The sequence below is a fragment of the Nesoenas mayeri genome, assembly GCF_963082525.1.
Source record: "Nesoenas mayeri genome assembly, chromosome: Z".
Taxonomy (NCBI): Eukaryota; Metazoa; Chordata; class Aves; order Columbiformes; family Columbidae; genus Nesoenas; species Nesoenas mayeri.
The window spans coordinates 49,790,512-49,910,579 of record NC_137542.1 but is presented as its reverse complement, the minus strand read 5'-3'; the positions used below and the strand labels follow the sequence as shown (position 1 = coordinate 49,910,579).

The window sequence follows — 120,068 nt, the reverse complement described above, 5'->3', positions numbered from 1 at the left end:
TGATTAGGCTGGGGATGAGGAGGAGGACCTTAAGCTTTTGTATTTGCTTCATGCTCCTGTTGGAATTGTTAAAATTATAACAGGTGAAGAAATTCCAGGGCCTTTGAAAGTGCCTCTTAATAAGATCACTGGGTTTGGCCAAAAGTGGTATGTAGAAATACAATAATGCATTGAGCAATACTGTATGCCTCACCTAGGAGGGGAAAATCATAAAATTAAATTAAAACACCCTACTGCCCCACCCCCTTAATTTTCAGAAGCTGGACCCTTTTCTCTGAGTTCTTCATTCAAAACCATTGTTATAAGACATTAGCTGAGAAAAACTACAAATAGACCTTAGGAACCAGCACATCCCTGCTCAGACAGAGCCCTTGGGAGCCTTAAAAATAATAAGTCTTGACTTGTCCAGAGGGATGTGCCTATGTGGCTCAGCAAGCAACTAATATTCCTCATGTGTTGTAATATCTATTTTGCCATGCCTGATAGGGCTGCTTTGGCTGAGACAAAATGGGACACTGTGGTGCATAACAATAAAAAGTAAGTAGGTCATCTGTAGACCTCAAAATGCAAGGCTGTTGTCATTAATGGAAAAAAATAACAACAATTACAAGATGCAAGCTAGCACATTTCACGCCAACAGTGTTAGCAAGAGCTACTCCTTCTCTCTTTGGAGCCCCAAAAAGAGTACGTGGACTAAACTTCCATGCATTTTGGGAGCAAAGGTAATTTGAACCATCAAGCAAGTCTGTGATGGCTGGGAGAGGACAGAAAATGGTTGACCTGCTCATGGCAGGTAAATTATTAACATGCAGCAGAGGAAAGGCAGCATGAAGGAGACAGCTGTAACCTGCATACACAAAGAAAGCAGAGACACACAGGAAGTCAGAAGCATTTAAATTGTAAAAGAGGGAGTTAGCAGCAAACTGGTTTTCTGGGAGCTTAGCACGCCAAAGCTGCACATGAGATTTCCTGTAAAATTAAGTAATATTTTAGGTTGTCTACATTCACTACCCAAGAACAGCACAAGAGGGGAATGAATGTAGACACTGGAGACAGCTCTCCAGATTATACAAGATGCTGAAGACTTAACTCGTGGTCTACACTGGAGAACTGAAGAACTGTGCTCGCCATGAATACTGCTAACCAACGCTTTTCCTTATTCTGTAGCCTTACTGGAATCCAAATAGCTCAGATGCTACTCTCCTACTGACTAAAGGATGTTTAGACTGTTGTTCCATTGATGAGACTGTTTTAAGACCGCTTTAGGTGTCTTTGAAGCCTGAAAGGCTTATCAGCAGAATGACAGGAGCCACTCCCCAGTGCACCAACAGTGTTGGGAACTTTAGCTGAAATAGTAATAGTTGTAACCAAACATGGTAGTGATTCAAAGAACACCAGCAGATTATCTATGCCTGTCTTGACGAGATGCAAACATACCCAAAACCTGTTTGCACGCTTTGCTTCCTGGAAAATGTCTGGTTTGCATGTGCACCTGTACAGGTGTTCTGAGTCACAAGTGTAAAACTTGTCCCAGGCCAGCTCAGTTGAAAATGGCCTATATTCCACAGCTGTAAGAGCACAGCGTGTTTGGCATCTGGACTGGAGACAAAAGGGCCCTCCGTAGCACTTCTCATTTTCCGGTTGGAGTTACTTTCAGACTTTTGCTTACCGCTTATTGCAGAAAAAAGATTTATTTTTTTCTGCCTAATCATCTGCGCCAGAACAGTGTCTTCTGTGCAACTGAGGCATTCGTGAAAATTTCTCTGTCTAGGTCTCTTCTGGAGATCCATGCATGGGTCCTTGTGTAATGCTGGCAGTGACCTTCCAGGAGCAGTTTCCAAACAGAAGAGAAATTCACAGAATTGCAGAATGGTTGGAGTTGGAAGGGACCTCTGGAGATCATCTAGTCCAGCCTACCTGCTCAAGCAGGTTCACCTAGAATACTTCCTCAGGTATGTATCATCACTTTTGCCATGGCACAAGGCAAGGACAGAGTCTCACTCATCTGCCTATGCATGACCCGAGTTGTGTAAAGAGGTTTTCCTCTTCTTTCTCTGTGGACATGCAATGCAGGTAACTGTACAGAAACAAGTAGCTGTTTCTGGTTTTGCATGGTTTCTTGACAGCATAGACCGACTACAAGCTACTGCAGTATTGTCAAGTCAGCTCTGTTTCAACAGTTGCATGTTTACCTACATTTTGAGCTCCAGTTTTGCTGTTTGAACAGCAGTGAATTTGATAAATTTTTGCAAATGTGACAAAGCTATTCAGACAGAAAACTTTCCATATAAACCCACCTATCTCAGGCAACAGTATTAAAATCATTAGGTCTTTACCATAAAAAATTGTTTTACCATCATATAGCTGAGACTAGTGATAGGCAGGAGTGAAGAAAAGTGCTCTAAAAGTAGGGTGAGAAATCGCTCCTGCAAAAGTAGCAGCAATAATCATTAAGTGTATGAAAAAGGTTTTTAAAGAGAATGTTGAACAGAGGTAGTGTCATGGTGTCAGATGTATGATATACATACAAGATACATATATACATTCTATTATATATTTATATACTTCAACAACAAAAAATTCTTCACTTATGTATTTGTTTTTCTAGAAATGTTTGCTAAAAATCTTTCATTATCATACTTCTGTATATAGAAATGTGGACACCCAATGGCTTTCCTTCATTAAAGGATGCACGGTGCCAGTCTGCAGTTACATCCGTAACCTATTAGAGTCACAGGAACCTATCTTGCCCACAGCCTCACAGTGTATGTTCAGATGGCGCAGATGTCCTGCAAAGTAGTGATGACAGTCATGAAGAAAACATTGTAGAGTTCTATTTTAATCTAAAGAGTGATGCCACCATCAGTAAAAAGGCCATTTATGTTCCTCTTTAGAGTGACAGTGGAGGTAGGCACCAACCAAAGCAGTTAAATCACGTAGCTGCATGGTAAGATTTTAGAAGGACTAACCTGAAGCATTTTACTTTTTTTTTCCCTAGGACAGGCTACAGTCTTCCAGTCCTTACAAATAATGAGCTGAAACTGTGCAGGAGAGATAGCAAAAAAGGCATACGTGTTCTAACAAAACTTTTGGAGTAAGCTGAGAAAAAATTTCTTATAGAGATACTATCCTTATGGAAATCTGACTTGGACTGCAGGTGGCTCCCAGCTTGATCTTTTTTCTTGTATTCCTTTGGGGAAACATTGTTTTTAAGGAAACAGAGTTCTACCAGAAAATATACCCAGTTGTCTCAAGAGTTTCATTTCTAAAGAAAACTGATATCATTAAGGCCCTAAATGCAGGCTATATGCTGTACCCCAAAGAAGAAGAATGGTCACAGACAAAAGTAGCTGAACAAGCCTCAGTTTTTTCTGACTTTGGAGCAAGTCCATTGGTTCAGACAATTTTCATAAACTTTGTAATAATGATCAGCAAAAATTTGCCAAGAGTTGGAGTTATTGTATATTTTGATCCAGAAGAATGGCTGAAAATAATATTAAGTGATACACCTTCATCCTGTGTAAGAAAGATCAATAAGAGTTTAATGAAAAAACAGTTCTGGCACTTCTTAAACACCTAACTCTACAGCTGCAGCAAATCACACTTCCCTGGCAAGAAGTGCAGCAGTGGATGCGCTGAGTCTCTCTAGTCAGTTATGCATCGTCCCAGTGCAAAAGCTGGGAAGATGACAGCTCTATTACACACTAGGCTGGTCCTTTCAGTGCTCTGCCCAGAGGGGATGATGCATATTCCACCTCATGGTGTTGTTACCCAAACAACTTTACCCCGAACTTTAACTTCCTGCTCCGTTCTTCCCATGGTCTTTCCCTTCCTCTTGGCTGACAAGTTCATGGCATGGAAACAGGCATCAAGAATATGATCCTTTCTTGCATCTTCTCTCTTTGGTACCTTCTACATTCTCTCCAAGGGGTAGCAGAGACCCTACAGTTTGAGTTTTAGGACTTCAACAAAACAAAATGAAAATAAAATTCCACGTGCAAATAGCTAACCTATGCTCGGCAGTTCTTATTCAGTTACAAAAGTCTATCCCTAGCCCTTTCCAAACAAAAAATTCCAATCCTTTCTACACACTCCTGACCACCTAGTACAGACATGCTTACACATCAGTAATCTTTCCTCCATAAGGAAGAAGGCAAACAGTCTTAGAATATAGCAGAAACTTTTATTCAAAGCATTATTCATTGTATCTCTCCTTTTTTTACCTGTACGACCAATTCTGTCACTGTCACAGGAAGCACCTGAGCCACCAGCAAGACAACACATGCTTTCCCATTGTGACTAAAGTTCTCCTTCGAAAGCAGGACACAAGCTTACAATACTATCACAATAGTTCAAATGAACATATTTAAACTCCTTTTATTCTTCCCAGCTCTAGTATCTGTAGTAGCACAACCACAGCAACAGCAAACTCAGAGCAAGAAACTAAAGCTTCCTTGAGGGCTGAGCAAACACTGTTCAGACTGGCAGGCCTGACAAAGCTGGGCTGTACTTAATTGGCACCATGGCAAGAGTGGAGGAAAGATGAGAGGAGCTGACCCCATGAGGTTATTGAACAGTTGCTTGGGCTGTTATTGGGCTATGCCTCACCTCCTTTCCGGGATTTTACAAGCCTGGTTTTATTAGCGCGTCATGGAAAAAGCCATGGCTCTTGCAGGCCAACACAGAGGTGTTTTTGTTGCCATACTACCCTTGACCTCCCAAACAGCCATGAGGGTGTCTTTTAAGCAGGTGCTACTAACAGGAAGCACTACTGCTGACACAGATGTGACATGTTTACAGAGATGGGCTAAGTAGTTTAATTTTTTTACAATGTGCTTGAAATTCCTTTATTACTACTTACCACAAATGTCTTTTGCAACAGTTGAAAACAATGAGTTTTTTACGGATAAAGATGTCTTCTTTATGTTTTTAAAGGAGGGCAGCAGAGCTATCAGTGGTGCTCAAGGCAAGGCTTAAATATATGAATAGTAATGTGACTGGATAAACACATTCTGTCTCGGAGAATCTGCTCTGAAGCCTAAAACGTTCCGTGAAGGAGTCTAAGGTTAGTATGCATGGAAGGTGGGGAAAACCCCACCGAACAAACTAGTGAAACTTGCAGTCTGAACTCAGTGAACAAAACGATTTCTTCCAAAAACGATCACTACCTTCCTATTGCAGTTGAGAAATTAGAATTGCCAGTGAGGGACTTTAAATGCAACATGGCACGTTGTTGCTACTCGGTATATCCTGGGTCTATATTCCCACTGAGGACACTCTCTCAGGCAGAGTGCTGTCATCTTCAACAGCTGCATCTGGTGACATGTTAGGCACTGCATGGAACAGCTTTATGTATTACACTGTGCCTTGTAGTACGTGCTGTCATTCTTCCCTCCTGCTATTTCTTCACTGTTGGGGCTGAAAATTTAAATAGGTCAAGAGTAAAAGGTGGAAGTGGGAATGTGGCTTCACATTAGATGGCAGAGTGTTATTTGACTCTTATGTGTAGGTGGGAGCTGAGAAAAAAGATCCTTTGAAGTGTACTTGTTTTCATATCTCCACCCATTTTGACATGCCTTTACACTCACTCTAGGATAGCCACAGGCAAAGTAATGAGTTATAGGAACAGCTTGAACAGAGATTGGCTGAGATTAATGCAATTCTTTACAGTATGTTGAATCTTATTTAAAAATCCCAGAGTTTAAGCTTACACTTACTTGGTTGTTACTGTTCAATGAATTGTTACTTCTGTGTTAGTCTACAGGATGTTACTGTGGAATAATACATAGTCTGATGTTCTTTAGCTGGAGAAATTTTTGGGTCTAAATCTTCAGTGAAGTTTGCAAGACTCATAGATTGCAAGATTTGCAAGATTCATATATCAGCTTTGGATCTGAGGTACTGTTTTCTCTGTGCATGTGACACCCACAAACACACCAACTGTTGATTTTAGACAGAGCATAGGAAGAATTCTATATTCTTAGAAGCCAATAGCTCATCTTCAAAGCTTAACCACTGGAAAGAAGAAAACTACTAACTGGAAGTTACTGGGTCTTTTTTGTGATTCTAACATGGGTTCTCAAGTATTTCTAAAGAACATTCTGACACTTGCTCACCACTCTTTTTCCTTCCTGAAAACTATTGCCTTATCCGTAAATTTATCATGGTTGAGGTAAACCGTTAATGTATTTATTGTGCTCACCTTTTCTACTGGGAGATGCAGTAAGAGGACAGAATGGAAATTTTAAACTTATATCAAGGTTTTCAGATATATTCTTCTCTTCTAGGCTGCTCTTTGGTTGATCTTGGTCCTTATTGTTTCTAGTGAGTTCTACACACACAAAAAATCTCAAAAGCTATAAAAGCTCATACATACGAATGCAGCTGAAATCCCTCTTGGCATATATCGTGTCATTGTGACACAAAGAAAGGACTAAATTTCTTACTATTGCTTACTGTTCTCTCTTACCATTTTTAAGGCAGCTTGTCTCTTTATCATGTACTCAAGATGAGGAAAAAGAAGTTACCCCCAAGCATCTTTGTTTCATCTGGTGGCAGTATTTACTTATATCAAGCCATACAGGAATTAGTGCTGTCAGGACATGCCCCCTAATCCTTCTGGCCTAAGATTCTGTGAATCACAGAGAATACTGAAGTAAATAATCTTACATACTACCAGTCAATGTAATAACAAAAACAACAGAAACCCAACTGAAAATAAAATAATTGAGAAAAGCCAACATCATTCCCTTTCTCCCACTCTTTTTTATGCTTGTGAGCTGGGTTAGTTCTTGTCCCAGGATGTTTGGTCTTTGGTTCGGCTAGAGGATCTAGACACTTTCAAATCACAAATGAATTTATAATAAAACTAATTATTTCTATTTTTAAGGCAGAAGTTGAAAAGCCATTTGAAATTTCACTTGAATTCCTAAAAGCAAAGGAATTTCATGTTCTAGTCTGCTTTATACTTTTTCTTTAAGAAGTTTAGCTAATTCCATCTAAATGGTGAAATAGCTTCTACTGTGATTTTATGGTGAGATAGAAACAAATATTTCAATATCGCCACAAATGGACTAAGCAAAATGCTGTGTAGGAAACCTCTCACTGACATTGGAAACTGCTTTTGATCCCCTTGTATAAAGGAAAGCTCCAAATTCTGTTAATCTTATAAGGATACCCAGGTAAAGTTGTGAAGTTTTGAGCATTTAGACCATGTCTGGCCCCCAAATTCAACATGAGTTTAGATACCTTATGGAAAACTACCAGTGCTATACCATTGAGTTTTCTTATCCGAAGCATATTGTGTGCTCTGAAGCAGTAATTTCAGAGCTTTGCTCTTCCAGCTGCATGTGTGCACCATTCTCTCTAAAAAGCCTTGTTTTGTTTGATGTTCCCCTCCTGGGACTGATCTTCTGTATTCATCATTTTTTCCTCTGTGCACAAGCACATGTGCAACCCTCCTCTCTTCCACTCTTAATATGCCCAAGCCCCTCTGAAAGCTCCCCAGAAAGCTTCATCAAAATAAAAATCTCCAAGAAATAGTGCCACTGAAAGACAGGTTCTTACACTTGCTTGCTCACAGTTACAGGAATTGGTGGCTCCCCATGCAGGCATACAATATTAGCTTGTATTTATATTTTCCACGTAGGATCTGAGCTTGTCTTCCTGTCACCCTGTTAAACATGAACAAGCTATTGAAGCACTAATAGGTAAGTTTCAGAATGCAGCAGACTGGAGTCAAGTGTCAAGGAAAGGCATGCGTTTCCACAGATGCTTTAATGGTTAATCTTTAACAGTTAAAAGGCTTTTACATTATTGTTCCTAAGAAAACACCTTGTCTTTCTGAACAGGATACAAAGAAAGGTGGAGTGGATGAGAATGGTCTAAGTAATATTAAAGAGACAGAAAAACAGGAGAGAAATAACCTGACTAGACAAAGCAGGGGAGTTTCTCTACAAACTTCTTCCATTGTGCTAGACTTGTTTGTAAGACTCTGCCACAACACACCAGGATTTTCATGCCTGGAAAGTAAAGAAGCAATCCAGTTCTGCACCAGGGCTTTCCTTCTTGCCACCTGAGGAGTGGCGAGGCAAAGTTAATTTGAACAGTTTTGAACCATCTCACCTGATTGCCAAGGACATCCCTGTGCCTGTTCGGCTTGTCTTTAACTTTAGATCCATGAGGGTTTCTGACACTGCAGATGCTGGTGGCTGCCGTGGTGCAGCCCAGGCAGGCAGGGATGGTAGAGACACACACAAGGCTCCTTCTCCTCACTGTCCCTGACTTTGTTATCTCTGGTAACATTTTTGTCTTCTTGAATAGATAATAGCTCTAAGTGGGATAACATTGGGTGGTTTTAGAATAATGCAGCATGCCTACTTACTTGCAGATTTCCGCAGAGTCCAATCAATGAAAAGTTCTCTGCTTTGTGTACCATGAGCTCAGATTTTATCAGACTTGGGAGAACTGTTATTTTCCTCAAAGCAGTTTTGACAACAGGTTTTAATAAAGTTAATAATCTCTATCAAGGCACCGTATTGCAAGGTACCTTAGATATCACCTGTATTTCTTGATTAATTCTTCTGTAATAATTTAGAATACACACATGGATGAAATAAAACACCATGGTTTTTTTTGCTAATGTTAGTCAAAGGTTTACATCCTATACTACAACATTCATATGTTTAATATATCTATGTTATAGTATGGAGTGACGTGAGTCCTGATGCAATGAAGGGATTAAAGCTCTAGGATAGTAGAAAGGAGGAGAAGTGGATGATGTGAAGGTGTAATCTTTGTCAGCTATGGTCAGTTGTCCATTTTCTGGGTTAATGATGGCATGAGACACCCAGGACGATGGGACAGCATGAGATGTAGCTGAATGCAGAATGCAGAAACGTCTCATTAATATTTAAGAGATAATAATAAATAAATGTCTGACTCATTTCCTAAAGACATAGTGACAGAAGTGAGTCTTGAAATCTGATAAGAGTGAAAAGTTATAATCTGCATAGACCATCTTGGAATAAGATAGCAAAAAGGGTGGAGATAATTGCTGGAACAGTAAACGAAACAAGTTTATGTAGGCAGGCTAGGTAAGAATTATGAAATGTACCGAAGAGAAAAAAAAGTCCTTTAAAGAGCAGGTGATATGTTGGGAGAATAAAAGTGAAGGTAAAAAGGTAAAAAAGTGAAGTTAAAAAGAAGGTAAAAAAGCAAAGGTAAGAAAATAGCTAGATCTTGGCACAAGAGCTGCCTCAAAATTTGTGGCACATTTCACTGAATAGGCAGAATAGAAATGCGGGAGTAAGTAAAGAGGAAACTATCAAGATGGGAGGTGAGGGAAAATTATTGGACTCTGTACACAAGAGAAGAAAAAGCTAAACCAGATTTTATGAAGTGTTAAAGTGTTATACAGGAAAAAGTGGTAAAATCTCAACACTGGGTGGAGCAGAGCTTGCAACTCTGTATCATGGAGGCTGCTGGTCTTAGCTAATGGTGACAAGATGCAAGGCAGTGAGAAAATTTTAGGAGAAATTAAGTACTTCAGCTTGGATTAATGAAATAGAATTTAAGAAGTGATGAGGGGAAAGGCAGAAATGTGAATTTGAGTAAAGAAAGATGATCTACAAATGAGGATAAACAACGGAGGTGGCAGCCATTTTATATTGCATAAAGTTATAAAACTAAGAAATACAGCAGTTATTAATAGTACTATATTAATAGTACTGCTGCTGATTTTCAAAAGTTTCTGCAATACTTCGGCTACACATTTATTTAACCAAGTCTCTTTTTAGATAAACCAGAACTTGAACAGTTGTATGATCACTTTTTCTAATGACTGTAAGATTTTAAGAAGCTGAAGGTGACTAGGAAAAAATATGATTAACATGTGTCAATTGTAAAATGAAAACAAAATTTAAATGCCAGGCTTTCAAAACAATTCTTTTCTACTGACTTAAATGAACAAATGCTGCAAGTGTGGGAAATAATGAGCTGCTTCTTCATAAAAAATATTGCACTGAGTCCAAGTGAGTTAATAAGCAGCTAATGTTATTCCAGAAACTGGATAAGGTTATGAAAAAGCTAACGAAGCCTCATGCTCTTTTTCCTTATTCTGTGGGTATAGTTCTGTTCTCACATAGCCAAATGACTTTCAGATCAAAACTCTCATGACTTGCTCAAAACACCGTCTGAACTGAGAAACCACTGTTTGCACCTATGTATAGCCATGCCAGCCAAATGGAAACGGAGAAAAAAGGGGAGGACAGGCCAAAGAACTGCCCAGCACTGCTGGGTGATATTTCAAAATGAAACAGAACCACCAAATTTAAGCAGAAGAGCTTGATGAATAATACTGGCTGAGTAAAACATTGAGGACTTCAGTGTGGAGACAGGCCATGATTAAGTTCTGGCTTGGAGAGCTGTGTGTGGGTGTGGCTCTGTGCAGCAGAGAAAGGAGATGCAAATTAACAGCAATGATTACAAACAGCCTGCTGGGGAGAGAGGAAGAGGAGGCAGGAGCTGGGGACCATGAAAGATTTGTATTTAGTTAAGCCTGGGTAAAGCAATGGAGATAGAGGGTTGATGGAGCAGTGGGAAAGCCTTTGCTTTCACACCTCCTGCGCACTGGCCCATGTGGAGCAGGACCTTCACCTCAGGGTTTAGCAGATCAAGGTGCCACAGAAGTGAGCACTTGCCTTGCTGATGCACCATGGAGGATTGTCAAACATGTGCACTCTGCACTTCTCAGGGCACAAGCAGGGCTCTGCCTTCCCTTCTGTAAACTAGAATGGCTCCTTTGTTTCCTCTATCTTCATTTTTCCTGTGCCTGTCAAACTTCATGCTTGAGCAGTCTTGTGAACTACTGGATCACTTTCCACCCTTTGATTTGCATCACTTTTCTTCTCTATCAGGAAAAAAAAACATTGCTGGCACAGTTTTGAAGGCCCTTGGAATGCATAATAAGCCTTCCTACTGACACAAGATGTACCAACAAGACCTTGTATATGTTTACTGCACACAGAGCAAGTCTCCTGAAGGACTAAAACCTACAATCCAACACAGGGGAATTCTGGTAAGCAGTAATATAATTCTTATATCCAAGAGTTCTGCAGATCTCACAGGTATCTTCATTTAATATAGTAACCCATCACTGAGTCTTATTTAAATTACTTTGATATACTTCATTAGTCAACCTAAACTTTAGTAGTTATCCATAGTGGCAGAATAGGATGAAGCAGCTGTTTCAAACGTTAATTTAGGCCCACAGGTATATTAGCTGTCTGCAAAACAATTAAATGTTCTGGAAGCTTTCTTTACAAGCAATGACGAATTGCATTCAGATGGCAAAGTTCCATGCAACTCTAGAGATGAACTTTTTTTCCTCGGGAAACAATTTATGAACTACTCTGAGACTGTGCAATACACTCCAAGTAAGTGCCAAATGTGACCATTTCCCACAGAAGATGTGCAGAACAACTGCTTGGTCTAAGGTTCTTGTTGCACTAGTAGCAGTGCAAAACCACTGAACAGCATCAGAACATTTGGATACTGAAAATGCTTAGCTTCAATTCACACAGGCCCCAATGCATGATTCAGGTACAAACACATGTTGTTTGGGCCATATGCTCCACCTGAAAGCACAGACAATGGGCTAAAGAAAGGAGCTTCATTCAAATCTACTGAAGTCCCAAAAAATATTTTTTGTGTTTGCTAGCACAAGAACCATAATCAGCTGATTTTCAGAGGTGCTACAGAACAGTGTAGGAGGTGATAGCAACAGTAATTAACTGTTGAGCAACACAAGACACTCCCTACAGACTGCCACATAACATGAGAACTTGATATTCTTACCATACACCTACTGTTTGCTTTATCTTTTATCACAGCAAACATGGGCTCCCCAAACTGCTGCATTCACTGTGCCCTGTTGACACAGCATATCTACGGAAAATAGGAAAGAAGCGCATTAACACACTAACAAGGTATTCTTGCCGTGGCAGCACTAAGCTCCCTGTAGGTGAATGGATGCAGCATCCCAGCAAGGTCCATCAGCCTGTGGTGAGGTTGCTCACGTAAGAGAGAGTTAACATCTCTGTATTTTGCTGCTGCCTTGCAGAACAGATGTATCCCAAGTCAGAGGAAAAGATTATATTTTTTTCTCTTGCTTTTTCAAAGGTTACCCTCCCTTTCTTAAAATGGTGCTAGCAGATTGAAATCCACTATACAGAGCAAGATATATTCATGTAGATGAAAGTAAAACATTGCAGGTAGGCATTACTATAATAGCTACAGTTCTTTCAGAGGCCATCCTGAACTACCAACGCAGAGGATTAAGAGTCAGCTTTAAATTTTAAATACAAATGGAACTGGCTGGCTACCAAATGTAAGTCTATTCTTGCCAATGATCTCCAGCAAGAGCATAATATCTTTCTTCATTTATTATGAATGTTTTTTGAACTTTTCTAAAAATATTATTCCAAATTTTCTATAGGATGCTTTAACAATTCTAAGACCTGTAACTAATATGAAGCAAGTATCCTGTTAAATAAATAAATGCTTTGCAGTCAATAGAAAAGGAAAATGTTCAGTACCTTTCAAAAGTGGCTGCTGACAACAGCAAAAAAATGTTTTAACAACCTCTCACATTAATCTATTTTGTATAAAACAAAGGCAAATTATTTTTGTTGTTGAATAAATTATCCCACTCTTGCTTAAACATGTTACTCTAGATTACAAACATATGGTTGTAAAAATAACTGTTTGGACTGATTTAAATGGATTTTAATCTCCAATGTGGCATGAGGAAAATTACTGTAAAACCTGTTGGGGATCACAAATGCATCTGTGTCCCACAGCTGTGAGAAAAGGGTGGCTTTGTAATCTTCCAAGTGTACACACTGAAAGTCTCCTTCTTAGCACAAAGCTAAAATGCATAACTAAAAGCGTCCTCATTTCTTTCTGCCTTAATTTGAAAGCAAATGGTGATAAAATGAAAATAAAGAACAAAGCTGTATGACTGTGCAAATAAAAAATTCTTTCATATGTAAACAGAAAGCTTCCTTAATAGCCTAAAATATTTTTTTCCAGTCTCTTGGGCTTGGTGGAATTTGGCAGGACTGGAGGTGGTTAAGAGTTGCCAGCATGGTGGATGACATCAGTTAGCTGTCATCTGTGCAGAACGTGTGGGCTGGTGGGTAAAGCTGGCTGCACAGCACACAGATACAATTAGAAGGGATGAAGCTGTGGGGAGTAGATGTGCACCTGCCTGAATTCCTGGCCACTCAGTCATCCCTTTTTATCCTTCATCCCACTTTTTAAATAAAATAGAATATAACAAAACCGAGAGGAAGATGGAAGTAATTATGTTCTTTTCATAACTCCGTTTTAACTACACAAAATAACTTTATTTATATGTTTGACATACTTTTATTTAGTCGGGTATTATAAACACTAACTGCTGTCCACTGAAACAAATATACTGTCTTTAAGAATGTCTCTCAGGTGTCAAAACCTCAGCACACATGGCTGAGGCTAAGCACATGGCCAATGCTCAAGCTCTTTTTCTTTATAGACTACTTTAACCATGTCAATTCCTACATTTTACATGCCAAAAATATGCAGCTGGACACTTCCCACAGTTTAACTGGTATGCCCATAACTTCACTATGTATCTCTTACTTTACTTGTACTAAGCTAACAGTAGGATTATCTGGTCATTGTGGCAGATCCTAGGCTGATGTGCACCAAAGAGCTTACCATTCTCAACTGTATGCACTAGAGCTCCACTTACATTAAAAATGAGGTAGGAATAAAACCAAGAACTACCTTCCAATGGTGCCAAAGCACTGGCATTTTAAATTTATTTTTATGTTCTATGTACCTATATATATGTGTCTGTTTATATGTAGCTCTGTAACTCCATTCAAGGTAGGATAAGGACTATAACACAAGGGTAAAGGAAAAAATGTAATAGTCAGTTCTTCTAATGTTCCCAAATGTAAGAATTTTTCAGCTTTACAATGGCAGGAGTCTTAAACTCTGAGCCCTAAGGTGTCTGAGCATATGAGGAACTGATTTTTGATTAAAGAAACCCAGATGTTTTATGCAGTGAGAAGCATGGCCTGACTATAAATCCGAACAGTGCAAAAAAAGAAAAAAAAATAGCGGCAAACAAATCCCTACATTTTCAGTCTTGCCAGCCTGTGTCTAAGAATGAGTTTCTTGGGGACAGAGAAAAGGGCAAAGCGAGGTAGGCACATGGTGTTAACTTTTTTGTCCCAATACTTCAGAGTTAACCATACTTATATTCCTCCAGGTCTGTGTATAGGAGGAAAACCAGGCTATTGCCTGGATGTCTCAACACCAGATGCTTTCTGAGCATCATAACCTAGACATAAATAATCAAAGTCCTATTTTACTGTCCCTACAGAACTCAACTTTCACTCAGCTGAAGGAAGCTTGTCTTAGGCTCTCTGGATTTCTTCAGCTGGGCTGGCTTAGACTGACTCCCACCTCCATTGTTTCCTTAGGCCAGAATGGAAAGGAAATTCTTTGATCTCCTGTAAGAACAAAGGCATTCTTTTCCATCTTTTGGTACTTGCTGTATCAAGCTCAAATAAAAATCTCTCTCTTGGTAGGAAAAGCAAGCCTTCTAAGCAATAGTCAGCTCCTGGAACAGCCTGAAAAGATGAAAGCACTTCTCTATGTATTCTGATAGAGGATGACTCCTAAATCCCAGTACCACTACGTGATCAGTGCAGTCCCTTCCAGCTTAACTCCTCTCTTTAAACTCAACTTTGTTACTGTTTTTAACAGGAACTTAGTATCCAGCTATCGGCCACGTACCTCTCAAGTGAATAACATTATTTCAACATGAATACAGAACCCCTTTTGACACCTGACCAGATTTTCAGATGTGATGTGGGTTTGTTGTTTTCTGTGAGTTTGTTTGTTTGTTTTTTTCTGACAAAAGGATGGGAACTGCAATTAAGTCTATACTAACCTACTTACTGCTTTTCTGTCTTTAAAAGAGCTCTGACACTAAGAAAATAAATGCTATAAGTATAGAAGCAGAATAAGTGTAAGTGAAGGGGAAGACTCAGATTTAATTATCTCATTTAACTTACTCATAGGCAAGAGATGCATAGTTGTAACTGTCACCATTGGCTTAGTACTTGGTCCTTTCTATCGAAAAAATAATATACAGTATATCTTCACTGTCCTTTAAAATCTTTCATTTTGAAGATAACAACACTTTGCTTAGTAATTAAGTACAGCCACTATAAGAATGCAGCAGAAATAAAAATAATCTGGCTAGAAAAAAAAAATAGATTACCACATCTACAGAAAACTTGAGGTACTGAAGGAAATGACAACACATACGCCATTATTTAAAGTAGAACTTTCACATGAATTAGTGTTTGAGATGCTGGCTACTACCACGAGGTTTCAAACCTTGCAAACTAAACATCACTTGTCAGCTGCTGCCATTATATGGAAGATTTGCAGGTGCTGGACTGTACAGTATGACTGGATTCTTGCTTAGATGAGATGCAGAAGTTGGTAATTTCCCTCAGCAGAAACACCTCTCCTTCCAGCAGAGGACAAGTCAAGAGGGAGAACAATGGCACAAAATTATACCAGAAGAGAAACTGGAAAGATTCCTGTGCAGAAGACACTAGCTGTTCGTACGAGCAATAAGCTCCCAAGGCAACTAATTTCTGTTTTCAACTGACTGGCACAGCTTCAGACACTAAACCAACTGGTGCCTGGGTAGACAAATACTTGTGCAAATAACTCCCTGCCCACCTCTTCCTGAGATGAATCCCAAGCTGCATTCATGGAAAAGAAAAATCTCAGGAGGATCTCACCAATGTGTAGAAATATCTAATGGAGCCAGGGAAGGGCACAGTAAAGAAGGGGAAGTCAGACTCTTCTCACAGAATCACAGAATGGTTGAGGTTGGAAGGGATCTCTTGAGATCATGTAGTCCTACTCACCTGTTAAAGCAGGTTCACCTAGAGCAGTTTACACAGGAATGTGTCCAGGCAGGTTTTGAATGTCTCCAGAGAAGGAGACTCCACGAGGTCTCTGGACAGCCTGTTCCAGTGCTCTGGCTCCCTCAAAGTAAAGAAGTTTCTCCTCATATTCAGATAGAAACTCCTTTCTTTCAGTTTATGCCCATTGACCCTCATCCTATCGTCGGGCACCACTGAAAGGAGTCTGGTTCCATCCTTTTGACACCCATCCTTCAGCTATTTATATTGATGAGATACCCTCTCAGCCTTCTCTTCTCCAGGCTGAACAGACCCAGCTCTCTCAAGTCTCCCCCCATAAGAAAGGTGCTTCAGACCCCTCATCATCTTTGCAGCTCTCTGTTGGACTCTCTCCAGTAACTCCTTGTCCTTCTTAAACTGGGGAGCCCAGAACTGGACACAGAACTGCAGATGCAGCCTCACCAGAGCAGAGGGGGAGAATAGCCTCCCTTGACCTGCTGGTCACACTTTTCCTAACGCACCCCAGGATACCATTGGCCTTCTTGTCCACAAGGTCACATTGCTGACTCATGGTCAGCCTGTTGTTAACCAGAACTCCCAGGTCCCTCTCCACAACGCTGCTTTCCAGCAGGTCAACACCCAACCTGCATTGGTGCCTGGGGTTATTCCTCCCCAGGTGCAGGACCCTACACTTGCCTTTGCTGAATGTCATTAGTTTCCTCCTTGTCCAGCTCTCCAGCCTGTCCAGGTCTCACTGAATGGCAGCACAGCCTTCTGCTGTATCCACCACTCCTCACAGTTTGGTATCATAAGCAAACTTGCTATCCCACTTCATCCAGATACTGATGAACAGATTGAACAACACTGGACTGAGTACTGACCCCTGGAGAACCTCCCTAACGACACACCTCCAGCCAGACTGTGCCACTGATCACAACCCTCTTGAGGTCTGCCATCCAGTCAGTTCTTTCAGTCTCTCAGTGGCATCCACAAATGGGGCAAGACACAATGGGTGTAAATTGAAATACAGAAAACTCCACTTAAATCTAAGAAGAAAGTTTTACTTTAAGAATACTCAAATAATGGAAAGAGTTTGTAGGTTGTAGAGATACCTAATAGGACACAAGCCTGAGCAACCAGCTTAGGTGACCACGTTTTAAGCAGGGAGGTTGCGCTAGATTATCTCTGTTGGTCCACTCCAATCTCAATAATTGTGTACTGAAAGCACACGAAAAGAAACTAAGCTAAGAAAGACCATTCCAGAAACCAGGAGAATTAATAGAACATTCTTATTTATGGGTTTAGTTTTTATGATTTCTTACCTTTTGTTAGTAAATGTAATTCTTCCACCTCTCCCATTTTATATACCGTTCCCAATCTACCACAGAGCTCATGGGTTTGTTTGTTTGTTTGTTTGTTTTAAAATCAGCACCATTTATAGTCCCGTTACAGATCAATGACAAATTATTGAAAAAATAATGCATGTATTCTCTCATAACTACCTGTGTAACTTACTGAGCACATTTTTAGAAGTTCAAATACCAAATACATGCACTGCAATTGGCACATACAAATGCTATGCACAATTATAACACACAAAAGGTCCATCCCCTACGAGACAAAAAATGTGAAATCCTTCTCCAAATTTATTTGCCAGTTTTAGAGGGAACAGCCACCATTGGTAAGGAAAATTATTACTTTAAAAGAATAGAAAGCCCTCTTCTCTATTTCTGTAAAGTGAAAGAGTCAGGCTGGTCCTTAACTTCAGAGAAAACTTCTGGAATTCTTCCACCTGCAGCCATCCACTTAAAAGAGCATCTGAAATTTTAGGTCTCGCCCAGCAAATATGCATTACATGTGAAGATTGTTTGATTACAATATTCTTCTAAAATGCCCTTTCCTTACTTTGTATCATATTACAATGCTAGATACTAGATTGATATGGAAACTGACAGCCCATATCTTGGTACAGATATTAGAATATGGAAGCACAACGAATTAATTCCAAAATGCATAATCATAGAATACACACTATGCAAAGATTAAATTATTATATTTCGTTTATTTGCACAATATTTTTTTCCTCTTGTCTGAATTTGTGGTCCTAATATCTGCTCTGTTTTGGAAGGAATTTTTCCTTTATAGAGCTGCACCTATATTTGATGGGCACCTCTAACTCTGCTCTCTGCTGGGTGACTATACTATTTCTGAATCACACACTAGTGATTGAAATGAGACAAAAACCCCACAAAGCTCCTCCATTTCAAAACAGAAAAGTCATTATGACCACAAATTCTGATTAAAACAGTTTTTAAGAGCTATGTGTGATATTTTTAACTTGAAATGTGATACAGTTTCTGCCTTGTACTGTGCTTCAAGCCTGTTTCTGTCCAGGAATTCTTCATGCTGTCTAGGGAAGTGCAGGAGATTCATAAATCGAACATGCTAACAAAAGCTCTAAACTAGCTTCCTATTATTAACTTTCTGGGACAGACTCAGATAGCAGTTGATGGGGTCACCATATAAGAACTTTAATAGATGATCCCAGCTATACCTCTTTCTGAACTTAATACTGCATTTATGAAGAAAGTTATGCAAAACTGAAAATGCAAAGAATAGGTAAAAAAAATCCTGTTGTCTCCCATACCACATAAGCACTTGAAAATGGATGCAGTCTGCTCCATCTAGACATTGATAAAAATAAGCTGGAAGTATCCCTGAGTTAGTCCTCCTTTAGGCAAAATTCTCTGTATCATGAAATGAAGATATTATCTCCTTACATATTAATTATACCAGAAACAATGCAATATTATTGGTCCCAAGGGCTTTTATTTTTCCTTTAACAGCTGTTCAACACTGAATAAAGTATACCAATGCATAAGTGTAAGTATAAAAAGTCAGTGAGTCTGAAAAAGTAATCCTGTAGATTTAACTGCAACAGTGAAGAAAGAACACAGGGAATAGTGGACACTTATTTCCGAAGGATCTTGCTCTCATAGAACTTTACCAAAAATCCAGTTGCAATAAATCCAACAATATCCAATTCTGTAGACAAAGTCCATGAACACAGTGTCTGAATGTCAATTTTATATCAGCACATAATTGAAATTCAGCTTTCCTCATCACTGCTGCTCCATGCATCTTCATATGCTGGATTTAAATGCTGTTGAGGCAGAGACTAAAGAAAATAAAAATTCTCTCAGTGGTTTGCTTAATTAAAAATACTAAAAACAAATAAGAGCAATGCTAAAGACATTTCTTAAACTACTATATGTGGACAAACTATTGTTTGTCTCACTGGTGCTGCATTTTTTTAATCATTTCTTGGGCCATTTCACTGATTACAGACAGGATAAATTATAAAAAGAAATAGTACTTTAAATAAAATTTAACAAAAAAAATATCTGGAGCAGTGACCAGAAGTTTCACAAATGTCTGGTGTAACATGTAACAGTTAGATACTACTATGTATGTTTTGTATCACTGGTTTTAAACCATAATTTCCATAATTTCCCTAGCCTGGCACTGCCTCAAAAAGTAGTCCTGGCTTCTAGCTGCATCCAACAACTATTTCTCACCTCAGCCCCCTAGGGTCAAGCTACAGGGTCTGTGCTGCTATGCAGTACACTGAATCACAGTTTTTGACTTGGGGTAAAATTATTTTCTTGTTTACTTCTATCCTAAGTTCAGATTCTAGTCATTAAGGCACTCAAATGGCTGTTCCACCACATGAGAGGGAGCAGGAACTGGTGGGCTGTGGACAGCAGAACCCCTTCTTTCAGAAGCAGTGCTCATCTACAGTGTTTGTAAAAAGCAGCTGTAGCTTAACAGATTTTGGAACAATGGTACATGTTACATACCTCCACCATGTCAAATTTAAAGGGGTGGTCCTATTCAGAGCTGGGTAAATGACCCTGTTGCTGTGGGTTTGTTTTTCAGACTAAGAAAAATCAATTCACACATCAAAATTCTCAGTTACATTAAAAATATTAATTTCAGGTAAACTGAACACATTTTGGATTTAGAGTATTTAATGTTTGAAATTATTTTCTGCTTTGCTTAAGTGTATGATAGTTTTCAAATAAGCTGTCTTACCACGAAAATGTTACAAAAATTTTATGCTTCTTATCATTTCCCCATCCAAAATGCAATATTTCAGAAATTTTTAAAATGGAATTTTTGCATGCCACGAGCCAAAACATTAACATATCCTGATTTTTTTTAACATTAAGACAGTTTGGCAGACTCTGATTCTGTGAATGGTTTCATAAAATAATTTTGGCTGGAAGAGACTCTCAGGATCATCAAGTCCAACCATAACCTAACTCTAGCACTAAACCATGTCCCTAAGAGCCTCATCTAAATGCCTTTTGAACATTCCCAGCAATAGTTGTAGACAGTGATAAGGTCTCCCCTCAGCCTCCTTTTCTCCAGGCTAAACAGCCCCAGTTCCCTCAGCTGCTCCTCATCAGACTTGTGCTCCAGACCCCTCACCAGCTTTGTCACCCTCTCAATATTGGGGCCAGTTCTGTTTAACATTTTTATCAATGATCTGGATGAGTGGCTTGAGTGCACCCTTAGCAAGTTTGCAGATGACACCAAGTTGGGTGGGAGTGTTCATCTGCTGGAGGGTAGGAAGGCCATACAGAGGGATCTGGACTGGCTGGATCCCTGGGCTGAGACCAATTGTATGAGGTTCAACAAGGCCAAGTGCCGGGTCCTGCACTTGGGTCCCAACAACCCCAGGCAGCGCTACAGGCTCAGGGAAGAGTGGCTGGAAACTGCCTGGCAGAGAGGGATCTGGGGGTGTTAACTGACAGCGGCTGAACACGAGCCAGTGGTGTGCCCAGGTTAAAATCTAGAATTTTTACCCCCCTCAAGCTGTTCATTGATTTTGTCTTTCTTTTTTTTTTTCCTTCTTTTTTTTTTTTTCTTTTTTTTTTTTACTCAGCTCTAATACCAAGAAAAAAGAAATTACTTTATTGGAAAACAATGTTACATATGATCTTCCCTGTAACAGCCTGAATATTTTGCCTCAGACACTAAAATAAGATGGATTAAAATAGTCTTTATTATATTTCTGCATCAAAAATATTTGGGTATGAAACGTGGCATCCCTCATCTTACTGTTTAATACAGAGTACCTTTTAAACAATTTAAAATACCATCTTTGGTATCCTTCCTACTCTAAAATAGCATAAACTACAGAAAACAGTACAGAAATTAAGGGAAATGAAATAAAAGTTTAAAGACTGATAGCCAAATGACAATTTTAATTGAAAAGCTACAAGTCTGCAAAAGATTTTACAAGACTATGAGAAAAAACGTCCTCTTGAAACCCCACAACAATCAAAAGATTGCACAGAAACAATAGATTATTCTCCTTTTAATCAGGAAGTTACAAATTTTGATGGTGAAACACATACTTAATATTTAATTCCTATGACACTCCCTCAAGCATTACAGCCATAAAAAGTATAGTTCAAACTTCTAAGTTCATTACCTTTTCAGAAATGTCATCAGGAACTGACTCTCGAAGAGATGGTATCCATGCAAGGATATTGCAGTCTTTGCTACCACTATAAAGTTCCTTTAAAAGAGCAAGCAAAAATTACTTTTACATAAATATCCTGAATACAGTGTTGGAAAAAACCCTGTATTAAATAATTATTTTAAAATGAAGGGGAATATACAATTTCTAATTTATACTATAATCTTGATAATCAGTACTTCAAATGACATGCCAAAACAAAAGAAGTTTTTATATTTTTCCCAGATTGCTCACCAAAACAGCACCACCCACTTTTAAATCAACTTTATTACTTAAATGAGATTTTTTTCTCATGTCTCTTGAAACTATGTGTATTGTGACAGTTAGGAAGCTTAAGAGATTAATTACATCCAAGGGAGAAGAAAAAAGGGGGAAAAAAAAGAAAAATATTTTGACTAAAAAATACAAATCAACTCAAAAGCACCTAGTTACACATGTTAGAAGAGTGCATAAGTATGGAGCAAAGACATATTAGGTCAATGTAGTTTCAGTATGCCTAGGGAGGGAAAAGAACAAAGAAAGAACAATTTGAAGCCTGCATCCTGTTGGGAAGGCAGAGATCAGAAAGCAAATTTGTTATTTTTAATAAAAATAACTCTGTTTATTATGGTAATGACCAAGGACTGAGATCCTATTGTGCAAGGCACCCTGCAAACACATGGAAGCAAACGCCTCTACACCAAATAGCTAACAGTCATATACAGCTTAGTTTTCTTAGTTCTTTATTAAAGGAAACACAGAGTTCTCTGCCACTTTAAACTAAGGAAATTTTAGTAATAAGAAACACTGCACCATCTTTGCAGTAAATTTTGCACTAATACTTCTGTCTTCCAGAGTTCCACTTACATGAACATTCATGAAAATACTCACATATGCTTTCAATCTTGAATCATACTTCTGCATATTATATGCCATGTCTCACAACACTTGAATTTTGCTGTGTGTTTAAACTTCTTGAGTGAAACACAAAGTACTTTTCTGTATTCTGGCTGACAGTATGAAAGCCTTGCTTTAAGTACATTGGCTTTTACACTAAACTAGCAACTCCATGCACATTATTAATATGCTGATTTAATATAAGATAAATAAATTATAGTTCTGTCTTTGCAGAAAGTCTCCTATATTACGTATCTTTAATTCTAGAACTGCATGAGTTATGCTGACAATGCAGGAACTTAATGCCTAATTCCTATAAATACTCATTTATGTGGGTAATCTTATTCAAGAGAGTTGACATATTTTTGTAGAACTGGTCCCATGCATGAAGTTATTCAGGCATAAAACACACACAACGTTAGAGTTCATATCCTTATGAGAGAGGAAACACCCTTCTCATCTTGCTTAAAAGAAGACAGGTCAAAGTTACATCAAGGTATAGGTCCCACTTCATCCTGTCAGCAGTACTCTACTCAGGCCTCCTGCCTTTGACAGGATAAAGACTATCACTAGAACTTTAAAACCTCCCATGCTTGCCAAAGAGTGGCTGGAAAGCTGTCTGGCAGAAAAGGACCTGGGGGTGTTGATCAACAGGTGGCTGAACATGAGCCAGCAGTGTGCCCAGGTGGCCAGAAATGCCAACAGCATCCTGACTTGTATCAGGAATAGTGCAGCCAGCAGGACCAGGGAAGTGACCGATCCCTGTACTCAGCACTAGTGAGGCTGCACCTCAAATCCTGTGTTCAGTTTTAGGCCCCTCACTACAAGAACTACATTGAGGTGCTGGAGAGAGTGCAGAGAAGGGCAACAAAACTGGTGAAGGGTCTGGAGCACAAGTCTGATGAGGAGCAGTTGAGGGAACTGGGGCTGTTTAGCCTGGAGAAAAGGAGGCTGAGGGGAGACCTTATCACTGTCTACAACTACCTGAAAGGAGGTTGTGGCATAAAGCGTGTTGGTTTCTTCTCCCAAGTAACAAAGGATTGGACAAATGGAAAGTCCTGAAGTTGTGCCAGGGGATGTTTAGATTGGATATTAGGAAAAAAATCATTCACAGAGAGGGTTGTCAAGCATTAGAACAGGCTGTCCAGGGAAGTGTTTGAGTCATCATCCCTGGAGGTGTTTAGAAGATGTGTACATGTGCTGCTTATGGACATGGTTTAGTGGCAGACTTGGTAGTGTTAGGTTACTGATTGGACTTGACGATCTTAAAGGTCTTTTTCAACGTCAATGATTCTATGATTGTGTGAAAATCTGTCCTTGTGAGCAATATCATGGTGACATCAGTATACTTCCACTTAATCTTTATTATCACTTGTCTCACTTTCTGATCCTGGCATTGCAAGATCTCCAGTTCATATCCACTGCATTGAGTAATACTTACAATTAATTATTACAATCTGAAATGGCGACTCATACCTTAAGTCAGTCAAAAGAACAGCCAGTGTGCTCCATGTCTGTTTATGCAACAGTATAGGACATACACATACACTGTACTACAAACATACTCCATGCATGTTTATGGTACAATATATGGAAATATTATGCTTTAAGACTCTGAGGACAGATTGCAAATATAACCTAATTTAACTTTCAGTTATCTTTACTTATTATCCTGTCACTGGATTTGCCAAATACATTTGCAAATGTCACTGTCATTTCTTGAACAACAGAAGTAGGTATAATTTAAAGCAAAATTGCCTCCTGATGCATACCTAATATTTATTACATGTTATTTGTGCATGGTGCTTTACTCCATTTCTTTTACTGAAAGAGAAGTGCAGCTCTCATTTGTTTACTTAAATTATTTTAAGCAGCTAATAGGGCACAATGGTATCTAGCATATTAAATCCAACAGTAAACATCATCTAAGACATTGCACAATGAAGATTTCCCCTTTCACACCACCCTTGAAATCACTGACCTCCTATGAAATCAATAGCTCTTAACAAAGGATCAAATTCCGCAGTTCTTACTACTCAGGCAGACTAACATCTTATTAATAAGTTTACATATATATAATGGATACATAATATAGTGGATTTTTTGGGTCTAGTCTCGGGACCTCAAAAGGCATATATACACAAATTAATGAAATCTCACACCACTCTGTGGAGACAGCTCCACAAAATATCTCAAACACAAAAAGTATTCCACACAAACTTGCTCATTAATTTGGGGCTCATAAGAACAAAGACTAATATAATTGGACTGCAAATAGCTAGTTGCTTGGGTATCAGTAATCATACTTGATTACATGGTTCTGAGCAAACAGAAGACACTTCTCACCTCAAATATTAATATATAATTGGTACAAAGCTAAAGTTCCTTTTAGAGCCTATTTCAGCTATGAGGTGAAACAAAGATAGTGGTTAAAATACAGTTAATGAACAGAAACAATGTGAGGGACTGGCAGCAACCAAAATCAATCAGAAGTTTCAAACACAGAAAAAAATAGTAGGAAATTCTAATGACCAGATTTGGAGATAGGTAGGACAAAAATCACTCAGTGGGGTTAAAGACAGCAGAAAGTTAAGACCATTAACATGAAAAAACTCTTAACAACAGAGACTCACTACTAGATGGAAATGGTATAAACTATGAAAAAAAGATGTAGACCTTTTTTCATATGAAGATAGTGTATTAATTCCAAATGCCCTAATAAGTAAGAAAAATGTTAGAAAGCCATCTGCTACACATTTCACCAGTAGACCCATACCTACACATCAGAGAGACTTCAAAGAGTTGTCTAAGAAAACTTCCAGCTTGCTTGAGTTAATGATGTTTTAATACATATTGACATACTACAAAGTTGAAAGTGAGCTAATATGCCACTCATTCAGGAAAAACAAAAATGTGGAGTGATACAGATTCAAATGAACTAACTGACAAGGGAAACAAGGTGATTAAATGATTAAGTGATTAAATGATTCAGGTACTGTAGAGTCAAGATGTAGGAATATAAAAAAAATGTCAACACAGTTTGCAATAAAGCAGGTTTGGCAAGCAAAACTGATTTTATTTACAACTAGTAACTGAAAATATAAAAGCATGGCTCTGAATAATTTTTTAACATATGGATTTAATATTGATTGCAAGAGCAAAATAAAACAGATTTTACAGATAACTGCATTCTCAGAAAAGGAGTTTTAACTGGGAAATCATCACTTCTACTGGTAATATATGAAGACTAATGAATGTAATGTACTTAATTGTTTCAAGCCAGAAGGAACAATTTGGAAATACAGGTATGAATACAGTCAAAATAACACTACCACTACCTTTGATGTTGACACACTAACTATAGTAATGTTATTCCAGAGTAACAATTTAATGCAACTAAACACAAAACATTTAAAGAAAAAACTAATCCAGTCACACTTCTAGAATACAGAACTGAACTGTGGAAGAGGATGATTCTGGAAGAGAATCAGAAATTGCAACAGATAAACAAATGAAGTTGTTGCCAACATAAACCTATAGCTACAGTGACTGATGCAGTTATTATGTGCATGCTCACACAAGTGATCCTTTTCTAAGGATCTTAAAAGTCAAGACAGAGACATTCTAAAGAGGTATGCATTTCCAGGGCTGGAAAACATGTTTTACAATGAAATGCAATGAGACTCACCTCTTCAGCTTTTCAAAAAGAACACCAAAAATAACTTAATATAAACACACTAGCATTTTTGTTTGGAAACTATTCTTAAAAACATCATAGCTTTTTAAGCTAGTAAAGAATAGCCCAGAAAAGATGTGCCTTAGTTATAATGCGAATATTCCACCTTTCAGCGGATCTCGTATCTCACTGCCTATTCATGCCATAACTGCTTTCCAGGTCTAGCAAGGCATATTAGCTTGGGCTCTAATTGCCTCATCCCTAATGTGACAAAAAATTCAGTGAAGTCCATCTCAGTGATAGGGAAACATTGTTTCAGAAAAAGTTACTGGACTCAAAGCAAGAGCTACCGGATTAACTTCTATGATGTATTGTATGAGAAGACATGAAAGATATCCACATGCCCCTTTTGCATCAAATACTTCTCCCTGAAATTTCAGAAACAAAAGATGAGAAAGGATGAGCTGGAACACGAAGTACAACCCTCAACACCTGAGGGCAACTCTGTTATAGCTTTAAAATCCACACTAACATCCACTGTGCTCTTGCCACACCACAAGCTGTAAGAACAATCTGTTGTAAAGTACCTCATAACAAATTAAGCTTTGTTATCCTTAAGTCCTTTATTGCAAGAGAAAAACATACCATAGGGGGAGAAAAAAAAAGGTATTAAAAAGGCAGAGGAAAAGTAAAAAAGACTGTCAATATCCTGAGTCCTTGTAATGCTATGGTATTTCTTAGGTGAAATGTTCTCAAAATAATTTTAAAAAGCTCATTATGTTCTCAACCCTTCATATAAACTGTTCATACATCCAGTGATTGCTTTAACTACAGGCATTTGAACAAGATCACCTTAGCAAAGTACTTGAGAGGTTTCTCAGTACCAATAGAAACACTAATGCACTTTGCCTAAATGCACTTCACATTCTTTCTTACTGTGATTAGTCTCTGGTATCTCAGAGAAGGACAAATGCCTCCTCTTCAGTCTTACAGAAAACATGCAAAAGCCTTAATGCACAAAATTTATTAATGACAATATAAACCAAAAACTTACTGTAGGTATATCGAAACGTTACCTATGTAAGATGAAATGAATAGTGGAAGGCACCCAATATAGAAGGAGCCATCCCAAGAACGTGAGCAAAATTATCTTGCTTGACACATGGGCCACAAAATTCCCCTCTTACAACAAGACCTTTGATTAAAGCACATCCCTGAAAAGTTAATAGTTTTTCTGCAAACAGTTTGACAATCTGTATAAATATTCCAGGTTGTCTGGAATATTGTTTGTACATTGCTTACCTGAAAATTAGGTTGAAATACACAGCAGTAGACAGTACTATAATGCCCTCGAAGCATAGTGATCAGTTCTCCTGTGAAAACTGTATAAACAGCAATGGTGCTACCATACGGTACAAAGGCAAACTCTGGATTACAGCCACAGGAGATGGTGAATTTGAGTCCTTTTCTGCTTTCATTACAGACTTTCCCATAATTCACCTGTAAAATGAAGGATTATGCAGTTAACAGCTAACTAAAACTACAGGAAATAATTTTATCTAAAAAGATCAATTTCATTTCTTCTTTAATATCTAGTAAAATTAATTGTAAGCTTCCCAATGTGAATACAACTTTTGAGATTTCCAGTTACAGATGCCTATCAAGGAATAAATTTTTCTGTTCATTTAAGTTCAGTCTCCTTAATATCAACTTTAGGAAAGGAAAATAAAGGCATGCCTAGAAATCAGCAGTTCCACACAGGAATAGAATCTGCACAGGCTGTTGTTCCATGCCAGATTTACAGTGAGCACCTAAGTTATCTCTGAAATCAGAACTTAAGAATTATCACCTTAAACATTTTCCTAGATGATCCAACATAATATTTTTAATACTTGAAGGGAAAATTATTAAAAGAACTCCTTAGACACAACAGTATACAGCTATAAATCACAGAATCATTCAGGCTGGAAGGGACCTCCAAAGCTCATCTAGTCCAACCCAGCTGCAATGAGCAGGGACATCTTCAGCTGGATCAGTTTGCTCAGAGACCCGTCCAGCCTGGCCTTGAATGTCTCCAGGGATGGGGCATCTACCACCTCTCTCAGAAACCTGTGCCAGTGTTTCATCACCCTCATTGTAAAAAAATTCTTCCTTATCTCTAGCCTAAATCTACTGTCTTTTAGTTTAAAAAGGTTAGCCTTTGTCATATTGCAACAGGCTCTACTAAAAAGTCTGTCCCCATCTTTGATATAGGCCTCTTTTAAGCACTGAACAGCTGCAGTAAGGTCTTCCCAGAGCCTTCTCCAGGCTGAAAAACCCCAGCTCTCCCAAACTGTCCTCACAGGAGAGGTGTTTCAGACCTCTGATCATTTTTGTGGCCTCCTCTGTGCCCTCTTCAACAGGTCCATGTCTTTCCTGTACTGAGGGTTCCAGAGATGGACACAGAACGCCAGGTGGGGTCTCACCAGAGCGGAGCAGAGGGGCAGAGTCACCTCCCTTGACCTGCTGGCCATGGTCCTTTTGATGCAGCCCAAGATATGACTGACTTTCTGGGCTGCAAGCTCATATTGCCAGTTCATGTCCAGCTTTCAATTTACCAGTGCCCCCAAGTCCTTCCCCACAGGGCTGCTCTCAGTCCCTTCATCTCCCAGCCTGTATTGATACTGGGCATTGCCCTGGCCCAGGTGTAGGATCTTGCACTTGGCTTTATAGAACCTGGTGAGTCCGAAGTTTGAGGCAAATATAAGTATCAGTCAGCATAAGCCAGGCAAGGAAGAAGACTACTTGTTGCTCTATTTTTGAAGTATGATGTTTCATAACAAAGAGCACTTATGTAAGAAAAGTACAATATAAAGTAGAAAATCTCTCTCAATCATCATCAAAATGTATGCAAAGAGCTTGATTAGCATACAAGTAGGTTGATATTTTTCATATTGAAAGGATATTTTCATGATATGTGGAGTTCATGTAATGTCCTTTGTGGATACACTGCTCATTTTAGAAAGACAGTGTTTGTAAACATTGACTGTTATAAGTCCTATTAACGCTAGTTGTTTTAAGAAGCATATTTCTGTGCTGATAAAGAGCAATTAAACTACTTCCCAGAGTATGTGAGCTGTAACAGCAACAATTCCCAAGCCACAACACTACTCATAACAACGGCATGCACAATGAAAAGGAGGAATGAAAGCTGGGAAAATTATATGGATATACTCCGTAAAAATGTTCCTGCTTGACAGAGGAACAATGAAAAGGAAAGGATGCTGCCAAATCAAGAACTAAATAAAGGTCTTAAAAACTGACTTTGTCCTTTAAGCACACAGACAAACAAAAAACTGGCTTCCCTGTTTGATTCTTCTTATACTCCGGACTTTCTACTCCTCTTTGTGATATATGTGCACAACTCCAACATTCATTTCTCTTACTAACTCAAACAATCCACTAGGCCTCAAATTTGTCTAATTGCTCAAAAAGATTCACATGCATAGCTTAGTTTCTCTACCTTTGGAGAGCCACAGAAAGAAATTATGGAGATCAAAAGGACTGGCCAGTTGGGGAAATGAACAGACTATGGTGTGAACTTGTATTACCTGTACATGTGTTTGTCTGCTGGTGCCTTAAAATTACTTTAAGCAATACCTCTGGGCAACCTGTGAAAATACAGTACTCTGGACAATATAATTCTGGACTTGAAAAAGCACAGCAGGACCAAGCTATTCCACACCAAATACAAAGAACTGTAAAATAGCCTACGAAACAAGTCAATGAACTAACAGGCACAGAAAAACAAATAACAGTGATCCAGCTGGTGGTAGTAGAGTGAACAAACTGTATTATCTACTTTGGTGATGGTGATACAAAGACAGAAAGATGTCTGTATATAAGTTCTGAGAACAAGCTGGCAAATATGAGTAGTGTGGAGACAGCAAAGTCCTTTCATTTATATGTCTATAAGTAATTGGTTTTGCTGTGTTTTGAAACTAAGTAGCCAAAGGAAAATACTTCTAAGGTAGACTAAAATGTCTTCCTTTCCTGATAGCAATAACAGACCATAATCACCACTATCTAAATTTTCATGGAAAATGACTGACTTAGTATGCCCCTCTTTCAAAAACAACATAGGAAACATTTTCTTTACTGAGCAGAAAATTAAAACAGGAACCTTCAGAAAAAAAAAAAGGCATAGAAAGGACTGGAGCAGCAGTAGAGATTTAATTCCCTCATTTGCCCCCAACACCCCAATTTGATTGCAAGGTAAATGTCAGGGGATTGATATATTTTTTAACACTGTTGTACAACTCCACAAGAGAGATTTCACAAAAACACAAAAAAAGTTGTAAGAAAGCCAGGACGTCCATCAGTGAAACTCTCAGGTAGGGAAAAGTACTCTGTAGATAGCACACAGACAGCTAATAGTTAAAAAAGAATTCTACCAAAAGTCACTGCATATTAAGGTTTTCATTACCGTCTGCAATGTTTTCAGCCATGGTCACAAATTAATGAATTTAAAGTCACCATATCCAATCTTTAGATACAGGCTACTTCATACTGTCCTTTATAACAAGTAGAAACATGAAGAGAAATCTGGAAAAAAATGCTCACAAAATCTTAAATGATGAGATGAAGCAGCTATATCCTTTATAAAAATGAATAAATATCCAAAGTCCTAGTGACAATTACACGAATTATAACCCTTCTAAAAGTATGCACAATAAAAACATAACCAAATATCCCTGAGAACTTACTAACGTGTTTTCTCCAGTGGAGCTGTTCCAGAGTCGCATCCGATCATCTGTGCCAACGGTCAACAGATGAAGTCCATCATGTGTGTAGCATAGACCATTAACTCTCCCATTGTGAGCAGTGTTTGCTATCAGGAAAAAGAGCTTTTTCAGATTTCTACAGAATAATCACTGTTTTGTATACATATTTTTATTTCAAGGTATAGCACTGAAACTGCTGTTTACATGGTAACATATCTGTAAATCAATGATTTAACTCTCAGTTTATAAAAGCATCTGGCTGGCAACTGGTCACCAGCACTGTTCCTCATGGCTCAATTCTAGGGCCAGTCCCATTCGACATATTTACCAACGATCTAGATGCAGGAATCGAATGCACCATTAGCAAGTTTGCGGATGATACCAAACTGGGAGGTGCTGTAGACCCTCTTGGGGGACAAGGTGGGATAGATGGGAGCACCGGGCAATGATTAATGGGATGAAATTTGACAAGTTGTGTTCCTCAGGTGTAGATATTGGGACTGGCACTGTTTAATATCTTCATTGGACACATGGACAGTGGGATTGAGTGCACTTTCAGCAAGTCTACTGACGACAACAAGCTGAGTTGTTGACACACCTGAGGGATGGGATACCATCCAGAGGGACCTGGACAATTTCAAAAGGTGGGCTCATGTGAACCTCAGGAGTTCAGCAAGGCCAAGTGCAAGGTTCTGCATCTGGTTCAGGGCAATTCAAAGCATAAATACCGGCTGGCTAGAAAATGGGCTGAGAGCAGCCCTGAGGAGAAGGCCTCAGGGGTGTTGGTTGATGAAAAGCTCAATGAGACCTGGCAACGTTGACATCACTAGAAAACTTCCTAGCCCAGTATTGCCCTCAGACTACTATCCATTCCTGGTCTTCCAAGTGGGTGGTGATGAAGCTGCAACCCATAGTCCAAGGGCAATCAAAAGAGACTTCAGGGCTTTGGGATGGTTGGTAAGAGAATCGGGAGCACAGGTTATTCTCTCCTCTCTTCTTCCAGTTGTGGACAGTGACATTAGAAGAAAGAGATGGATGCAGTCAATTAATACATGGCTCTGTGGCTGGTGTCACTGTCACAATTTGCGGTATTTTTGATAATGGGATGGTCTACACAGCACCAGGTTTGCTGGTGTTGGATGGGACTCATCTTTCTCAAACAGGAAGAGGGTCTTTGCTCATGAGCTAGTGGGGCTCATTGACAGGGCCTTAAACTACACATGCTGGGGGAGGGGGGGATGATATCAGGCTTGCCCATGACAACCTGTGGGACAAGATGTGAGGACAGATGAGTGGGGTGCTAGTGAGTACCCTCAGCTGGTGGCTCTGAGACATGCTGGCCACACTGAAACACACTTGAAGTCTTATGCTCCTGAGATAATACAAGCCAACAGGAAACCAGCAGCAAAATACTTCAAAATAATTAAGGGGTGTTCCTCTGAGAACGAGACACAGCCAACAGCCCAGCTGAAGTGCCTCTACACGAATGCACACAGCATGGGCAACAAACAGGAGGAGCTGGAAGACACCCTGTGGCTAGAAGTCTACGACCTCATGGCCATTGCTGAAACTTTGTGGGACAGATGCCATGACTGGAGTGCAGTGATCGATGGCTACAGGCTGTTCAGAAGGGACAGGCAGCCCAATTCGGGGAGGCTACTGATGAAGCCTTCTTACTCCAGCTACAGGAGGCATCACACTTGCAGGCTCTTGTCCTGCTGGGGGACTTCAACCACCCTGACATCTGCTGGAAAAGTGGCATTGTGAGCTGCAGGCAATCCAGGATACTCCTGGAATGCACTGAGGATAACTTCTAGGCCAGGTAAGAGACAGCCCTACCAGGGGGGATGTGACACTGCACCTGATGGTCACCAGTGCAAGTAAGCTAATCAGTGATCTGCATTTTAGGAAAGTCAACTTCCAGCTCTTCAAGGAGTTAGTGAACAGAAACCCTGGGAAACTGCCCTCAGGGACAAGGAAGCAGAACATGGCTGGCAGAGCTTTAAGGACACATTGCATAGAGTGCAAGAGCTCCCAATCCCTGAGGCCGGCATGGCTGAGTCGAGACCTGCTGAACAAACTAAAGGGCAAGAAGGAGATGCACACACAGTGGCAGCAGGGACAGGGACCCTGGAAAAAGCACAGGAACACTGCCTGGTTGTGCAGAGATGCGGTCAGGAGGCCAAGGCACAGCTGGAGCTGAACTCGGCAAGGAATGCAAACAATAACAAGGGCTGCTACAGGTAGGTCAGCCAGAATAGGAAGGTGAGAGGTAGTGTAGCCCCCCTGATGAGCAAGACTGGTGAACTGGTAACAATGGATGAGGAGAAGGCTGAGTACTCAGCAACTTCTTTGCCTCAGTCTTCATGGGCAAGCCCTCTTCCCACACCTCTCAAGTGGATGAACTGCATGAAGGGACTGTGGGAGCAAAGTCCCTTCCACATTAGCGAGGATCAGGTCTGTGACCACTCATGGAGCCTGAACATACATAAATCTATGGGACCTGTGGAGATGCATCCAGGAGTCCTGAGGGAATTGGCTGACGTAGTTGCCAAGCCACTCTCCATGATATTTGAGAAATTGTAACTGGAAAAATGGAAACATTGCACCTATTTTTAAAAAGGGTAGAAAGGAGGACCCCAGGAACTACCAGCCTGTCAGCCTCACCTCTGTGAGCCAAGATGATTAGAGGTCTGCAGTATCTTTCTTGTGAGGAAGGAGCTGGGTCTGCTCAGCCTGGAGAGGAGAAGACTGAGAGGTGACCTTATTTATGTTTAAAAATACTTCAAGGGTTGGTGTCAAGAGGGTGGAACCAGACTCTTCTCAGTGGTGCCCAATGACAGGATGACAGTCAGTGGGCACAGACTGAAGCATAGGAGGTTCCATCTGAATATGAGGAGAAACTTCTTTACTTTGAGATAACAGGCTGCCCAGAGAGGCTGTGGAGTCTCCTTCTCTGGAGATATTTAAAACACACCTGGACACATTCCTCTGTGATCTGCTGTAGGTGAACCTGCTTCAGCAGGTGGGTTGGACTAGACGATCTCTAGAGGTCCCTGCCAACACTAATCATTCTGTGATTCTGTGCCTGAAAAGATGATGGAACAGATCATCCTAGAAACTATGCTAAGGCACATGGAGGACAGGAGGTGTTCCAAGACAGCCAGCATGGCTTCACCAAGGGCAAGTCCTGCCTGACCAACAGAGTGACCATCTATGATGGAGTAACTACATCAGTGAACAAAGGTAAGGCTACGGATGTTGTGTATCTGGACTTCCACAAAGCCTTTGACACAGTCCCCAACAACATCCTTCTCTCTAAATTGGAGAGATATGGATTTGATTGGTGGACTGTTCAGCGGATGAGGAACTGGCTGGATGGTCGCACCCAGAGAGTAGTGGTGAATGACCCAATGTCTGGATGGACCCTGGTAACAAGTGGTGTCCCTCAGGGGTCCATATTGTGACCAGCACTATCTTCATCAATGATACAGACATTGGGGTTGAGTGCACCCTCAGCAAGTTCATGAATGACATCAAACTGAATGGTGCAGCTGATGCACCTCAGGGATGGGATGCCATCCAGAGGGACATTGACAAGTTCAGGAAGTGGGCCCATGTGACCTTCACCAGGTTCAAAAAGGCCAAGTGCAAGGTCCTGCACCTGGGCTGGGGCAACCCCCAGTATCAATAAAAGCTGGGGGATGAAGGGATTGAGAGCAGCCCTGTGGAGAAGGACTTGGGGGTACTGGTGGACTGAAAGCTGAACATGAGCTGGCAATGTGAGCTTGCAGCCCAGAAAGCCAGTCGTATCTTGGGCTGCATCAAAAGGAGTGTGGCCGGCAGGTCAAGAGAGGTGATTCTGCCCCTCTACTCTGCTCCGGTGAGACACCACCTGGAGTTCTGTGTCCAGCTCTGGAGCCCTCAGTACAGGAAAGACATGGACCTGTTGGAGAGGATCCAGAGGGAGCCACAAAAATGATCAGAGGGCTGCAACACCTCTCCTGTGACGACAGGCTGAGTGAGTTTGGGCTGTTCAGCCTGGAAAAGAGACGGCTCTGGCCTTTCAGTACTTAAAAAGAGACTATAACAAAGATGGAGACAGACCTTGTAGCAGGGCCAGTTATGAGAGGACAAGGTAAAATGGTTTTAAACTAAAAGAGGGGAAGTTCAGGCTAGACATCAGGAAAAAACTTTTTACAATGAAGGTGGTGTAAAACTGGCACAGGTTGCCCAGAGAGGTGGTAAATGCCCCATCCCTGGAGACATTCAGGGCCAGGCAGGATGGGGCTCTGAGCAACCTGACCTAGTTGAACATGTCCCTGCTCATTGCAGCTGGATTGGACTAGATGTCCTTTGAAGATCCCTTCCAACCCAAACTGTTCTATGATTTTATGATTAAAACAGATAGTTACTGCTACTTCACATCTGCTAACTGTACATTTTGGAAAATTAGTTTGTCTTTAGAGAGATTTGCATGTATTTTTCTACATGCAATTTAAGTTGCACATAACAAGTCAGTCTGACACACATGTAGCTTCAATCACTATGATTTATGCTATGCAAATCCTTTTGTTCAGAGCCATGAGACATGGTTTATAACTTGTGACTGAATTCCAAATATTATATATTCCTACCTCAGAGCAGTGACTGTTCAATTATTTTTGACCCAGTAAAATTTAATATCTTTTGCCCAGAATTGACCAAAATTCATGAGCCATAATTTAAAGTTCAGAAGCTTCCCTTTAAATTATTGGTTTGTTGTTGTTGTTGTCATCATCTTTTTTTGTGTGGATTTTTTTTTGGTATGGAAATGTGACCTGGAGATACATTAAAATGTTAATGTTTTCACTAATAACAACCGATACAAGGCAGCATTAATGCATTCGACTGTAGTGAAACATATATTTAAATTCAGAGGAAGCTAAATTACACATAATCATAAACTTATACTCTATTGTATACTTTATGCAGTATAAAAGCAATATAATTGATTTTATGGCACCATGTATGTGAAAATATTCTAGAGGCTTGAACTGGAAGCACGACTAATTTAAACAGGCAAACAAATGCTCTTTTGTGCGTTTTGTTTGTGTTGCCTTTGTTTTTAAAGGAGGGTAGTTAACTACTGGAATAGCTTATGAAGTGATTGCTTCTTATACGAAGCCTGATCTACATTTTTGGGGGAAAACATTTAGAACAGATACAACGCTGCTGCCAAGGAGATCTCTCTAATTGAGATCCCAAACCACAAACACTGTGTCTACAACAGAAATAACTGAATAAACTCAATGGCCTATGTTATGCAGCTGGTAACAACTGGATTATCGCTACTCTCCTTGCTCATGTTATTAATAGTATTCAACACATTCATGAACTATAGGAATGCTTTTGATTATGTATAGATTACCAACAGTTATATTCTGTATTACCTGCCTCAGAAGATGCTTTGGACTTTTCTCCATTGTGCTGATCAAGCGTAGTCAGACATCCAGATGCTCTCCTCACATCCCATAATTTTACTCTGTTGTCAGCACTAAGAAAAACAGATTTGCATACATTGGGGAAATTGTGTGCACCCTGGTTCAATAACTGTCTTTAGCCAACCCCCCACGAACTCACCCTGGTCCAGCCACCATTCAGAACTACTCGTCATGCAGTTACATTCAAGCCAACAGAATTTCATGAAAAGATTTTTCAGACAGACTTCAGACATTCAATTACATGAATCAATAAATATAACTGGTAGACAAAAAAGAATGAATCTTTGTCTACAATAAAATACACTTGCCTCTTTGACTACAACATAACACTCTTGCATACATACACAGACTAGAAATAAACTTGCTAGTTCTTCTGTTGATTAAACTGTAACTACAGAGTCCAGCATTGTCTAATGGTTGCCTGGGAACTTAAGCTCTTGCTATCACAGATCTGCAGTATGACTGGTACACAAATTGGCTACGTGCACATAGGCTGGATAGGTCTATACGCTCAGTTGTCATACAGTGCTATGGCAGAAACATGGAGAGCTTGCTTCTTCTGTAGGAACTCACTGGCTTTGCCTACATTACCGGGGTGGCACAAGGAGGGAAATACCAAGGTTCAGGCTGCTGTCATTCATTCTGGTTCCCAGGCTGCATGCTCATGCTTCGCTCACACTGTGCCTTTGCCAGCAACAAAAGCAATGGTAACTGTTGGTACTAGGTATGCGCTGCACATGCTTAGAAGGCAACATCACAGGCAGCGCATTTTGTATAGCACCTTGATGTGCAGCTTGATTTGAGCATTCCAGTAGTATACTTCTGTGTGCACCACAAGACTCTCAGGTATAGACGGCAGGTAAATTCATAGAAAAGACCACTTCCCACGCACTAAGTCACCACAAAAAAACCTCCCCAAAATAAATCACTTTTCACCCCAGCTAAGCAAAACCAACTGTATCTCTTTGTTCTACAGCTGGAACATATACCCAAACTGATTCTTAGAAAAGCAGTCTTCTAACTGAAGTACTACATGCTTTTTCCTGTGTGTTCTCAAGTTAGATCAGTGCATTAATATCAGAAATACAGATAGTATACACATACCAACTGACCAAAGCAAAACCAACTATTATTCCTTATGTCCTGGTTTTGTTAAAAACAAGAACAGATTCTCTTTTAGTGAATTTTCCTTTCAGCTAAGTTCTTCCAAGTAACTGCACTTTTCTGAGTTTGGCTGCTTGTTTTTGCAGACGGCAGCTGATAACATAGCAACGGTATGCAAAATATTGATAAAAATGCACATCCTGTAAGTAAGAGGGGCGTATTTGGAAGGAGGCGAACAGAACAGGTGACCAAAACTGACCAACTAAGTATTTCATCCCATATATATCATACACCCTATAAAAGTGGGAGATCATGAGTGTCTCCCTCTCTTCGATCATGGCTGGCATCTGATGGGGACCCTGCCTGTCGTGCCTGCAACCTGAGACCTGTTTCCAGACCCTGAATCCAGTTCCAGTTTGCTTCAGAGTCCAGCCCAGGAGTTCCAGGTGCCTGCTCCGAATCACTGAGCTGTGCCAGGAAATTCAAGATTGGTTTTGTATATTTTGTATTATTTTCTCTACTTTATTAGTGGCATTAGTAAAGCATTTTTAACTTTTTTCCAACTTGCAAGTCTCTCTATCTCTTTGCCTCTCTTTTCCTTGTATTGCCTTTTCCTTGGTGGGGAGGGCTGGGGGTGGCGGAAGAGGGGGTTAACAGAGAGCATCTGACACAGTTTATTGTCACCCTGCATTAAATGATGACACCTTATCTATTCTGCACCTGACAAAACTAATGACTAATTTGTTCTTCTGTGCTCCCCTCCACTACAGATTGATTCTGTTAACCTCCAAGTGGTACTCCACCCGAGTATGCTGACAACATATTACTTTGGTGCAAACAAATATTCTAAGACTGTGAACAGAGATATTGTGAGGTTTGAGCTGACTATAAAGTAAGCAACAAACTGCAAATAGTTCACTGAAACATTCTTAACAAAGGCATAGAAAGAGCCTATAGTTGTCCATTTTTGATGATTCAGTTTCTATTGGCTAAACTTTTCTAGCCAGCTCTAATGAGCAAAAATAGTTTATAAGCTTCTCTAGTGCCTAAAACTGAAGTGTGTGAAGGACCCTCAGAAAACATTACTTCTCTGACTGTTCCAATCTCCTGCCAAAAATATGGAAGAGCCAAGCATCATACAGAGAAACTCAAAATAATATGTTTCATAGGCAAGCCACACAAAACTCAAAAAATATATTTTTCCCTCCCCTGAAATGAACACAAGCAAACACACAGTTGTCTTAGAAAACAGTCACATCTCCTGATACACAAGATTAGTCCAGATTCTCTTTTTAGCAGTACCCATCAGTTTCTCCTCACTACCACTTAATTATCTCAGTATTGCCAGTTCTTGTACATATTTGTCTTAGCAGATGGCAAAACTGAATTACGTTATTAGGAACTATTCATTCATCTATAGCACTGAATTAAGTAATGAAGCAGTTTTGACATGCAATTATTGTAAGACAACATGACAACATAGGTAGACACATGTTTATACTTATATGACTTTGAAGAAAAATGTTTATGGAGACACGGTAAGTCAATATTTAATAAAATTTGCTGCTACTTCTTTGATAGAAAACAAGGGAACAATTTTTCATTTGCTAAAACAAGTCACACTTTGAAAATTTCAAAAGTATGTTGATACTTTCAGAAGCTTGGTATCAGAAATCAAGGGTATGCAATTCTGATATCAACTTACTCAAATTTCACTCTCAACTTAGGAAACGGACAATCCTCTCTGCAATTCAAATGAAAAAATCTGCTAACCATGAAACTAAAAAGATAAATAGCACACTATGATCAAAAGCTAACATAGGCAAAAGTTATAGGAAAGCCAAGAGGATTTTTTAGACTGAAAGTGATTGGAAGGAAGAAAAAAAAAAAAAAAAAAGGAGGCCTGAGAATATCAATATATTAATACAATCCATACTCACCAAATCACTGTAGCTTGGAAAGTTATTACTGTTAGCTAAGCTACCAGAATTATACTCTCTGGCATGAATAAGCATGATTAATCAGGATGGTACTTCGTGGTAAAAGTATTTTACTTTGTTATAAAACAGATCAGCAACACGCACACTAATAAACAGTAAGAAATTAGTATCTCTATAATGCTGTATCACTTTCCTATACCTTTAAATGCAACTGCTATTTCAAAATTCTGTACAATCTTCCTATAAAATAAGCATCACTTGGACAGCTTTCCAGGCTTAGTTTTTCAAGGCAAAATGTAAAAAAAACTGTGAAGAGGTTAAAGTAAATTATGATTAACTTCAAAACTGCATTTGAATTGTAAAAAAATATGCATAATGAATGTATTCAATTTTACCATCAGACATTTTTAGTGCATATAACTGTCCACGAACATCTCTACCTTGCTGTTGCCAGAATATACTCGTGACGCGGAGACCAAGATACTGCCAGTACTTCTTGCCTGTGACCTAAAAATTTTATGAAAAAACTTATATGATTTTCTAGGAAAATATTTATATGCACCATCAGATGTAAAAAACTAAAAGTAAAAGCAAGACTTAATTCTATAGGATCCACCAATCCACAACAATTATCTAAATTGTAATATGAATTTGAATTATGTGAAAATGTATTATTTTGGACTAGAGGTTAACTGTCTTTCTTCTGCTTGCTTGAGTGGAATTGCAGTGAGCTGAAAGTGAAATAGAGTATTACATGTCTATACCTTCTGATAACAAAGATAGTTTTATCAATGCAAAACACATTATATAATAGTACAGCTACAGCTACTGAGTTTAAGTACTGTTATTAGATTTTGTGTTAGCACTGGTGTTCCCACACACAGAAGGCACTTTCCATTTCTTTTTTTCAAATCCTTTCAAAATGTTTGAGATGTCCATTGTAGCTGATTCAGTTCAGAAGAACTTACTGGCTTAAGCTCTGCATCTCACGAAAGCACAGAGGCTGCTTTTAGACTTGAGCTGGCCAGTGAAGAAACAGAGCTGCGTCTCTACATTGCTATGTATCAGGTAACTCTACAGTTTCTAGATCAGATCTGGCTCTTGCCTTGCTGGTTTGAAGCCTAAAGATTTACCGTGTAATTGCCTTCGCTTGAGCACATGTATATAGAGTCATACTCCAAAAGTAAATAGTAAAAAGACATTATGGGCAAATTCTCATTAAATGCAAAAAATAATCTATTATGCAACAATAGACCCCTGTGTTTACTGAATTAGGTAAATGCAAAGGACTCGAAACCACCCTTCTACAGCAAGTAGTACATTACATGTTATATAGAAACTTCTAAACAAATCCATGCAAGCACCCCCACACAATATTTTGTTGAAAATAGCCAAAGTTGCTTTTTTTTTTTTTTTTTAAGAAAAAAGGCAGCATCCCATATTCAATTTCCATGAACACAAAAACATCTACACTCTACTATGTAATAAATAGTAATCACTATTGATTAGGTCATGAAAATGCTCAAACATCTGTAATAACTGTTCATTAATTAATATTTGTATTCTCCAATTCATTAGCACTGGACTAACACTCCGAAGAATCTTTTGCCACTGTGTAACTTCCACAATGGCAATAAATAAATTAGTCATGATACTTACAAAGAACACATTGTATACAGTGTTTCTTTACAGGACTTGTTTTACTCAAAGTAGTTATTGTTTAACATTTATGTTTCAGACTAAAAAGTACCCTGCAGAATGTGAGAACAGGATCCAGACTTCAAGTCACAGAGCTGTACTTGGGGGCTTTTGGTACCAACTGTAACAAGAGAAACAAAAGACAGTTAAAAAAAAAACCCTGAGCATTCGAGAGAACAACAACAACAAAAAAATCTTGGCGATGACAAAGAAATAGAAGTGTTAGCTGCATAACAGTTCATTTAGTCAAAGCAATGCATTCTATTAACAGATTTCCATTTTTAGTCCAAGTAAATTTGCCATATAACAAACAAAATTTAGAAACTGAGGTAAACAGGACAGTACTTAAGAAATTTAAATATCTCCTCTTGAAATATTTTTTTCTAAACATAGTTAAATTGTTTACATGTAAGTATCACGCATTTCCTCCCCTCAATTTACACAATTTACTACGTTTGGATCTAATAACCTTCAAACGATAATTTATGTAATGAAAGATAACCTAATTATAGATAAGAATTTTTATCTAGAAGAACTGATTGATGCATTATTTCAGAAGAACAAGTGTGATATTCTTATTGACATCATCTGACTAATCCATCATACCAATGAGCTTCTACCTTACGAAGAATCAAAGTATGTAAAATTAAAACAGGTGAGGGAAAAATCTCCTACTGATTATTACTTGCCTTTTACTATAACCCTAAAATGCATTGGAATTTCTCAAAAACACATACACACCTGCTATTAAACAATGCTTTGTGGCAACTGGAGACATGTGATGGCTATAGACTGTTCCCTCAAAGTGAAATACATCTGCAGCCTGACAATAAGAAGATAAAATAAATCACAGCACCAAGTATGTTGTCAGAATGCAAATATCATTAAGTATTTTTTCAAGTAACCACTACAAATGAGACTAATACAAATATTGCTATTTGCATATTCACAATAACTCTCCTGCTTAGAAACCAGATCATGAAAACATCACAAACTAAATGTCTGTTTCCAACACTAGAAAAACTACTCCAGAGCTCAAAGATAACACAAAAGAAAGACCAATAGACCAATGGCTAATCTGAATAATGAATGGAAATTATTTACAAATTATAAAAAATTTGAAAAGCCACCGAGAAAAAACAGCAAACGAGAATGTTGTAATTTGGAAATAGAAGTCAACAGGAGACACCTAGACTAAATTTAGAAGCCTCTCGTCATTCACAAATATCACATAACTATCTGCAATTCCTCAAAAACAAAACAACCCACCAGACAATATTATTAGCTCTCTTGTGAGTGATAAAAATTAATGAAATATAATATTGACTAATCAATGCAATTACTTTCAGGAACAATTGCTCTTGTTGTCTTATTCTAAAATATTCTATAAATAAAAAACCCCAAACTTAAAACTAAGTTGTCTGTATTTTCAAATACACCATTTGGTGACAGAACAGGTCAAACAATAACCTTCATATGAACACAGTGTCTTTTAAGTGATGCTTACAGAACAACCTGCAAAAGGAACTGAGCTTTGCATTTACGAGATCTAGTAACTGCAAACACAACTTCATGTCTCACACACACACACACACACAAAAAAAAGTCAAAATTTATTTTTTATTTTGTCCCTAGGATGGGAAACCTCTTATTTTTTTTTAATTCTTTCACTATGCATGAAACAACATTCAAATAGCATCAGTGTAAATCCTTTAATACATGTGTGCTGGAGACAAGATAAATGCAGTCCAGAATTCATAGTTCAACAATTGGATGCAAGGATTAGTGAGTCAAAGCAACATTAAATCTTACAGAATCTTTTTACTTTAATCAAGCTAGTTACATTGGTTAGCATTTTCTCAATGGTTTTTCTCATTCTCCGAGAATTTTTAGAAATGGTGTCTATAGTGCTTATGATACCAGAATTTTGGACCTAATGATGCTGAACGTCAAGAAGCAGTGTTTAGGCCTTGGTTACTAAAAATAATTAGCCCTCCTGTACACTGCCATTACAGCCAACAATCCCCAGGAACAAACTTCAGACTACTCCTTGGTAGACAAGTTTACACAGCATAAATTCAAACAACTCTATTCTTGTTCACTGCAAAAGCACAAAGGAATTGTCCCAAGGGTTTCAAGCTCTCATACAGTTTAGATATTCACATCTTCAGAAACAGACAGGTACAAACCAAGGTATACATGAATGCCAGAACCACGGCACCCTCTTCTGCACCCACAGTTCTAGCCATCAGCTGTTTTTCATCCTTCTGGATGCTTGGTCCTGTTGAGCTCTGGGTGAACTGCCTATGTGGAATGAATAATACATATACAAAGAAGCCTGCAAGCTGTAGAAGTTCTCTCTTACTTGTAAAGTTTGTGTGTCCCATATTTTCAAGGTTTTATCAAATGAGCTCGATGTAAACATGCCAGTGTCATGAGGATACCACTGGACTGTCTCCACACTAAATCTATGTACATCAGGATGGCTCCTGAAATCAAGGGAAAGATTCCAGTGGTTAGCATCTTTATGATCTTCTTATAATTGTCTTGATATTCAACAACAAGCCAAAAACAGAGTTTAAACATTTTTTCTTTTAATTTGTAATGAAGTTTTCAAGAAGAACTAGGTGTTTTGGTATCTCAGTTCTCAATCAATCAACAATTACTGTGAAGAGCTGTCATTTCAAGAAACTATGGGTTAAGACACTCAAACTGAGGCATAAAAGGCACTAAAGGCTTTTGAAATGTTTAAAGTCTAATGTTTAAAGATCTAATGTTTAAAGTAAGCGTCTAACACTACAAACCATTCACGCTTGTGGAATCACACTGTCTTACAAATGTATCCACTGAACAATACAATCACATATACAGGTCAAAAAAACCCCATTATTATTAGCTAATAATTACAGCTGCATAGTCACTGGAAATTCATGTATACTGAAGTGACCAGGTAGCAGTGGACTGAGTTACTGAGTTAATTACTTTCACATTCAGAAATGAAAGAGGAAGAGCAATATGAAACTTTTAACTCAGTTATGCATAGTAAAAGAATGCAATATAGTTAATAATACATTAACAGTGGTTGGAAGACAGAACACAAGAGCCAATCTTGACAGTTCCAGGACACAACTCAACCAACCAGGCTCTGAACTAATACCTAAAATCAGTAATTAGATATAAAATAAGTCTATATGAATATGGCTTATAGATTTTAGGCATTTACTAAGTTAATAAGGTTCACAGATGTTAGGTGTTAGGCACTTGTAAGGCACATTAAGTAACAAGAAAGGTATTTAAGATAAGCAGGAGAAGGTTAGGAGACAATGAGCTTGTTCCTGGAAGATAAGGTGGTAAGACCAGTGTAGAGTCCAGCTTGAGATGAGTTACTACTATCTCTGCAATTTCAAGCTGAAAAACAAAGGGACTGTGCTTCCCAGAACCTGGGGTCAAGCAGCAGACAGCTTGAGAAAGACTTCTTACTTCATCCCAGGACCCTCGAAAGACCACCAACATATTGAACTACATATGTGCAAGGGACGTTTACATATGCTAAGTATTTCCAAGAAGTGCAATGAATATGTATGATCAGTGTGGATATAACATGTGCCTGGGAATTGTTCAGGGCCCTCCCTTGGCGAAAATTATTCTCGTGGGAACCAACAGGTCAATAAAAGGCGCCTGCTTCTAAAGTTGATTTGGTTTTAGAAGTTTCTTCAACTAGCTGATTTATGGTATCAGAACAATACAAGTCATTTCACGTGCCTGCTAGTCCACTCATACCTGAGCTGAATCCACATGGATCCAGCTTCAGGGACCAAACCCATGCTCCCAGACTCAGAAACACTATGCTGTTGTTGGTTAACCTTAGACAGCTACACACGACCACAGCCACTCACTTCCTCCGTCCCTGCAGTGTGATGGGGAAGAGAATCCAAATGGCAAATGCAAGATGAAAAAACTTGTTGGTTGAGATAAAGACATTTTAAAAAGTAAAAAGAAACAAAATAACACAACCCACATAAAAAGGAAAAACAAGTGATGCGAAAGCAATCCCTCATCACAGGCAGACTGATGCCCAGCTAGATCCAAACAATGGCAACCCCTGAAATCCCCCTGGCCCCCAATTTTATTGCTGCACATGATATTGTATGGTATGGAATATCAATATTCATTTGGTCAATTCAGGTCAGGTGTCCCAGCTGTGTTCCATCAGAGCTTCTTGTGGATCCCCAGCCTACAGGGGCAGAGGGAGGAATGGAAAGTGGCCTGACACTATGCAAATTCTGTTCAGCAACAGCTAGTACATCAGTGTGTTATGAAGACTGATCACAAATTCAAAACATATTACCATACAAGCTACTTTGAAGAAAATTAACTCCATCCCAGCCAGATGCAGTATATGTGGCTCCAACTGCAGCTAGTGAAGGGCTCACAAGCTTTCTTCACTTTAGCTCTTATCTTTGCATTGTTTTCTCAAGTGTCCTGGCTTCCAAACCATAACTATTGCAGGGGTATAATTGTGTAGCTCTGAAGGAATCACCTTTGATTCGTATAGGCTTAGCAGGGGTCACATGCCATTCCGCCTGCCATCAGGTTTTGGGGATATATGTTATTCTCAGTTCATTCTATATGCAGTAGTTTCCCCCATTACCCAGAATATCCTAATCTCTTCTACCAAAGAAAAATGCAGAATTAATTCTATGGATAGTAAGGTTACTACCATTCATTCTTCCTAGACAGGTTTTGAGTAGAGGAGACTACCTTACACACAGCATCAGTTATATATTATCTAGAAGGTGATATTGTTCAGTTACTCTCAAATGGCAGTTTTTGCCACAAGACACCGTGGACCTTATGAAACCATAAGTGGAACAAGTTCTTGGTTTTTGTAATAGTTGCCCTAAATTCTAGATAAGAAACACTGGGTAAATGACAGACTATCACCAGCAATTATCTCCTCTAATGTTTTGAACTACTGGACCCTCAGGAGTCCCAGTTCAGTCAATTCAGAAACAGCCTTAAAGGTTTTCTACCAAACACCTACCCTTCAAGCAGCTTTGAGAGCAGAATTGTTTCTGCCCTGCAAACCTGGAACACAGGCAAACTTTCTCAAGGCACTCAAAGACATGAGCCAGATAGTCACATGGGAAGTGTTTCTTACTGGTAATTACAAAATTAATTTATGATGTCAGGAACTCTGCATGAATAATATTCCAATAGCTGAAGCTATATCTGTAGCTATTAGCTACAATAAGTATTTAAAACATACTAGGAAGCTACAGGAATACTGAGAATAAATAACTGAGGCAAAAAACCTATGTTTACTTTAAGTGATAATAAGGCTAAAATTTAGAAAACTGTTTTACACAAAATCAGATTCTACTAGTATGATTTATGTCTCTAATCAACTGATAAGAAATAAAATATGCATCTACACAAATTAACACCTACTCAAGAAAAATACCTATCAACTAACTACACTCATAAACAAAATTTTCAAGTATGAAATACTTCTACTGACCTAAGTGAAGTTAACAATGGCATGATTTTAGCACAGATTTGCCAGTTTTTATGTGTCTTTGCAGTACGTATTTCTTCAGTTTGCTATATCTGTTCCAGAATTAATTTTGTTTTTGAAATTTGGGGATGTACAGTCATTACTTGTTCTTAGTTACGATTTTAATTAGTTTTGTTAAAGAAGTCCTATCCATCAACACTTACCAAATGTAGATTACTTGCAGTAGATTCTGTTCCTACGCGTTTGTTTTGATGCATGGTATATCACTCTTTCACTTTCTTGTGGTCCAAGATACCATTTAAGACTTTTATTGTTAAAAAACTTTTCTGTTATTGTGAATCTTACTTATGAAGGCCTTGGACCTCAAATAATTTGAAGACTGGGGAAAAACTAAGGGGAAAATGTAACTACTAATCTTTTATATAGTAGGATGTATGTTGGTACATGCCTCAGATTAAGTCCTAGTCTACTAGATAACCTTACCATGTAAATACAAGGAAAAAAACAGTTGTTGCTAGAAGACCTAATACCCATAACAGACAAATCTATACTGCGTGCAAGAAAAACCTGACAAATCAAAACAGGCTTTTAGTTGTTGTGTAGATTACACACAGTAAATACGCTGTTCTTCAGAAAAATATGACACAATTTTGTCAGTAACATATCTGTTTTCATTCAAACATGTTCTTAAGAAGTTTTGTATTACCTCAGAACCTGCTGAGTTACTTGGTTAACTTAAACCAGCAATTAGTAAAACTAGGAGAAGGGAGAAGGAAAATAAAACCAACAACTTCAAATCTATATTATTTTTTTTTTCCAATCAGATGAACAGGATTATGCAAACATTATTTTCCTTTTGCTTAAACACATAATTATTCAAAGATATATATATATCATATATATTTGTGGGATACATGGAATATTTCTACAACAGTCCCAAAATTACTTTTCCATAGTTACTGGCACAGAGTTTGCAAAATTTAACACAAAAAAATAACAAAATTCACAGGTGAGGAACTGTGACCTAGAAGAGGGTTGGAGGTCTTTTTGTCTTCTTGTTGTGTTAAAAAATGAAATTGGAGTACTAAGTCTGACTTTTTTGTGTGGTCTACAGCAACAAAAGCTGTTATGTATATCGTAACTGTTAGACAATCAAGAAAAAACAATTAGGTCCTGCTACTTAGTAAATTGCAGAAATCCTCACAAAGTTTTTGTTTGTTTGATTGATTTTTTCATAAAGCCAAATACCATAATGAATCATGCTAGCCTTCAATGATTTCTGGCACTATTTTCTACAGACTTTTTACCCTAGAAATAAGAATGCACATTAATTTGTGAGTTTAATGCTAGTCACATAAGAGATACCAATGTGAACTTCTAATAGAATTTTTAGTACCTACCTTCCCACAGAACAAAGTGCTTTACATGTGTAACTTGGTTTTCTGCTCAAGTTTTCAAGGTCATAAAGCACAATAACACCATCTGACCCACCGGATAACATGCTGAAAGTGTTAATAAAGCACACAAGTTACAACACTCATTATCTCAACATTCCTGATATAACTGACTGTTCAGCAAGAAAATAAACCCATAATACCAAAACACAGTGAAGTTCTCATATACATTTTTACCAAATAAAGTATATACTTACTATCTTCCCTCAACAGGCTCAATATCAAGGGTGTTGACACCACTTCCATGTATCCTTTCAACATCTCTATCTTTATTTAATTCCAAACTTAGAACCCTAAAAACAGTAACAGCACAAACAAAAAAAAGAAAAACAGATACATGAACAACAAGAACAGAACTGCAGAATGTTACTATGTAGCTCTAAGTAACTCAAGCTGCAGTTTCACTCTCCATCAACACATTTAACCCACTCCTGTTACTTTTTGCAAAACTAGACTTGCAGACATGATACAGGGCTGGAAATAACTCCTGTGAAGCTGGCAGAAAAAAAATATTTCACTCTTTAAGTTGTTTGGAAAGTAAGAGAGAAATAAATAAGTAAAATTAGCTCAAAGAAATACCAAAACTGCATTTGGGAGTCAACATGTGAAACAAAAAGCAGAATGTATTAGACAACATCAATTAAAAGAAACATTAAAAAGCAGTTGTCGTAGCTGCAACTTAGAAGCTCCATCATGTACCATCCTTCCAAGCTTCATCTTACTTGGAACTACAGACACCTTGTGGACAGATTAATGTAGTTTAACAAATTACAGTGTTTCCTTTAAAGAAATGATACTGTGTTGTCTGTAACATTAAATAAAAACCAGATTAACCAACTGACGAGGGCTCCAAGGTAAAATTTTCTGAGCTGCAGTCAGTGTCTTGTACTAGTTATCAGTAGCATGTATCTTTAAAAATGTTAATACTACGTAGTAAAAAAAAAGAAAAAAAGAAACAAATTCTGCTTCCTTAAACCATACTACCTGATACAAAATCAGTCTTACAAGATGATCAGTACTTTCTACAGCACTATTTTGTAAAAACCACTATCAACAAAAATATAGCTAGGTAGATGACTAAAAAAATGTATGGCAAGAGAGCTCCTACTCAGCTTCAGTGGCAAAAATCTCAATGTGAGACTGCTACAGGCAGAACCCCGACAGTATGCTTGCGGGCATGCTTCAAAAGTAGACAAGTCATTTAAGCTCTTTTAAAAGATATTAACTATAATTACGCAAGAAGTCACCTAGAATAAGAATTTTGACATTTACAAGATATCTAGTTCAAAACTTTCGGAGTTGAGATTGAAATCTAGTGAAGAAATATACTGCCTTAGGAAATATTTTAAAACATATGATTTGAACATGTAGTTACAAATACCATCTACTAAAGACAATAGATTATTTATTTTTAAAGTAAAAATTATAGTTTATGAAGGGAAGTTTTAGGTAGACAGTCTTCCAAGTAATGTAAATTCTGCTCACTGTGCTTCCATTGTTAACACTGAACACTGCATGATTGCTGAGGACACAGAAAGGATGTAACTGTGTTGCCAAAACGCACACAGAAAGGAGCTCCCTGAATCACCAAAATTCATTTCAGTTTCAAACAAATTCTTTTTACAATGATACAGCCACAAAAGCTGCATCATTGTATGGGTAAATCACCAACACAAATGCTTTGGAGGGACTGAAGTGAGGTTAGCTTTATTGGATATGTCTTAAAATACAGCAGCAAAACTGATTATGTGATAATGAAAAAAATATTATCACATTATAACCTTTAGTGGAAATATTAACAAGCCTTTCTATGCAGTCATCACTTTCCAAAAAAGCTGTTGTGAAGTTAATACAACTCCCTCATCTGATTCTTCTGCAACCTGCCAACAGGCCAAGCTTTGGAAAGAGGCAGGACGAACTGAGGCAGGCACACAAGCAGCACAGAACTCCGGTTTCCTCACAAAGCGGAGCATGGCCGCACGCAAACTGAAGCACCTGGTGAAGCCGCCCGGACGGCAAGGGCAGTAACACTGCCCAGCCCACCGGCCCAGCCTTGCTCAGCCCGCCCCAGGCTGCTCATCCACACACATCAACAAAAACAAACACGGGAAACTCCGAGACGAGGCACGGCAGGGAGGGGGGAGCCTCTGCCGGGGAGCCCAGGCGTTCCCAGCTCCTACACTGCGGCTCCCCGCGCCCGGAGCGCACAGCGGGGCAGCGGCAGGGCTGCTCGGCTCTCCGGGCCGGAGCGGCAGCGAGGGCGGTCCCGGGCTCCACCTCAGGCCGGCCCGGTCTGGGTCTGGAGCGGGCTCCCCGCAGCCCGGGGCTGCAGCGACCGCCTCAGGCCAGCCTGCGGTGGCCCCCCCAGGGCCTTCCCGCGCCGCAAGACCCCGCGCTGGGCCCGGCTCCCCATCGGCCCCCGCTACCTCCGGGTGGACTCGGCCCGGCGCAGCCGCACTGGATCGTCGATCCCGGCCTGACGGGCCGAAATGAAGCTCAGCATGTCTGCCCCACGGACCCACCGGCCGCCTCTCCGCCATCTTAGGCCGGGATTGGCTCGGGGCTGCCCGACCGCCACCAATGGCGAGTGGCGTTGCTGGCATGCCGGTGGCCCGTGGGCGGGGTCGGGCACACGCCGGGGCGCAGGTGCGCGCGGGGCGGGGCGGGGCCGGGCCGGTTGGCGGCGACCTTGTCCGCGGGATGAGCGCGGCCTGGCGGGCCCTGCGCGCGCTGCGCCTGCGGCTCCTCGGGCCCGGCAAGGAGCTGGTGGGCACCGACCAGTTCGGCAACAAGTACTTCCGGGTGCCGCAGCACGAGACCCGCGCAGGTAGGCCGGGCCGGGCCGGGCGGGGCGGCGGCAGCGGGAGCCGAGCGCGCGGGGCAGTGTCTGCCTGCCGCTGCGGGACCCCCGGGGGCGCGGTTGGTGCCCGCGTTGCTGCTGCCCGCGGTCAGCCGGGCGGTTTGGCGGTGGCGGCGGCTGTCCGGTGGCGAAGATGGGAGGCTTGCAAGCGGAGGAAGGGTCGCGGCTGCCGGGGGTCGCTGGGTGGGCCCGTTCTGTGCGACTCGTTTGTTCCTCATGAGGCCGGTGCTCTAGCGCGAGGGAAAACCTACGGCTGTCATCGGCAGACTTCAGAGCGGAGACATCACTCTGCAGTAGGAAGGCAGCAGTAAGCAAACTGACTCTTCTTAATAATTTAGAGCACTTTTGGACATGTTTTTAAATTATTTCCTGTGTGTATGTTTGCTCACTGCTGAGGAAGAGCAGCCTTCTAGGTTACTGCCTTGTGTTCCAGGAGCCTGGATGCTATTATAGCATGTCCTCACATCATTCTTTGCGGATGCTGCTGTTACTCTGCGTATTTATGTATAATTTATGGAAGGTAGCTTCCCTGGAGGAGTCTGAGTGCACATGGTACAGTATGTTGCAGTACTGTTTCCTCGCCCCGCTAAGGCTTGTTTCTCTGCTGTGCTCCACGTGTTTTGTGTGACCACATCAGCTAGAGCACCCCCAGATTTGGAGACTTTCTACCCGAGTACAATGAGAAACAGAAAGTTTGAGTCTGTGCAGCCGCCTAAGTCAGTGCCATTCCTAAAAGGAAAGAGGGGCAGGAAGGGGCACACACCTTCCATTCAGAAACGTGATGTCTTCTGGAGTTGTTTTGCCTTAAGAGCTGTTCTCTTGACCGGTTTTGTGCAACTTCACAAATACCTGCCAGTGACTTAAAGCAGGTCTGCTCAAACAAGTGTCCAGAAGGGTGATGTGCATGCCCTTTCATCAGCAGCATCTTTTTCCTTTGAGTTAATATCACAGTGTAACATTTCCAGGCTTTCTGCATCTTGCTTTCATCTTTTCGTCTTCTCACTGTTGTGGTTCATGGTGACTTTGAGGAGTGTACAAAAGGCTGTGTCTTCCAGCATACAGGAAGCAGCAAAAACTACAGTCAGGTTTCTTGTGTGTCACTACTTCAGTGTCATTCCGTATTTACCAGTGAAAATGACTTTTTTTATCAGAAATGCTCTCAGAGTTTTTCTTGATATTTAAATGATCTAAAGAAACCTAATCCGTTAGCAGAATGAAAGAACTCTGAATGAAGTAGGCAAGACTTCCCCACAGGAAAAAGAAATCAATGGTGATTTTTTTTTTTCATTAAAGTGTTCAAACATTGCATTTTATTCTGTTGATTTGGTCTTTATTACATTAATTGATGGAACTCTAGTGGTAAAATCGGACACCCTTGACTGTGAGTTGCGGAATGTAATAATCATTAAAGAGGGAGGGCCCTGCCTTGTCCTTGACAAGGGTTTAGAATAGAAATACATGGAGCCTATGGTGCAAAGAATTAATGTTCATTTCTGTCAGATGTGAGTTGCTCTCTCCTACACTCAGTCCACAGTCCAGGATGCTCTTGGATCCTGGGCCTTTGGCCACATTACTAAGGAGTGGTAGGAGCAGGTCAGTGGATCCAAGTGGCTGATGCTGAGTCTTCTCATACCTCCATCACATGTGATTCAGAAAGTTTACTTCAGACTAAATTTAACCTGTTTCCCAAGATTGAATGTCTACAATACATGTAGTTGGAAGGTCTCAAAAAGGTAAATGCTGGAGGAGTGGCCTTCACATTTCCTTAGCACCTAATATTCTGTTAGTTTTGAAATGTTTTGTGAGGATTGCTTCTTAAAAAAATCAAGTTGTGCACACAGAAAATGTTTTGACATCCAAATCAGCACATGGTAAATAGAGGCAGCACAGGATTCACTGCAAAACCACACATGCTCTGAATTGCATCACTGCTGCATCACTCACAAATATTCTAAAATGTAGGCTGTCCAGGTCAAACTCAAGATGTAGCAACCATTACCTGTTTGTAGTCATAGAAAAGTTGTCTTGCATTCCTGATTTTGACTGTCTCTGAATAACTAGCTTAGTAAAAGAAGAACTGGTGACTCGAATATATTTCATTGTGGTGTAGGGAATTATGGTAGAGATGAGTTAGATAAACAACAGTATTGACTGTCAGGGGCATGCAAAGGTGCTAATTTTAACAAGTGTTTTGCCTTATTTTAAAAAGGCCTAATGATTAATGACAAAAAGATGAGCTTGCAAGTGTGACATAGTTCTGCTGGGTGAATATGGTTTGGAGACGAAGGGAAGGAAAATGTAAAACTGGAACTCTTTCAATCTGATGGTGTTAATTCTCTTGAAAGGGAGAAAGTGAATGTTGATCAAGCTGGAATACAAGAGGTTCCACTTAAATTTGAGAAAAAACTTCTTCTCAGTAAGGGTGACAGAACACTGGAACAGGCTGCCCAGGGGGGTTGTGGAGTCTCCTTCTCTGGAGACATTCAAAACCCGCCTGGACTTGTTCCTGTGTGATCGCACTTAGGCGTTCCTGCTCCAGCAGGGGGATTGGACTAGATGATCTTTTGAGGTCCCTTCCAATCCCAAACATACTGTGATACTGTGTGAAAGGCCCTACACTGTAAGAATAAGAAGTTAGTAGATTCAGTAGAGAAAGTAATTGCTAGAAATAGGAATTAAGAAGAATTTAAGTGTCAAGACAGAGGGGAAAGACCCTGAAAGAGGAACCATTCTGCCCATAGGAATACAAAAGAATTCAGAATTAGAGTAATGGTGGGACTGAAGGTACACTGTGTAATGTTTGTCAGGGACTTTTATTTTCAAGTAAGAAGAAACTATAATCCCCAAGTCAAGTCAAACCTTCAGCACTATGGTGAAGTTTCCTCATTTGTGAGAAAAGATAACTGTATTTAATGACATTCTGCAAGTGTTATGTTTAAAAGATTATCTTAAAGGGTTGGTGCAGATTTAAATATTACAACTGCACCGTGCTTGTCATGAGAGGTCCACCTGGATGGAACATGGAAGATGGGAATAGACAGTCGGGTAGTGGTGATTGATGACTCATTTCAGTATCTCAGATGATTATTTTGCTAAGCAGACTAGATTTACCAATGTAATGCATTTATTTTTCTCGTATAACATGCTGTCAGGACATTGCCATAGCTTTGCTGTGTGATGAATTGTTCTTGCTGCAGAATGTGGAGTGATACTTAAAATGTTCATATTTTTTTAATTACAAAACAAATTCCTCACACAATTTATGCATTTATTGCAACAAACCATATCTTACAGGAAATGGCTTATTCCATTTTCCTTTGAAAATACTTTATAAGGACTCTTAATAACCAATTTATTAAAAAAAATGCAGGAAGATAAGAAGCACTAAACATTAAGATCTGGTATATATTTTTTTCTAAAGGCTGATTAATGGGCAGCTTATATTTAAGCTTTTTCAGTATCGTCATTTGTACTGTCATCTATTGTAGTGATTAAGAGTTAAAACGAGCACTCCATGGAATACAAGCATATGCAAGCTTTTATAAGAACAGTAAGTCAACAGCAAAAGGTTAGTTTCTTTAAAAGATGATGTATCAGTGCCAAAACCATGGTTCAAGTTTTAAACTTCCCTTTGGCAAAGCAGCAGACTCAGATTTGACTTGTTTTGGAGTTGCAGCCTACCAGGAGCATCTGGAAAAAGCCCAAAGTATTCTGTATCTATAGGTTTTTATGTGTTGAATTAACTCTGTGTTCAGGGGTGTATGTGGCCTCAGCCTCTGATAAGAGCTTTGAGCAGGAAACTGCCAAGCTAAACACCTTTCTCAGTATTCTTGTAAATATAATCTGAAACAAAAGTGGCATTACCAAGTCTCAGTTGTAAATTTTGTTGCTAATAACTGAATGTAAGCACTGACTTCTGTGGAAAACCTCTTGTTCATGTGAAATGCCTACTTGGGTTCACATAAAAGGCCCGTTTCTTGTGGACTCTTTTTCTCCAGAAACCTGAAGTGTGCAAATAAGAAAGAATCTACATGAAGATACTAATTGCTCAATTGCCTGAGACATGTAGGATGTCGGAAATCTTACTGAATCCAGACTTCAATAGAAATAGATAGATTTTAGTGGAAGTTAGAAAAAATTACAATTCTGTTGAGATAAAGGAATCCTCTGGGATTTTAGCTACTTGTTTTCTGTTTTAGATAGTGGCATATTCCCTTTCTGTGCATCAGAAGTGAGGAATGGAATTTCAGTTTTTCCCACAGTTTGCTATAAAATAGAATTTTATGGCAAAGACTAGACTGAAACATTCCTGTAATGCTTTGTGGTGAACAGGATAGAGTGGAAGGAACACCACCTTATCTGCACTTCTGAGGTGGAGCTCCGTTTTTCTTTCGGCTTAGAATATTACTTTTCTCACTAGCAGGAATGAAGTCTGAGGAAGAGGCAGAAGCTGATTCCGATTGTATGAAGCATTCATAAACTGATTATCAGGTGTTGCACATAATTCTCCAGAAAATTGGTGAACACACACACACACAAGTTTTACAAGCTAGTTTTTCAAGTGTTGGTGGAAAACTACTAAACTTGTCTTAGTTTACATGTCTAGCTTTAAGATACTTAGGGAACACAGAATTTGAATTTTGGTTAATTAATATGGAACCAAATTTTAAAAGATTCTGTTATTTCAGATATGGAAATAAGTGTAATGAGAAAGCGTTCCTTTTCACATAGGGAGTTTTTATCCAGATACACACTTGCATCCAGTGATAGCTGGTGGTTACAAGTTTGTTCGGATGGGGGCACCATTGTTTCAGAAACAGCGCATGATTGCAGCTTGCCTAATATTCCTTTTGGGTGAGACTGCAGAACAGAGAAACTTAGCTCTAAAATAATTGTGTTTGTACAAAAATAAAACTTTCATTGCAGACTGCCAACTTCTAGGACAATAATTCTGGATTGACAAAATAGGTCCTCAGTCTGGGTGATGTGTTATGCAACAAAGCAATTACACTGCAGATTATAAAAGCATTAATATTTGAAAAACAGTGTTTAGGTGCAGTTACAAGTTTTTCCTTCAGCTGCCAAAAGTGAATTGACAACAGGCATGGTATATTAATCTTGCTGACTTGAAAACTTGGAATAGCAGTAAGTAGTCATATGGACAGGAAGTAACTTGCATGTTATCTGTTGACATGGCCAGGTTTGATCTTCAGTGTGTGTATTGATATTAAAGTGGAATGCTAATCTTGTTGAATTTTTACCTACCAGTGTTAAGTTTTACATGCTGTACATTTTTTGCTTTTAATTATTGTGGTTTTGGTTTGAGAACCTGCTTTGACTCTTTCAGTAGAGGTGGGGGGGAGGTGTGATGATTTTGGTTTTTTTGAGGTCTGTTTGATAGCCAAAAATCAAATAGTAAAAAATATATCTTCTTAGTTTCCTTGTGTTAATAGCTTTCTTTTTACTGTATATAGAGAATGGAGCAATAAATTGCTGGCTAGATGTGTGTTTTTAATAGCTGGAAGAATCTTACTTGATTTTGTAAATCCTGCTGACTTAAACTGCTGCCAGCTGTGGAGTGCAGAGTATCAGCCCTTTTGGTAGTTATTGCAATCATGTTTCTTTAGGCATGGCTTTTCTAGGAGTTAATATAACTTCAGGGTACCTGGGCTGTCTTGTTGAAGTTGCTTGCACTTTGTTTTCTTGCCTGTATCTCCAAAAGTGGTGTGACTCACCACTGCCTTGTAAGTTGTCACAGGTGAGCCTGTTATGGGTTCTCGGTGACAGGAGAAGGACAGCTGCCCCAGAAATAGAGCTTATGAAACTGTGAGCAGATTTGCCCATATTTCATCCTTGGAACATAAGAGTTATGAGTCTTGCAAACACGATCATTATATCAATCAGGATTGTTTGCCTATCATCATACCTGCTCTATGGCTAAATTCTGTCGCTTTTAGTTTCATTATCCTGAAATACAAGGAGAATTTAACTTATTTTTCTGGTTCAAAATGAGAGAAAAAAATGGTCATTAATATATATAAGTACAGGTCACCTCCTCTATATAAAGCTTTAGGATTTGAAATTATAGTGGCAAACTAAAGAACAGTAATAGCCTTGAAGTATGTCTGTAGCTGGTACAGGAAACATTTTCTAGTATGTCTTTGTAATTAATTTGAACTCATTATTTGGATGAATTTGAATTAACAAGTTTATAAATACTGTCCAAATGCTTTGTTAACTGTGATTGTCATATGAAAATTTTCAATGTCTGCTTTTGTTGGTACCTTATTTGGTGTATCTTTTTAGAATTGGTTTATTGCTGTAAAATAAGACTAGAAAGACAAAGCACTTAAATAAAAGCGGAGGGCCTACATTATTATTTTTTAAAATAAGATAGAATAGAAGGGTAAAGAGCTGAACAAAAGAGTGCAGTTGAGAAACTATAGTAAAAGAGAGGTTAAATAAAAGGAACTGAAGAAGGCTGGCATGCTACCCTGTGGGCCACTGTAACCTTTTCAGTTTCTCCTGAAGAACAGACAAGGTGGTAAGGAATTAGGTTTGACTTCTGCTTTGTACAATAATATTTTTGTGTTCTTTACAGATCTTTCAAATACCAAATAAAGTTTCTGTCCTAAGAGGCTTGGTAGTTTTAAGGTCAGATGTACAGAGATAAGAACTTCTTTGCTTTGAGGACAGGGAATAATCAGTTTCATGCTCTGCCTCTGGGTACAAGAATGACACAGAAAGGAGGAACGCTTAAAAATGAGTGTGACAAGTTGAGGAAATGGAAATGATGACATAGGAAGGTAAGATCTTAGCTTCTAGGTATTCATATTTGTAGCTATGTGCATATGAAACTGAAGGTGTTATCATTTCACCCTTGAAGTGAAGGATAAATTTGGCTAAACTTTTCTGTCTAGGTCATCTCGAGGCACCACCAGGGGGAATTATTGTCTGTATGAAATCTGTTTCTGATCAGGAGAGGCCAAAGAAAGGATGCATTCTGGCAGACTTCTGCAGGTGGTAGTCAGTGCTGTAGGAGCTGATAGGGTCACAAGCTTTGGAACTTACGAAGCACGTGGACTGATTGATGTTTTATACCTGTAAGAGGGATGTTGAACTCAGGGATGGGGAAAAGTTGGTCCATACTGGGAAGTTTGAATGGAAATATATATAGTGCTATGCAGCAGCATGACCCCTGCAATGTCTGGGGAGTACCCTGAAGATTTGAGCTACATCTTACTTTATATCTGGCAGAATTAATGCCCTTGAAAAGGGCTTAAATCCTGTCACCGATATCCAGTCGGAAAGTGAAAATGGATGTCAGTGAGAATGGCATTGCATCAGCCAAAAATGTTATCGATTGTTACAGTTAATAGAGAGAATGGGAGAGAACAGTTATATAAGGGCCCATTGCTCGCATGTCATCAGTATTTCTACAGGGATGTTGTTTGGAAGCATATTGGAAGAAAATGCCTGTTTGGTAAATACATGCTTCTACATTAGTAGCCTGTATACATTGACCTGAGTCCAATTTCAGGCTTGCAGCGGAACTTCCTAGAATGCAGAATTTCCAAACACCATATTTTTTAAAGCAGCTTAGACTTCCCACACCCACAAAAGTGGGAATATATATTCCTGTCAGTCATTTCATCTCTGTAAGAAGGTGGCAAAAAGGTCCAGGACATAAATTGAGGCTTTTCTTCCAGTGCTATGGAGTAATTGTTTATTTTCTACTGAGGAATCTTAAATTAAGATGATCTAACAAGGTAGCTTAGAATGGCAGAACACTACAGGTATTTTCTAGCCTCACAGTCTTGCCCACTTCTTTTTTTGGTTTTATCCATAAACATGATTTGTATTTTTTTCTACTTTTTGCTTAGTGTATAGCAGTGGCTCATTACTGTCATCAATAATACTAAAATTTAACAGTTGTAACAGGAAGATACTATGTAGTGAAGAAATTAAAATAAAGTAGTTGCGCTCAGTTGCTCCTTCATATTTTGTTATGTAGAAAATTTAATGTATCTCACACTTCCATTTGGTCAGAAGTACTCCTTGTCATGTTTTGCTGTCTGTGTCGGGATGTACTACTGCAAAGGCTGACAGCAGCCAGGGTGAGGTTCCACCTGAAACGGGAGGAATTCATTCAGGAGCATAGTTCATGTTTGATTAGTATAAAGATTAATCATGTAGGTGGATAATGAAATCTCCCACTGCAGTGTTCAAACTTAAGTGAGCTGAATTGTTGGTGGTGTTAATTTCGAAGCATGGAGCATAAGAGAGGAACTGAACATTTTTTAAATTCAGTACCATCATTACAATAAAATAGTGCTCAGAGAAGACTTCCTTTTGTAACCTGCCTGCTGCTTCTGGACACTGTGTGGTTAGGAATTGAGCAGGGGGGTAGTAATGTTCCCAGTCATGCAGAGTGGCAAAATCTATGGCTTCCAGTGGGATTGCAGGCAGTTTCCTGAAGCAGATCCATCCAGCAACAGGGTAGTGAAAGAACACTTGTTTTGCTTCTGTAACCAAACTAATAACAAAAGATTTATTTTTCTTTTTTTCTTAGGAAATGACAAGAAATTTGGAAGACAGAGCTTACAGTGTGTGTGGAAAGAACATGAGCAAATTATTAATAAAAAGACCTTGTAATTTAAAAAAACTTCAAAGATAATTGCTTGAGATAAGCCACGTTTTTGGTGGTTCTTGTGAGGATTTTATGCCATGTTTCTGTTTGCTTGGTTCCTGGATCACTACTTCACTTTAGGTCATCTTGCGTCAGGTATTGTCTCATTGGTGGTCCTGTGCCCTCACTCAAGGTAGTCCTTCCTGCTAGTTTTTCTGACCAGCATGAGGCCAGGGCACAGTGAGTTCAGTGTTAGTTTAATTTACTTGTGTCTAAAAGGTTTTATCATTTCCCTATCAACAAGCATTCATTCTGTGTTTAAAGAAAAGAAAAGAAAAAAAAAATTAGTGACAAAGAGCTTCATGCTACATGAGCTGTGAAATGTTCAGGTCAAGCAAGTGAGATGTGGTTATTACAAGGAAACTCCACAAAGACTGCTTCAAAACTTTGGCTGAAAGAGGTGTTACTGATTAGTCATCAGATTTCGTGTACTTGTACTGGAGAGGTGGTGATTTTTTTTTTTTATATACTGGTTAGAAATTGAAATATTGAATGCTGGTGGGTATAGTCATCATGATATTGAACCAACTGAAAATTACTTTAAACTTCAAATGAACTGATCTTGTAGAATCTTTAAAAAAATTTGTTCTGATGTAAACAGCCTCTAATTGTGAGACTATTAATGTTTCAGTTAGTGGTATGACTTTCATAAGAATATGTAATATATCTTTTTCTGGTTTTAGTGAGTCAAGAAATGCCAGTTAATAAATGATAACTTGAGTGTGGCCAACCCATCTGTTATGCTTTCTTTTTTACTGTATCAGACTTTGAAAATGTGGACTTGGACTGTTTTTCCTTAAGAAATGAGAAGAAACTGATTCTATTGAAGTAAATGACAGAACATCTGTTGCCTTCCAGAATTCCACCTCTCTTTTTGCCATTCTTGCAAGAATACTTACTGAGAGTTCCGTATGTAAATGTCTATTTCATTTAATGCATGTGGCATGTGTTGGATTTTGAAATTTCAGTCATCTCAAGTCAAAAAGACACATCGTGTAAGCCCTTTTCTGAGCCAGACCTGGAAAACAGACATCTCCATGATTTGGGTCTGACCCAGATATATAATGACATGGGATAAATTCCAGTAAACTGGAGCCAGGATCTCCTGTGAAAGTGAAGGTGAAGTGGGTTGACTCAGTTGATTCATGCAAGTTTGCCATTGCTGAAAGATCTTGTTCTTTCTTTACCTTCTCTCCCTCAAGCTGGCGGTGGCACTCATGAGACCTATTGCTGCACTGGTTTAACTCAACACTGTAGAAAAAAGTCAGCAAGTCGTCCCATGAGCTATAAAGCCAAGGCAAAGGTGGAATGTGGAACCTTTGAGCTAACAGTGGGGTTTGAAGGTTGGTGACTATGGGTGGGGTAACCTGAGAGATGTGCCAGGGGAACACATCCCACCTTCTACAAGCAGTGTTTTTATAGGATTACCTATGAGATTCTGATGGTTTTTTGTGTGTGTTAGAACAAAACACGGATCTTTTATATGAGAAAGAAATGGTGGTATTTGCTGAAATACAACATTTAGTGTCATTTGTTGTTATGATCACAGGTTTTTGACAGATACATTAAACATTTTTCCAGTCCTGGAATAAGCTGTTTTAACCCTGTCACCAGAAGAGAAGATTGCCAAATTGAGGTTTTTAGCAGATTTTATAGGAAGTTTCTCCCACTGGAATCTCTGCTAATATTTGACTTACTTTCAGCTGGAACAAAGGTCTGTATGGTCTGTGAGACTTCTGAAAAGCTCCTAGTCAGTGCCAGGCCAGGGTGTTCCTCTGGAAGGAGGAAATAGGTATGAAGCCCCAGTTTCTTTGGGGGTCATATTAATTTTTAGACTTTTGCAACAGCCACAGTATTCCCCAATGTGATTAAGTCTGTCTCCTCTGAAAGGGGAATATAGGCAGACTCTCAAAGGGATATGATTGACTCTCTGGTTTCTGCTGTTCCAGTGTGCAACAAGGCAGTTCAGTGCAGTCCATATCTCTGACCCTTGTCTCTTCTGTGTCTTCTGGTTGTTCATATCTTTGTCTCAGTAAAAGAAAGGTGGCTATTCCAAATCAGAGTTAGAGGCCTTGAATGCCTAACCATAACAGCCTACTGGAATAGTCTCAGTGTATCAGAAATCCAGCAAGAAAAGTGCTAGTTGCATAACTCACATAGTTGCATGGCCAGTTGTAGTATATTTGGTATTTTGCTTTAATAACGTTGAGTCAGCTGGTGAGCAGGCAATTCAAATAAGACACAAACATGGGTCACTCAAGCAGCCTGGAGCCAGTTGCAGTCACACTTTGAAAAGAAAGAGAGCTTCAACCAGTAACACATCCTGACCTCCTGAGTGAGTGACAGCTGTGCACAGTCTGGCAATCTGGTTTTTATGAATTGTAACTCTGTCTGTGTGTCTCAAAGCTTGTAGTAAGACTATGTGTAGTAACCTTTTGTTAGAAGGATAGTCATAAAAGTATCTTCTAGTCATGCATTTGTAGATTATTAAAGTATATAAGAAATTAGGACTTTTAATATTTGTAATACAAATTACTATCTCATGACCCAAAAAAGACTAAGCATTGAATTATATCACATGGTTGCATAGCTATAAATATTCTTAGTTTGCCATGGGAGTACCTCATCACAAGTGTAATTCTGGGGGAGGGATGGAGAAGCATCAAATACCCATGTTGTACTACCTGAGGGAAGATGAAGCTGTGTAAGATACTATTATGTTGGTTGTCCACATCTAAAGAATGATCTAAGTTTTCGCTCTAGATGTCTGCTGCTATGAAGATGTTGCTGCAGTGGATAGTGGGCTTTACCATGAAGAACAGTAGGAAGACGCAGGTGTGCTTTCCTGAATTTCCCACCTTACCAGCCTCTCAGATAAGAAGAATGAATCGGGCAGTGTATGAAGATGGAAGCTGATCGTCAAGGATTTGTGTTAGCTATTCCTTGCTAAAATTTATTAATCTGTTCTGATGGAAAACCTGTTACATTGAATGCTTTATTTTCACTCAAAACATTTATAAAATCTTCTGCAACTTGAAAAAGTTTATTTCAGTTGTCCTTACTTAAAAGTTTGAAATAGCAAGGCATTTATATAGTAATTGATAGTTTCAGATGGCTTACCAACATGCACATAATTTTACTTAGGCAAGTTGAATACATTTGGTCGTCTGGCTTGGCGCAAATTTTTATAGCTTGGTCACTATTCCTTAGAAAGGAATGTAATAGAAATCCTGGTACAGTCAAGACAAGCTCCTTTGTCTTGGTTGTCAGAGGCAGTGATTAAAATACACCAACTTGCAGATTCTGTCCTCTTTTGAGCTGAAAGGGATTGTGTTCTCTCCCTCGGGTCTTCTTGGATCACTGTAGATGTATTACCCTGGGTGCAGAGTTCACGAAAGAAATCTTTCTATGGTAGGAAGATATGGCATAATGTGAAGCAGAAGTACAGCTAGCTAAATGTAAATTAAGAATTACGTGGGAGTAAATCATGTGAACTAGAAGAAACTGATAATCTGTGATAGTTGTACAGTGGAAGCCAAAGGCAATTAAATGTGATGCTTTGCTCTGTTCAGGTGTATAAAGTGTAAATGCAGGCCTTCGTTATAGGTGTGTGCATGAAGGAAATAAATTTTATATACATTTCTTTAAAAAAGTTTTTATTTGTCATTTTTCTGTTGGCAGGCATGTCTTGAGAGCAGTATGGCTTCAGTGGCTGGCTTCCTGGGTGGCCAGGCAGAACAGATGTATTAAACAGTCTAAAGAAAATACTGTTAGGCATTATTTGACACTAAATTACAGCTAGGAGGTCATATGTTCTGCATATTGATCAGGTGTGGATTTATATAGGCTGCTAAGTGAATTATAAGCATCTTTACTCTTGTGCTGACATCGCTCAGTGTAATGCAAGAGCAGTGATGATTCCTGGTCATTGTTTCTGGCAGCCCCCTTTGCTGTATATCTCTACCCTTCAAGTGCTTTAAAAAGAAGTCAGGAAATATTGAATACTTAATTTCTTCCTTACTACAGTTTCATTATTTGCAGAGACCTGTTTTCTTTCTCCCATGTTCTACAAAACAAATCTTAAGAAGAAGCACTTCTTTCTGAAACTGGAAAAATGCAGAAGAATTACATGAGGAGAAGAATGAAGTTCAGTTGCTGTGTGGTGAAATATGTTTGTTTATAGATGGTTATTTCAAATTATTGACTTTACAGGAGGAAAATACCCTGCTGTAAAGCTATTCCAGAATTTCCTTTAATACTGGTTAAAGAGCACCACCCATCTCCATACTTTTATGTTATCTTTCTGGCTATTGCAGCAGCATTTCTCCCATCCATGTAGTTTAAATTTATTTTCAGGTATTGCTTTTTTTTTTTTTTTTTTTTTTGGTAAGTGTATTATGCTTATGAGTTACAAGACATTGCATTTCTGAATACCTCCTGTCTAGCCAAGTGTCCTGGTTTTGTTACAAATAAGACAAGTTTCTCTTTTAGTGAATTTTCCTTTCAGCTAAAGTCTTCTTAGTAACTGCACTTTTCTAAAGTAGGATGCATGTTTTGGTAGACATAGCAATGGAATGCAAGGTCGCTGATAAGGATGCAGGTCCCGTAAGCAAGAGAGGCGGAGAGAGTGGAGAGTGGCGGCTAAGGGAGGTTGCGGGGAGAGGAGGTTAATAAAGCATCTGCCATGGTTTATTGTTGCCCTGCAATCAAACCTTGACACCAAGGCAGCAGAAAAGAAGTTTAGGTTAATTGATACAGACCATATGTGATAGGAGTCAATCTGTTTCAGGCTATAGAAAGACAGAGGAATTATAGAATAATTTTGGTTGGAAGAGACCCTCAGGATCATCAAGTCCTACCATAACCTAACTCTAGCACTAAGCTGTGTCCCTAAGAACCTCATCTCTGTGTCTGTTGAACATCTCCAGGATGGTGACTCCACCACTTCCCTGGGCAGCCCATTCCAATGCCTGACAACCCTTTCTGTGAATCAATTTTTCCTAATATTCAATCTGAACCTTCCCTGGGTGCAACTTGAGGCCATTTCCTCTTGTCCTATCAGAGAAGGGGACAGTTTGCAGAGGAGTTTGGAAATGAAGTAGCTTGTAGCCAGAGTGAAAAATAAAAATTATGTGGAGGATCTAAAGACAGAATGGGGATGCATATGTCATGTCAAGAGACAGTGATGTCATAGTAACTGAGCCTGGATGCGAGATTTAGCAGTGTGGAAAACCAGGAAAGTTTTATTGAAAAAATCATAAGTAGAAAGAACCTGTACATTTGAGAGAGATCCTGAGTATAGAGACAAGAGAGGTCTAATTCTAAATATCAGAAAGAAAGGAGAAGCGTGATGGCATTCTTCATCATGATTGTGGAGAAAGGAAGGAGAATAAGATCTGATTTAGACATGCTGATTTTAATATAAAGTTCAGGCATCTATTTGGAGGTGTCAGTCTTGAAATTCTTAGAAGAATTTGGTCTTGTATGTGATGGGTGAACCCTGACAGTAGCCTTGAAACACTTGTGGAGGCTCTTTAGTAGTAATTTGTATCATAAACAAGCAGGGAGAGATTGGTATTATGCTATGGCATTCTGCACTACAAAATACTTGTCTGAAGGGTGTTGTGTTGCAATGACTGCAGTGTTTCCAGAGGTGAAATACAGAAAAAGAAGAGGGGATCAAGGACAGCCAGTGCCAGGAGGCAGTGGCCTTGTAAGATAATTATTAGTTACATATTTCTGAGAGCAGCTGTTAGAACAATTGCTGCAAATCCTGTGCACTGGAGTTTTCTAGCTCATCTTGCTGTTCAAACTGCTGACGCATCAGAAGAGGCTGGAAGCCAATGAAGTGGCGTAAAAGAGAAAATATAACTATAGCAAGAAGGGGTATGGTGGGCGTGTTTTGAAAGCAGTATTGTTGACAGATTATATAGAGGAAGAAATATCATGAAAGACGAAACAAGTGTACATTGGAGATAAGGTGATAGGATCAAATCAGCGATTTTCCATTGTAATGACTATAATTAGAAAGAAATGGGTTTAGAGAGACTGAAAAGCTAAAAAAGCACTTATCAGTGGGACATTAAATGTTGGATGGTGATAGTTTTTTAGGGTTTAGTACATTTATAACTGCTGTTTGAAGGAATAAAATAGTTTAGAGAAGGGGAAGAGAAGAAAAATGTGTAATGTGCATTTGAGATTTAGGAGAGTCTTACTCTGCAGAGATTTTTGGTTTTTTTCCTCCACCAGATATGGAACGCATATTTTTTCCTCACATTAATACACTGTGCATTAATGCTTGCTGTTTCTTCAACATTTAGTTTGAAGTATTGCATAAATATATAATGTGATGTAATAATGTCAATTTAATCTCTGCAGCATTCAATGCATTGTTTTTTGGGATGTGCACCTGCTGCTTAGAAGGGAGTAGCTTTCAGCTTAATTTGAATTATTTTAAGTATTGGTCCAGTTAACAAAAAGTGAGAAACTCCATCTGTTCGATTGTCATGTAGGAGAATGTGTTATCTCTGAAGCACTTTATCATATCTAACATAACATCTAGCATAATATGTTGATTTTTCTATTATTATTATTATTATTTCACACTTCCCCAGGTGGCTCTTGGTACAGTTTTTATTAAAAAGAAGCAATTCTCTACTTTAAATCTCAATCAATGAGTTTTTTTTCTGTCATTTCTGTGGTGCTGCAGTGGCCAGGCAGGTTATGATAGGCACGCAGTACTCACTAGATTTTGCATTTCCTCCTCACACCCTCAAGCTGTGAAGGGTATGGCAACCACTGTGCTTAATTTTAGTAACAATTCAAAAGCAGCAATAACACTTTACCCCTTTATGAGTACCCTGTTAATCAGTAAGTAGTTAGCATCCTGCAGAAGAAAGGGCATGTGTTCCTTTTCCTTAGGGTGGCATCGTAAGGCATGTTCCGTGGCTGGCCTTCTGTTGTACTGGAGGAGAACACAGATGTGAAGCTGATATTTCTGTGAATTTAGAAAGTTTTGCATTCTCAGATCGAAGTTTTTTATTTCCAGAATGTTGTTTTATTGTGAGCCTTCTCAAAAGAGGTTAGAATTTATTTCCCAAGGGTTATTGGCAGACTGGAACTTTCATGTTGCTGTAGTTGAAGTTCACACCATAGGTTAAATCACATCACTATTTAATATTTTTTTAAACATTAGCACTTTAAAATGTTGATGTTACCTTGAAATATTATGTAACAGAAGACCCCATAACTGCTAAGTGAAATTGAAGGTGTTTATAGGAGGTAGTTTCTAGGCTAGAGTTTATAGTCTGCGTGAATAAAATGACAAGCAGTTGGACTGACACTGGCATAATGGAGTTCTGATGCATCTTGTAAATGAGGGAGTGAGGATACAAAGATTCAGAAGTGTTTCTGTAATGTATTGAGCTATTTCAGCTGTTAACTGAAATTTCTCTGAAATTCTGTGAGATGAGATTCTAGAATGCATTGACTATGTATTCAAGCCTGTGACAAGATACGTAGCTGTAGTCTAACTAGATGAACTAAACTGAGTAGAAAAGAGGGCACTAAAGTAGAATGAGCTTAGTAAAAAATGTTGACCTTGCTAATTAGGAAAAGATATAGTATAAGAAGCTGGACAAAATATAAAGAGGAACCTGGAGCTGGCTCAAAAGAAAAGATGCTACTAGGGGTGCATCTGAAAATTGGCAATAAGTGTGGATGAGTGATAAACTGCTGAAGATGGATGAGAACTAAAGCATAGTAATTCTGTGTGAAGAAAAATAAAGTGTTACTTACTATAAGGTGGGAGAGAGAATACAAAATGTTTAAAATGCACAATAGAAACTGCACATTAGAATATTTGGATTAGTTTTTTTCAAGTATGAAAAACACTGAAGACCTAACAAAGAGTATGTCTACACCTGACAAGCAACAAAATAGTAGGCTTAAAGGAAAGTAATTGATAGTTTCCTCTGTATCAATATTGATAAGTATTTAGATAAAATACTTAAACGTTGTTTAATAGGTGATAAAGAAAATAGAATGGAGACAAAATTGTTAGAAGATGTCTTCTTGTCTGATGGATGTATGGATTCTGATGTTGAATTAGTCTAACATTTCAGTTATGACTCTGTATCATCCATGGGGCATCCTTATGTGAAGTGTTTTACCCTTTTCATGGCCACCTTCCCAAAAAAGAAGGTGGATCTCACATCCTTCCCTCCTTTTCTGTTCCCAGTGTGTGGAAAGCCTAGAACAGAAGAATCCATACTAGGAAGTCCCATATTCCTATTTTCCTTTCCAGTGCTTTCCTTTCTGTACTTTTTAATCAAGGCAGTACTCTGAGCCTACAATTTGTGATGCAGATTAGAAAAGCAACTTCATTTAGAGAGTCTTTAACATCTGTGTGTTTGCTGTCAAATGCCAAATTCTATGGGATTCATGCACTCCTGGGAGGGAGGTTTGTGTAGAGGAGGTACAGTGTCATTTGAAGCAACTGGAAATATTTTTCTGGTGTTGGTATTTGTTGGTGGGTCTTTGTTTTGTTTTTCTTCTCTCCATGAAGAGAAATGCAAGAATAACAGAAGGGTGTTTGGACTAATGTTTGAAGTAGCAAGTGAAAGAAAACCAGGTTTGTGAAACAGCCACTGAAACTTGTGCTACTTCTGGGAGGGACTAGGAATGCAGTTGTAAATATTACTGAGCACAGAAGGCTAGGTTTTCATGACAGATACCTAAAATTTAAGATTAGTGCTTGTCTTGTTACATCAGAGCTGTGCAGGACTCTGCTGTTGTGCACTCAGCCTATTCAGGATATTTTTTATGATTGTAAATCTTATTGTTGATCTACTTATTGATGGCAAATATTTGAAAATTAGATTGAATGTGTAGTATCATAGAAAAAGGATAATATGTGCCTGATTATGCATTAACTAGCATGGCCTCACTCCAGATGAGGCTTTCACAACTATCGTAAATAATGATATTGGATATCACTGAGCAACATGATTATTTAGATTGCTTTGCAAAGAGTGCAACAGTTCTGGAACACAAGCATTCCAGAAACATGCACACAAATCAGTATTATGCTGAGAAGTATTTTTGAGAAACTGGAGATTGACCATGTTTTCTTTTAAAAGATAAACCTTGTGTATATTGAAGTGATGCCATGTTATTATAGATGACATTATCCAAGCAATGCTTATAGAATTCTAGAAATATTATGGTCTTTTTTCGGAAGGAGAAAATAAGCATTTCCATTTGCTTTTTATTTTCAGTAGGGCTTTACTTGATTAATGTGGCAATTTTTCTCTACAGCTCCAGCAGCTGATGGAAGCGCTCTGTGTTTACTTGTCCCTCATAGGCAACAGAAAAGGAGAGGCCATTGAAAGAAATAAAAGCAGAAGGGAGATGAAAATGCAAGCACATAAGAATCAAGCGATCTCTAGAAGAACAGATAGTTTTCAAGTTGTAAAGTTGTTTATTTTCTCCATTCTTGCCGGTGTCCAAGTGCTTCTCCCCAAGCTCTTCCTGAGAGCATCAAGTACAAGGACATCCCACTGGACAACTTGCTGCTGTTGCAGTGTGAAGCTCTTTGTGTATCACTCCCGTGCTTACCTGTTAACATGCTATAAACAATTGAGACCATGTAGGAAGTTTGAAAGCTAATTTTCCCAGAGAGGGCATATCTTTTATGCCATATGGTGGTGAATTAACTGACAGTCCTGCAATAACAGGTATTTAACTGCTGTGTATTTTCTGTTTTGAAAACTATTTATTATGTGCATCACAAGGTGTAATGAAAATTCATATCAATTTTTAAGGAGATGCTTTTAGTGTTTTATAAGTGGATTACCTTACTTAGATTGTCATGTTACAAAATACCTTTGATCAGAAAGTAATTGACAATTACAAAAACCAAAAAGCAGAATCAGGCCTTTTTGTTTATTTTTATTATGCATTTCACTTTGGACTTTGCCTGCTGCTAATGTTGTCAATGATTATGTTGTATTTTAAAACAAAAATCAGCTTCAGAATGTGGTAGTGCTGCCATACTTTCTAAGCAAATCCATGTTAGATGTCTTGCCATTTTCAAACTTTTCCAGTTGCCTTTGGAAGAAGGTGAGAAAAAGGAAATCTTCATGAACTTCTGCACATCTGTGTGTGAGGTGTTATTAAAAGCAAACCTATGTCAACTGTTTAATATTTTTGGCTATTGAGTAGAAAAGCCAAGGAAAATACTGGGGTAATGTTTTAGCCGTGATTGTTAAAAGACAGGGGCAAGGCAAAGTTTGTAGATAGAAGGCAATTTTTTTATTAAAACAACCAATGATATTTTCAGAAAAAACAGACTGACTTTTGAGCCCCAAAACATATCTTCAGTTCTGAGTCAGAAGTATTTTGATTATAAATATGTGAGTTTGGCGACATGTGGAAAGAGGACAATGCAATCTGCAGGTGGTATACCTTAATGCCATAAAAATTACAATTTTTGTTTATTTGTAACACTCAGAACACCTTGCCAAAATGTAAGTTTAGTGTCACCCTAGGCTTATCTGACTTGTGATGTTACTACTTGATGCAGTTTTTTTTTATATCCACAGATGACTGAATGCCCTCACTAGCACAATTTATTACATAACGTAAAATTCCAAAACTGTTCTGCTCAGGATTAGTGCTCTTTTCAAGTGCATAAGTTTACTGTTCTTTTTAAAGATATATATGTAATTGGTATGCTAGCAACTTTCACAGCTCTATTGGAAGGAAAAAACAAATCACACTTGTTGAGTAGCTGTAAGTATGGTACCAGAAGGTGGCACTGAAGAAATATGTAGCACGTCTTAGATTTTTGTGGAATCGCATTTATTTGATTTGTACTACACTGAGGGTTTTTTTTGTGCAGCTCTGTGTTCCTTATTACTGCTGTTTTCAATTTTCACTTTCTTGCCTAAGTTTTAAATTACTTTGTTTTCAGTTTTGGTTTGGAAGCCTGGAAGTCAGGATGTCAGAGTCCCCACAGAAGCTGGAAAGTTATGCACTTTCATGTACTTGGTGGAAGTTTATCAGCTCCCTTCAGAAGTGCTTCAACATTCTGCACTTTAATAAGGCATCATAGCCTAGAACTTGAAAGAGATGGATAAAATGGAAGCGATTGTTTTTGAGAGGTAGAGTTGAAGTTTTGAAATAATGTGAGACAAAGGTAAATACTGAAACTGAACAGGAGCAAGTGTCCAGTGATGGTGAATTTATGCAGTTAGGATGGAATCTTGGTGCCTGTCCTTCATGTGTATTACAAGGAGCTCTATCAGTAGTACTCTGGATATTTTGTGAAATAGAACCAAATTTTCTTGTTATGCCTCCCTTCCTTTCTGGCAGGCTCCACAGATAAATGTAACTAAATAATCTCGTATTCAAGAAGCTGTTATAATGAAAGCTATTGTATTGCATTCAGTAATTACCATTCTTGCCATCTACCCTAGCAGAATCTTTAGCTATACTCAGGTGGTAAAGCTTGTGACAGAAAATTGTATGTGATTCTGAACATTTGCTTTAATATATAAAATTACTGGCATTAAAGAAGAGATTGGTGTGTGCTTTTGTTTTGCTGCTAAAGCTAATAAATACATGACCATGGGAAACTGAAATCAAGTCCCAGCATTATTTGATCTGGGGTGTTGTGACTCAATGAAGCAACACCAGAGATCTGTTGAAATAATGTTTTGAGCAAAGTTGGGTTTTTTTGGTCATGCTGAGCAGGGAACTTGCATTCTAATAATAGCAAGCTTAAGGATCAGTTTAAAAAGCATGGTTTGAGAGGGAGCCCAGTAGTTTTCTCTGAGTGACTCACCCCTCTGACCTGCTTATTTGCTGGAGCATAAGATTTCACCTAAGTAGTGGAAGTTCCATCCACAGCTGCATGCCAGCATTCTTTCCTTGGGCCTCTTCTTAAGACAAACCTGATTTTTCACATAGACTAGTTCTCTCACTTTTTTTTTTTTTTAAATAAATAAGCCATACTTAAGGTTAAGAAACTAGTCAGGGGAATTGTATAGATCAGCTAGTTTTGAGAGTTTGGAAATATGATCAACTCTCAGGCCATTCCAGTTCACACAAGAGAATGAAGTGCAGTTAACCAACGGGGAGGGGGGGCACCTTCACCAAATAGTGATAAAACCTCAGTACATGGAGTCTTCTTCAAGGGAACTATTCTGTAGCTGCTCATTTCTGAGGTTTCTTTCTTTGTTCGGAGAATTAAGTGGGAATTTGGTGCATGAGAAAAAAATTTATCCCATTGAATTCTTCTGTAAACTGAAAGACAGTCTCGTGTTTTGGAATATGGTATTTGCATTGAAACATCCAGAACAGAATAATTCTTTTCAATGTTAGTAAAGTACATTCAGTAAGCCCACCACCCACTCCACCACACATATTTATTCCTGGAGAGAAGAAAACAAATAGAAAGGCAGCCGGTACATATCTACATGAATAGATATATTGTCATTATCAGTGAATTTATCTTTGTGAATGGTTTTTTTTAATATATGAAAATGAGAAGAGAAGAATATGTAATAAAGAGACTATTTAGTTTGCTTGCAAATTGGAAAACGTAGTATTGTTTTACATATTTCATGGTAGTGTCTACAGAAGAGAGAAACAAATGCCTTTTTAAAGCAAAATACTTGAGCTGCTGTAATATACCTGATAGGCTGCTTGTGCTTTCTAAACTACTGTAACAAGCAGTAATTCAATCAGAAATTGTGTTTTGCTTTACTGTATTCAGACAACAGCAAACTGTTCAAAACTGGACTAAGTTTCAATTTTAGTCATTTACATGTATATTTTTTCTGTCAACATTTAAATCAAAATACAGAATAAACAAGCTGTCTTTGTGAACTGTACTTGTTGTCCTTGAATGTTACCCATTTTGACACTATAAGAAATAATTTGAGTTTTAGTATAGCTAATTTCTGAGGTTTTATCATTGCAAAATACTGTAAAATGAATAGTAGGTTCAAATAACTGATTTGAGAGCATTTGGAATGTATTGAAGGCCTTTCTGTTTTATTCTACTACTAAAAATAATAGAAAATACAATTTTATTTTTCTGTAAAAGAAAAAACAGGTTATTTTTCATGGGTTATTATTTAACCCTTTCAATGGTAGAGAGAGATAATGAGGGGAAAAATGACTCATCTCAAGCTGGTAGGCACTATATCTAGGCTAGCTCTATTTTAGTTCAGCTCAAATTTGAGCATGATAAAATTGCAGGAATTTACAATTCAAAGTGTGTTTCATCAGGGAGAAATCCACAGATTGTTTTGACACTCAGTTAGAAATTCAGCATGAAGATGGACGTCTCATGAAATTTGCAGCTGCTGATTGAATTTATATTTCCATAAAGGCCATCAACAGTAGCAGCCTGCAGGGAAAGTGGGTGAAAAATGACAAAAATTGTGAGGCTAGCATTTTTTTTCTCAGTCTTATAGTAGCAAATTACTTGTAATAAGGTCGTACACTGACCAGGATTAAAGAAAAATGTAGGCAGCCAGAAGGGAATGATTTCTCAGTTTAATTGATTTAAACTAAAAATGTCTGAATTTGATATTTAAATATATGTTTAGTCATCTGTATCATGTGTAAAATGCAACAGAAAATCAAGTGTCCTTAAACTGAAAAATAAGACTCTTACTGGTAATCAGAGAAAGTTTATCATACAGGTAATTTGATTTTATAATAAATTCCCAGGACAGAAAGTGAATGATATTGAAATGTGCAGAATTAGGTCGTCTTTATTAGGGCTGAAAATCCCATCTCATCTCTGGCATGCTCCTGCTCATTCATTCACACACACAGATAGGAGAGGATGTGTAAGATCTTAATTTATTTTTCTGAGTAACAACTTTAATTGCAATGTTAATTTAAAAAAACAAACATGCATTCACAAAACCAGGTCCATGTTGTCAAAACAATTAGTAAGAAATGTCGTTCAGACAAATGGTATAATAAAATTGGACCCATTTATCTTTTGTTTTGAAGGTTTTGTATATGACTGTTTAAGTTTTCATGGAAGGAATGGGGTGGGGAGGGAAGGTTAAATCTTTTTGAAGTATCTTCTTTATTTTGGTAGAAGCAGAATCATAATTACAATTATTGAGAGATCTAACTCCAGGAACACCTTGAGACTATGAGAAGGTTTAATGTGTAGGTGTTTTCTTTCATCGCTGTGTTAGAGATTTATGCACACAACTCCCATTGCATAGCAAGGCAGCTGTACCCACCTTGTTGTGTTCAGAAGCCTTTTCCTCATAGTAGTCTGCATCTGTGCCATCCTATGCTGCAGTTAATTCATGCCTTGCAAGATAAGGAATGTAAAAAAAAAAAATCATGGTCAGTAAACACTTAAATTTTCCAGAGACTGCTAAGAGAGTTCTGTAGCTGGACATGGCAGATTGTGCTTTAGCATGGTGAGACACAAGTCACGTGTAGTCTTGATATCAAGTAAGGTTTCTTAATATATAGAGACATTCAAGCATGAAAGAGCTTGTGTGACATAGACACGGGTATCACTTATCTTAGCTGCTCAAACCAGGAAGAAATGAGTTAAAACGCTAATAAGATTAATTGAATAACATTGGAATAATGAGAATCACTATGATTGTCATTATTTCTGAGAGTTTATATTTTAGAGATTAAATTGGTAAAGTTTAGTAAAGTAACAACCTCTGATTTTACTTCTAAAAAAGCAAATATAGCTCAGGAACCTACAAGTTCTTGACATACCTGGAAATGAAATTATTTGATTGTAGAGTTTTTAAGTATCACAGCTTGTTCTTTCAGTGGTCATAAACTCGTGCGTATCAAACAGTTGTATTATGGTTATTGGAAGCTATACAAGTCTAAAGATTGCAGTCCAAAGGCAGTCTGTCTTCTTTCACTGGTATCAGCATAAATGCTTTTACATAGAAACTTTTATATGTACTTACTGGCTACAGTAGTTGCACTTGGTGCTTTAGCTTCTGGTAACAGCAAAATACTCTAAAATCAATGGGCACGCAAGTTATTGAAATACTTGATAATTAAGTACTTACATACTGTGAAAGCACATAAACATCAGTATTTGCTGTTTAGTCTAAAAATTGCTTAGTTGAGCTGGAACTGTGGAAGTAGAAAGCAGGAAAAACTGTTAAGTGGGGTCTTCATGTTGTTTTTTTCATATGTATTTGTTTTTCTAACTTGCAAAGTGACCACAGAAACTCTTGAGATTTGAGTAGAAAAATAAATTCATTAATTGACTGAGGTCTAAAAAGCTTTGTGTTTCAAGTAGTCCTTGGTCCATGCTGTTCCAGTTTGTCCTTTTCCTGCTCGAAGTAGCTTTGAAAGCAGATCCAACATTGCTGCAGTACCTTGGCCATGTGAAGACCACTCTGAGCTCACCAAAACTAGCTAAAATGTACTATTTTGCCCAGAATTTATGTTACTGGAAAATGCCCTAACTAATGGGTACGCACCGGTCAGCTTAAAGAAACAAACTTTTGAAGCAGAGGTTTAAAATTGACCTACATACACCTTCTCCTATGTTCTCAAATGCTCTATCTTGGAATATACAAATAGTGAAAGTGAAGCTTCAGAGGATAATTGTGTAATTTTTATGATAAAATTAGTAGCATATATATACATCGTAGGATAAAGAATAATTTTTAATACTTTTAAAAGAAGTGTCTCTAGGATATGCATATGCCTGAAATGAATAATGTAACTTGAAGTTACTTTAGCTAACGTTTTCTTCAGAAGTTGCACTCTTGTGTTGACTGTTGGAGAAATACATGAGCATTCTCCCCTATACTCTGCAATGAAAAGCAAACACAATAAAATAGCAGTGCTAGTATTCTTTAATCCTTCAAGTGCTATGCACCCTATGAGCTGTAATTGTGTTCAGACCTTGTATAAGACTGAATTTTCTTTGCAAATCTAAAACATGTAATCCTTTTGTAAAATCTATTAAAACGCACCAAAAATAGAAATAGCATTAGCTCCTTGAGAATGTATGTGCAGTTAGCTATAATAATTCCATTTATTATCAAAAAAAGAGATGGTAAATAAACATTTGCAAATGATGCATAATTGAAATATAATTTATCATCCAAACCAGAGTAATATTGCTGTGTTGGGTCATATTGCTTAATTGATGTTGTAACTTTGATGCTGTAACTTTCTTTTAATTTCATTTACAATTCGTACCCTTCTGGTTATTTGCCCATTTCTCTTCCCTTCATGTCTGCCTTTCGGTTATCTTCCTACACTGTGTTTTAATTTAGAGAATACAAGTTATTGTACACTTTGTCTGCTTGCTAAATTTGTTTTATACATGCTAAATTCCCATTTTAAGCCATTTTCCATACATTTACAGAAAATATTCAGCACTTCGTTCCTGCATTTATTCACATTTTGACAGTAATTGGTGTAAAACTCTTTCTTGAATCTGATAGACCAAACCAAACCAAAAGCACAGTTGGGAGAAAGCTTCCACATGCCAGAGTACAGAGCATCCACCAGCTCTCCAAGGAAGTGGCATTTGTACTAGTATCATTTACACTTTTCTTGCAAAAAGGATGTAATGTTATGTATTTCTCGTAAGCTTGTTGTAGATTCATTCACAAAAGAGTGGTTCTTTGTGAAGGTGCAGTGTCTGTTGGGCTTCATGTGGCTTTGATGAGGTAGGGGGCACAAGGCCATCCAGAGAGCAGGGAACAGGAGCCGGTGTTGGTGCATCCTGCTGCTGGATGGAGAGAACTCAGAACTAGAATGGCAATGGGCATCTGACAGAGAGTTTTTAAACATCTGTCCACTGAAGGAACTTGCTTCTTAGACAAACTGCAATAAAAGGTATTTTTACTTGAGTTAACCGCCACAGTCTCAGGTACAGGAGGCTTTCAAAACGTGAGGTTTGCGTGAAGATATTTAAAAGCCGTGGGCTCTGATCCCTCAGGAAGTTACATGTTCAGTGTTTTCAGATTATTGCATTTGTCATTCCTAAAAAGAACACAGAAGTGTTCTTCCTAAAAAGAACACAGGGTGCTTTTTTTCATATATTTATGACACAGATGTAGGTGAATACACGCTGACTGTTCAGCAGCTCATAATTGTTCATAGCATTCTCATTTTATTGGAATAAATTATCTAGTTATAGTATCCTTTCTGGCTAACTTGAATGTCCTATAATGACAAAAATATGAAAAAAACTGAATACAAAATGTCGAGTTACATGCAGAGTGAGAAACTGACCCTCCCCCCCCAAATTAGAATGAGTCGGTTCAATTTAATTTTGTCCTTAGAGAAAACAGGAAACAGTGCAGTTCAAGTAGAGGACAGTTTTCACATACTTATAATATAATGAATGGGATCAGATATGAATGCCAAACCAGACTTCTGTCCTGGAGAGTTTTCAGACTGAACTTGCAAGGTTACTTTCAGTAAGTTTAATAACACTTTCCATTGCTTTTAGTGTAAATAATAGTGTCACTTTTTTGGTCTTTGTGAAAGTAAGATATTTCTTAGTATGTATGAGCCCTAGTGAGTCATTGTATACGTACTGGTTGCTTGTCTTTCTCTGAAACATTTTGGAATAGCTGTACCAAGTATTTAATACAGTTATTCAGACTTCTAATTCTGTCTTCCTGTTCTCTCCCTGTTGAGTTTAAAATACATATTTTTAATTTGTGTATGGGATTGGCTTCCTACTCCCAGTGTGGCATGGAGTCTTATGTTCTGTTTGTGTATTGATGATGTACTTAAGTTTGTATGCAGTTGTCTGCTTATTCAATTGTAACATTTAAAATGTAGTGAATTTTGGCCTTGTTTTACTTGCTGCTCTTGGCTAGAGCTAAGGGTTTGGTGATTGTCATGGAAAGCAGCGAGAGGGGTTATTATTATTTATTTGCTTGTGTGGCTGTAGAGGAGATACTGTAGAACATTTGGATCCAGAGAACTCCATGGTTTCTGTATCTTATATTTAAGGCTAGATATCATCTTGCTGCTTGGAAGGAATCTGTCATGTCTCAAAATGAATATCCACATTTTTTTTTTAAATCGCTTTAGCCCTAAACACTCTGACAAAATATTCTGTTTATCAGAGAGAGAGCTTGTGTCTTTCTTACTGCTTATTAACTACCCTTCTTTGAGAATAGTGTGAATTTTTTCTTCCTCCTTTCAGCAACGCAGGCTATCAAAGATAACAAACAGTATGTTTTGATCCTTGTCTATAACCTACGTTTCTAAGGTACTGGCATGGTATTTGTAATGGTACCTGTATCCTCAGAACAGTGATGATGTCCACATCCTCAAGAACAATGTCAGAAGAGATTATTTCTAAAATAAAAGCATTTGTCAGAATTCTAGACAAATAGACACGGACCATGTAAACAAGGAACAAACTCAGCCTAGCAGTTGATGTCAGTAATTGCAGTATTTTAATCAAGTGACTCCTCCAACACCAGATTCAGTGAACTAACACCTCAGACGTTAGTTTAGGTGCATCTATATGAGCTGGTGCCATGTCTTTGAATTGCTACGTAGATGTTAACCCAGACCGCACAAGATGGCTCTTATGGATTTATACTGAAAAAACATCTTCTGGACTACTGAAAACCAAGAGACCTCTCAGTCCAAAGACTGTATGTTGTGGCCATCTTGGATTGAGCTCACAATCACTGTGCAGAAGGATTTTAAAGCAATATGCAGCAACAACAGAAAGAGTGTACGAGAATTATTCTGTGAGCTCTAACATGGAGTTATACTGCCACACTGGGGATAAGCAAAGCTTTTCTCCTTCCCCTTGCAAATGTTTTAATCAGAAGTTTTACTACAGTTGTCTTCACGTGTGACTATATACCAAAAACATTAATTTCCACGTGGTGTTATGTTTCCATGGTGGTGTTGTGTTCCTGATGCATTTACATCTATGTGTGTATGCATGTACATGTGTTTTTAAAATTTCATCTCTGAGGTGAGTTCATTCTGAGAAGGGCAAAGTGATGCTGGCACACACAGTGCATGATTTTTACTGAATATTTTGCAAGCTTGCAGAAGTTTCTTTCTTGAGTGATTTGAATAGTGCCTTTTTTCTTGTACAAATAGTTTATACATCATATTTCTGGCTATGGCTTGGTACCGTTAGACTCAGTAGAAAGCTCATTGACTTCGTGTGTGTGTGTGTGTTTTGGCTTTATTTATCATAAATATACCAGATTGTTCTTTGTAGATTCCCCTCTGCCAAGAGCAAAATAAAAAGTGATGACTTCCATTAATGATTTGCTAGAATATTCTCTAGACTTTTTGAGGATGTTTGTAGAACAGAAGTAGATTATTTAAATATCATATTGTATATTTTTTTTTGAAAATTTGAGCTTTCAGCAACAGAAGTTGTTTTAATTTAGAAAAATTACTTGTTTATACTTAAGCAAACAGTTAAGAGACAACTAAATACAGTTGGCTGTAATCCAGATAGAAATTGTTGAGCTTGTGGCAGTTGGAGCAATCAGGCAATAATATGGTTTGTAATTTAAAGAGGCCAGTTTGAAAGAGAAAATGGACACCTTTATGTTAGTGCTTGGAATTTCTTGATTCTCCAATTATTAATTTAAAGTTACTTCTGGGAGGCTATTCCTGCTAACTCTTACTTTAAGTTTGAATTAAAAAACATTCTGAAGATCACCTTAAAGGACTTTGTTCTAAACTGTACTAAGTTCTTTCTGTAACGGTGACCTTACTAACAACGATATTGTACTGTGTCGTTGGTCTTAGTAAACTGCATGGAGTGAGCAGTGATTTCAGTGAGGTTTGCTATTGTAGATCACCTTAAGGGAAACAGAGAATGAAATAGTTACTAGCACTACACATCATATAATTAGTTTACTCCTCCTGGTGTTTTTTTCTGTTACTGGTTGCATCATTATTAGAATATTTGTTCCATCACCAGTTTTGGAAATTACAGCTTGGTGTATCAGCCTTACAACCCAGGTATGTGTGTATTTGTTTTCTGTTCAAAGAAACAGCTTCCAGACAAATTTTTGTATGAATTGTTTGTCATGGTGACAGATGTGTGCAGAGCAGAGTCCAAGAGCTAGAAGTCTTCAAAATAATAGTAAAGACATACAAGTAGGAAAGTGGAGGGATATGTGGGTATTTAAGAAGCAAAAAAATCTAAAGCTGGTGGTGTTTTCAATTTTAACCTGTTATTCATATTTTAACTACAGTAAATGCATTTTTAAACTTGCAGGTATTTGTTTGTTTGTTTGTTTTCCCTGTAAACCCTGTCCCACCACAGTACTTTCTGGCCGGTTGTGTAGGTATTATTCTGAAGCCTCACTGGTCTCTGCTATGTCTTTACTATCAGCACTTGGACTGAGTAACTTTTCCTTTGAACATTACTGTTATCTAGTTATCTATACTACACATGTTATGTTTCTGAAATTTTTCTTCTGAAAGCGTAAGTAGGCAATGGGATCATAGAAAATACATATCTATATATATGTATGTGTATACATTCAGTATATCAGTATATCAGTGACTGGATACCTACAATGGAGTGGTTAAGTAAAAATGTGATTACTGTGAACTAATGGCCCACACAAGCATAGGCTGTTTGATTTAAAAGGGAAAAAAAAATCTTCGATTTGTGCCAAACTGGAAAATTTTAATATACGTAACTGGTTTTAACCGCAAGATGGGAACCAAGTTGTAGCCCCATACCCTCTGCATGTCTGACAGGTGTTACAAAAGTGAAGAAACAGATATTCCTTTGGAAAGAAAATAATACCTGCAGACAACTCTATAAGCGTTGATAAGAGGTAAATAAAAATAGCAAAATCAAAGCATGATTTTTGACCCTGTGTGCCTGGTACTTACAGCTTTTTTGACATGCTCATTCGGCACTTACCAACTGTAATACTTCTGATCTTGCATGACTATAAAACTGGAAATTGCTGATCCTGGTTCTTTTGAGGTTAATGGAAATCAGAACCATAGAACAAAGTAGCCTATTGTCTCACTTGCTGCTGTTAAAAGTTGAAATGAGTTTCTAATATGATTTTATAAAACATAATGAGTTCTAAATGACTTCAAGTGTATGAATTATTGGAGAAAATATAACTACATATGTGAGTGATAGGTGTTAGGTGCAAATACTATACATTTTCTGTTTTATTTTAGAATACTGTATTGGTTTATTGTATGAATAAATATAATGAACTATTGAAAGTTATTAATTTGTCACTGAGCAAAAGTTAATTAACTTCATAGAAATTAAATTTTGAAAAATACAGTCAGAATTATTTGGGGGAATAGAAAATCTTGGTATCTTTCCTGAGGTGAAATGCTGGAGAAATTGCAGAAACGCTGGAGTGATGACCACCAGGTAACATGAAGACAGTCACCAGTGAACAGGGTCCCTCAGCGAAAAATCTATGCAAAGGAGTGATCTAGGCTTTTATAACTTAATGTTCACCTTTAGAAGGGTTTTTTTTTTCCCTTTCTTCCCAACAAGCTTTTTTTCCTTTCTCCTCCAATAGAGATTAGGACTTCTTATGTTGCTCTGAAGACGATTTTCCACTCCTGCAGCCTATAGAGGAATAATCTACTTTTTGTTGCCTCTAGAGAAGTAATTACTTCTCTGCTTTGTGTGAACTGCTAATAGTTCAATTGCTTTACTAACTTAAGTACTGCTTCATGTTTAGCAAAAATTAGTTTGTTTAGGCATTACCAGACAAGAAATAATAAATGGGGGATCCCTCTGTTTAGCTTTTTATGATACTGCTGAAAAAATTTTTAGAAAACTTTCTTTGTGGTATGTAAAGTTTAAGTTGTGTTACTGATGATGAAATAACGTATTGTTAGTAATTGAAGCACAATACAATATCTACGAAGTACATAGCGCTTCAGCAAATAGGTATGCCTTAAAAATGCTTGTTTCATCATAACATTCACAGCAGTGCTGTGCAACTGAAATTTCGTCCATTCGTCTTAAATTCACAAAGGCTACATACAGTCCATGCATTTTTATTTTTTTTAGATTTCTTTTCTCTAAGTCACTAAGAGTGTTTCTTCCACAGACTCTTACCATGCAGATAGTGCAAGTGAGCAAGCCAGAAGAGTCATGGTCCTGAGTTCTCATGCACATCTGAGATTCATTCAGTCTGAATGGGGACTGAGAATTGTTGCTGGAACACGGTAGCTCCATGCATGCACGTCTGTGTTTCCATCCGCCAACTGCAAAACATACTGATATTTTATAGCTATAAATATATATAGCCATAGCAAAAGGCAGTTTGCTCAGTTTAGATACCAAAAGCATCCAGTTCCCTGTTTATGGTCCCATTTCCCCTCTCACTGACCGTATGTGTAACAGGTTGTCCAAGGTGTACATATTAGACAAACTTGTTTGGACATTAATAGAGAAATCGTTTTCCAATAACAATTTTGTGAACAGTGAAAATGAGTCTAGGGCTACTGGAGATCTTTGAAATTATATATATATATATATATATATATAAATTGATACGGGAAGAACAATGGTTTGGTTAGAGAACGACAGAAGTTTGCGATTATTCATTATTTAACTTAATTTTGATCTGGAAGGTTCTTCAGTGGGTTTTTTCTTAATGCAAATGTAGATATATCAGATTTAGTGACTGCAGTGGAAACAACTAGGATGTTTTGTCTGTAGAAGAGGGGTTCTTCCTCGGAAGAAACTGAAAAAATATTCATTTTATAGTGTCTGTGTTAACCACTGGGACTTTGTTGTGGAACTATAACTTGGTTTCTAGGCTTCGTAGTCTATAAATTACGTCGTAGAAATTTAGAAAATAATTCATTAAGTCATTTGCTAACCCTTCACATATAACTTACTGCTTCCCTTGCTGGCTTTGGCTTCGCCTTTTCTTATGCCAGCAGGCTACCCAACTTCTGTTAAACACTTCTGTTTTCAGGCTTTTATACAAATTCACTTCTGTCATCACACACTGACTTTCAGGTAGGCTGAGACAGAAAGGCTTAGAGAAAATATGTACAGTAAGAAAGGATATAAATCTAAAATTGTAATTACTGTTTCACTTGCTGAAAGATCTGCCCATTACTTAGGCTTCTTGGCCGTTTTTCCTACTTCTAACTCCTGCAAAGTTGCAAATTTCGGCTGCTTCAGTGTTTTGTGTAAATGATGTTGTATCTGAGTAGCCTGTCTGAATATTCTGTACATCCGTTAAGTTCTTTCTAAAGTAATCTGCTTTTTGTTTTATGAGTTGTTGTCTGTTATTCTTTGGATATGTTGTGTTTTATATAATTCCAACTGAAGTATTAATAGTTCTTCCATGTCTCTAAGATCTAGTGGTCACATGAAAATTAGGTTAGTTGATAAATAGTGGTTCTTACATTGGTATTTGTAATTGCTTCATACGTATATGCCTACAAGTGAAGTTTCTTGACTTGCAATAGCAAAGACCACAGTATTTATTTTAAAACATGGGAATGAATGAATGTATATAAGGCAAAATAGTCAATATCTTTAGCCTGCAAAAACACTTATCTAAACTGTAAAATGTTTTAATTATGTCTGAAGAGGCCTCAGTGTGATTTTCACTAGAGAAGTCTACTTAAATTGTCTGTTGTGGTCTGCCAAAAGAAACCTAAGGGACAAAGCAAATCAGACAGTTGAAGTTAATTAGTGCCATGTGTGCGTCACAAATGCAGAGAGGCTTAAAACCCAGTGTGGTGATTCTTCAAAACAACATTTTTCTGGAATAGTTTTCTGAGTTTGTCTCTACAATGTGATTTGACTGTGGAATCTGGATAATGAATTTTTTTCTTGTGTCCTATGAAAGCTTGCAGCAGAATGAAAAGTGCTGTATTTTGTAAAAAGTATTTAGTTAAAGATGTTTTATTGGGGAATGTATAGAGATACAACATCAGTCACAAGTAGTGGTAGCAGTTAGAAAAATACCCTTATTTGTTATTCCTGCATGTCAGTTTACTCAGACTGGTCTGCCTGTGTAGGACTCTAATTATGGGCAGTTTTTTAAAAGGTCCTGTGCTAACAGTAAAATCTAGTGACTTTCCAACAATGAAGATGAATGTTAATTCTGAAACTTACTAGGATTTGACCTAATTAGATAGGTCTGGAGCTTTTCTGGAAGTCTTCTGTATGGGAAGAAAGTAATTCTGCATTTTTGTTTTGCTATATAGTTAAAGAATATGAGGAATGGATTTATCCATGGTCTTGCTGTAAGGAAATTATTTTAAAGCAAGTATGTGGCATATAATACCTTTCCCATATAGGAACTGTGTACTTATAAAACAAATAAGTGTAAACCATACATCTTTCAACACTGATTAAAGATATCCAGTCTTGAAGATTAAAGTATGCTATACTTTGCCTGATGGCATATCTTTGAAACAGTAAAAATGTTGCGTTGCTTTAAAATAAAAGCTACTTACAAAAGGAATTGCAGTTTCTATACAAGTTCTTATTTTACTGTATTAAATACTTAATAGTGAACAGTAGTATGCAGTTTAGCTATTAACCAGAGATGGATGAATTGTAACTCCTGGCTGCTTTTAGTTTTAAAACAACTTTGAAATACTTGTTGAAAGCATACTGAAGCAATAAACTGCATTAATCACATCATTATGAAAGAAAATATCTTATGTAGATATTTCTTGGTGTTTCTGCAAAACATCGAATTTCTCCATATCAGCCTCCCAGGAAAAGAGAAAGCTGGAGAAAAAGCTGAGAGAATGTTGTTAGGTTTCTTTCCCTCTGAGAGACAGGGGACTTGCACACCATTCCAGTACCTTCTAATTTAAAAAGCACACTAAAATACTCTTTCATAAGTGAACAGCTTCCGTGGTTAAGAATATATTTTTATTTGAATCTTAAATATACGCTGTGTGTTCCTCTGTACAGCAGCATGGTATCTGACAGTCAGTCTGCTGTGTGCTGCCTCATCAATTGTACCTTAATTCTTCCTCTTTGGCAGTAGTAGAATATGTGGGTAGGATATAGACCCAGATTCTCCACATTGGCTCACTTTTCAGTAGACTGGATGTTCTCTATCAGAGAGCTACCTCCTGTTTGTTTAGTTCGTGTTCCTGTGGGGTTTTGGTTGGCTCATTGATTGTTTTTTGTTTTGTTTTGTTTTTAAACAAAGAAAATATTTAGTTTGCAATCACACGTGGAAAGGCTCACGTGCGCAGAGCGGTTCCCGGTGCCTGAAGGTGGTTTGTCCTGACCCCGTTGCAAAGGCAACCACTGAACTGTTGGTGCTGGTTTTGGGCTGGAGAACAGTGTCAAGTTTCTGCTCCCTCACCAGCGATGGTGTGGAAGATATTCAGGTGATAGAAAACTGATGGACAGTTCTTCAGAGAAGCATTCTCAAAGGGAGGGTGGATAACTTGCGTTGAAATATATTTGTCATTAATAATCCAAGTCAACTGCAGAACAGTGCAGGCTTTTGTTAAAATTACTGAAACACATAGCATTGCAGATTGATATCTAGATGGTAACAATTTTCTCAGTATTTAGTCCTTCATTTTTATCCTATTGACATCATTGTACTTGTGTAAGTGCAGTTGTTTCAAAACAATGACATAATTAGCAATTTAAATATTATATAGAAATATTTTTTAACTGGTTTTTTTGTTGTTGTTGCTATAGGGCAGATTATACCTGAAAGAAGATTTGTAGAAGCAGTAAATCGTCAAGCATACCAGTATGAAATGGGCGACTTTCCAATAGAATGGGAAGGTAAATACTGAATATTTTGGTTTTATTTTAAGATAATTTTGCCATTTAATGTAGATTCAATATTTTTAGTGAAAAGATTGACTATGTGAAAAGCGGTCTGTTATCTTTCAACTTGAATAATGCAGGCTTCTGTTTAACTGTATAGTCATTATGAATTATTAAAGTTACCCTTTAGAAGTAGGATAAATGATGTTTAGGAAATCAGTTCTTAATAAAAATGTAAATAAAACTTGTATAATCGTGACTTTTTCGTATTAAATGTGAAAATATTTGTGCCTGAGGGGAATCTAATTGAATAACCAAAACTAAATGTGTTAACTTCCTAGTTATACCTTCACTGCAGTGTTAATTTGTAGATCATTTGAATTATTGGTGGCACAGTGTTGGACCTTTTTTTTATTTTAATGGTGGTGTTTGATTTCCTATATTCTTCCTTGCACAGCCTTGTAGGGAGTTGGAGGACATGTTAATAATTAATTGTTCTTTCTTACTGCTACTGATGAAAATTTTGTCTGAAAATTTGAGACATAGAAATTCAGGGAAGTCAGAGAAGTTCCTTAGGATTAGCTGAGCAGCCCTTGGAGAAAGAGAGAAGCAGAGAGAGTTGTTTCTTGAGGGTGTAGGAGCCTGAGCCAAGACTGGGGTTAAATGTGGCTTAGAAATACAGGACTCTATAGCATAAAAAAGGAACCACTGAAATGGTACATAGAGTCTACCCGTCATTCACCATGCTTTTTTTGGAGAGTAGTATCTAGGCATTCCCAAAAGTTGGTAGGGTTAAAGCAAACAAACTTCTTTATTTTAAGCAGTATGTAGTTACATTGTGGAATTCCTTGTCATTGAATATTCTTCTAACTGGAAGTTTGCATGAGTTTCAAATAATTAGTGGAAGAAAAGTCTTTCTTATATACAGATATCACAGTGGATTAATTTGTCAGTGAGCTGCAAATTATTGGAGGCTACAGTGTGTTTTGAGGAAATATTGCAATAGAAGTTTCTTTACCTCATTCTCTCTCCCTTACACTCACTGGTGGCCCCTGAAGGAGAAGATAACTGAGCTAAGAGAAAACTTTGGTGCCATTAAAGTTCTCCTGAAGTCAGTAGAGAAATATCAAATGTTCCCATCTTGCATTTTTTGATTGTTGTTACACTGATTCCTTTGGTTTTGTTTTTCTTGGTCATCAACTAAGGCTAATATAAACAGCTAAAAGCTTCTCAAAGATGTGTCAACCTTCTTAGCACCACTTGCCAACTGTGGCAAAACTATAGTACCAACAGCTTCTGTCTTCTACCACTGTAGTACCTACAGCTGGCTGGCAAGTCTTAACCTATTTACTCCTATTTAGTTAGGCTTGTCCTGACTAAATCATCTGGTGCTTGAATGGGTATCTACCTAATCCCACTTTCTGAAGATCTGCTTCCTCATCCAAAAGTTCTCCACTCACTGCTGGTCAGCTTAGGTCTGTGTTACTGTTGTGCAGTCACTCTGCACCATAGACACTGAGAAGCACATATAGAGCCTCAGGTAACTCTGCTGTTGATGAATTCTCACCTAAGACCTGCTGCTACCTTTTCAGAGTAGGAAAAATGCAATCCAGTAGTCTCTACCTGCACTCGTTTGGAATTAACAGGAAACAACATGGACAGTCAGACTGTCTCAGGTGGGTGTGGGCTAATCACCCTTTCACAAAGGGGCTTAGAGTGGTTCAACCAACTTGCTATATGAACTTGTTCCTTAAGACTGCTGTAGTCAGAATAGCACTAATAAGCCTCCGCTAATATCGCTCTTCAGAAACCTTAGCACAAATCCATGCAACTTGACAGTGTGGTGCATGGGAGTGTACAGCTTTTTGGAAGGATGCTTTTAGCAAGCACACCAGTACAGGGACCTTGGAATCAAGGGTGAGGTGCCCTACAGTATGAACTTGGCCAAAAAGGTGCAGCTGCCAGACCTGAGATGCACTTGTGCAACAAAACATCTTATTCAGGTTTGTTTAGAAGAAGAAAAGGCAATTGGCTAGTCTCATTTGTATGGGCTGTATTTACACTTTTAACACTTATCTTCCCTATTTTGTAACTGCGTTTTTTTTTTTCTTCATGATTTTTGTCAGCACCAAGTAGAAAGAAATCACAGAGAAAGTAACATTTACATTATGCAGATAGGTAACAGTCATTTAATCTTAACTACTGAATTACTCTAGAAAGAGAAACATAATGTGCATATTTTTTTCCCTTATGCAGTCCTTAAGCAGAATGGGTATGTAGTGCGTGTTTCTGAAAGATAAAGTGTAGGAATTCCACAAAAAAGGCTAACCTGTATCTTTTTGTCCAGTGCCAATTTAAACATTACAGTCTTTTGGAAGTATAACATAATTGTAAAAAGTCCAAACTGGCACTTCTGCTGAGGATATAGAGGCTGTTCAAAGAACTGTTGCACCTTTACTGTGTATTGGGATGTGAACTGGAGATGTTGGATGCTCTGAAGTTCAGTTCATCATTATTTCTTTTCTGCCTCCTGTAAAATGAAGAATTCTCAATGAGTAAGAAATGGAAAAGAATATAAAGAGTAGAGAGTTCAAATAATACTACAGAAGCCAGTTATCTGTTTGGGAAGCTTATACAAGGTTTTTAGACACACTTTCCTGAAAGACTCGTTACAATTCGGTCCCTATTCTGTCGTCTTTAAGATTTGTCTAGAATTTTCCCAGGCCCACAAGTCCAGTGCTGAACTTTGCCTCTGTATCTTCTGACCAGACTCTTGAAAACTTCCCAGTGCATTCTTTCTGGGGGTGTTCACTTTAAAATTTGTGCTGTTGTGGATGCTGATCATTCTAGCAAATGGTCTGAGACTTTGCAGAAGGGTTTCTAAAATACTTGCTGTTTTCTCTGAACAGTGAGAGATGAATATAAGGTTAGAAGTGCGGTGATTAGAAGTGGCACACACCGGGACGCAGACAAAGATGCACACACAGGCAGAGATCTTGTTCAGGAAGGAGTGCAGAGCCAGGCAGAGCAGAGAGCTGAGCCGGGCCCAGGCCTTTATTAGCCATTGACAGTTTATAGAATTTACAGATACGGGTATGGACTAAGATGTTACATAAGATGTTTTTCCAATAGTTGTTACTATAAACACAGCACACTCACGTTTGTTTGTTTCAGTTACATTCCCACTCGTTCACAGACCAGGCCCAAGGACATTCACACATCAGACATACGGGGGCGGTTTTCCAACCCGGGATACCATTCTCACTGGCCTGGGCTATCACGTCTTACATTCATAAAAAACATACTTCTGTATAATCTGTCCCATGCTCTTTAGCTGGAACTGCTGTTCCCACATAGAAGGCTGGATAGTAGTTTGTCTGTTTTTGCTCTTTTTTTTTTTTTTTTTAATTTTACTTTAATTTTTACTTTTAGCATTCTAAATGCTCTCTACTGGGCACATGCTTAGATCTCCAGGGGCCCTCTCTCCAAATCCTGTGTATGCCCTTTGACATCTGCAGCTCCTCCACTTCAGTTTTGGCTGGTTCAGCAATAGCAGTCTCCTTGCCTAGCCTTCTCAGGCTTTTCATTTTTAGGACCGTGCTACAGCCTCTGGTGCCTTATTTCCTCTCCTTTTTCTTGGGACCTGCAGACTCAGTTTTTCACTTGTGGATAATCCTTATCGGCCACCTGATTTAAGAGCAGTCATCCCAGCACCCTTTCCCTCTCCTTGTTTCCCAACATCACGCTGGGTGACTAGAAAAGAAACCTCTTGTGACGGAACAGAATAAGAGTACTATGCCTGGAAATATTTAAGGGTATGGGTTGTCTGAGGAAAACCTGCACAAAACCAGGAACAAAGCAGTGTTGTAGGAGTAGGCTTTAGTGAAATTTGAAGGGGATCTGAGTTATGTTTCATTGTATAGCTAAGACATTCAGCCTAGACAGCTGGTAAACTAAGGGCCTGATTTTGCGCTGTGCTTATCAAGTTCTGAACATATAATAAGGTAACTGAGACCAAGTAGAAGGCTGTAAAGCAACTAGATAAACGAGTCATCCAGATCTCAGACTCAATCTGTGTGCAAGCTGTTTCTCAGACTCCAAAGAGGATGTTTGTGTATTAGTCCTGAGAGTTTACTGAACAGATGGTTGAGGGCTTACTCCTGATGGGTTTGTCTGGAATTTTTCTCCTGAAGATGTTAGTTTTAAGTGCTCCACAGGATTAAATTTCATAAATTCTCAGGCTTGTGAATTTTGCAAAAGTTCTCAATGTCCTTTAAGGCTTTTGTAAAACTGAAACATACTTAATATTAGAAGAATAGAATCCTAATCCCTTGTGTTCTCTGTCATCTTAGTATTAGCTATTTGTACACATAAAATTGAGTTGATTTTCATTTTAAAAACGAAAGTTTCCTTTCGCATTGTAGTTTTAAATTTAGAGTGTAATCCATATGCACAATACAAATATTACCTGTTCTTTTGTTTAGCTGAAATCTCTTTTATTTCACTACAAAGTGGGAGTGCATACTTTTATTTTCCCTGGGCAATTTGGATGCACACAACAGATAATGTTTCTGTAATGTTAGTTCTGAATGTTCACGTGCTGTAGAAAGTGTGATTTATCTCCTCAGAACGTGTCAATAGTGCTCCTGAGAGGAGATCAGTAATTTTACATACCTATAGAAATGCATGAGAGTGTATGCTTCATGCAGCATTTTATTGCCTATCTACTCCTTTTCTCTTTTTTTTTTTTTTTTTTTAATTTTCTTGGTAACATTTAGTGATTAATGACAGTCTTAATTTGCATGCTCACTTTTACACCCATTACAGTGCGTTATGTGCGGGTAGGAGTCTTAAAGTTCAATTAAAATCTCATGCATACTAATGAGAATGCAAATGAGTGCAGATAAAAGAATGCAAGGGTCTCAAGGTAGGAAATGTCCAGCTATCTTGCAGGTTTCCTTTTAGACAGAAGTAGTATCACAATGAGTACAGGATGCAGGAGGTGCCATCCAAATAAAATTAGAAGCAGCAGCATAATTAGTGTGAAATGGAGGCAGTGATTCATTTTGCCAAAGCTTTTGGGGGCAGGGAAGCACATTTTGGTTGCATCAGTACATACATGTCACCTTCTATACTTTACCAGGTTTAAAACATCTTGGCTGACAATGGTGAGGGCATTTTGTTTTGTTAGCATAGGGAATAGGAGTGTTCATGTGGAAATCTTCTCCAGCTATGACTATCACTGGACACTTTTTTATTAAATGTGTGTGTGTGTGCATATAGTGTTCAAATAATATGTAATAAAGCACCTACCAACTTTATTTCCATGAACAAATATCTAACTGTAGTATAAATGTGCTCAGTAATTTAAATCTGCATTAACCAAAAGTGTAACGGAGAATCCTAAGGTAGGAGAGCTATTCCATTGCTACATTGTATACACCAACTCTATTTTTAAGAGAGAATGCAAAATGTCTTCATTTCAAGATATCATTTACTTGGGTTTTATGAAAATTGGTGCTAACTCAGTCATAAATCACTGGTTATATTTTTGTATACATTCATTCTTCATTTAATTGTTACCATTAATTTCTCTTATTCTTGAGTTTTGAGGTGTTGATGTTTTTTTGAAGTATGTGTTAGATGCTCAAAATGTTGTTGATACTTTAGAAAAAAATGACTTTAAAAAACCCAGACTTTTAAAGTTTTCTGTCTGAAAAAGAACCACCTGAAAACTGGTGAGGATTAAATGTATTAGAGTCCTCCCTGTCTTCTGCCCAAAGACAGAGGAGTGGTCAAGTGAGTGATTAGGAAAATGGATTGCTTTTGAAAGACTGATAAAACTATTAGAAGCTAAAGTACAATATACTACAATACTTCAGATTATGTTTACTTTACTTTTAATCTTTTAAAGTATCTTGAGCTCTGCTTTATGTAGAATATTTCAGAAATTGATTTGCACACAGGGCATATTAAATATATTAAAGCTAACTAACTTCATCATATGACTATGAAGATATTTTAGTAAACTTTGTTACTATATTTCTCCCTCAGCTACATAGCAGTGAAGGAATCTTTCATTAAATAATGATTTTCTAATGCACCTCGTTAGGGTTGTTAAAATTAATTTACCTGTAGTAATTTGGAAAATGGTATCCAATCTTTGTGTCAGCAAGTTTTATTTAGGTTTAAACTGAAAAAGATTTGTAGTCCTGACATTTATTAGAAGGAAGGAAGGTTGATAGCTCCTATAAAACCATGCATTTAAATCCTTGTTACAGCTAGAAAGAAAAATAGCACAATGTTATACTGTGTGCATTATTTGCCTATTTAAAGAGATACAGTCTGATAATAGAATGTTTGATATGAGAAATCTTTGTAGATTAAGGATTGTTTTGTTGCTTTTGAATGCTGATACTAATTGAGATCTATTAATGAATGAAGATGTGTTGTGTAATCCTCCTTGCTTCACAGCCTACGCTCACAAGGCTTGTGTCATTGTATTACCCTTCACTGTTCTGCCTATGGCTTGCTAAACTGAGGCAGATAATTAAATGATAAAATATTTTAATAGAAGTATTCTACTCATCTGAAAATCATTACTCAAACAACCGTCTAGAAGTTCCATCTGCTAATGAAAGAGAATCTGTTGTAATGGTTATATTTAAGCAGCAGTTTTGTAGGATTTCAGATTTTGAGAACTTTTCTTTAAGGATCAGTAATTGTAATCAGTTGAAGTTTTAAGCTGCTGTTTAAAGAAAATACTGGCAAATTCAAAAAAAATGGAGGAATTTTTAGGTGCTGAGAACTGTAGAATTGAAACTAGTGGTCCGGTACTTCCATGTAACTGAAGCAAGGCAGAGCAGGGCAGAAGATGATACTTTGTTTAAAGTAATCCCTTAAATTTTGAAGGTTTAAAACATAATTTTTTTACCAAATACTTTAAACTACTCCCTTTCCTTTTTTCCTCCAGCTATATCTTTTATTGGTTAACAGCTAATATACATACTTCACTATATGTATATCTCTCCCCCTTTCTTGCTCTTCTGGATGATGTTGGAACTGTTATTAAATATGAACAAAGATGACTTCTGTCAGGAGGAAAGGCCTGCGTGCTCTGATTTTCTCTGATATCATTGTTGGTCCTTTTACTAAGAGTGTCTGCAAGGCTGCCAGCTGAGAAGTGCCAATCTCAGTCATTTCAGTTTAGACTCTGATCTTGCCAGTTTGTTTGTTTTTTTTTTCATTCCTCATAAAATTTAAACTTTTGAAGGAGCTACAGATACATAGAAAATATTTTCTAGCTCTACAGATTTAATATAAAGTGATTTAGTTGTCTTTTGGATTATCTTAGTGGGCTGTTTTTCTTTCCACTAACATAGAACTTTTGCAAAAAGGGTGATGCTGTCTGTTCTGTGCTCTGTTGCTTCTTCATAATGGCAAATTTGGGTGTAATCCTTGTTAGGACTGAAAGACCTCTGAGAAGAGCTGGCAGGGACTGCTTTTAAGAAAAGATGTTTGAAATGGTATTTTAAAGAACACGTCTTCAGAAAGTATTACCTGATAGACAAGAACCAAAAGCAATACCTTGGTTTGTATCATTACAGGTATTTTACCATTAGCCTTGAGTTAAGGATGTTGGGCTTGCCATCATGGCTGAATTCCAAGCTATGTGCTGCCATTTTGCCTCCCTTGATTCCACTCTTATATTAATTAGAAGCTTTTCCTCCTGAAACCGGCTTTGTAATGTTGCTGAAGCAGAGTGGTATTAGCATTTCACCCTATGTGTAATTGCATTTTCACTAGTGAGGTGACATTATAGCTCTGTGCAGCTCTTAGTGTTTTGGACTCACTGACTCATTCCCCAGCTCCCCTCAAAATGCAGCACAGATGGTATTAGAAAATTAAAATTTGGAATAGTTCCTTCTTAAGGCATTTCTGAAACTTTAAAGACAGCTACAGGTCAGACCATAAATTTGACTGGGTGATAATGAAAATGTCATTTCTGCTGTAATTTTCAGGCACAGTAACAAAAGTCCTAATTATCCAAACAAACATACAAAAGAACATTTTGCCATCTCTCAGCACTTGGAACTGGCTTTCCTTATGTTCGTCCTTCTGTTCATTACTGGCCACTTGTATTCTGCTACTTATTCATGTGAAACATATGAGCAGAAAAGTCTACCAAATATACCACCCACTACCTACCAGTTGTGTGGATTGAAAAGGCATGAAAAAATGCTGTCGTAGTGGTACTTTGGAAGAGTGATAGATATTGCCTTGTCTAAATAGTGCCTGTACTAGTTGGAGCTATGTCTAGTTCATGGGCCGAATGAAGCGAGACCCCATGAAGTGCTGCTTCTGTCTGCGACGGGGTCTCTGTATCGTTCACCATCACTGTCTGCAGTAGGAGTGGGCATAAGTCTGTTGATTTTGGTTTATCATGGAAAACCTGAGCCACAGTACGGTTGTTGTTACTACAGTTTTCATTCCCCTGCTGTCTGTCCCAGCATGAACTGAGCCTTCCTTCAGGCCAGCGCCTCCCGCTCCATGCGCAGCCGCACGACGTGGTGCGGTCGGGGCTCTGCAGCCCCTCAGCCAGATTTGGGGCTGTGAAGGCACTCTGGTTGGCTCCAACATAAACAGGTTTTCAGATTTAACAGTGCCTAAAGCATGTAAACACACTCCTTTTCTCCAGAGTGGTTCAAGGCTTTTCATGCTTTTCAGCAGTCATCATTTTCTCATGGTGACGCTCAGCTCTGTATAGCAAACTCAACAGCAGGCCTAGGCCATGAGCCCAGCTTTTTAAGCCAAGGTGGTATGTAGACTGTGCCCAAGCTCTCCTCACAGAGATGATATTCTCCCCACCCCCTCCTTCTATGAAGACTTGACACTATTGACATGGGAAATAACATCTTGGGTCTTTATATTTTGGGGAATAACATTATGGCTTGCCAGTTTGTTGGAAATTTTATTAATTTGTTTTATAAACATTTGCTTTCTATTACAAATTCATCACAATTTTGAGTTTTGATACTAGCAAAATAATCAATTTGATTTTTATTTCCTTTGCAGCATGGATAAGAAAAAAAAGAAAGGATCCACCCACCATTGAGGTGAGAGAAACGAAGTGTCCTTAAATTTTCAATTGTTGTAGTTAAACAACAAAACTTAATTTGTAGTGAGCTCATCTGTCCAGTAGTTTGTCACCATCAGAGGAGAATTTAGTATGTTGCTTGCTTAATTGATGAAATTGTACACAGACCAGATATCTAACACTTAGGAAAAACAAATGGAAATCTAAACTTCAGTGTTCTTTAGTTTTTATTTTTATTTACTTGAATTCTTTAAGATGATCTGCGTAGATCCCTTAAGATAATTGTGGCCATTCAAGAGTTTCTTTAATTAAACAAATTCTGAAATTACTGCTATGAATTTTTAAAATAGGTCCTCTATGTATTAATGCTTTTTTTTTTTTTTTCCCATGGTAGTTGACTGTAAAATGCAGGTTTCAAATCCAGTTGCCAGCAGATTCATCAGTACAGGAAAACAAATTTGACTAACACTCTACGGTGCTAATGAGATGGCAGAGTTGCAGTCATGACTTTTTCCATAAGTGGTTCCTAATGGAATGAAGTAGGGAACTATCCCACAGTATTTGATGCTGATGAGCGCGTGCAGAGTGGAACGAGTTTGGCTGTTGATCTGTGTATATGGACACACACACACACATACCCTGCTTGCCCTGGATTTGTATTACAAGCTGCTCAGCACGAGCTAGGAGCGAGTCAGGAGGTGAGGCACGGCTTACTGCAGAAGATTCGAACTGATACCCACGGAGGCAGATACTTGACTTGCATGAGTAGGAGTAATTATGTCAAGTTCAGTGAAGCTGTGTTGCCATGCTCTAGCCGAAGATTTGGTCATTGAGATCTTCTGGAATATACTGATTTGTGAAAAGTTGTCCTGCCTGCCTGTGTGTTAAGATGACCTAGAGAAGCTTGTCAGCTGGTGTTTACAAGCCATAACTCGTTAAAATGAGCTCCCACACAACTTAGAGCTTTTCAACTAATTCCCTCTGCCTCTGTTTCACACTTGCCACTGAGTTTGTAGGGATAATCAGGCCTATAATACACACATAAATGGAAGAAGTGTAAGTTAAATTTATCCTCAAAGCTTTTTAGGACTTAAAATAAAGGAACACACTTTTAATCAACATTAGGGAAGTATTAAATGTGAATTTTTTTATTTTTTTTTATTTTGGTAGTGGTTGTTCTCCTTTCTCCTCACCCTAGTTGTTTATGTACAAGTGGTACTACAGTAGTTGTTCTGTCTAAGCTTGGACTGATCTCCCTTTTATTAGATCTGGCTAATACTAACTATATATGTACAATTTTCCTTGTTGACATTACCAGCTTGTGATACTTGAAGATGGAGGTGTTGCATGTCTCTTGTACTATTATTTCCATGAGCTAGACTGCCATGATAATTGTGTGCAGATAAACTTGCTTTAGAGGACATGGGCAGATTTGGGTTTGAAATTGGTGTAATAAAGCCCCTCCTGGTGCTGGAGGTGTTGGTTCTGTTTCAAAATGGGGAGCAAGGAGTCTGCACAGGTGAGAGAACTGTGGCTCAACAGCATTCTAAATACTTTCCAGAAAAAGCAATTTATGGGAATGAAAGATTATTGGGAATAATGATACATTCGGAGTTACAGGACTGCTTATATCTTCAGTTTGATGAGGTAGTGGATCAGAGAAATAATTTAGCAGATAGATACTTTATCTGCAGGGCTGTGCATTGACCTTATCGGAGCAGAAGTTATATACCAGGAATTTCAAAAGTTGGTATCATTCCTTTCAAGTAAACCCTAAGTTGTTTTTCTCCTGTGTAAAAGTAGGTAGTTCAAATATATGTAAGGTAAAAATTTGTGTTAGTATTTTGAGAATAATACTGCAGTCACGATTTTAATATGTGATAATGTAGTTTATTTTTTTTTTCTGTATTGGTTTAGGGTATGATCTACTTTTGTCGTGATTTTAAACTGTTATACCACAAACCCTTATACTACAATATCATTATAAACATAATTATGCCAGTGAAGTACATATAGAATACTATTTGGTCCCTGTTTGCAGGACAGATTTGCTTTAGTATTTTAGCCACATAAACTTTACTGGCTGCTATTCTGTATTGTATTCCCTTTTTGACAGTAATGCTGATATGGTAAACTGCTGTTTGACAGCTATGAAATGAGGGACTGTTTGTGGCTATATTTCATTTTGAAACTGTATAACAAATCTCTTTGTTCTTTCACATATTTCTCATGAGACTAGACTATTTCTTAAAAAGGAGGCAAAGACCACAAATTTTACATTTTTGCCTTAATGACATTTTACTGTCAACATCATATTTTAACACTACGAAACAGCATTACAGTTCCTAAAGCATTAATTTCTGGACCTATGCCTATCTTTCTACCTTTGTGGTCTGTAAAACCACTTTATTTTGGATGGTTTTCCTTTTTTTCCTGTCCTTTGACCATTATTTTTTTTTTCCTAATATAACTTCAGACACATCTTCCCCAACACTGGACCCTTTTAAGATTCAGCTGGACAGGCTGCTGGGCCATCTTGTCTAGACCGTGCTTTTGCCAAGAAAGGTTGGACCAGATGATAATTGTGATCCCTTCCAACCTGCTGTTCTATGATATCAAATGACATATGTCAAACTTTATTAAAATTTATTCTCCCCTTCTATGCTCTGTTTTCTTATGATCCCTCTTAAGTATTTTATGTTTTGGATGTTTTTGTTTTTTTTTTAATATATTTGTCAATCTTGTATTTTATTCAGCTCTCGGCTGTGGATGATAGAGGTTTCCAGACTGCTCATGCCATCAAGTCTCATGATGACCTCTATGATCAGGCTTTAACTGAATATATTTGAGAGATACGGCTTCACCAATCAGCTAGATCTTACTGATCTTACTGGTAGCACTGATGACCACATTTTGGAAACCAGTGGTTTGGTGAATACTGTAGGCCAACACAATGTGATTCATAATCATCATGACATGTCAGTCACTTAAGTGGGAATTAAGGTAACTTGTCCTTTCTTACAGCTAGGTCACAGCACCAGCCAAGTCTGTTGATGATGTTCTTAAGACTTGCTAATGTTTTGGGTTCAGGCCATTCTTTCTTCCACAAACACCTGACAGATTATTTGTTTCTTTTCATTATAAAGCTTTCATTTTCCTACAGAAAAAATCGATTTTCATCTCTTTTTCTGTAGATTATTTTGCATGTGTATGGAAGAATACTCCAGAGACTTTCCAAGACAGTTTGTTCAGTGTTAAGTGTTTCACATACCCAACAACTTCTTTCCTTCCTCTGCACCCACCACTTTTTCCTCACTTTTGGAGCAAGTCGTTTAGACTTCTGCCTACTGGGCTGGTCATAACCCAAGAGTGCTGCTCATCACCTTGGTTATTTCTAATCTGAGCAGTAAGGTAAGGCATGATAGTGGTCTAGAAACCATGGGTTTTAAGAGCCAGCTTCTGGGATACTGGAAACAGTTGGTTGCCTTTTGATTTCATTACAGCTTGAAATATACCAAGTCCCATTTTCAACTTGGTTATGATGAGGGTGATAACTTTGCAAATTAATGCAGATCAAGTAATTTCTTATCTTTTGCTTAAACATATTCTGTTCCTTTGGTAGTCAGGGAGTCCATCATGATAGAGAATTCTGAATCATGTCTGCATCCAATGTAAGCATGCATATGTGCATACACATACATATACACATGCTGCTTTATAGCAGTTGAGAATCTGAGCTTGTGTATGTATGCTTTTGCATTAGTATAGCGTTCTGTCTTCTCTACCTTTATATACATATTGTATATGGTCATTACCTTTATTCCTCTGCAGTTGCAAATTATATTTTGACAAACTTAACAAATTATGAATGATTAAGTAGACTATCACATTTCTTTGTTATGTATATAGGAAACTAGATGCATGCAGCATGTTTTTGGTGAAATAGGACATGTACCCATGTCTAGAGAGCTTACAGTTTTAAATTCATGCAAATGCTTTAAAGGCTACAAGTATTGAAATATTTTTAATCAAATGCTATTTTGTGGAAGCAGATTTAATAATTTATCACTTTACATGCAGATTAGTTTACCTACCAAGTATTAATGTTGTCAGAATTTCAATACTCTTGTCAGAGTTTTCAGTACTCTTAGAAATAAGGAGCGGGGTCAGCAGAGCTGCTACCTTGGACTTCCAAAGGGCAGACTTTGGCCTGTTTAGGAGGCTGGCTGGCAGGGTCCCTTGGGAGGCTGCTCTGAAGGAGAAGGGAGTCCAGGAATGTTGGTCTCTCTTCAAGAAGGAAGGCCTAGAGGTGTAGGAGGAGGCTGTTCCTGTGTGCTGGAAGATGAGCTGACAGGGAAAAAGACTGGCCTGGCTGAATAGAGAGCATTGGATGGAGCTCATGAAAATAAAACAAAAACAAACCTTTGGAAGAAGGGGCAGGCTACTCAGGCGAGCTACAAGGATGTTGTGAGGTCATGCAGGGAGAAAACTAGTTGGCCAAAGCTCAATTGGAACTTAATATGGCTACTGCTGAAAAAGACAATAAAAATGCTTCTGTAAATACATGAGCAAAAAAAGAGGGCTAAGGAGAATTTGCACCCTCTGAATGTGGAGGAAAAACAGTGACAAAGGATGAGGAAAAGGCTGAGGTCCTTAATGCTTTTTTGCCTCAGTCATTAATAGTAAGACCAGTTGTGCTCCAGGTACCCAGCCCCCTGAGCTGCAAGACAGGGATGAGCAGAACGAAGCCCCAATAATCCAATGGGAAATGGTTAGTGACCTGCTGCGCAACTGAGATACCCACGTCTATGGGGCAGGATGCGATCCACCCAAGGGTTCTGAGGTGAAGGTGCTCACCAAGCCACTTTCTACTACTCATCTGCAGTCCTGGCTAACTGGGGAGGTCCCAGTTGACTGGAGATTGGAAACGTCATGACCATTTACAAGAAGGGCCGGAAGGAGGATGTGGGGAACTACAGACCTGTCAGTCTGACCTCTCTGTCAGGGAAGGTTATGGAGCAGATGATCTTGAGTGCCATCACATAGCACGTGCAGAACAGCTATGTGATCAGGCCCACGCAGCATGGGTTTATGAAAGGCAGGTCCTGCTTGACTAACCTCATCTTCTTCTACAAGGTGATCCGCTTAGTAGATGAGGGAAAGGCTGTGGATGTTGTCTACCTGGACTTCAGCAAAGCCTTTGACACCATATCTCACAGCATTCTGCTGGAGAAGCTGCAGCTCATGGCCTGGATGGGTGGATTCTGCCATGGATAAAGAACTGGCCCCAAAGAGTTGTGAACGGAGCCAAATCCAGTTGGCGGCCAGTCACGAGTGGTGTTCCCCAGGGCTCATTATTGGGGCCAGTTCTGTTTAATCTCTTTATCAGTGATCTGGAAGATGGGATTGAGTGCACCCTGAGTAAGTTTGCAAATGTCATGAAGTTGAGTGGGAGTGTTGATCTGCGGGAGGGTAGGAAGGCCATATAGGGGGGTCTGGACCAGCTGGATGGTTGGGCTGAGGCCAATTGTATGAGGTTCAACAAGGCCAAGTGCTGGGTCCTGCACTTGGGTCCCAACAAGCCCAGGCAGCGCTACAGGCTCGGGGAAGAGTGGCTGTAAACTGCCTGGCAGAGAGGGATCTGGGGGTGTTGATGGACAGCTGCTGAACATGAGCCAGCAGTGTGCTCAGGTGGCCAAAAAGGCCACCAGCATTCTGGCTTGTATCAGTAATAGTGTGGCCAGCAAGACTAGAGAAGTGATTGTGCCACTGTACTCGGTGCTGGTGAGGCCCCACCTTGAATCCTGTGTTCAGCTTCGGGCCCCTCATCATAAGAAGGACATTGAGATGCTGGAGAGAGTGCAGAGAAAGACAACAAAGCTGGTGAGGGGTCTGAAGCACAAGTCTAATGGGAGCGGCTAAGGGAACTGGGGCTGTTCAGCCTGGAGAAAAGGAGTCTGAGGGGAGACCTTATTGCTGTCTACAACTACCTGAAAGGAGGTTGTAGCATGGAGGGTGTTCGTCTCTCTCTCAAGTAGCAAGTGATAAGGGCAAGAGGAAATGGCCTCAAGTTGTGCCAGGGGAGGTTTAGATTGGATATTACGAAGCATCTCTTCACGGAAGGGGTTGTCAAGCATTGGAACAGGCTGCCCAGGGGAGTGGCAGAGTCACCATCCCTGGAGGTGTTTAAAAGATGTGTAGGTGAGGTTCTTAGGGACATAGTTTAGTGGTGGACTTGGCAGTGTTAGGTTGACAGTTGGACTTGATCTTAAAGGTCTTTTCCAACCTAAACAATTATTTGATTCTGTGTGTCAGATTTTGCACACCTCAGTTGCAATGGAAAGAAATCCTCTTGGGAGGCGGAAGGAAAATTCTTCTCTTCAGGACTCATTTTTTGGGGCTTATGTTGCTATTCCATCATGAAAGTGGAACTCCACGAATTTAAGTGACGTTGAACACTGTAACACTCACAGGACTGCTGTGAGTATGTCTCACTTTTGTGAATTTCCAGCAAAGTTCTGCTGTTAAGAACTTTGTGAGACTTCTCAGCACTTTGTTGATAGGCAGATTTGCATGGCATTCACAAATTTTGCTGTGTCCTATATCTCCTGTTTTCATTCATTTCATTTAAAAAAATGCTTGATTTTAAATCTGAGATAGCATTATGTGAATGCATTAAAAATATTAATGAAAAAAAATGTTATTTTCTGCTGATGCAGCTAATCGAGATAGTGGCTGGATGCGTAAGATACTTGTAAGCTTTGCTTATGATGCCTTTTTCAAGAGACTATCTACCTTTCTGTCTGTCTCTCATCTTTATTCAATCAGTGCGCATGTAACACACAGCCAGATTTTCCCACACACAGGTAGTGGGAGTCATATAAAAATTGGGTTTGATATGTTGTATCTAGGACACATTGATTCTTCGGCTTCTAAACCTAGAAGGAACTAAGAGGCACATTTTTTAGGGTGTAGCAAACCTTAAAAATATCGGGCATATTGTGATTTTTTTTAAGCCTTTGTGTGCCTAACTTCCATTTGATTTCTTTAGTACTTCTAATTTCAGAGGGCATCAGATTTGTAGGGGCCTTTAAAGAATCCTATGGTTTGTAACACAAGGTACCTGAATGTATTTAGAAGTCTAACCCTTTTTTTTCCCCTTCACAGACCTTGTAGCTACACATTACTACTGCCCATGTTCTGAGGTTCAGGAGTATCTGAATAGCCTGGCATTGTTTATGGCCTTGTCTATAGAATGGAGTAGAAATGAAGTTACAGACTGTCTTGGTGTGCTAGAAAATGCATGAGGAAAAACCATATAAGGTTCTCGAGGCAGTGCCTAGAGAAACGGGTGTGGAGAGGAATGTGGTTTATCTCTGAATCTGCCAATGTAATATCCTGCAGTTGCCAGATGTGAACCTATAGTAACACTGCTCTGTGAACACAGATCTCGGTTCTATACCTCACATTGTTAATCTCGACACTGCTTCCTCTGTAGTGCCCACAGGACTGCACAGCTACAAGTATTCTCAGTTTGAACTGAAACCTCACTGTTGCCTTGTATGCATGTGTATGTATGTTAATATTTCATGGGAAGTGAAGTAGAATTGCATGTTCCTTTAATTAGTATCAAGAGCCTGAAAGCAGTTTGAAATAGAAAACCACAGTAAATGAGTGCTTTTCTCATGCATTATGTACTTGTCATGCAGTAATAAATCTCAGTGGTTTGTGAATTGCACAGTTGGATAGAAGGTGAAATGTTAAAAACGGAAACTTTTTGTGACAGCTCCTGTCTTCTTTCAAACTATTTCTATCATTTCCATAATTGTCTGTTTTGACAGCCTCCTTGTCAAGGAGGCAAAAATGTACTTCAGTGAGTTGTAATGAGCATGAGGTTTCAATGATTGTTTTTACTGCTATCTACTCCCTCCCAGAATAATTACATCAAAATTACATTGTTTGGTTGCCACAATGCCTACCCACTTTTCCCATTTATTTGATATTAAGTATTATTTATTTGAGAGATTATATGATCAAAACTAGCTTCAGCCACGGAGATTAGTTTACGTAGAATATACATTTCTTTAACCACAATGGGATGCAGTTTAGAAAAATTATTTGTTTGACACTGTTGGGGTTGCACGGTACAGTTTTGTTCCTGTCTTCTTTCAGATGCTTCAGGTGAGAAGTTTTAAAATGAGAACTCTGACAAGGAGATTGCACATTCTTGCATAGAGAATAGGGCTTAGCAAATGGGTATAATATTTTGCTCCTGAAGCCACAAAAAGCTGCAGAATATGATTTACAGTTCTAGGAAATGCTGTTAAAAAGCACAGGGATAAACATATCTGAGAAAAATATTTTCCATTGTTGTTTTCCAGGATCACAACCAGGACTGAAAATTTGGGACATATATGAATTATGTGACTTGCACTAAACGGCATTTTGCATAGAAAATTGTGCATTATTCCAGAGAGGATTATTACTCAGTGTGAAAGGGCAGTAAAATTTGACAATATAAAAAGCTGAGCTACAAAGGTCTAAATAGAAGGGGGTGGTCAGGGTAAAAAAAAAAAGGAGCTTGAAGAAGTTCTTATTTTTTAGAGTTTTTTCCTCTTATTCACTCTAACTTTCTCTTCAGGTGTGAAACAGCCTTGGCAGGTGCTTGTCGGCCTCGACAGAAGGGAGTGTGGAGGCACTAGTTTGTCACATTACACAGTTTGCCTGTGCTGCAGGTCCCAAGGCTGTAGGGCAGAGCTGCTGCTGCTCTGCTGCTCCCCTCTGTGTGGGAGGGAGGCCACGGAGCGTTGGCTCCGTCTCCGAACTCAGTGTCAGCACCACTGAACGGGGGTGGAGGGATAAGTAACATGTACCAGGAAAAGGGCTGGTACAGGCTACGTCATCCGTAGAGTAAGGGGAAAGCAAGGACCACACTGGGACTGAGTCACAGCTGCAGTTCTTTGTTTGCTCTGTGGGCATCAAGGCTGCGCGTTGCCCTTTATTCAGGGCAGAGTGCGGTGGTGCCGGGCTAGCTTGTGATTTTTTGCTGCTTCTACACAGTTTAATCTGTGATCTTGTTCTGTACAAAAATCTTCGCAGTATTACAAAAATAATTCAGGCACAAACCCTTACTGACTCCATGTGTTGTCAGCATGCTTTACATTCCAGTGTCTGTGCCTTTTCTTGTCATTTTGCTGCTCATTACATGTTCTTGCCAAATAGCCTGTGTGCTACACTGTGGTGCCCTAGAGACTGTTGTCAGCTCATTTTGGAAATTCTGTGTTTCAGGAGTAGCAATATAGTAACTCAGTAATAGTTGGCATTGCTTCTCTGTAGGTTTGATTTAACAAAAAAACCCAGTGTGAGTTCGAATTCGTATTTAGTTGATTTAGCTCGGTAGAAAATGTGATATTAGCACTGTATTGAAACCTAAATATTGGGCCGTCATCAAAACATGTATTTGTACTTACATTTGTAATCAATATCTTGGTTTAACACTTACACTTTAATTATGGAGTGCATTAAATCTTAATTGCAATTTTTGTGCTGTTACTGGTTGATTCCAAATAGTGAGTGCACTTTTCATTTACAGGGTTAGGAACTCAAAATGCACAAACCGCCTTCATCTGGAATGAGCTGTAATGGTCCTGAGGAGTTACCTTTCCCTTAAAACAGAATGGAAGTCAGAGCTTCCTATTTGAAACACCTGTGGTACCACTGGAAGTGCATTTCTGTATCTGTTTATGTTTAAGGGGTTGTTGCAGGTTGCAAGCAAAAATAGCTGTTCTAAACCAGCAGCTATGTTAATTTAGTAATTTGTTCGGATTATTTGTCTGATTTATGTTTGAAGGTCAAAAAGGCTATTTTACAAAGCCTAGACAATGAGAGATGCCATCAATTGTGATGTATCCAACAAAGATCTTTCAGATCAGTTTACTTCTGAATTTTGCAGGGTTCATCCCTGCAAAAAATCACATTGAGTGCATAGGACACAATCCATGTTGTAGAATTGCGGCTGATCAGAGATTTGTTTGAAAACAAAACCTGGAAAAAGCAAATCTTACATTGATTTGACTAATGTTGAAAGTCAGTTGCCCAAAGATATTTTGCAGGTATGTTTTTCACAAAATTAGCAGTCAGTTGGCTCATTGTTTGATTTAAATAGGTATTTTAGCAAAGCTAGATAAAGCTTTTGAAATCGAACTGCTCCTCTGTTTTTGCCGTGTCCTGACACAGCCCTTCATTTACCACATAATTTTTTATTCCCAGCCTGGTGCTGCTGAGTTCATGCTTAGTTGCTGAGTTAACAAGACCTGCCCTGGATCAGAACGTTCAATGCTTCCCAGTGATGAGGTGTTCCCTCTGCCTCCTACTCTTGAAGTATGATGTAATATCAGATTATTTGATCTTGCCTATTTAACTTGTCAAACTGGAAAACTGAGTTTAGTTAACCAGTTTGGTGATATTATGAGAACAGGTGAATTGGCTTAACTTCAAGGACTTTGGTGGACTTCCAATGAAGAAAAACTTCTGTGTTGAATTGTTGTACAACAATCAAACAGATTTTTTTCCTTTTCATTTGTCATTTTTTTAATTTTCGCTAACTTTTAGATAAGAGATTTTAACAGGCAGAGTTCAAAGTTCAAGTTCATTTATGATTAAACATTAACAATTCAAACTAGACACCAAAATGCAAGTATTCGATGAATATGTAGTGTCTGGACAGTTCAACGTTAATCCATCCAGATGTTTCTCAAATAATAGTTAATGCTATTCAAATAACAAGAAGTCATGAGCATTTCAACGTGTGTGATTAAGATAACTTAGGAAGCTGGAATAGTTTCTAAGAGCTATTTCTTTCTGCTATTTCTTTTTTTTAATTTAATCGAAATACAAAGCTATCTGAAATGAAATGTGATGTCTTGCTCAGAATTAATAGTACATAAAGCCTGTGTATTTATAGGTTTGGGTATAGTGTCTTTAGAAAATCATCTGAAAAGAACAAAACTAAAACAAGCACCAGTTTGTTAAAAAAAACCTTTAAACCGTCCCTCTTGGACATTGTTACATTGGTATTCTGTGTCTAGCCCCCTACATCCCTAGAACTACTTGTTCACAAGTTTGGGTGTCCCTTTGCCTTTAGGAGACTGAAGATGCTCCGTGAGAGGCAAGTGGTGTTATAACCAATGGGTCGCTTGAGGACTGAGTGGGAAATAGTAAAGAAGTAAGGGGAGGGGGAGGGGGAGGAAGAGTTACCGAGACTGTGGGGTTCAGGAGGTGCTGCAGGATAGAAACGGTGAAATACAGACATTTGCCTCTGGAGAAGATGAGCACGGAGTGTTCACAAGATTAGTAGTCACTACTGGGCAAGACCCCAGCTGAAGGAATAAGCAAATCCAGAGAAACCTCCTTTGTTTTGGATTTATGACATTTTCCCACCAGGAGGAACTAATTTTATTTATTCTGTAAGGCTACTCATTTATTTAGAAAAGGGAAAGCAGCAACAATATCAGTTCCTTTAAGAGTGAAAGAACACTACATTCCAAATCTTCAGCCTCCAAAGCAGGTCTTCCAGTACAGCCTGCTAGGCACTGAAAGTTCTTTGGCTAGAGACAAACTTCTAGATTTTTCTCTTTCTAGGGAGCAGAGGTGAATGCAGTTTCCAAGCAGCAGAGGATGCTTGGTGATACACCTCAGCTGCTAGAGTTAAGTGAGAGCTTTAAACAAAAATACAGTTTGCAAGAGAAGTGCGTGCCAGTGACGTGAAATACAGCATGGTCCTGTTTGCAGCAGCGCACCTGGAAGACAGCAGCGTGTCTTAGGCTATGTTGCCTGCATGACCAGCCAACACTCATTCTTTGTTCATGCAGCTCTTACCACTACTAAGATGTCAGGATACACAGAAGTCATCACTTTGTGGATTAAAAGCAGCTGCCTCAAACTCCACATAGGGGACACTTTGGCATTTCCTAATAATGATGTCAGGTTCTTCAAGAAAACCTTCGAGATGGCTTCTTTAAGCTCTGCCTTTCTACAAAGGGAAGGCACACAGCTGCAATCATTAGAAGCATGAAACGCCTCATAGAGCTTACAGTAATCACCAAAGCTGGACAAGTAGTTACCTGCAGTGAGTAAAATTTCTTCTTTTACATCCCACCTAAAAGTAAACTGTAGAATATGTACTTGGACTGACTTCTTGCTTCATCAGGCCTATCTTGATCCAAATGCTGGGAGCTGGTGCATTTCAAGGTGAAATCTACATATAGGGATTTCAGCTGGCATAAAACATGGCTGGATGTCTTCAGGCATTTTTCAGTTTTGCAGCATAATCCAAATCTTTAGATTTCTCTTTTAATAAAAATTATAAAAGGCATTTCTCATACTCTTTAGATGCCGTGTGCCTCCTGAGAACTGCAGGTTCAAAAGGCTTATATAATTTATTTGTATAAAGAGAGTATTGGAATAACAAACTAGCCCTTAGAAACCTGGTAGATTCTGTGTTATCTGTGTTGAGTAGAAATATTTTGTATTTCCCCTGAAGGTCGGAGCATGTTACATATTCATGTTTTTAAATTGTGTGTTTTGGGGGGCAATTTATAGTGATCCTAGCTGTTTTAGAAAATATTTTAATTAATCTTGGAGAAGGAGAGAAGATAAATGTTCTGAACCTTTAGCTCCCTGTCACTGTTTGCAGTGTATCAAACAGTAAATGATGGGGTTGCAATGGAGCCCTGAAGTGATAATGTGGTGCTATGCAGGTGAGTTGGAAGAGCCTGTGGTGCCATGCAGATTTACAGACTACTTGTGATGGGTAGAAGAGCCCAGCAGATGTTGGCTTCTCTACCACTGTTCATCAGGTGATAGGAAGCCCTTTTGAGGATGGCTGGGGAGGACCATTTCTAACACTCACTGTGTTTAATTGCAGTGAGCCATGCAGATAAACTGAAGCCAAATTTGGACAATCAGTTATAAAGATCTTGCACAATCCTAGTGTGTTTTAAGAATAATTCCTTCCATAAGTATGCATGCAATAGTATATTAAAATTTACATTTTGAACCAAGTTGATTATTATATTCAAATTTGGAACTACTGGGATCTTTTATTTAAATGCCTGTAATGGCAGGGAAACTTCAGTTTGATAACTGCTTCAAATTTCAGTGACTATGGTAACTGAACCAATAGTATAATACTTAGAAGCAGAATCACAAAGTTTAAAACCAAAAAAAGTATATGTTCTAGTAAGAATTGAGAATGACATATTTGCTAAGGATAATATTAGAAACAGGAAGGACACAGTGCCTGTGGGAGAATTCTACAGAACAAACTTGCCAGTATCAAAGGACAAGATGCTCATGCCAAGAAAACTCATCTATTTTGACCCGATTTTTCTAACATACCAGTTGACACAAGATGCCTGATTCACATTTTCTTTAGTTTGAGCACAGGAACCCTCATTTCCTTGTACATGTTAGTGACATGAGTTTAACGCATAAAATGGATGTGTGCTGATTCTTTGAACTTGAAACATTTTTGTCTTGGTGTGGATTGTCTAGATGATTCTGACCAAGTCCAATCATTTTTTTTTTCTGTGTTGGCTTAATAGGATCATTCCTCATGCTTTTTTCAATATTAACCTGGTTATTTCACTAGATCGCAACTGTACTTTGGCCAGGGAAAGCTGATTAAAAGAATCTTACCGAGTCTGAAAAACAGACAACAATTTTACATCAGTGTTTAAAATGGACTTGAAGCATTTGGAATTTAGTTACAGCTGCCATTACCAGACTCAGATAACTTTGTTAAAGTAATAACTGAAAAAAAGTTAGTAAGTAGCTGTTCACAGTAAATGAATTACATTCATATTTTAATAAATCATTTCATGTTGTTTTAGCTGAAACTATTTTGCAGTCTTCAGATATCACAAATGTATATGACCTTGTTTCTTCGTAGTGGGGTAATACAAGCACCATAGGAGTAATCCCCTTGAAATCAATAAGGTCATGGTAGATTTATAGACACATAGGAAACAGGGACGGAACTGAGAGATGTTATAATGAGATTTTGCTATACTGACTGTTGAAAATTTGACCTTGTTAAGCTTGGTAATATTTTTATTTAAGTATGGGAGAATTTTGTCCCTCCCCTGCTTGAGTTTGCAAAGTCATTTGTGGGCTGATTGTGTGTTTTCATGCTGTATACATATGTGAAGTGTTTTGCCTCTGCTTTGTGCATCTGTGAATTTAAGTATACAGGCAATTAAGGACTCAGAAAAAGGTGTTAGTTTTCATTATATCTCCAAGATGTTTTTCTTTAAATATTGCCTTTTAAAATGTTCTTAAATGTTCACATACTTGCTATGTGATCTCTTGGCAGTATCAAATATATTCTAATGCCATTACTACAATACTGTCATGGCCTTCTACTGAGAGGCATGTGTACAGTTTCTCTGTAGATCTGCCATATACTTGTAATCCAGAGAAAGCTGTTCAGCCTTTTTCCCCCTGTATCCCAGTCTAAATGCAAATATTAGCAGCTTCCTTGTTGCATGGTTTTGGTTACAGGTAAGTTGTATTTCGCTTCAAAATGTTACAAAAATTCGCATTACCTTTCAGCTTTTGTTTCTCATACTGTTAGCAGAATTTGCAAATCATCTTTCTAATAGGAAACATATGCTAACAGGTAAAAACCAAACAGTATTTTTCAAGGCTTTTTTTTTAATATTTACTTTAGGAGTTGTGTTTTCCTCTGAACAAGACTGCAAGGTCTACAAACAGCTGGTTTTCTATTATACCTGTGAACAAGCCAGTAATTGCACTTGCTTCAACTAATAGCTTCAGTGTCTCTCAGTGGAAGCAGCCAAATCCCAGTTCAGGTCCCCTTTGTTAGTGATCTTCCAGCTTTTGTCTGTACCCACCCAAGTTTCAGTACATAGCTTCATAAAGTTGAATCAGCAAGTTGTATGAGCCTTCTCTGAGTACACGGCCTGGGTGGGTCTTTGGCCGTGCAGTTAGATTGTGGCATCAGATAGTTGCTTCAGTTTATCAGTGGTGGAGGTAAACCTTGGAAACTAGATCACTTTTATTTGTATTTTTTACCTGTACAGAGGCAGTAGGTATGATTTTACACCCTTTATGGATGCATTATGTTTATTTTAGCTAACACACTTGGTAGGTACGTGGAGTTAACACACAGCTTACCTAAGCTTGAGGTCCTCACCACAGTGCCCAGTTCTTGGATGGCCAGGGAAGCACCAGCTGAGAATCTGTTGGCCTCCCCTGCTGGGACCATGCTGGTCTTTGGCCTTGCTGAGCTGTCCTCAGAGTTTTCTGGGGCAGGATTTCCCTCAGGGAGTTTTATGCTTCCCTCACCTTCCCCAGTGTTTTTTCTCCTGAGTTACTAGTACCAGTAACTCAGTAGTTTCAGTTCTGTCCTGGCTATTTTTTAGTTATTATTGTACTTATTTATTAATCTTGCATGGCTTCAGCTTAGGCAATAGCAGAGTCAAGGCTGCATACTTGGCTGCTCCCAAAACCACAGGCAGGGGCACACAGATACCTAATGTCATAGGCTTAGTGAGCTACAGGAAGAAATGCAAGTGACAAATAGCTACATAGTAGCAAGTCCTATATAGAACATAATATAAAAGGTAGCCTTGTTTTTAATACATTTTCACATTTGTTGATTACTGTTCTTTATTTTCATTTTTGATTCAATATAATAGCGAAACTGAGACACGTTGCAATTTTACTTCAACAGCATGATCAAAACATTAAGAACATTTTAAACTAGGGCTGAATTGCAGTTGCAGAAACAGTTAATTTTGCCACGTTATTTTACCTATGTACATTAAAATGTGGATTATAAAATTAAGAATGATGACAGCTTAAAATGTTTTATTTCAACACTGAGTATTGCATTTATTTCTGATTTATCTAATTACCTTTCTCTGTGTTCTTAGGAGATTCTTAGGAATGAAAATTATAGAGAAGAAATGAAACAGAAAATCAGAGATGTAGCCGAAAAGGATAAGCTGCTTCAGGCCAAGGAATACAAGGAGGGACTTGTTGCCGAACCAGTTCACACTCAAATTAAAGGCCACGCATCAGCCCCCTACTATGGAAAGAAAGAGCCTTCACAAGATCCAACAAGCACCGCGAGTACCTTTCAGCCGGGCTCCTGGATGCCACCAGGCAGTGAGAGTAGTCATAATAAATAAACAATTGTACAAGTATTCATATGGATAAATATTGTAATAGACAACACAAATACCTGCTCTATGTAAGCAATAAAGTAATACTGAAGCAATTTCATTTATTTTTGTAGAACTGTTCAAATAGGTTTAATTATGACAAACAGCTGTAGAATATTTGGCTTTAGTGAAAAACAGCATGTCTGTCTTAGTGGTTTTTTTTCAACAGTTGCTGTTCATCAGTTACTCATGACATCATAGGTAGGTTTTCTAGCTAACTTTTCTTCTTTCATTTTTGTTTTGTGTAATAAATTTTAATCAGTGCACTTAAATTTTCTCAAACCTAGGCATCAGTTTAAGATAGTTCTTTGGAATGTTTGTTAATGCCCTTGGCAGTGCCACTGTGCTTTCCTCTGGTGTGTGGATGAAAAAGTTGATTTCATTAAGAGGAGTCACTGTGACACTACACTGACTATGCACTGTATTAATTTTACAAAACATTATTTAACTTAGTCTTAAAAAAACAAAGTCTTTGAGTTACACTTAATTTGCAGTCAGCAGTACACACAGGATAAAATCAAGCTGAGTTAAACTACATATAACTACTGTAACAGAGGTGAGAAGCACTTGGTGAACTGCTGAAAAATAACACAGGGTTTGGGACAAGTGGCTGCCATTAATATTTAAAAAAATGAATTTGTTTTTATTTCTGGTGTGTGCAGAGACTTCCCTAAACTATCACATCTGTTTGGCCATAGTTTAGATACATAAAACATGCAGATTCTATGCTTAGAGCTGCTGTTTGAGAACTTCAAGTCAAAATAAAGATCACACAATCTTTTGAAAAAAGTATCAAATTTATTTGTGCAGTACATCCTTCATCAGTTCTCCTCCATGTCTTTTAAGATATGTAGGTATCAAAGGTGGAACATGTACACATTTGACAATACTTGAGAAAAAAACATGGAGACTTGATCCCATGTGTTTTAAAAATGACAAAATATCATATTCTAATGGTGTTTGCTTTGACCAACAATATTGAAAATCTTCACATTTACTTTAAGTCATTTCAGTTAGGCTCCCCACTTCTCATCCCCTTTGGTATAAGACAGCTCTACAGGTTTCCACATTTGAACACTGGTATTATTTTAAGCTTTTATTTTTAAATATAGTGAAGGACAAGTTTCTAGAAAGCACAAGCCTGTGCTGCTGTTTACAAAGATGCTGAGTCTGAAAACTTGATGTCTGCTACAAGCTCTTGAGAACTAGACTATTAATAAAAATTAGGCTTTGAAAAATTAACCACTTGTTAGAAAAACATGAATTGGAATCAAGGTTAAATAATTTTGGCATATTTACAACACAATCCCCATTTGGACTTTTTCCAGTATGCTAGTATTTTGCAGCCTGGAAGGCAGCAGCTTCAAGGGCCATGAGAACAAAGATCCCACCTAAACCCAGGAGGTCCTAAATCAAAGGTAGCCAGAAGTTTAGCAAGTAGGAAGAATTACTGTCACCAGCACACACATCCTCCTCCTGTACTCCCCCCACAGCCACCTGCTATAGGTCACTGGGACACAGCATGCTAGGCCACCTGGGCCTTTGGTCTCACCCTGTTTATGACTATTTTTTGAAGCATAAAATGTTTCTGAAGGCAGAAACAACTTAGTTACAGATGGAGTGTTCAGGTGATTGTTAGGGGAAAACCAAAAAACATAGTGTATCTTGTAAAACATGGGTGGCTGTGGCTTCACACTAATGAAGGGAATAAGAACAATCCATCAGTTTCCTAGAATCTGGGCTGAATTTCAAGACCATTGATGGCTGGTAGTTCAGGAAACAGGAAAATCCAAGTTCGGCTCTTCATGCAGACAAGCCCCACCACCAAAGATACTGCAGCAGCCGCTGTGGGCATGCCACTGAATGAACGCCACAGGGCCATGCACAGCATCCTTAAAGGAAATCAGCAAGGTATTGCTACCTAACTCTGAAGCTCTGCTGAAGGTATACCAAAACTTGCCCTTCTGTAATCCAGTTTACTGTTCACATTTTCCCCATAATTTGACAGTTTTAAGACACTTGTTAAGTCATAGCTTAGCTAAGGAAAAAAAAAATCTACCTCTAGAGCCACCCAACAGATTGATTTTTAATTGAACATGCAAATTTAAAAAAGCAACCTGCACTGAAACACAAATGGTAGATTAAATTATTGTAACAAGTGTCACTTGGGCAAACAAAAATCAGCTCAGCAGAAAAAAATACATTGAAGGGATTAAATTTCATACTTCAAGAAATAACCAGATCAAGTATCAAAGGACAGTTACAACACAAAATGTACAGGAGTTTCATTTTTAAAGTAGATTCTTTGCATAAGGAAGGGCTTTTTGACTTTCCCACTTAATCCTTCTTTGTTCGTTTGGCTTTTGCAATATTCTCTTGGCGTTTCTGTTTCTTCTTTTGCTCTCGCTCCCTGGCCTCAATCATTTTTGCAAGCTTCCATGAAAGTGCTGCACTGATTATGAACAACGGTGTAAGGGCCAAAATCACTGTAGTAAGGAAGCCGTATGGGTCCTTTGCAGCCCACTCCACAATGTATTCAGCCCAAGCCTTAATATCAAACATTTTTTCTGGTTTTTATATTGGGAAAACCCTATGGAATAACAAAACAAAATTTTTGAGTATTCAGAAAAATAAAAGCACATATACACAGCAATTACTATTTTAATATATCATCATCTTTCATTATTAAAGACCAAGCTCTTTTTTGCTAGAAAAGTACAGCATAGTATGCAAAAGTAAACATAACACAAAGTGCTGACCATAGCTTAAAGTACAATTTACAAAATAATTAAGCATTTCATCCAACAGAGCTTCAGATACTACAAATAAGAAATTGCTACGTGGGAAAAAAGTTAGGTCTGTGCTGCTTTGGAAGAGAGCCGAGTAGGTTTATGTTTCTATAGCTTTTACTTAGGAGGCGAGGGAGCTGGGGCAGCGCTGTAAGTAGTGAACTGGCCATAGTCGGTAATTCAAAATCAACGTACGGGCTGTGTCGGCAGCAGCACGGCCGCGCCCCCCGCGCCCCGGCACAGCCCACCAGAGGCGCGGAGCCGCTGGGCCCGGCGCGGCAGCCGCCACCCGGACACCGTCCCCGCCTCCCGCCGGCGCGGCCCCTCGCCCTGTCCCCCCGGCCCCCCCGGTAACGGCCGGCCGCGCGGCCCGCCCCGCCCCCGCCCCCTCCCAACGGCCGCGCTGTGGAGGCCGCCGCGCCCCCCTCACCTGCGGCGGGGGGCCCAGCACCACCTCGGGCACCCTCCGGGCCTGCCGAGCGACGGAAGGGTGGCGCCGAGGTCCCTGCGGAGAGAAGACACAGCCCGTGAGGGAAAGGCGCCCAGCGCGGCCCGGCCCCGGCAGCGCTCGCCTCCGCCCGGCACACGTCGCGCTGCTCGCGGAGGATGGCGGCAGCAAGCATTGCCGGGGCTCGGAGGCTGTGCCGTGCCGTGCTGCGCCGCCTCCCCTCACGTCCCTCCCGCCCGCCGCCCCTCGTCCCCCGCCACTGCCCCACGGTACCGTAGCCCTGGAGGGAGCCGGCCGGCCGAGCGGAAACAGGAAGGAGGTGCCCAGCCCAGCCCATGCCGGCCTGGCGCGGAGGAGGCAGAGCCCGCCCGCCCCTCGGCGGCCGTCGTCAGACGTCAGGGCGGGGCGGGGCGGGGCGGTGCCACGCGCAGACACCAGGGTTGGGCCGTGGCGGAGCGGCCCCGCCCCGCTGGGCGGAGTCTCGGCTGACAGGCCCGGCGCGCGGTGCCGCGAGTGCCGCCGAGGCGGGCGGCGATTGTTCCGCGTTGAGAACACGCCGGAGGGGGAAAAGGCGTTTCCGTGGTGCCTGAGCGGGCGTGTCACGCTGCAAAGCCTCCCCGCCGAGGCCAGTGGCGGGACGCGGCTCGTGCACTGTGACAGTCCGGCAGCGACTGGTGACCCACTCGGGCCGCCGCGAGGTCGGGACCCCGTGGCCCGCGTCATCCCTTTTCTCCCGCGTCTCCCTTTTCTCTCCCGTTACGGTGCCGCTCAGGTGCGTGGTGCCGCCGGGATGCAGAGCGCAAGCGACCTGTAGCTTGGTGAGATGCTGCCTGCGTCCCGTGCCCCTTTGGGACACGCTGACGCGGCGCAGTGGCCGCTCTCGGTGAGGAGCTGCGCGGCACCGCGCGGTCCCGGGGTCCCGGCGCCCTGCGACAGCTGCTGTCAGAGCGGTGGTTGTGGCACTGCTCCCCACTGACCCGACCTCAGCAAAAACACGGCTGATCGCAGTATAACCTCAGCGACTGTTACTGCCTTTAACCTTCTCATACTGAGAATTCAGGGTTCGAGATTTTGTTTTGTGTGTCTTGCGCTGTCCCTTCTCCCTTTTGACACGCAGGTGTGCATGCACACACTGATGTGAATAAAAGCTTCGTTGTTTCCAAAGCAAAGTTAAGCGTAGATTAGGGTATTATCCTCCTACGTGAAAAGACCTTGCAATCACTTGAATTGTATTGATCAATTCAGCAGTCACTTCCTCTGTAGCATAATAGCAAATGCCATGAGGTCATTCTAATTCTGTATGACTTTTCTTTACATGTATATTTATATTTTTAAAGGGCAGCAATCGGGGAAATACATATATTTTTTCAATGAGAGGGTCACTGACAAGATATCTAATTTAAAATGCTTTAGATAGAGCATATTGAATGCAATTTTGTGCTATGTGCAAATTTTCATTATTTTTGCATTCTTATTGAAGACCTGCCTGTAGTGTTCTGGCTCTTGTGATATCTTTTAAGAAGAAGAAGGAGAAGGAGAAGAAGGAGAAGAAGGAGAAGGAGAAGGAAGAAAAGACCTGAAAGAGACCCACAACAATCATCTAGCCCAACTGCCTGACCAAAAATCAAAGCCTGTTATTAGAGGCATTGTCCAAATGCCTCTTAAATGCTGACAGGCTTGCGGCATCATCTACCTCTCCAGGAAGCCCGTTCCAGTGTTTGACCACCCTCTTGGTAGAGAAATGCTTCCTAATGTCCAGTCCAAACCTCTCCTGCTGCAGATTTGAACCATTCCTACGTGTCCCTTCACTGGATTCCAGACAGAAGAGCTCAGCACCTCCCTCTCTATGTCCTCTGGTTAGGAAGCTGCACGGAGCAATGATGTTGCCCTTTCCAACCTAGACAAGCCAGAGTACTCAGCTACTCCTCATAGGACATTACTTCCAGCCTTTCACCAGTTTTGTTGCTCTCTTCCGGATACATTCAAGTAGGTGCAGAATCCAGCATTTGTTCCTGTTAAATTTCATGCCATTTATGATTGCTCCAATCTATCTAGATCTCTCTGCAAGGCATTTTGTCCCTCAAGAGAGTCAACACCACCTTCCAGTTTGGTATCATCAGCAAACTTGCTAATGATGTGTTCAACTCCTGCATCCAGGTCATTGAACAGGACTGATCCCAGACTTGAACCCTGAGGAACAGCACTGGTGACTGATCACCAGGAAGATGTAGCCCCATTCACTACAACACTTTGAGTCCGGCCCTTCAGCCAGTTCTTCACCCAGCACACTGTGAACCTGCTCATCCCACAGCTGGACAGTTTGTCCAGAAGGATGCTCTGAGAGACAGTATCAAAAGCCTTTCTAAAATCCAGAAAAACAACAACCACTGCTTTCCTTCATCCACTAGAGGGGCGACCTTATAATAGAAGGTTATCAAGCTGGTTAAACAGGACTTTCTTTTTGTGAACCCATGTTGACTGGGCCTGATGATTGCACCGTTCTTTCAATGCCTTTCAATAGTACCTGATATAATCTTCTCCATAATCATTCCAGAAACTGAGGTTAGACTGGCAGGTCTGTAGTTTCCTGGGTCTTCCCTCACACCCTTTTTGTGACCTGTAATAACACTGGCCGGCTTCCAGTCAGCAGGAACGTCCAGAGACTCCAGAGGCCTTTAATAGAGATCTCTACATGTATCTACATACATGTTACTCAGCCATTTACATGAGCATTAAAGCTTTTAGAGAGGTTATGGGTCCCTGTTTGGTCTGTAGTTTATAAATCTTAGCAAAATGTAACAATCTAAAATTATTGGATCTTAGATACTTGTTCGAAGTGTCTGGATTTATTGATATCATTATAAGCTATTTTTGCATGCTGCGTAGCTATGTTAGAAGTAGATGGGCTGTTACATAAGAATAGCCTATTTCTGGTAGAATTGTGTATTGGGCTAAAGGGGACACAGTTATACTTCTGATGCTTTGATGTCAAATTCAGGTACATATGCCAAATTAAGCATTGATCTAGTCAACAGTTATAAATGAGATGCTCTATACATGCTGCAAATGAATTTTCAGTGCCAGTCTTTCACATAATAGTAATAGCCTCATCCATCTGTCTTTCTATGTCTTCTCTGCCTTATTCATTTAAAGAGGAAAATGCCTGATTCATTGTGGCAGGGAAGAAATAAAAAGTAGGGATTTTTAATTTGCATTTCCAAGAAAACAGATCTATGTGATTACATTTTCTGTTGTCCTTCTCCCTTTAATAGGTTCTGAAGTTGCTGGCTGGTAATATAGGCAAAGTAGAGGTCCCATACATAATAATTCTGCTCCTTTAAGATCTGTGAAAACAGGCAGCTAGGTAGAGAAGAGAGGCCCAGGCTACCACCTTGACTGAAAGCTGCAGTGTGTCTCTATTAGGAATGAGAAGATATTATGGGATTACTACCTGATGGGAAAGCTTCTTTTAGGGCTTGCACTCTACCAAATTCAGAGTAATTCAACCACAAGGCCACAGGAGATCAGGGTATTTGTTTTTATTTTCTGAGTTACTCAGTTGTTTAAGTAGTCAAAGAGAGAAGAGAAATTCCAGAATACACTACAACTTGAACAAGACAGCACAACCCTTAGCACATGGTCAGAACACTGTAAATGACCAGATTAAGCATATGTTTATGTTAACTATAGTTTTGGAAGTTAACTGCTACTATGTAAATCTGGATTTTACTTTACATCTCATCTAGATTTTGTTTAAATGACCTTGTTCTGTTATTTATTGTGATATATGTGCCTGTAGGTATTTTAAGACAGTCACTCTTTAATTTTCTGTTTGTCAGTTACAAGTGGATGAGCAAGAGAATTTGAGGGTTTAGGAGGGGGCAGGAAAGAATCCACTGATGCAAGGTCACATCATCTAAAGTGTGAATGTTCATACTAAACGTCATAATGGTTACAGATGTCATTGCAGATATCTAGTCTAGGAAGGAACTTTACTTGGGATGGAGTTAAACTTTTTAGCAGCCACATAACCTCAATGGTAGCAGCCAGAGAAGTAGCATTAAAATATAATAACATACAAATTTATGAAGCATCAACTTTGATAAAATTAAATAATGAGTTAATTTTTATATTTACATAAGCATATATGTGGACAGCATTAAAAGTGACATTTCAATGGAATTTCATGAGGGCATGCTGGAGGGGACAAGCATTACAATCCATTGTCAAACTTTCAAAGAGGGAGTGGGCAAAGGAGTGGAAACGACACTCAAAAAATCCAGCAATAATAAAGTAAGATATAATGCAGAGAAATCTGCTGAAACTGTAATACAGCCAAGGAAAATGGGAGAGTTAGTTGCCTAAAAGCAAAGCCTTTCATGTGCCAACAGTGACTGAAGAGTCTGTGAGTGTTTGAGTGTGTGCGGTGAAGACAAGCTTTGAGTAAATATATACTTTTATCTCAGAGGTTTTGACATGTATCAGTGGTCCAGAATCAATCTACATAAGGAAGCTGCTAAATATTTCACACAGTATAATCTCTAATGACCCTTTTTTCATTTGTAAATTCTGAGCATAAACAAGTTTCTTGATTTTTTTTTTTTTTTTTTTTTTTTACTACATACAGCATTAATTCTCCAATAATCTTTGCATATAGTTATTAATGTCCCAGGCATGTTGCACTCCACATGCTGAATGTCCCTGTTTCAGGGGAGCTAGATGGATTTCTTATGCCACTGCACAATGCTGGTTTTCTGAGGAGTTTTGAAAAGTAACTTGACTATTACTTTATTTTTTCTCCAGCCTGTAAAACCTCTAAGCTGTGAAAGCTTTATTGGTACTTTTCTTACCATGTATGATATATCCACAGTATGTGCCAGCCAATAAACATTCTTGGTTTTATAGGTATACTTGAGCCAACAAAACTCCTTCTCACCACTGGGGATTAAGGATTCTTTTTCTGCTACAAATCTTTGTTTAAAAACATTGGTGTTTTATGTTCAAGTGGATCTACAGTATATTTCAATTCTGTAAACTGCATGAACAACCACGTGTATTTGTAGTTTGTCTACCATTTAGCACAGCTAGGTCTGAGAATACAAGATGAAAGTAGTCAAAATCATGAGTAATACTGCTGCTCTACTAAATTCACTTCAAACCAGCCTTATAAACTGTTCTGCTACTGTGTACTTTTGTAGATTGACCATGTGCTAGAACAGCGCATGACCCATAATAGACCAAGTAACTTGCTGCACGATTTTGTACATTAAGGAAGTGAAAGAACATAGAAGTTAGCATATCTAATATTCAACTAAACAGTGATCAACTACTTCTCTGCTCATGAGGCAGACTCATTAATGTAATGGCATTGTTTTTGCTACCCATGTGATGAACGATATAATTGAAGAACAGAAGTGCGTCAAGTCTTACTCCATTCTTCATTTGTTCCTGTTTTAGGTCTCACAGTTCAAAAAGAGAAAAGAATTATCAAAGATTCAAATGGTAGTTATTCAAATAATAGAGACCTTTTCTCCTCCTAGATCATTACTGCATTCTGATATGGTCATGACAGATATGACTGGCTTCTGGATTTTCTTGGGTTATATTAAAGGGAAGGAGAGAGAAAATCATCATCAATACAGTTTTATAAATTCACAGAGTTTTCCCCAGAGCTAGCTTAGTGTAGCAGTTCAGGTAAGAAACTGAGAATAGTGGGATCATATACTAACTGTGACAGTAGGCCTGGGCCAATTCTGAAAATTTTAGGCATTTCCACAGACATCTGATCCCCTGGGAGTGATGGCGAAGGCCAATGGAGAAAGATCAGTGCTTCTGAATGGAGATTCTGTCCAACCATGGTGCGAGTCGCTCTCTGCGGCTGCCTTTTTCCTCTCATGGATCGCAGAGGGCACAGGACTGAAGATACCATCCCCAGCTTATGCACCTTAGTCAACCGCCAAATTGCAGTGTGAGGAACCCAAACCAAACAACATGTCCTTCGATGACTCAACTCCCTGTCTTTAGTATCTGTAGGTGGTAATATTTATCCATCTTCTTAAAATACTTTTAGGTTGTCGAATAAAAGAAGCTGTGC

General features: G+C 38.8%; 3 protein-coding genes across 4 annotated transcripts; 1 reads left to right on the top strand and 2 right to left on the bottom strand.

Moving 5' to 3' along the window:
* Positions 1-18,970: 18,970 nt before the first annotated feature.
* On the bottom strand, positions 18,971-50,698 carry ERCC8 (ERCC excision repair 8, CSA ubiquitin ligase complex subunit). The gene is made up of 12 exons (XM_080362454.1): positions 50,491-50,698; positions 48,262-48,357; positions 48,011-48,112; positions 43,458-43,581; positions 41,834-41,915; positions 41,145-41,213; positions 39,835-39,901; positions 36,300-36,403; positions 30,850-30,974; positions 27,407-27,604; positions 21,505-21,591; positions 18,971-19,179 (listed from the first exon to the last, which is right to left on the bottom strand). The coding sequence occupies exons 1-12, from the start codon at positions 50,565-50,567 to the stop codon at positions 19,111-19,113; spliced, it is 1,200 nt and encodes a 399-aa protein (XP_080218580.1). The 5' UTR covers positions 50,568-50,698; the 3' UTR covers positions 18,971-19,110.
* A 32-nt stretch (positions 50,699-50,730) lies between these two features.
* NDUFAF2 (NADH:ubiquinone oxidoreductase complex assembly factor 2) lies at positions 50,731-111,500 on the top strand. Of its 2 annotated transcripts, XM_080362450.1 has the most exons (4): positions 50,731-50,891; positions 85,316-85,405; positions 94,466-94,506; positions 110,447-111,454. In XM_080362450.1, the coding sequence occupies exons 1-4, from the start codon at positions 50,765-50,767 to the stop codon at positions 110,702-110,704; spliced, it is 516 nt and encodes a 171-aa protein (XP_080218576.1). In that variant the 5' UTR covers positions 50,731-50,764; the 3' UTR covers positions 110,705-111,454. The 2 variants fall into 2 exon arrangements, with proteins under 2 accessions (XP_080218576.1, XP_080218577.1); XM_080362451.1 differs by lacking the exon at positions 85,316-85,405 and having other exon boundaries at positions 110,447-111,500.
* Positions 111,501-111,522: 22 nt separating this feature from the next.
* Positions 111,523-114,368, bottom strand: SMIM15 (small integral membrane protein 15). The gene is made up of 3 exons (XM_080362453.1): positions 114,248-114,368; positions 113,957-114,031; positions 111,523-113,327 (listed from the first exon to the last, which is right to left on the bottom strand). The coding sequence occupies exon 3, from the start codon at positions 113,297-113,299 to the stop codon at positions 113,075-113,077; it is 225 nt and encodes a 74-aa protein (XP_080218579.1). The 5' UTR covers positions 113,300-113,327; positions 113,957-114,031; positions 114,248-114,368; the 3' UTR covers positions 111,523-113,074.
* Between the last annotated feature and the right edge of the window lie 5,700 nt (positions 114,369-120,068).

Excerpts from the sequence above, each read along its gene's own strand:
- SMIM15 (XM_080362453.1), bottom strand. The coding sequence starts at position 113,299 with ATGTTTGATATTAAGGCTTGGGCTGAATACATTGTGGAGTGGGCTGCA.
- ERCC8 (XM_080362454.1), bottom strand. The coding sequence starts at position 50,567 with ATGCTGAGCTTCATTTCGGCCCGTCAGGCCGGGATCGACGATCCAGTG. Across the intron at positions 43,582-48,010 it reads GCACTTTGTTCTGTGGGAAG|GAGCCATCCTGATGTACATA; the intron begins GTAGGTACTAAA and ends CCTTGATTTCAG. Across the intron at positions 39,902-41,144 it reads CTGTTCTCACATTCTGCAGG|GTCACAGGCAAGAAGTACTG; the intron begins GTACTTTTTAGT and ends TAAAATTTTTAG.
- NDUFAF2 (XM_080362450.1), top strand. The coding sequence starts at position 50,765 with ATGAGCGCGGCCTGGCGGGCCCTGCGCGCGCTGCGCCTGCGGCTCCTC. Across the intron at positions 50,892-85,315 it reads GCAGCACGAGACCCGCGCAG|GGCAGATTATACCTGAAAGA; the intron begins GTAGGCCGGGCC and ends TTGTTGCTATAG. Across the intron at positions 85,406-94,465 it reads CTTTCCAATAGAATGGGAAG|CATGGATAAGAAAAAAAAGA; the intron begins GTAAATACTGAA and ends TTTCCTTTGCAG.